The 144,179-nt window shown below is 45.8% G+C and overlaps 1 protein-coding gene across 1 annotated transcript; it reads right to left on the bottom strand.

Annotated features, from left to right (window-relative positions):
- Positions 1 to 23,880: 23,880 nt before the first annotated feature.
- On the bottom strand, positions 23,881 to 122,521 carry LOC138287867 (podocan-like). Its single transcript, XM_069228796.1, has 4 exons — positions 122,415 to 122,521; positions 122,260 to 122,333; positions 94,585 to 95,314; positions 23,881 to 26,930 (listed from the first exon to the last, which is right to left on the bottom strand). The coding sequence occupies exons 1-4, from the start codon at positions 122,447 to 122,449 to the stop codon at positions 25,844 to 25,846; spliced, it is 1,926 nt and encodes a 641-aa protein (XP_069084897.1). The 5' UTR covers positions 122,450 to 122,521; the 3' UTR covers positions 23,881 to 25,843.
- Positions 122,522 to 144,179: the final 21,658 nt, after the last annotated feature.

Here is a 144,179-nt window from a genome sequence, read left to right as displayed (position 1 = left end):
CCAATTGGCTCATGAGGGTCATTTGGGGCAGAGTCGAACTACCAGCCGGGTGAAGGAAAGTTTTTGGTGGCCGTTGATGAACAATCAAATCAAAGAGTGGGTACAGAGTTGTGCATTGTGTAAAGTGAGTGAGAAGAGATTAGTTCTTGAAAAGAGTGCAGGTGGACATTTGGATGATCAGGGTAAGGCTTGGCACACGGTTTGTCTCGATTTTGTTGGACCTTTGAATGAACTTCCATCTCATATGAGATTTGCTATGGTGGTTGTGGATGTGCACTCCAAGTGGTTGATTGTGGAGTTTTTGAGAGACATCACTACTAGAAGCACAATTGCAACCTTGGAAAACATTTTAAAAAAAGAAGGGGCACCGGTGGTACTTATCACAGATAATGGCACACAGCTTACATCACATGAAATGGTGAAATTTCTCCAGGCATGGGGAGTTAATCATTCTTGCACTTCATTATATAACCCAAGGGGGAATAGTATGGCTGAGAGAGCAGTTAGGCTACTTAAAGGAACCATTCAACTTGCTATCATCAACTGTTGTGATGTCAAGGAAGTCATCTCTGATATGGTGTGGGCGTATTGTACCACAACACATAGCGTCACAAATAAAATCCCGTTTGTCTCTATGCGGGGAAGGCTACCGGGTACCAAATTAGTTCCAGCTTTGTTAAAGGGTGCATTGGTTATCCCTGAGAAAGTTCTCAGACACAGCAATACTCAGACTTCTCATAGAAAAGCTTTCAAGAAGAGAGTGGGAATTGGAGATTGGGTTAAGGTGAAATCTGGAAGAGTTCAAGGAGGTTTAACCAAGTTAAAGGGGCCTTTTAAAGTTCGACGGGTCGGTACCTTTTTTGTGGTTTTGGAGAATAGAGAGAGATGGAATCTCCAGAATGTGGCCTTGTATAAAAAGGGGGGCAAGTCAGATGATACTAATGAGGATGACTGTTCAGGCTTGATGTTTATGAATGATGATGAGGTGGTTGATGGGACCAGTAGCTGGGTTTCACGTGGAGGAGAGGGTGTCCGGAGTGGTACGTGTGGGAATGGTTATACTGGTTCTGCTTCAGAGGACATTAACAATGTTGATTAAAGAGATCTTCCTGCTTCAGTAAAAAGACTTAGGAAGCCACCCTCTTACTTGAATGATTATGTTAGATAATGCTTTTATAATTAGTAGTCAATATTTTGTTGTATTATCTTTTTGTTAGTTAAGATTTTATCTATTATTGATGTTATTAGTTTTAACCTTGTTTTTAGTTTTTCTCATTTTATTAATATTTTGTTGATGAACGGGAGAGGATGTGTTATGATGTAAGTTGGTTCTGGAAGCTGGCAATCGATGGTTCCAGTGGCGACAGTTGGAGTAGCCTCTGGGACGATCGGACGCCAGGTTGTGTTATCGAAAATAAACTATAAGAAACCCGAGCGTTTGCTGTTTATGAGTACCTCATTTCTTCACTACAATTTGCGATTCTGAAATTGCGAGTCCAAGAGGTATCAAAATATGGCACAGATTGCTGTATACTTAGTCCCCACCAGTACGAGCTGTGAAGTAAATAGCTCCAAGCCGAATGGTTCATCATTTGCATGTGGCGGCCACAAAACATTTCTGCACTGCACTGTGTGCAGACAGTCATGGGTGATTGAGGAGAGTAAAGGCACGCAGTATCAGAACTGGAATAAGAAATAACAGCATTGTGGCAGAAGAGGAGTTTGCTTCTGCTGAAATTGGGCGTGGTGTTCAGGAAAAGGGGACTCATTCCTTTCTTTTGTATTCACCTTCCCCTCTGGGAAGAGGTGCTGTGTCTTCGTCACACCTCACTTCACCTTCACATGATGATGGCAGTGACCAGGACTGAAGCACTAAAGCACTAAAGGTGACATGCGAGAAGGACCTTTTGAGAAAGAATAGTAACAACTAGGGATGATCATCACTTATGCTTTCAAAGACTGAAATCTCCAGGTGAAAGTAAAGGGATATGCAGAGTTTCCCTGCATATCATAATTATAATGGGGTAGGTAGCTGATGGCCTTTCCAAATTCACTACAATGCACTTACCACTTTTATATATTTTATAATTTTTTAGGATTATTTATTTTGTAAATCAGCACACTAAAACCAGAAAAAATATACTTAAAAGCCACACTCTTCCTTCCTCGCCATGTACAGAAACTCCACTGAATTTACTGTTTCACTGTATTGGGTAATGTACAGACACGTTTTTTTAAATCAAAGAATTTTGTCTGGATTGAATGAAAACCTAATACACAAAAGGGCTCAAATTCTGCTGACAATATTTTGGATGACAGCATGGACAAGTAATTTGGTAAATATGCATCAACGTCCCAGATAATAAAATAGGGGAGGTATATATTGTATTAAATGGTTGTAAACGTGTTGCAAGTTCAGTTTGCTATTTTTCTGTGGGAACAATGTAGTTCGGTACGTTTTCTAACGTGATAAATTCTTAAACATTTAGGGCATATTTATACTCCGTTTGCGCCGGAATTGCGTCGGTTTTTTAACGCAATTTCGACGCAAAACTAACTCCATATTTATACTTTGGCGTTAGACGCGTCTAGAGCCAAAGTCCATGGAGTTAGCGTCATTTTTTAGCGTGGACACCTACTTTGCGTTAATTATATGCAAGGTAGGCATTCCCGTCTAAAAAATCGACTCCGAGGCATGTGCGTCGGATTTATACTCCCGGGCAAAAATCACGCCCGGGAGAGGGCGGGTCAAAAAAAATGACGTACGGCCGCTTTTGCGCCGTTTTTTAGCGCCTGCAAAAGGCAGGCGTTAAGGGACCTGTGGGCTCTGAAGGAACCCAGAGGTGCCCTCCCATGCCCCCAGGGACACCCCCTGTCACCCTTGGCCACCCCAGGAGGACACCCAAGGCTGGAGGGACCCATCCCAGGGACATTAAGGTAAGTTCAGGTAAGTGTTTTTTTTTATTTTTTATTGTGGCATAGGAGGGCCTGATTTGTGCCCCCCTACATGCCACTATGCCCAATGACCATGCCCAGGGGACATGAGTCCCCTGGGCATGGCCATTGGGCAAGGGGGCATGACTCCTGTCTTTGCTAAGACAGGAGTCATTTCTATGGGGGTTGGGAGTGAAAAAAAAATGGCGCAAATCGGGTTGAGGCGAAAAAATTGCCTCAACTTTGACTTGCCCCATTTCTTCACGCCCAAGCTCCATTTTCCCCTACGCCGGCGCTGCCTGGTGTACGTAGTTTTTTTTAACGCACACCAGACGGCGCCGCCGGCTAACGCCGGCTAACGTCATTCAATAAATACGCCGCCCGCATGGCGCTTCAGAATGGCGTTAGCCGGCGCTAATTTTTTTGACGCAAAACTGCGTTAGCGCAGTTTTGCGTCAAAAAGTATAAATATGGGCCTTAGATTACATGTCATTTTCAACTTATTTTTTAAAATGTTCAGTGATTCATAAAATGAAGCACAAACCATTTTAAAAGAAAGATCTTTCGCAGTGAAACCAGCAAAGGTCTTATAATAACTAATTAGTCACAGAAATGGTGCCTTGCATCAGACCATAATTTGCGTTTATGTTACAGAGAAGCTGCCTGCTTGACTTATATCTGAAAGCCAAGAAGAGTCTTTATATTTTTTTCTGCAAGAATTCAATCATTATGTCCCACGTCTACAAAACCGTTAAAACATCTGTACTGAGACTAATAAATGGCATGAACCCCTCCCCTTCCACAGCAGAAATTGTACCTTCCATCAAAACATATTTTGCTGGAAAACCGTCTGGGATTTATTTAAAAGCTGTTGACAGGCTTTACTTTTTTAGTTTTAATAATTGAATTATGATAGCCTACGTCATCAACTCTGTTAAAACATCTGCAAGTTTTCATTTAAGCTTACACAACTAACTCATTACTACCATCTGCTGTTAGGAAGCTGTGCATTTGTTTCTATCCATACGATTGTCATTAAATGTTGAGAATGACATTTTAAAATATTGAAATCGAGTGATTAAAATGGAGCGAATGTTGCCTTATCCTTACAAAAACATAGGCACAGAAAGCGAAATCTGTGCTTTCCCAAAGATACAGAGTTCGGAAAATGCTGTTTTTTGTTAGATTTTTTTTTCTTTTTTTCTTGAAAACTGCGGCATCAGTTTCATTATGAATTACTCCATGTGGTACTAAGCCAATCTATATCAGGTTAACTACATAACAAGGCCCGGATGTAGTATTTCAAAAAGTATTAGCTATGACGATTTTAAAAGCAGTGAAAATTTCAAAATTAATTCGCTGATTTTGAAGAAAAATCCCATACCAATTAAAAAAAATAGAGTACATTTTAATTAAAATGACACCAAAAGAACAAAAATACAATATGTAGGATGAGAGTCATGAAATTTTATTGTTTAGGATTCAAAAAGCGTTAAGTGCCAACTGCAGTCATCTGGTTGCACTTGACAGAGACAAGGATAAGGTTTAAGGCTGATTGTGGTGGAGCATAGGTCAGATTCATCCCGCTGAAAAGTTTTCTCTTCGAACTTAAGACTCGTTGGATAGCCGCTGGACGAGGTCTCAGTGAGGCAGTTGACTTTGGTAGGAAATCTCTGAGCAGGAGAAATTAGAATTTTGCACACAAAGGAGGTCCCTCCACGACCAGATACTTTTCACGCCTTTGCTCAGTAAAGATTTCAATCTTCGAACTTAATAACTTTTTTGGAGCTCACTTTCTTCCAGCAGGGCAAGGCTGAAGGCTCCACAAGGCCGGACACATTCTCTACATAGTCCCACTGAATTGAAATTGCTGCTGCGGAGAAGAACATAGCAAAATCAACCTTAATCCTTGGACCATGGTGATGCACCTTGTCCAATCAGCTTGGCAAGGTTATACCGGTCCCCTAACGGTTCTGAGAGCAAAAAGTTGGCAAAAGGTTTCTAACTCCTTGGTTTCATGAAACTTCATGAATAAACTTTGACAACAGCCAAGTGTCCATGACCTTGGGGGCCAAGACTAACTCAATCAAAGGCCAGCTGCATGGTTTTGGGCAGATCCAGTTAGAACTGGTCAGCTGGGAATACAGGAAAAGGTCCCTTGGAGCCTGTTGGGTCCCTGTAGCACCAAACATGAGCTCAGTTTTATGACCCTTGGAGTCCACTTCTTTGTCTTTTGATACAAGAGGGATGCAGGTCACACTTAGCATTGGTTGAGGGACCCGGACGGTCACTGTTGATGCAAAGTGCAGGTCTTGGGTTGCCAGTCTTTGTGGATGGTCGCTATCGGCAGGAAGAGCAGGTCACTGGAGCTTCACTTTGGTAGTTGTTGTTCGCAGCACTTCGCGGCCACTTTGTGGTCATGAGGAGCCCAACTTCAGAATTCTACACATTTTCTTCAGGAGGAGCTCTTACTAATGCCAGCCAACGGTCCAGGATGAGGGGAGCTCCTCCTGGGGGTCAGGATGCACTTCAGCAAAGGCCAGCACCAGGGCTCAGGCAGACCCAGAAAGATTTAAATTATTTATATAATTGCTTCTCTATTTATAATAATTGACTACATTTGGGTTGATGAACAGCCAATCCATTAGAGGTGGTCAGGTGTTTGAACATTGTGGAGGAGATTTATCAGTAGTGCAGTACTCTTGTCCTTAGCTATTCTGTAGGGCATTAAATGTAAGGCGTTACCAGCACACCTTTTCCCTCATTTAAGGGATATAATAATTTAGACAAATTTGATGATAATAGGGAAAAATTGGGCAAGAACCTGTTTGGTTCTGAACCATGTCTACATAGTAGTTCAGGACAAGGATCCTAGTGAAGAAGATTTTATGTGCCAAATATTCGAGACTTACATTTAAAAAAAAAAAAAAAAACTTATCTAAGTGGTGGGGAGGAGCTACAATAAAGAAGAGGTACTTAGAGAATAAAATTGTACTATGTGCCTTACGAATCTTAAACTTCCCTAATTTTGATGATTTAGACCCAGGCTTATTGCAAGAATGGGAAGACAATCTGCACAATTACTCCTTCACAATGATGAAGATTTTGATTCAACATGCGGACAGAAAGTCTACCTCATTAAAAGAAGAAACAAAAGTGTTAGAAGAGGAAATAAAAGGAATGGATTTGAAGAAGGCAATTGAAAAGAATTATGTAATTCTTAAGGAAGAGGGACAAAAGCATCAGAGTATAGTGAAGGGATTGAAAATAGTAAAACTTAATAGAGTTTTAGGGTACATAATAGGCAGCAAACAGCAGCAGCTAAAACGTCTTCCAAGGCCAGGAGAGGGGGAGCAGAAGAAAGAGGAGTGCAGACAAGAAAGAAGCAAAAAAAAGTAGTGTTAGGACTAGATTTCTCTCTGACATACACATAGATTTGTTCAAGTTTGTTAGAAATGTCAAACTGAAATGTCATTTCTCATTATACAGTTTGCAAAAGTGATGGGTGTAATGGATGATGTATACAGCATGATTTGACCACTGGTGACTGACACATAAGGAGTGTTTTGGATAATAAGGCCTTTGGTCAGGAAAAGCTTTTCAAGCAGAATATTGGATATGTTATGAGTATGCAAACTGATTCATTTGAGAGCCCTGATGAAGCTTCTCTGAAAACAAAATGCATTGGCTGGTTTTATTGATATGAATGGAATAAATAATAACACATTTCATACATTACAAAGTTTGGAGACTTTCGTCAATGGACTCCTTATCTCAAAAGGACTGTTGTGTGATTTAAACCATTTAAATTTTTGCATCTCTATTTTTGCTGAGTCTCAAGAAAGAGTTGTGAGATTCAAATTATTTATATCAGTGCCTCCCTATTTATGATAACAGACCCAGAAAGGTCTAGTTGGTGCTGGTCAGCTGGGCAGCTGCAGGGAGGCCTCTGTAAGCTTGTTGTGTTCCTATAACTCACACAGAAAATTAGGCAACTGACCCTTGGAGTCACTCTGGGTAATCTGGGACCAAGACAAGCAGGCCCAAACTTCCTTCCTCAGACCATAAGGAAGTCATTCCATCAGCAGGACAGACTTTCTGGCAATACTTCTGTCAGTCTTCCACAGGTCCAGGAGTGTTCTGATGAGATGTTCTGATGGTCCCACATTTATACCTGGTGACAGCCTTTGTGTGAGAATATCCCCTCACCTACCTTCAAAGCTTGTTCTGGTGAGTTTTTCCCCTGGGTTGGCCTCCAATCTGTCTAGGGTGACAAAAGGTGGGGGAAGGCCTGGTGTCAGGTTCCCTTCTATGGGCTGCAGGGAAGGCCCTTTGGAATATAATCAGAGCAGGGGACAGCTCCGGCCCAACCATCCTATAAGGAAGACCATTTCTCCTTACACATAGGTTTCCTTTGTCTCACTGTGTGGAAGCAATGCACAACCCACAACAGTGGAGTGTTCACAGTCATGTGACCCAGGACACTGGCAGAAAGGCAAATTAGTTTTGCAACAGAAAAATGCCAACTTTCTAAAAGTCTCTATCACACAAAAAAGGGGGAGCCCATGTATCTCTATGTGAACCTGGGCAACAAATGTGGTTTCAACAGTAGTTATTTATAAAGATTGATCTGCACCCACAGTTACAACTCAACAATAGAGATTAGTGAGATTGGTTCACTGTTGGAGAACACACATTTTTGTATAAATCATGCAGATTGATTTTTTGTTAACTATCTGTGGGATTGTCCTACCATTAACAAATTTAATCAACATTGAACAAAACGAAAATCAAAACATAACAAGAAGTACTCAAGCCCTTGTCAAAATATATTGACTTCTTGCATTCTTTGTGTAATGATTTAATGAGGGTATCTCTCTGAAGAATTTCCAAGGTGAGTTGGCCCAAATGGTCATCTCCCAAGTGCATCCAGGTTGGTGCTTATAAACAGTCAATGGGCTTCTATCTTTCATTTAGGTGCTTGGTCAATGTCCACATTCATCACATAATTTGCACATTGGGCAACTCTTCATGTTTCAGAAAATTTGTTGTGTTTCACCCCTCCTATTTCAGGCTTCCTCAGTGTAGGAAAGTACTATCTTGCCTGGCATGTTACCCCCATTTTTACTTGTATGTAAGATTATTTTTGCCTGTCTCACTGGGATCCTGCTAGCCAGGACTCCAATGCTCATAGTTTGTGGCCTGAATGTGTGTACCTGTGTAATGACTAACTGTGTCACTGAGGCTCTGCTAACCAGAACCTCAGTGCCTATGCTCTCTCTGCCTTTAAAATTGTCACTATAGGCTAGTGACCATTTTCACCAATTCTAATTGGCACACTGGAACACCCTCATAATTCTCTAGTACATGGTACCTAGGTACCCAGGGTATTGGGGTTCCAGGAGATCCCTTTGGGCTGCAGCATTTCTTTTGCCACCCATAGGGAGCTCAGACAAATCTTACACAGGACAGCCACTGCAGCCTGAGTGAAATAACGCACACATTATTTCACAGTCATTTTACACTGCACTTAAGTAACTTATAAGTCACCTATATGTCTAACCCCCAATTAGTGAAGGTTAGGTGCAAAGTTACTAAGTGTGAGGGCATCCTTGCACTAGCAAAGGCACCCCCACATAGTTCAGGGCAATTTCCCCGGACTTTGTGAGTGCGGGGACACCATTACTTGCGTGCACTACATATAGGTTAATACCTATATGTAGCTCCACAATGGTAACTCCAAATATGGCCATGTAGCATGTCTAAGATCATGGAATTGTCCCACATGCCAAATCTGGTATTAGGGTGCCAATCCCATGCATCCCTGGGGTTCCACTATGGACCCCAGGTACTGCCAAACCAGCTCTCTGGGTTTTTCTCTGCAGCTACCGCTGCTGCCACCCCACAGACAGGGTTCTGCCCTCCTGGGGTCTGGGCAGCCCAGTCCCACGAAGGCAGAACAAAGGATTTCCTCAGAGAGAGGGTGTTACACCCTTTCCCTTTGGAAATAGGTGTTAAAGGCTGGGGAGGGGTAGCCTCGCCCAGCCTCTGGAAATGCTTTGAAGGGCACAGATGGTGCCCTCCTTGCATAAGCCAGTCTACACCGGTTTAGGTAACCCCCCAGTCCCTGCTCTGGCATGAAACTGGACAAAGGAAAGGGGAGTGACTACTCCCCTGTCCATCACCACCCCAGGGGTGGTGCCCAGAGCTCCTCCAGTGTGTCCCAGACCTCTGCCATCTTGAATCCAGAGGTGTGAGGGCACTCTGGAGGCCTCTGAGTGGCCAGTGCCAGCAAGTGATGTCAGAGACCCCTCCTGATAGGTGCTTACCTCACTAAGTGGCCAATCCTCCTCTGCAGGCTATTTAGGGTCTCTCCTGTGGGCTTTTCCTCAGATAACGACTTGCAAGAATTCACCAGAGTTCCTCTGCACCTCTCTCTTCAACTTCTGCCAAAGATCGACCGCTGACTGCTCCAGGACGCCTGCAAAACTGCAACAAAGTAGCAAGAAGACTACCAGCGACATTGTAGCGCCTAATCCTGCCTGTTTTCTTGACTGTTTCCTGGTGGTGCATGCTTTGGGAGCTGCCTGCCTTCAACCTGCACTGAAAGCCATGAATAAATCTCCTGTGGGTTGACGGAATCTTCCCCCTGCTCCAGCAGGCACCAAACTTCGGCGTCACCAGTACTCTGGGACCCCTCTCATCCTGAGGAGCCTGGCCCCTGGAACACTGGTGGTGGACCCAAGTGACCCAGACTGTTCAGTCGTCCAACTGTCTAAATTTGGAGGATGTAAGTCCTTGCCTCCCCTCTCCAGACAGTAATCCTGTGCACTGCATGAACTGCAGCTGCTAGGGCTTCTGTGCACATTTCCAAGGAATCCTTTGTGCATAGCCAATTCCAGGTCCCCAGCACTCCGTCCTGCATTGCCCAACTCCCCGAGTTGACCTCCTGCTTTGTGGGACCCTCTTTTGTAGTGCTGAGAAGATCACCGTGCTCAGTCTTCTTAAACCTGTATTCAAGGACTTCTGCGGGTGCTGCCTTCTTGTGCCTGGGCTCTCTACATTGCTGAGGGCCCCTCTGTCTCCTCTCCCAAGTGGCGACATCCTGGTCCTTCCTGGGCCCAGGCAGCACCCTTTTTATTCAACCGCAACCTTTGCAGCTAGCAAGACTTGTTTGCAGTCTTTGGCCAAAGAAACAACTCTGCCTCCTCCAGCACTCGGTGGGACATCTTCCGCACAAAGGAGAAGTTCATAGCATCTTTCGTTGTTGCAGAATCTGCAGCTTCTTCCATCTGGAGGCAGCCATTTTGCACCTTCATCTGGCGTTTAGTGGGCTCCTGCCCCCCCTGGACACTTTCACGACTCTTGGACTCGGTCCACTTCCTTTGCAGGTCCTCAGGTCCAGGAATCTGTCTTCAGTACTTTGCAGTCTGTTGTGGTCTTTGCCGAATCCACTATCACGAGTTGTGTGTTTCTGGGGAAATAGTAGTACTTTACTCCTACTTTCCAGGGTCTTAGGGTGGGGTATCTTGGATACCCTTAGTGTTTTCTTACACTCCCAGTGACCCTCTACACACTACACTAGCCTAGGGGTCCATTCGTGGTTCGCATTCCACTTTCTTTTTATATGGTTTGTGTTGCCCCAGGCCTATTACATCCTATTGTATTCTACAATGTTTGCACTACTTTCTGACTGTTTTACTTACCTGATCTTGGTTTGTGTGTATATTTTACTTACCTCCTAAGGGAGTATATCCTCTGAGATGTTTTGGCACATTGTCACTAAAATAAAGTACCTTTATTTTTTGTAACTCTGAGTATTGTGTTTCTTATGATATAGTACCTATATGATATAAGTGGTATAGTAGGAGCTTTGCATGTCTCCTAGTTCAGCCTAAGCTGCTCTGCTATAGCTACCTCTATCAGCCTAAGCTGCTAGAACACTACTAATCTACTAATAAGGGATAACTGGACCTGGCACAAGGTGTAAGTACCCTCAGGTACCCACTATAAGCCAGGCCAGCCTCCTACATTGGTGGTGCAGCGGTGGGATAAGTACTTGTAACTGCTTTACCACTTTGTCATTGGTGCTTTTTATAGGAAAAACATATTCCAAATACTTAAATATATACGCAGTTAACCTAAACAGTCTAACTCTCTTTCTAAAAACTTTCTCTTAAAAGTTTCTAAACTTTTTTCTCTCTATCCTAAACTCTTTCTTGCAACCTTGTCTGTAGTAGAGGCCACTCCCAAAGTTGTCCAGACAACTTATGGCAATTTAAACTTTAAAAGTTTGAAGGCTCTCTGCATAGAAAGACGTTTAAGTATTGGTAAGAACCCTAACAAAGATCTTCTCCTTAGCCTTCTCCTAGAAAGTGACCAAAACCAGTCTGGCCCATCCCAGGATCAGGAGGTAGAGGAGGATGATACCCAGGTAGGATCAGGGGAGGGCCCTGAGGACTCTGGGGAGGGTTCCTCCAAAGACCTGTCAGCTAACAGGCCATCTAGTGAAGCTGGTAGTGGGAGGGGGTCAAACATCAGTAGGGCATCTTTCACTCTAAAAGGCCAGGTAACTAGAGTTCAGACAGTTAGAGACAGGACCACGTCTGCCAATTCCCATATTACCTCTGTGTCAGAGAATTCCCAAACCTCCCACCCTGAGGATAACACCTTAGACAGGGAACTCAGAAAGCTGAGGTTGGAAGAGGCCAGACTGAAGCTAAGACAGCAGCAGTTGGCCTCAGACAGGGAGTCTCTAGATGTAGAGAAGAAGAGACAGAAGTTGGGGTTAGTTCCCCATGGTGGCAGCAGCAGTGTTCTTGATAGTCATCCTGTAAGAGAAACAGATTCAAGAAACCTGCACAAAATTCTCCCCCCTTACAAGGAGGGGATGACATAAACAAGTGGTTTGCTGCACTTGAGAGGGCATGTATGGTACAGTTGGTCCCTCAAAGGCAGTGGGCTGCTATCCTGTGGCTATCTTTCACTGGCAAGGGTAGGGATAGGCTCCTTACTGTCAGAGAGAGTGATGCCAACAACTACAAAGTTTTGAAAGATGCACTCTTAGATGGAGTTGGCGTAACCACTGAACAATACAGGATTAAGTTCAGAGATGCCAGAAAAGAGTCCTCTCAAGACTGGACAGACTTTGTAGACTCTTCAGTGAAGGCCTTGGAGGGATGGTTACATGGCAGTAAGGTGACTGACTATGGAAGCCTATATAATCTTATTTTGAGAGAGCATATTTTGAATAATTGTGTGTCTGACTTGTTACTGCAGTACTTGGTAGGCTCAGATCTGACCTCTCCCCAAGAACTGGGAAAGAAGGCAGACAAATGGGTCAGAACAAGAGTGAGCAAAAAAGCTCATACCGGTGGTGACAAGGATGGCAAGAAGAAGAATGGTAAGTCTTCTGACAAAGGTGGGGACAAAGATAAAAAACATTCTGAGTCTTCATCAGGCCCACAGACATCCTCTAGGGGAGGTGGGTCCAAATCCTCTTCTAATAAACAAAAGAAGCCATGGTGTTATTTATGTAAAAGTAAAGGCCATTGGGCAAGTGATTCCACTTGTCCAAAGAAAAACACCAGGGCTCCCACTACCACAACCCCAACTGTGTCCTCTAGTGCCACTAGTAATAGCAGTGGTGGTGGGAAGAATACTACAAATAGCCAATCAAAGGGTGTAGCTGGGCTCACCATTGGTAATGTAGTTGGGGTTGGTCTTGTTAGGGAGACCACAGAGGCTGTTTTAGTCTTTGATGGTGGTATTGACTTTGCCACCTTGGTTGCTTGTCCCCTTAATATGGGTAAGTACAAGCAAAATGGTGTTGAGGTTGAGGCCTACAGGGATACAGGAGCCAGTGTCACTATGGTAATTGAGAAACTGGTTCACCCTGATCAACACCTACTTGGTCAGCAGTACCAAGAGACTGATGCTCATAACAGCACTCTTAGCCACCTCATGGCTGTTGTGAATCTCAACTGGGGGGGTGGCTACTGGTCCAAAGAAAGTTGTGGTAGCCACTGATTTACCTGTAGACTGCTTACTAGGCAATGATTTGGAGACATCAGCTTAGGTTGAAGTGGGATTGGAGGCTCATACAGCAATGCTGGGCATTCCAGAGCATATCTTTGCTCTCACAAGGGCTCAGGCCCAGAAGCAAAGAGGACAGGGAAACTTGGATCCTGGAAAAATGGACCAAGTGCTCCCAAAAGCTAGGGGTAGAAAGGGTAAATCCTTGCCCACTATCCTTTCCTCTCCAGAAGATTCCCCTTTCGAGGAAGGGGAATCCTCTCCCTGTGCAGAACCTACACCAGATGAGCTGGCAGCAGACACTGCTGAGCTTTTGGGTGCAGGGGGGCCTGCTAGGGAAGAGTTGAGTGTGGCACAGCAGACCTGTCCCATACTAGAAGGTTGAAGACAGTAAGCTGTCATACAGCAGAATGGGGATGTCACTGATAGCCATAAAGTCTATTGGGAGGATAACCTCCTCTACACTGAGTCAAGGGACCCTAAACCTGGAGCTGCCAGGAGATTGGTCATCCCTTTGCAGTATAGGGAGTTTCTTCTAACTTTGGTACATGCTATTCCTTTGGCTGGTCATTTGGGCTACAGTAAAACTTGGGACAGACTTGTTCCATTGTTTCTCTGGCCTCACATGTCAGAGGACACTAAGGAGTTTTGTCGCTCCTATGTGACCTACCAAGCCAGTGGCAAGACTGGTGGCACACCCAAGGCCCCCTTAATTCCACTCCCAGTGGTTGGGGTGCCCTTTGAAAGGGTAGAGGTTGACATAGTTGGCCCCCTTGACCCTCCAACAGCTTCAGGCAATAGGTTTATCCTTGTGGTAGTGGACCATGCCACCAGGTATCTTGAAGCTATACCCTTAAGGACCACTACAGCTCCTGCAGTGGCAAAAGCCCTCCTGGGAATCTTTTCCAGAGTGGGTTTCCCTGAGGAAGTGGTGTCAGACGGAAAGGTAGTAACTTCATGTCTGCATACCTCAAAGCTATGTGGAAGGAGTGTGGTATAACTTACAAGTTCACTACTCCTTATCATCCACAGACAAATGGTCTGGTTGAGAGGTTTAATAAAATTCTCAAAGGTATGATCATGGGACTCCCTGAAAAACTGAGGAGGAGATGGGATGTACTGTTTCCATGCCTTCCTTTTGCTTATAGGGAGGTACCCCAGAAAGGAGTGGGCTTCAGCCCCTTTGAACTCCTCTTTGGGCACCCTGTAAGAGGTTCCCTTGCTCTTGTGAAGGAGGGCTGGGAACAACCTTTAAAAGCTCCCAAGCAAGACATTGTGGACTATGTACTTGGCCTAAGATCCAGAATGGCTGAGTACATGAAAAAGGGCAGTAAAAACCTTCAGGTCAGCCAAGAGCTCCAAAAGCAATGGCATGACCAGAAGGCTGTCTTGACTCAGTACCACCCAGGACAGAAGGTGTAGGTATTGGAGCTTGTGGCCCCAAGAGCACTCCAGGACAAATGGAGTGGACCCCATCTCATAGTAGAAAAGAAAGGTGAGGTCACCTATTTGGTAGACCTGGGCACTGCCAGGAGTCCCCTTGGGGTGCTCCATGTCAATCAACTAAAACCTTACTATGACAGGACTGACTTAATCCTGCTCATGGCAACTGATATGGGACAGGAAGAAGAGAGTGACCCTCTCCCTGACCTCTTCTCCACCACTGAAGCTGATGGCTTAGTGGAGGGAGTTGTGCTTGCAGATTGCCTTACTGCTGAGCAGAAGGACAACTGCATACATCTCCTAGACCAGTTCTCTGACCTCTTCTCACTAATCCCAGGTACAACTACCTGATGTGAGCTCACAATCGACACTGGATACAGTTTACCTGTCAAAAGTAAGATTTATAGGCAGCTTGACCATGTCAGAGTTTGCATAAAACAAGAGGTACAGAAAATGTTAGATCTGGAAGTGATTGAACCTTCTGAAAGCCCATGGGCTAGCCCAGTGGTGCTTGTCCCCAAACCTCATAGTAAAGATGGTAAAAAGGAAATTAGGTTTTGTGTTGACTATAGAGGTCTCAATCAAGTAACCAAAACTGATACTCACCCTATAACCAGGGCAGATGAGCTCATAGATACACTGGCTTCTGCCAAGTATCTAAGCACTTTTGACTTAACTGCAGGGTATTGGCAGATTAAGAAGATGCTAAACCTAAAACAGCATTTTCAACCATTGGAGGGCACTATCAGTTCACTGTTATGCCCTTTGGATTGAAACATGCACCTGCCACTTTTCAGAGGTTGGTGAATACAGTCCTGCAGGAATTGGAAGCCTTTAGTGCAGCATATCTAGATGATATTCCTGTATTTAGCTCCACCTGGGATGATCACCTGGTCTTCCTATGGAAAGTTTTGGAGGCCCTGCAAAAGGCAGGCCTCACTATCAAGGTTCCAAAGTACCAGATAGGGCAGGGGAAAGTGGTTTATCTGGGCCACCTAGTAGGTGGGGAACAGATTGCACTACTGCAGGGGAAGATCCAAACCATTATGGAACAGGCTCCCCCTACAACTCAAACCCAGGTGAGAGCCTTCCTAGGCCTCACAGGGTAGTATAGGAGGCTCATTCAGAACGATGGCTCCATCGCAGCCCCTCTTAATGACCTCACCAGCAAAAAGATGCCTAAAATGTTATTGTGGACAGCTAGCTGTGAAAAGGCTTTTGATGAGCTCAAACAGGCCATGTGCTCTGCACCTGTCCTAAAAAGCCCTTGTTACTCCAAGAAATTCATAGTCCAGACTGATGCTTCTGAATTAGGGGTATGGGCAGTTCTATCACAGCTTAACACTGAGGGCCAGGATCAACCTGTTGCTTTTATCAGCAGGAGATTCACCCCTAGAGAAAAGCGTTGGTCTGCCATAGAGATGGAGGCCTTTGCTGTGGTCTGGGCACTAAAAAAGTTGAGACCATACCTGTTTGGTACTCACTTTATTGTTCAGAGAGACCACAAACCACTATTATGGCTTAAACAAATGAAAGGTGAAAACCCTAAAATGTTGAGGTGGTCCATCTCCCTACAGGGAATGGACTATACAGTGTAACATAGACCTGGGATTACCCACTCCAATGCAGATGGACTCTCCAGATATTTCCACTTAGACAATGAAGTCTTATCTGGGCAAGGTTAGCCTTATTGTCCCTCGTTTGTGTGGGGGCGTGGGGGTTGTGTAGGAAAGTACCATCTTGCCTGGCATGTTACCCCCATTTTTACTTGTATGTAAGATTATTTTTGCCTGTCTCACTGGGATCCTGTTAGCCAGGACTCCAATGCTCATAGTTTGTGGCCTGATTGTGTGTACCTATGTAATGACTAACTGTGTCACTGAGGCTCTGCTAACCAGAACCTCAGTGCCTATGCTCTCTCTGCCTTTAAAATTGTCACTATAGGCTAGTGACCATTTTCACCAATTCTAATTGGCACACTGGAACACCCTTATAATTCCCTAGTATATGGTACCTAGGTACCCAGGGTATTGGGGTTCTAGGAGATCCCTATGGGCTGCAGCATTTCTGTTGCCACCCATAGGGAGCTCAGGCAAATCTTGCACAGGACCGCCACTGCAGTGAAATAACGCACACATTATTTCACAGTCATTTTACACTGCACTTAAGTAACTTATAAGTCACCTATATGTCTAACCCTCAATTAGTGAAGGTTAGGTGCAAAGTTACTAAGTGTGAGGGCACTCTTGCACTAGCAAAGGTGCCCCCACATAGTTCAGGGCAATTTCCCCGGAGTTTGTGAGTGCGGGGACACCATTACATGCGTGCACTACATATAGGTCAATACCTATATGGTAGCTTCACAATAGTAACTCCAAATATGGCCATGTAGCATGTCTAAGATCATGGAATTGTCCCCCCATGCCAAATCTGGTATTGGGGTGCCAATCCCATGCATCCCCAGGGCTCCACTATGGACCCTGGGTACTGCAAAACCACCGCTCTCTGTTTTTCTCTGCAGCTACCGCTTCTGCCACACCACAGATAGGGTTCTGCCCTCCTGGGGTCTGGGCAGCCCAGTCCCAGGAAGGCAGAACAAAGGATTTCCTCTGAGGGAGGGTGTTACACCTCTCCCTTTGGAAATAGGTGTTAAAGGCTGGGGAGTGGTAGCCTTGCCCAGCCTCTGGAAATGCTTTGAAGGGCACAGATGGTGCCCTCCTTGCATAAGCCAGTTTACGCCGGTTTAGGGAACCCCCAGTCCCTGCTCTGGCGCGGACCTGGACAAAGGAAAGGGGAGTGACCACTCCCCTGTCCATCACCACCCATGGGTGGTGCCCAGAGCTCCTCCAGTGTGTCCCAGACCTCTGCCATCTTAAATCTAGAGGTGTGAGGGCACTCTGGAGGCCTCTGACGGTCCAGTGCCAGCAGGTGACATCAGAGACCCCTGCTGATAGGTGCTTACCTCACTAGGTGGCCAATCCTCCTCCGAGGGCTATTTAGGGTCTCTCCTGTGGGCTTTTCCTCAGATAACGACTTGCAAGAATTCACCAGAGTTCCTCTGCACTTCTCTCTTCGACTTCTGCCAAGGATCGACCGCTGACTGCTCCAGGACACCTGCAAAACTGCAACAAGTAGCAAGAAGACTACCAGCGACATTCTAGCACCTAATCTTGCTGGCTTTTGCGACTGTTTCCTGGTGGTGCATGCTTTGGGGGCTGTCTGCCTTCATCCTGCACTGAAAGCCACAAAGAAATCTCCTGTTGGTTGACGGAATCTTCCCCCTGCTCCAGCAGGCACCAAACCTCAGCGCCAGCGGTACTCTGGGACCACTCTCATCCTGACGAGCCTGGCCCCTGGAACACAGGTGGTGGACCAAAGTGACCCAGACTGTCAGGGGTCCAACTTTCCAAATTTGGAGGAGGTAAGTCCTTGCCTTCCTTCTCCAGACAGTAATCCTGTGCACTGCGTGAACAGCAGCTGCTAGGGCTTCTGTGCACATTTTCAAGGAATCCTTTGTGCACAGCCAAGTCCAGGTCCCCAGCACTCAGTCCTGCTTTGCTCGACTCCCTGAGTTGACCTCTGGCTTCTTGGGACCCTCTTTTGTAGTGTTGAGACAACTGCCGTGCTCAGTCTTCTTGAACTCGTGTTCAAGGACTTCTGCGGGAGCTGCCTTCTTGTGCATGGGCTCTCTACATTGCTGAGGGCCCCCTCTGTCTTTCCCCAAGTGGCAACATCCTGGTCGTTCCTGGGCCCAGGCAGCACCCTTTTTCTTCAACCGCGTCCTTTGCAGCTAGCAAGGCTTGTTTGCAGTCTTTTCCCAATAAAATAACTCTGCCTCCTCCAGCACTCCATGGGACATCTTCTGCACGAAGAAGTTCCTAGCATCTTCCGTTGTTGCAGAATCTTCAGCTTCTTCAATCCAGAGGCAGCCATTTTGCAACTTCAGCTGGCGTTTAGTGGGCTCCTGCCCCCTGGACACTTTGACGACTCTTGGACTCAGTCCACTTCCTTTGCAGGTCCTCAGGTCCGGGAATCCGTCTTCAGTGCTTTGCAGTCTGTTGTGGTCTTTGCAAAATCCACTATCACAAGTTTAGTGTGTTTCTGGGGAAATAGTAGTACTTTACTCCTACTTTCCAGGCTCTTGGGGTGTGGTATCTTGGACACCCTTAGTGTTTTCTTACACTCCCAGCGACCCTCTACACACTACACTAGCCTAGGGGTCCATTCGTGGTTCGCATTCCACTTTCTTAGTATATGGTTTGTGTTGCCCCTAGGCCTAGTGCATCCTATTGTATTCTACAGTGTTTGCACTACTTTCTGACTGTTTTACTTACTTGATTTTGGTTTGTGTGTATATTTTGTGTATTTTGCTTACCTCCTAAGGGAGTACATCCTCTGAGATATTTTTGGCACATTGTCACTAAAATAAAGTACCTTTATTTTTAGTAACTCTGAGTATTGTGTTTCTTATGATATAGTACCTATATGATATAAGTTGCATAGTAGGAGCTTTGCATGTCTCCTAGTTCAGCCTAATCTACTGTGCTATAGCTACCTCTATCAGCCTAAGCTGCTAGAGCACTACTAATCTACTAATAAGGGATAACTGGACCTAGCACAAGGTGTAAGTACCCTCAGGTATCCACTATAAGCCAGGCAAGCCTCCTACACTCAGGACAATACACACGTTTTTATGAAATTCAACTTAGGACAAGTGAATCAACATGTATACAAATTGAGAAAACGTATGTGCACATTAAAAATCCTCAAGGTAGCATCCAATAGGAGTGCAAGGCATAATTATGGAGGTGATGTAGATTAGAATGCAAGTAACACTGTAATGCCCTTTGAATGAAATTGAAGTGTATTAATTTGAAAGGAGTGTTCCTGGAAACCCCAGTGGTGACATGTAATATTCTGCCCCAGTCACCATCTTCCAGTGCCATAAGGCAAAATGATGAGGACCCCTTGCATAATGTGATGAGGGACTACAGGCTCCAGTTTCTCCCAGATTGCACAGATTTTCATTGGTCTTGAGCTCAATTGGAGCCTCCTGAATGGTTGACCCCCCTGCTCTGGAATGCAGAGTGACTTTCCCAAGCATTTAACTATTTCTTATTGTATGATTTGTAAGGCATGCAATGGCATGGCTTAGAGGGTGAAGAGGCCTCATCCAAAACAAGAAAACGTGCCCCTCCATGCCCAGCACCACAGGGCGCAGGGGCCTCCGTTACACCCCTGCAATCCTCAATGTGCTTACTGATATCAATTGCCCATTGCTGTTTACTAGTTTCAACAAGCATTTTGATGGGTCAAGGGGTCCTCATTATAATACTGACACAGCTATTGCTTCCTTCCCCAGCGTGCATATCAGCTGTTCCTCTTGCATGAGAGATTCTCTATCATCTGCCCCCACTCCCCAAGTGCCACTCGTAGTCTCTACTAGCGATCCATGTAGGAGCAGCTGTCTGCCAGAGCATTCATAGTCCTGCAAGCATTCTCAAAAGCTTCTAATAGGCCCACTGTCATTTAGGTACCCCAATAAGACTATGCCTCTATCCTACCACATCTATGGGTGTCTTACCCCCCCCTTTGGTGTGAGGACCTGGTATCCTCAGTAGTGGGATTCCAGATGCATATGGTGTAAACATGCATGTGCATCTAAAGCACATGCATGCAGTACCTCGGGACCCCTAGCTGTCACTAGATTGTGTCCTTCCCACCCCTGTGTCTGAGAAGGATTTGCACCTCACCCTTCACTATGTGGTGTAGGATGTTCACGCTCTTGGCGGGCATCTCTTTCCCCTGCAGTCAATTGGCTGTTCATTGCAGAAGACCAGGCAAATAGTACAGCTGATACTATGGCACACACAGACCTCACTCTGTGGACAGCAGTTGGAGTTTATTCAGTACCACCCTACATCTTCCTAAGTCCCATATTGGGTCCAGTAGCACAGTATCCGGCGCTTGAAAAGACTACCTTGGCCACAAAATAGTACAGCATTCTTGGGAGAGTTACCATATTTTTCAAGGTCAAATTAACTTGCAGGAAAGATCAAAACAGGCTAATACAGCTTTGGTTAGTCTTAGCGGACGTTGTGGTGTGGAATACAAACTTGAAGAAGGGTTATGTGGTATTTCCCTGGACTTCTAGTAGTTGCTGACAATGGTCAATTTTTTTCTATGCAGTCATTGTACCACTCTGTGCTTCTTGAGAGGTAAATAAGAGTGCCATTTAAACTAAGGTTCAGAAACAGTATATGAAACATTGTTGGAAAATCTCTTAATAACTTCTGGGCAGGAACAACAGGCAGTTCAAAAAGGTCCAAGATTCTCCCTAATGAACCTGTTGGAACACAGTTTTTTGTTTTAGATGCTGTGTCAACCTTATGGAAGCTCTTTCTCCAGGACAACACACTGTTTCCAGGTGGGCACACATACAGCCAGACACTTTGACTCCTAATGACGGGAAAGGAACTCTAATAAATCATGGAAGTAAGTGGGTAATTTGTTTAGTCCAGAACTGCTAAGACATGAGAAAGAAAGCAGGGGCTTGCATTTAGAGAGACTAGTTTTTGTAATTTTTGTAGAAGGATTAGTGGACCCAGTTTACAAATAGATAGAAATATTCTAATTCCACATCCCTACATGTACCAGTCATCTCCTTTGCCAAAGATGGTCTGCCCACACATTCCTACCATTTGCTGTAACAAAATTCAGAACTGTTTTTTTTCTTCAGAAAATTGCAGTCTACATGCTTTAATTTCCTCAGTAGCAGAGGTCTTTGCTTGCGAGGAGGAGTTATGCTTGTTTATGTTCTCAACTTCTCTCTCTTTCTTAGGAGCAGTGGCTTTTCAATCAGAACGTAGAAAAGTAGTACATTGTGGGCTTTAAGCCAGCTGAAGTGCCCTGTTTACTTTGAGGACAGATGATTCACCTCTTGGCTTCTTAACAAAATAATAGCTCTTCCCGTGCAAAGTCAGAGAATGTCTAATAAGGCCTTCCCAGACAGGTCTATTAATATGTGGCTACCATTATTTAAGTCATAGCCAGTCAAGGACTTGATTTTTGCCTCAGAGTTAATTAAACTAAATCTAGAGGTCTCTGGTTTAGTAATTCAAAGCTTCAACTTGTCTACATAGTTTGATAGTTTGTAATTGCTCCCCCAGAAAAAGTAATCAAGTCTTTTTATTACGCTCTCATACGGCACCAGGTCATTTGTAAAGAAGAAATGGAAACACAGTGAATTGTTGTTTGTCTGTTTCTGTGGGGGGCAGGGGTAGCAGGAGTTGGGGGAATCATATAAAATGTCGCTTGTGTACAAGGAAGTACTACAGCTTTCATGAAGAGCCTACATTGCTACATAGCTGAATGGCGATCCTTTCTTCATTACCCAACTCAGTGCTTTAAGACGTAATATTGAATGGTTTGATCAGAGTACAAGTTATGCTTTGTTGAAGGACAATATGGGCCAGAATGGAGATACATCTGGCACTATGATAGTCATGCAGTATCTGTGGTTTATCACTTGTATTTGATGATTTTTATGAGGTTAGATGTAAATAAACTAATCGTCATACTTGTACTTTTGTGACTATTTAAGTATATATATTTTGTCAATGAGATCAGAGTGTAATTTTTTTAAATCTTTTCCTGGTATGTAAATGACCATGATAGCTGACAGTTCAATTCAAGTGAAAGTACGCCTTAGCCAATATGCTGTGAATTTTCATATTGATACATTTTGGAAAATACACTGAATAATTCTATAGTGTTGTTTTTTGAAGGTTGATGGATCTGTCCAAGTCTTCATTCTTAGATTCAGTAACTTTTTTGAGTGACTAAACATTGAAATTATACAATAGCGAATTAACATATGAGGCCACAGTGACACCTTCTTCAGCTAGAATAGATTTTAAGTGAAGAGAAAGGTATGATCCAAACCAACCCTGGGCTCATGTGACCAAAGAAGGTGACACCCTAGAGTCAGGGGTCATTTTTGCAAGTTGCTCTTTTGATTTTGATATACAAAATATTTTGTTTTTCATAGAATGATAGCAAAGCAACAAATATTTCTGCTGCCATGCATACTCTTTTAGATACGATTCCTTCAAAACTGTTCATAGGGAATCATCCAGATCTTAATCATTTTCAGGTATTTGGATCTTTATTTGAAACTGTGGTATTAATGAGCAGAAGCTGGGTGATCAAAAAAGCTTTTTTATTTGGTCACCATATTTGTTCTCATAAAACAAGGACAAGGGATCTTGTTGGGAAAATACATGAATGTCTAAGAGCTGAAAAGGCGTTAGTGTGGTTGAACTTTCTATAGTATCTTGACACCACTGAAGAGTGTTCTGCAGCACCTTTTGAAACTAAAATATTTCTTTGAATATAGGATGTAGTGTATAAAATAATAACAAAATAATAAAAAAAAATGTTAACAGTATGAAGAAGGTGATAACGCGGGCATTACATTATTCAGTGTACATTTACAAGAAAGGAAGATTCGCCTCTTCAGAGAGATCTTTCAGGGATAATTGATGTGTTACAGAAAGAGACATTTGGTACCTTACCTACTTTGTTTTCTGTGGCAAAATCAATGTATATCTTGTTTCTCAGTTCTGCATACCAGACATTTGGGGTGTGCTGAATTAGAAGCATTTTCTAGATGGACAATTTAGGTATCTTTGAGTCACATGCACAAAACCATTTTGAGGTCATAAACTTTTTAAGTCACATAACCATAGGTTTTCCAGCTGCAAAATGGTTCTTTACAATGTACTATTGCCTGTTGAACAGATCCATATTGAGAATGCTGTTGGGAGACCTCGGGAGAGAGCAGACAGTGGTCCCTTTTTACCATAGTCTACTCCTCCCAATATCTTCCCAAACAGGAAATCACCTCCTTTAAAGCAGCACCAACTTCTTAGTTAACCATAGGCCGCTATACAAAAAATGTTTCCCCTTTGGGAAAGGAAACACAAGACTGGTGGTCTGCTTTCCCTTGCAGGCAACTAACTGTCTCTGTATTTGTAGCTAATTACAGGGGGTGCAAATAGTGGCCTACCTAAGTCATATTCATTAGGAAGGTCATTCAATTCTGTGATTATTTGTGAATGATCAATTTGCACATTGACCTATTAAAGCATAGGTCATATCACAAAAATTACAGGAAGGTGGAAGGAAGTTAGCACACCTTTTTTACCTACTGTTTACTGCATGCCTGTTAGTACAAGTGGACCATAATATGTAATTTAAAGAAGGTTCTTCATTGTGGGTTGAATGAAACTCTTTCAGAGGTATGAAATATTCATAGTCCCCCCTCGCACATGTATGAGTGATATCATGTTTTGTGATTATGTTGACGGGGAGGAATATCTTTCAGTGTATGTGCTTTTAAGTTTACAGAATTTCCGACCCAATGACTCACTCTTTTAGAAAAAATTACTGAGACAGATATTAAAAAACAGTAAAACCGTTTATTAAGTAACTAATTATTCCTGGTGAAATATGATAGGTTGTTTCTCAGGCATAGTGGCAATAGTTCAAAATAATTAATATACAGTAAACCCAATGTTTCTTTATAAATCCTTACGTGTAATCCTGTTTTTTAGAAATGATCCCTGTGAGTCAGCTCCTTCAATCATTGATGGTATGGAAATGGGGCAAATGAAACACAGCAATGGTAAACTGAAGAGTTGCTTTATATTATCTGATTGAAGAGGCAGATGGGGGAAAAGGGTAACAGATGTAAAGCAGAATTAGATATTGGTCCCTTGCTACCAAATAGCTCCCAGACATTTACTCTTGAAATCCTGGACACAATTGTCTGTTGAAGATAATATTAGTAACCCATCTAGTTCTCGAACTCCTGCTTCAACGTGGATTTCACTTACAGGGAACATACTCTCCCACTTCCTAATATGATTTGGTGTATCTACACATCCTGGGCAATGAAAAGAATCCATTATCACTCCCTGATAAAATAAATCCCATATTTCAAATAGGGAAAGAAAGAGAATTTAGCTCTCATATAGCATCTATATGCAGGGACATGTAAAGAAGCTGGTATGATCTGTCTTGAGAATATTAGGCTTCTGCTCCATGGACAGCTGCATACCATATTCCTCCAAAGCAATCTCCACAGGTAATGTACCTCTCAATCACTGTTATTATATATATATATATATATATATATATATATATATATATATATAGTCTGACCCTATGGAAGCTTTCTTGAAAAAATCAAAGGGTTCTAATCTCTACAAAGGCATTGCCCTGTTAATCATACATCAAGCATCACATTCTTGGAAAAACAAGATTTTGAGATATGTGGAAAGCAATTGGTTCCAATGTTGAGGCATAGCTTTGAAAGCTCTTTTTGTCGCTCTCCATTAGCTCTGACCACAGACAAAAAAACAAAAAGCCATTTTAATCACTTTACCTTTGAACACTTTCACAGTACAAAGCTGGAGTTTGTTTCAAGCCTAGGTTACTCTGCTCTGGAGAACACTAAAATATGGACCAGCTCCTAATAAGCAGGACCTAAATTATGGCCGACTCACCAGATGCAGGCTTGCCTGTCTCTTTAATGTCACCGGTCTGCACAGTGTTGTAGCCTACCTGTCAGTTTTGCAGAGTCAACAATACACAATGCATGGGCCTTGTGCCTTGGAGGTATGTGACTTCATTTTGCCTATTTGAAGTCATTTATTACGACCATTAGGAGTCCTAGCTACATGATCATACCCTTCTCTATATAATTGCTTGTGAAACAACAGAGGGTCTTACACTGTAATGTTTCTCATTGTTTTTTTTTCTACCCTACTTAAAGCTCAGCCAAACAGTGACACATAAAATAGCCTGTGAGCTCAGCTAATGTTGGCTCTTTGTGTAAAACAATGCCCTCATGTGATTATCTCTGTCGTTTTTCATAGCTTTCTTGCATGCTGAACATGCTCTAGAGAATGTGGAACGTCATACACAAGAGAAGACTCTGTAAACATATGCTTCAGGGCTAAAAGATGCAGCTCAGGAAGGATCATTTTGTTAAGCCCAGGTTTGAAAGAAATGTTACGAACTACTGTTGAAAATCGTTTATACCACCTAACAAAGCAATATATAGAACATCCGGTTGAGGGCTAGGTTAAGGGAATTGTGCAGAAAATAATTACTTTTTACCTTTAAGTTTTGGGGAACCTATGGGAAAGCAGAGAACCTGGAAAAATGTTCTCCTTAAATCTAGAGCTAGAAAATAGCATTTAGCCTGCTTTAAATGTAATGGTCTTTAGGACGAGTGGCACTACCCTTATAATTGTATGATCTTTGGCTGAAACTCAAAAGATTAGCCAGATTGTAAGGTGAAACGAGACAGTGTCATGTATTACCACCTTTCAGTGAGAACTCAAGTAGATAAATAACATGTTCAGTAAAAGTGAACAACCTGAAAACCTCGCAGGCATCTGAGTGCATATGAATCAATATTTGTATGGCTTATCTTGTTGTTCTGTAAACGCACAAGAATGAGACGACTTTCTAAATTCTGTCTGCCACAGAATGAATCTTCTGGGATAACTTGAATTTGATTATTGAACAAAAAAAGAGTCTGTAGAGTAATTGGCAGTCTTCGAGGAACCTCTAATAGTTGATTGTTGCTAACATCCAGATGCTCAAGGCTTGACAGACCTTTAAAGGCACCAGCTTCAATTCTTAATATTTTGTTGCTTGAAAGAATAATATGAGTTAAATTTTGTAATTTCAAGAAATCATCTTTCTTCACAGATGTAATGCTATTTCCACTGAGTATCAATTTTCTCAATGATTTCGGTAAATGTTTGGGGACAGCCTTAAGTAAATTGCCCGCCATGTCAAGTGTTTCCAATTTGGTCATATTTCGAAAAGCCTTCTTCTTAATCCTCTTGTTTGTGATTTGATTGTTGTTCAGATGAATGCTTGCAAGCTCAGATGGTTCACTGAAGACATCATTTGGAATTGATGTTATTTTATTGTCTTCTAAATGTAGTTGTTTTAGACTAATAGTAAGATTAGAAGGAACCACCTCCAGCTGATTGAAACTCAGTCGCATAATTTGCAAATTCTTTAAGGAATTAAATGTTCCACTTGGGATGGATTGATCCGTTATTCCATTTCTTTCTAGGCTGAGGATCTTAAGATTCGTGCACCTGCTTATAGCACGGTCTGAAATGTGGCTAATATTATTGTCATTTAAACGAAGTTCCAGAAGAGATGGGGGAAGGTCTGCAGGGAAGCTGGAAAGATTATTTTCTTCCATAAAGAGACGTGTGAGCTTTGGTATACCTTCAAAGGCTCCTTCTAGGGATCCATCCGTCAGTCTGTTGTTGCTTAATACTAAGAACTCTAATGACAAATACTCACTTAGCAAGTCCAACTGGATGAAATCTATCTTATTATTCATAAGTAACAAATATCTTGTATTAAATGGTGTTCCATATGGTATTTTAGATAATCCTTTGTCTGAACACTGTACTACTCTGAAAAAGAAACAGAACATATAAGATTTCAACATTTAGTCATGCGTATGTAATGTTGTATCATTAAAAAAAAATAAAAAAAAATTGCATTCTAGGAGAAAGGCACTTTTTCAAACTAAGATGAAATCTTTGCGAACAAAAGTTTTATTTTATATTCATGCCTTCAATGAAAAATGCATACATTAAAACCGTATATATTTGCATAGTTTGTAGTCTCTTGATGATATAATTAAGCATCACATAGCTCATAAACCTGTTAAACACTTCATTTTTGAAGCAAACTGAAAATATAAACATTTTGCTCTATTAAGAGACAACTGTAAATCGATCACAGTTCTGCTCAGACAGTGGCTGATATGAGACAATCAAGTGAATGTTGCTGACCTGCGAATAGTCAGTGTGGAGTGTGGTAGCAGCATTCTTTTTTCTCTTCTAGACCAATGGTGAGTGTACTTACCTATTGCGCTGAAAGTGTCTAATTTGAATTTTTTTCTGACATTCTTTCTGCTCTTCAGGTAAGGATCGGAGTTTCCACATCTACTTGCTGCTCGTGAACATGCTGTCATTCAAGCATCATGGCTGATAACCATCGTTTCTTACCATGTTAAGTGGATCAATCTACAGTACTGAGTACTTTAAAACTGGTCACATGTGCTACCATTTACTGTACATCTGGTGGGATATGTAGTTAGATATTGTTTGCATGAAATGTAGGCATTCAGTATCAACTTTCTACCATTATAATATACTTTTGTATTTTACCTGATAGCAAGATTGCCTTAGTAATTGATTTGTAATTACTTAAATCCATCATATATTAGTCTCATCATATCGTTCACAAGACCTACACTGACAGATCCATCACCTTATTCCGCACCATGGTCCTTATAACCTAAAATACCCCCAGAGGCTCAACTGGCAAGAGCCCTGTGTTTTTTGTGCCGCAAGCACTTCTGTATTACAGAAGAGACCACAGACACGTTTGTGGCCTCTTCTGTAATACAGATAATGCTGGCATACATACAGTGCCAGTACAATCTTGGAGGTGCGTTTCCTCATGTGCATTGTTCTGGCCCCATGCAAAGGTGGGAATCACTGTTCCCAGAAGAGTAATGAAACTTGAGGGCCCCCCATTGCAAACTACATGGAGGAGCCCCCCTACGGACTCAATCAAGAGCAACCAGGACAAGATACTGTGCTGAGGGCTCCCCTGGAGTTAGGGGCCCCTTGTATCACACAGGGGCTGCGGGTGGATATGTTACACCACTGACTTTACCTCTACTCCTATGCCTTATTATGTGCATGGGCTCAGCAGCATAGAGTCCATCACAGGGCAAACTGACTGTGTGCCACAAAGAAGACCCGCTCTCAAAGAGGGAATGTGGCCCCCATGAATCCCCCTAGACATTGTCCTGCAGATGGGTGCAGCCACTCACAGCACCCACGTGCAGGGTGATTCTGTCTCCCCCTTAAAGAGCACATCAGGTGCCACCTGCATTGTGAAAGGCAGCACATTATCTGTAATATGGTGTACTGTCCCTATTAATGATAGGTTGACCTAGTTAAAGGTGCAGCATGGCAGAAACAGGGACAGTGCACCATCTACAAAATGCGACCCCAGTTCATATCGTACACGTGACATATTCATATTTGCTACTTTTATCCACAGTCTACCATATTTGACAGTTGTGTTATTATTTCTTCATTAGATGCATTTATAGATCTTATGCCATGCATAAAAAATTGGGTTATTAATCAAGAGGAGTGATTACCCACCTTGAGCATCAATTTGTGAGAAAGGTATCCCTTTAGCATGCTCACCCCAATGCTTTCTGACTGATACTGGTGGTAACTGCCCCTGCCTATGCCCTTGGCTTTGCTAAACAGTCCCAGGGCCAGTGCTCTGATTAAAAGGTATATGGCAAATTGTCACAATTACAATTGGCAATGACAGACCATGTAGGTCCCTTGTAGATAATAGGGCAAGGGGGATTCAAACTACTTATAAGTCCATAATATATAATAGGGCAGGGAAGTTTAGAGTCCCAGTAGATTTCCTCCACTGCTGTGTGTCTTCTGTCATTTTTAAAGCCAGCCCTGCCTTGCAGACTGTATTTAAAAAATAAAATATATGCAAATTTGACTTCGGAAATAAAGGTACTTCCAAAGTGATAGTCTACCTTATTTTTACATATGCCCCAGGGGTGAAATCAATGTAACTGTAAGCAGGAACATAAGAAAAGATGTTGTATTTGCCCTCGGAGGGAAAATGCACCTTTCATTTGCCCCTATTGAAGAAAGTTAGCTCCATAGGCTAAAATGGATTTCTTTTCATAAGCATAAGTATTGCTAGGAAGGAGCTCAAAATTACACAAAATGACTCACATTTATGATAATGATAACCCCAACAACTTTCATTTGTTGAATGTATCATAACTAATACAGAAAAAAAGTTATAAGACTTTCTTTTCTGTGAGTCAAATTACAGCCTGTTAGTGGTCTCTCCTGATTGGTCAGCCATAACAGGATCAGCCAGGCTGCTTTTATGAGGTGATAAGTGGCCTGCACTGAGCAGAGGTTATCTGATGGGTGAGGGTGGCAGATGCTGAGTCCAGACCAGGAAGGGGGCTGGGTAAATCAAGCTGAGACTTCAAATGGAAGAAAGGAATGCAGCCAGGCCTCCCCTCTCACACTGCATCTTACAGTTAGATAGTGGGCTTAGGAAAGGCATTTGCAGATGTCCAGAGGGGGGAGTTAATGGAAATGAGCTACACCAGTGGGTTGGTTCAGTCAGGTCTTGCTCCCCTGGAGGAAAATCATCCATCTTGGCATGTTAAAGTGCAGTGCATTATGGGACAAGAACATGCCACACTTTGGAGGAAGTTGTCGTTCTTCTGGGTGGCATCCTGCAACTCATTGGAGAAGGATGCCCGCTGACTGTCCCCCAATATGATTAAATACAAGTGGCTGATCTGCATTGCAACTCAGATCTGCTGCCTGAAACCACAACAAGAGATGGATTGCCCTGCTGAAACCCTGGTCTGCAACCCAGAGGACTGCATATTGAAGTATTGCTCCTGTTACACACTGGATCAACAGCCTAAAGGGAATTGCCTTGCTTTTCAAAGGACTCAGGAGTGCACTCCCTGAAAGCAACAGGTTAAAAGAGCTGCCAGGCACTAGCTTCCAAAAAGGTCCCCACTCTGGGGAGAATCTAGTGGACTTGCAAGGATTTGGTCAGGTACATTGTGGGAATTGAAACCCCAAATTTCCAAAGACCATCTCAGGGCTCCTAGAGTATTGGATTTGTGTTTTGGACACTTTGAGACGCAAATGAGAACTTCTAGAAGGACCTCCAGATGTTTGGAGAAGTTTGGAGCAACTTTTGGAAAAAAAACACGAGTGGACCAACTCACCATAGTGAGTCAAGCTGACTACGTTAAACTGAGACCCAGACAGGATTTCAGGTTTGTCCTGGTGAAAGCTCTGGAGCTCCAGAATTTCACAATTTGACTGGGGTCCTGCGGAACGGCAGTCCGATGATGTTGCATCAAAATTAGCTTTTTGGGAAGGACCACACAATATCAAGAGGGAAAAGTTCCAGAATAGTTTTTAAGTGCAACAGTAAAATTTTGACTGAAGCCTCCCACGCAGTGCATCTGAGCAAGGCTCCATTGCAGTCAGCCACAAACTTTGACTTGGCCCTGGTCAAGTGCAACCAGATGTCCCTGGTTGGCGGTATTGATTTCTAAGTAATAAAAAGCTAATTTTTTAATCTAATCTTTAAAAATTCATAACTCTGTTTCCCTATATTGGATTTTTGTCATTTTGGTGTCATTTTAAAGATAAAAATGTTTACTATTTCTATAAATTGGTGTAGGATTTTGTATTGTGTGCTTGTGTGTTGTGTCTTACTTATTTACTGTATTGGTGTATTTTAATACTTTCCATACCTTTCTCCTAAAATAAGCCCCCTTGCTCGTTGCCAAGCTATTAAGGTTTGAGGCAGGGGCTAATGTTTTGAGAACTTGACTGGACCTAACACTGTCTGGGGGCATTTTTGCTAGTGGTAGGTGAGTACTTACCTCTACTGATATGCAGCTTCCAACAGAATAACAATCCTTGTTAGGGTGAAGCCTCAAAGTCACTAAATTAAGCTGAGCTCAACCCCCTTGCATAGGGCAGACATACTCAAATTCGGGCAATGGGTAAAGAATCTATGCAGTACCAAAGCAGTTTAAAAAAAAACTCAACACAATAAAAAATCCCAAACCAAATTAGGAAAATAGAGTACATTTTAATAAATAAAATGACACCAAAATGACAAAATATCCCATGAATGGGAACAGAGCTATTCATTTTTGAAGTATTATATATAGTCCACTGGTTGCGGTAGAAAAGGACCTAAGTCTAATTTGAGGCCAACAGGGACCGACCGCGGGTCAGTTACAGAAGCCAGGTTTGATCGAGTCTAAATGTTTACCTTGGGACTTAGTCTCATAAATGGAAGTCCCAAATCGTGAGTGGGGCAAGGGTGCAGGTGGTAGCCAAGGGAGCCTGTACAAGGTTGGATAGCCATTGGATGCTTTCCCAGTGTCCCAGGGAATGCTCAGAGTGGGAGTGCTAGAATCTGGGATTACTGGTTGAGGGGTGCAAAACCCTACTCAAGCAGGAACCACAATCCATGTCAGGGTGAAGTCACAAACAAACCCTAAAGTGCTCAACCCTCAGGTAGGTAGGCACAGAGAAATCAGGCTTAACTCAGAGGCAATGTGTAAAGTATTTGTGCAACACAGTAACACAGTGAAAATAGACCACAAAAGGATACCACACCAGATTTGAAAAAAATGAATATTTTGTAATAAATGAAACAAGTCCAAAATGACAAATATGCAATCTGTAGAATAGGAGATAAGAAGGTTTGAAACTGTGTATATTAGATCTCATTGGACTAGGACAAAGTCACAAGTTCAGGCCGACCACAATGGAGTGTAGTCTGGCTACAGCGACCCTGTTAGGCCCACTGGACAGAGTACCACAATTGGGCTGACAGAGCAACTTCAGGCCCACTTCCAAGGGTCGAGGCCTGTGATGTAGTATTCAGCAAGATAGAATTCACAGTCACAAAGTCCAGCTGCTAGTTACCTGAGACTAGCCCTTGAAGTCACTCTGGCGGTCATGGGAACTGGTTGCAGTCCAGTGCTTCTCACCCAGGTAAGAGGGGAGCAGGCAGCAGGTCTGCACAGGAGGCAGCAGTTCTTCAGGGAGGAGGTTCAGCAGAGCAGCAGTCCTTTCAGCAACACAGCAGTCCTTCTTCCTGGCAGAGTCTTAGTCAGGTCCAAAAGTGTACTGAAGAGTTAATGTGTGAGGTTCAATATTTATACCTTGGTCTGTTCCTCTGGAAGGTGGGAGAAGCATCTAGAGATTGCCATTTGAAGTCCCCATACATCCTGCCTATCCTGGCTTCAGATGAACTACAAGGGTTTATGCAGCCATTTGCGTAGAGGCAGGTCACAGCTCATTCAAGTGTAAGTAGGGTGGTGCCTCACTCCTCCCTCCCATCCTGCCAGTTATGGTCCATCCAGGCACACCTAAGCTCTCTATTGTCTGTGGCTATCTGGGACAAATACACAAAGCCCAACTGTCAGCTAAACCCAGACATGTGACCTAGGGACAGGCTAGAGGCACTAAATGGATGTCGGGAAAATGCCAATGTTCTAAAAGTAGAATTTTAAAAATTGTAGTCTAAAATCAGACTTTACTATGGGAGGATTTTGCATTACAATTCTAAAGACACCAAACATGAACTGGTTACCTGTTCCCATTTTGTATTTACAGCTTATTATTTGTAATAAGGTAACTCCAGTGTTATCTCATAGGAGAGGTAGTTCTTGCAAATTTGAAAAACACATGTAAGAGTTTTTCACTACCAGGACATGTAAAACTTAATATTACATGTCTACTTTTTAAATACTCTGCAACCTGCCCTAAGGGTGACCTATCTACATTACAAAGGGAGGTTTGAATCTGGAGGAAGGTAAAAGGTTTATTTTGCCAGGTGGAAATAGCAGTTTAAAACTGCACACCCAGGCTGCAATGGCAGGCTTGAGCCATCTTTAAAGAGCTACTTAAGTGGGTGACACAGCAAATGCTGCAGACCCACTAGTAGCATTTAATTCACAGGCCCGAGGTACACGTACTACCACTATACTCAGGACTTCCGAGTAAATTAAGTATGCCATTTGGGGATATTCCAATGTTACCATGTTTTAAGAAGTGAGCACATGCATTTTAGCACTGGTTAGCAGTGGTAAAGTGCACAGAGTCCTCAGGCCAGCTAAAACAAGATCATAAAAAAAAAATGGAGGAAGAAGGCAAAAAGTTTGGGGGAAGACCACCCTAAGACTGAACGATCTAACAGAGAGATATCGAAATTCGTGCCCAGGGAAGGTCCTTTCACCAGCTAAATTCTTTTGGCACCTTTGCCTAGTCAAGATTTCTACGTTTGCACTTAGTCACTTTTTCAGAGCTCAGAAACCTTCAGTGGGACAATGTTGGAAGATGTAGTCAAAGAGGGCTCTAGGAGGTTGGATATCTTCTCTGCAAGGTCCTGCTGAACTAGATTTGCTGAGGAGAACCTCTGAGTGGGAGGAACCTGAATTATCCGCTCTGCTGCAATGCATCTCAGGTGGATTGGTTTAACAGGTTTGTCTGAGTCCTCCAATGGTCTTGAAGTTCAAAAAGTTTTTAGGTCGCAGGTTTTGAAGGGTGGTAAAGTCCAAACAGGCACATCCAAGGGTTTCAGGATCTCAGGAACATCATTTGGGAGTGAAGGCTCACTTTTGCAGAGGCCAGCAGCAGGGCCCCAGGATGATTCAGTTGGAACTGGTCAGCCGGTCGGTTCCAAGAAAATGCCTCTTCTAGCTTGTTGTGTCCTTGTAGCTTGTTTGCCCCTGTAGCTTGAACAGAAAGTCAGTCCTGTTACCACTTCTTTGTCCTGGGTACAAGAGGGAGCAGGTTCAATCTTTCAGGGATCCTCTCTGGTCACAGACATGCAGGTTCAGTCTTCTTCTGTTCATCCACAACCTATGCCTGGCACTAACATATGGGAGGGATTGACTCCTTGCCCCTCCCTAACCAATACGGTAAAAGTTCCCAAGGGTAACCCTACACACGTTTGCAGCAATTCTTGAGTGCCCTACTACAAACTCACAGGGCCCATCTCTACCTAAATCCAAAATGCTAAAACCATTCTTACCTTGCACAGAGCCTGTGTGCCCATCCACAGGTGTGCCAGGGTAATAAGCAGCCCTCCTCTGTGAGCAATCCAAACCTGTTCTGGGGGCAGCTCTTCCACACAGGTTTAAATACATGCCTGACTGTGAGGACAAAATAAGGGGGCCTGTCCAGGTGTCATCTTACATTTGCTTGTGACCGGACACTCCTTTGAAATAAATTAAGCTCCTGGGAACAGGCCAAGTTGTCATCCTGCCAGAGAAACAAAAACACCGCCCCACAATCAGGCCTTTATCTATGCTGTAGGGCAGATTTCACCTCTTGTTCAGGGCCATTCATCGGCTGGGTTCAAATTGAAAGGCTCATGTAAATTAGTCTTCAGGATTTCAGGAAGGGAAAAGGTAACTTTCTAAGAGCTGCTTTTCCTTAATATTCATTAAAAATCCACCTTTACGATTGAGTTCAGATTCTACTACATATTTAAAAGAGTTTTTGAATTGTATCGTTAGCTGTTCTTTAATTAGAGACAGCAAAATCAGTATTTGAAATTGCGTCCCAGTGTTGTTCTATGAGCCAGCCAGTCATCCCACAGCAGATATAGCTTTTGGGTGCTTGTCATGGTAAGGACATGTTTACATTAAATGTATACATGTCCTATTTTTAAATAATATGCACCCTGCATTAGGATTGACTTACTAATATGTACAAGGAATGTACAAGGAAGGTTTAGACTTGTCCAAAGGTTTTATTTGCAGTTTTCACACTGCTCCGTTCAGGTTACAATGATAGGGCTGAATCCATGTTTGCACTGCCATTGTAGTGGGTGGTGCTATAGGTGCTGAATTCCACTAGTGGCATTTAACGTACCAGCCTTTGGTACACTTTGTTTCATATGCTGCATACTTATAAGCAAGTTATATTTACCTATTAGGACTATACCAATTCAACCACATTAAAAGGAGGTGCACAGGCACTTCACTACTGCTTAGCAAGGGTATAATACACAGAGGTCTACAGCCAGCAAACACAGAACAATTTGGGGGTACAACACACTAAAGATGATCATTTCCTGTGAAACAAAGCTTCACTTGGCATGTTCTCTCCCTTTGTGTCTTCTCTGCTTCAATTTGGTGACAGTCACTGAACCTGTTGACATACAGCTGCTCCACAAGGAAAGCACACTACCTATCACAAGGATTAGGAAACTGGAATGTTTTCATAACTTTCCTGAAAGATGAGTGACTGGGTAAAATATGGTGGCAATAGGAATGCTGTCAAATATGACTGGTCCACAATGTATTCAGGTGAAAGATGGAAAGTTTTAAGAGTGTGACTGAGCAAAGTGTCTTGTTCATTCAGTTTGAGGGGATATGTTTTTAGTTTGATTTCTCTTAAACACAATTGACATAATAATTTTTTCTAGGGGCAGCCATAACCCTGATACATTCTTTATATTCCCAAGATCTCCTTATCATGCCTCCTTTTCATCAAACTAGAATTGTATGGCAAGATTCTTCTGGAACAAGCCACTTTTTCTTCAGCAACTAGAGGAAAATGCCAGAAAATTTGCAAGGCTGTAAAAAGCCGGCTCTTTTTTAAGCATTGATTCTGACCATGAAAAAACATCTTTTTTTTTCTTTTCATCTCGCTATTGTACCAGGAGACCCCACTGACAATAATATAGATTCTCAAGGCAAAAGGCATTTTGACACAATATAACTTAACAGTGGTGCTCCAACAAGGTTAACTCCTTTGGTGCCTTGTATGTAATGATTAAGTCCAGTGGCACAGCGCTGCTGTGCCACGGATTTGACCATTATGTTCTGCACCAGGCCCACGAGGGGAGCACTAGCGCTTCCCCTGTGGGCCCCCTACCTCACTTCCCAGTGCATGGATGCTTCCCCTGACACCCGCCCCCCCAGTGACATTTGATGACATCAGCGCGTGATCACGCGCTGACCTCATCAAAGGTCACCCCCATCGCACTGGAAACGTGCCTTCTAGTTCAACCTGATTTGTTTCTCCTCGGATGGGGGAAGGTGGCAGGTCAGAGAGGCATTAAAGGAAAGAAAAGGCTTTTCCTTTCCTTTCATGTCTCTCTGAGCATTCCAGCAGCACAATCGTAAATCGATTGTGCTGCAGGAATGCCCACTAGATCCTTATTTATTGATAAGGGGAGCGGTCCGTGGGCAAGGGTCACTCCCCAAAGAGGGCATTTTTTTATTAGGCCATTTCTGCACTTTGGGGGCAGATCGGTCTATTTTAACTAGGTTGATCTTCCCCCAAGGGTGGTAGAAAACCCTAGACACCAGTTTCTTTTTGTTTTTTTACTGGAGGGGAGTGGCCCCTTAGGCAAGAGTCATTCCCCTTGGGGCCAAATGTAATTTAGGCCATTTCTTCCCCCTTGGGGCAGATTGGCCTATTCTTATTAGGCCAATCCTCCTCCAAGGGGGGCAGAAACCACTAGACAGCAGGGATTTATTTTTTTAATATAGTTTCATAAGGGGAGCAACCCCTTAGAGAAGGGTTGCTCCCCTGAGGCATATTATTCTAGGCAGTTTCTAATAGGCACATCTGCCCCCAAGGGGGGCATAAACCACTTAGGCACCAGGGATTGTTTTGTGTGTGTGTTTTGTTTTGGGGGGCGGCCCCTTGAGCAAGGGTACCTCCCCATGGGGGCACATTACTGTTGGTCATTTCTGCCCCCAATGGGGGCAGATCGGCCTATTTTTATTAGACCCTTCTGCCCCCAAAGGCGTCAAAAAGCCCACTAGAAGCCAGAGAAGAATTGTTTTTAAAAGAGGGTGGGTGTATGGCCATACCCCCACCCCAAATAAATGGGGACAAAGTTGTTCTGCTCAATGGTGGGCAGATGGGGCAATTACCCCTGTTCCACTCCCCTGGGGGCAGAAAGCCTACAAGATGCCAGGGAATCAAAAAGAAATAGAGGGGTGGGAGCTGACAACCAGTATGGGCATGGTAATGACCCCCACCCTTACTGAAGGGGGTAACAGTCGTTCAGCCTACATGGCAAACTAAAGGATCTTATGCCAACGCCAAGCAAGAGGACATTTGAGTTTTTTGGGTTTTGATGTTATATTTTGGCCAAGAGAGCATGGCTAATTCTCAATATTATCACACTTGGAATAGTGAGCAGCTGTACTTTTAGGACTTTGGTACACCCCCACCTAGAAAAATCTACCAGACCTTCACACATCTGAAAACAAAACATCTTGGTGAGTCCAGGGTGGTGTGCTTCACATGCACCCCACACCTTTTTCTTACCCACAATGCCCGGCAAACTGCCAACTTTGCTTGAAATCACGCATTTTCCCTACATTTTTGTGATTGAGCCTTCCCGAATCCGCAGGAATCCTCAAAATTGTCTTTAGAAACGTTTTTGTCATAAGGCGGTTTGTTCCCACTGTCTGTTACCTCCTTATGAGATCTGTAGAATTGTTTCTCTGGTTTGCTGTGTAGTCCTTCACTAATTGATTAATGAAGGACTACATGGTCCAGATGGCGGGAACAAACCTCCTTATGACAAAAAAAATTCTAAAGACATGACCAGGGAACGGTCTTTGAATTTTTAAACCAAAATGAATCCTCAAATTAAAAGAAGAAAATAAAGGATTGACAACCTTGGAGAAGTAAATAAACATAGAAAATGGATGGCAGTAAATGAATTGGAAATCATGTGCCATGTAAACACAATAAATATGATTTGTTGTACATAAAGCTTTCTTTCTCCTGAAGAAGGTGAGGTGAATTATTGGAAAAACCACAGAAACGCCACATTGACACTTTTTGACACTTTTTTTTGTAAATACTTGTATATGAGCAACCTCTATCTGCATAGATTGTTTGATATGTTTTTTTAACAACAGTTTTTATGCGAAAAATCAAATAAGGATATTTTTATGTAACAAATATTGTATGAGTGTTTGTAGCTTTGTTTGTGAAATTTTTATATTTTTAACATGAATATTGTGCAATAGGTTCTAAAATAAAAGTTTTATGTCTACAACCAATAAAGTAGGAACTAAGAGGACCTAGTGACTGTTTTGAATAAATTTGAAAAAATGTTTTTATAAGAATATAACAAACGAAAATATTATTGATATAAACAAAAAAAGGTTTGAAATAGGAGTGTGTTTTTATCTAAAGGATAGGTTCTAACACGGATAGAACATAACCAGCAATACGTCTCTGAGCTTGATGCTTTAAGGGAATTTTGTGTTTGTGTTTTGGACCCTACCCTGTCTCGGGCAGTAGGCCTACCCACACAAGTGAGGTACCATTTTTATCAGTAGACTTGGGGAAATGCTGGGTGGAAGGACATTTGTATATTCTCTCAGATTCAGGAACTTTCCATCACCGAAATGTGAGGAAAAAGTGTTTTGTTTGCCGAATTGTTAGGTTTGCAAAGGATTCTGGGTCACAGAACCTGGTGAGAGCACCACAAGTTATCCCATCATGGGTTCCCCTTGGTGTCTAGTTTTCAAAAATTCACAGGTTTACTAGGTTTTAATAGGTGCCAGCTGAGCTAGGGGCCAAAATTCACATCTAGGCACTTTGCAAAAAACACGTCAGTTTTCAATGTAACCATTTGATGTGTCCATGTTGCGCTTTGGGGCATTTCCTGTCACTGGTACTAGGCCTACCAACACAAGTGAGGTACCATTTTTATTGGGAGACTTAGGGAAATGCTGGGTGGAAGGAAGTTTGTGGCTCCTCTCAGATTCCAGAAGTTTACAGCACCGAAATGTGAGGAGAAAGGGTTTCTTTTGCCAAATTTTTAGGTTTGCAAAGGATTCTAGGTAACAGAACCTGATAGGAGCCCCACACGTGACCCCATCCTGGATTTCCCTAGGTACCTAGTCTTAAAAAATGAACAGGTTTGCTAGGTTTCCCTGGTGCCGGCTGAGTTAGAGGCCAAAATTTACAGCTAGGCACTTTCCAAAACACACATCAGATTTTAATGTGAAAATGTGATGTGTCCATGTTGCCTTTCCTATCACGGGCACTAGGCTTACCCACAAAGTGGGTACCATTTTTATTGGGAGGCTTGGGGGAACACAGAATAGAAGAACAAGTGTTATTGCCCTTTGTCTTTCTCTACATTTTTTCCTTCTAAATGTAAGACAGAGTGTAAAAAAAAAAAGAAATGCCCCCTAATTCACATGCTTGTATGGGGACCTGGGAATTCAGAGATGTGCGAATAACCACTGCTTCTCATCACCTTATCGTGTGGCCATTTTGGAAATACAAAGGTTTCCTTGTTATCTATTTTTCACTCTTCATACTTCACCAAATGAATTGCTGTATATCTGGTATACAATGAAAACCCATTGCAAGGTGCTGCTCATTTATTGGCTCTGTGTACCTAGCATTCTTGATGAACCTAAAAGTCCTATATATCTCCACTCAGAAGAGTCCAACAGATGTAACAGTATATTGTTTTCAAAACTCTGCCATAGCTGGAAAAAGTTACAGAAGAAAACGTGGACAGAAATGTCTGCTTTTTTCAACTCAATTTCAATGCTGTTGCTTTCTGTAGGAAAAACTTGAAGATATCTACACAAATGACCCCTTGTTGAATTCAGAATTGTGTCTACTTTTCAGAAATGTTTAGCTGTCCAGGATCTACCATTGGTTTCACACCCATTGCTGTCACTAACTGGATGGAGGCTGAAAGCACAGAAAATAACAAAAATGGGGTATGTCCCAGTAAAATGCCAAAATTGTGTTTAAAAATGTGTTTTTCTGATTCAGGTCTGCCTGTTCCTGAAAGCTGGGAAGATGATGATTTTAGCACCACAAACCATTTGTTGATGCCATTTTCAGGGACAAAACTACATGCTTTCTTCTGTAGCCATTTTTGTTCCCATTTTTCCCCCAAAAATGTAATTTTAGCTGAATTCTGGCTAATTTCTTGATCTCCTCCAGGGGAACCCACAAACTCTGAGTACCTTTGGAATCCCTAGGATGTCAGAAAAAAGGACGCAAATTTGCATGGATAGCTTATGTGGACAACAGTTATGAGGGCCTAAGTGCAAACTACCCCAAACAACCAAAAAACACTTGGCAAAGGAAGGGGGAAAAGGCCTGGCATCGAAGGGGTTAAGTTGGTGTGAGTAAACCCATTTTTACCTTTCTGAAATAATGTCACACAAACACAACTTTTCCTTCACAATTCACTAGTTAACTGCAACGCTTTGTAGTTTCCTCTGTTTATAACATAAAAATGTGAAACCTGGTAACATTTATTGCAATCCAGGCTTGAATTTAGAAACAGGGCACATATTGAAGGATTTTGTGGCTCACTAAAAAAAAGTTAAGGCAAATGTATCTTCCTAATCTCTCATGCCATTGCCATTGTACACCAAGTTTACAGGAAAGCTTCTCGCTGTGAGTAATCTGGCTTTGCACAGGCTTCACAAGTGGCATTATGTTATAGTTTCTGCTGGGCTAATGAACAGTCACCAAGATTTCAGACCTGTAAAACTATCTTTTAAAGAACTGCCTTCTCTAACGTGAGGACACATTTGACTAGAATTAAATGTGGCTGGCTTACTTCTACACTAGGATTTGCTTGTAGCTTCTAGAGTAAACAACTGAAATGTTAGAACACAATTACCCTTTTGGTTGCATATACCAAAATATTTACTCCCAAGCAGCATGAGATCAGCTGATGAGCACCTCAATAAATACCCTATATATCGTGGCACCCACTCACTGCATACAGACAACAACCACACTCCACAGTCTTTCTATGGCACAGTGCCCATTCCACCTCTAAAAGTAAGCCAGTTAGCCTAACATTCTTTAGGCAGTCTGCCTTTTTGATATCATCTCACTGGATTTTGTTTTAGTTGTTGGACCTAAATTACTACAATGATCAACCTCTGTACACTGATATAAAGCTAAAGATTTAGGCCCACATTTAAGAAGGGCCTAGCGCCTACTATCGCCACATTAACGTCATTTTTTAACGCTAATGTGGCGATAGTGTGGCAAAAAAGCAACACCATAAATACAATGTGGTGCAATGCTTGCATTGCTCCACTTTGTAAACCTTTGTGCCACATTATGCCTGTGCTGAGATAATTTATGCAAGAGGGACATTCCGCCAATAGGGCGGGGCTTTCAAAAATGGCACAGTGGAATCTATGATATTTCACTGCACCATTTTTTGTGGCACTTTTAACGACTGCACAGAGCAGGCGTTAAAAGGAGGCACACCATTATTTATAATGGGCCTCAATGTACTTTGCAGGATTAGCGCCAAAGCTTTTGGCACTCATCCTGCAAAGTACAACAATAGCATAAAAAGTGATGACGCTATTGTCCCTAACCTACACCATGGTGCACCATAAGTTAAATACAGCGCACACATGGTGGCATTAGGGGGAGCAGTGGGCCACAAGAAAAGTGGCGCATCATGGCATGAAGCACCACTTTTCTTAAATCTGGGCCTTAAGGTGAGCATAATTAACGTAATTTGCTTTCATATAATTACGAACCTTTTGGAAAATTAAATGAGATTATGAGTAGTAAAATGAAAAAACATAGGGGGTCATTCTGACCCTGGCGGTCTACGACCGCCAGGGCCACGAATGACGGAAGCACCGCCAACAGGCTGGCATGGGCAGTGCAGGGGCCCCCTAACAGGGCCCCAGCCAGCTTTTCACTGTCTGCCTAGCAGACAGTGAAAAGCACGACGGGTGCAACTGCACCCGTTGTACGGCCGCAACACCGCCGGCTCCATTCGGAGCCGGCTCCTGTGTTGCAGCCCTCATTCCCGCTGGCCCAGCGGGAATGTTAGAATGGGGGCAGCGGTATTTTGGCCGCGTGGCGGCCAAATGCCGCCGCCCGCCAGAGTAGGAATGACCCCCATAATCTACTCTCTTTTAGCATGACGTGCGTCCATTTATCAATTTTGATGTGAGGACTTACTTCACACTAAAAGAAAATCACGGAAAACAGAACTGTGAACAAATGCCACTCGCATTCTGGTTGTTCTTGTGGTCTCATGCCTCAATTTTGCTTTGGTGGCATAATTGAATAAGGCCAGAATTTCATGTAACAAGCATAACCCGAAATTCATGAAATCGCATGAATTAAGCTTGCTTAATTTAAATTTGCTTAGGCCTACGAAACATCTGTCATTGCATGTATTCATTCACTTAAATATGGTAAACATTTAAAAAACATTATTCAAATTTATGTTTGTCCGCCATAAAGTACCCAAGACTGTGAAAGTGGCAAAAATGTCAAATTTACTATGTAGGCCACTGCAAGACCTTTGGAACCCAAACGTGGGACTAAAACATAGGAAATGGACTGAAAACTTGACACATTCTGTTCTGGGCATTTGTGTTTTACAAGTCAAACTAAAGTGCAGGGAATCAAAAGGTGTGCTTGGAGGATTAACACATTTAGGCAGTGGCATCTTTGGAGACCTGGTAAATGTTGACCTAGGATTTGTCACACTGTAGCAGTGGCGTCTCGCACATGAGTCAGTCACCCAGGTTATAGTAATAAAAGAGGGCATGTAGGGACAATCTCGTAGGAGGCAATCCTATTTTGGGAAGTGTAGTGTAGGAAGCTGGCTCTGTATATAGTAGACCAAAAAGAAGCACATTGAGCAAAGATTCCAGGCAAACCCCAAATGTATCACAGAGGTACAAATGACGTCCCAAATGCTCTCTTTTGTGGTGGTGGAGGTGAGCAGTTAGTCATATCAGAGGGTAGTGTTGTTGGAAGGTGGCTCATTAGTTGTGAGGTCTGAACAAGAAATGGGTCTGCACTCGCCCACCACTGGGAGCCAAACACCCCTTTGTAACGCTTGACTCTCGTAGGGTAGTGTTGCAGAGCAGTCCAAGGCTTACTCAAAGGAGGTGGTGTGGGCTAGTAATCACTGTTAATGAGCACACAAGAATAACACTAAATAATGATTGTCCAGTCAGTGCTTTCTCTTTTGATAAAGTAAACATACATTTATTACACACACACTACTCAATAATATGCAACAATTTACAAATATACACAAGTAGATGGAATTAATTTTGGGTGAGATTGTAATAGAGGGGGGTGGAGGCTCGTCTCAAGCAATACCCACAATCCCTGTTAAGGTGAACCACAAAAGCCAGCACATTAACCTGTGCTTAACCCTATAATAGCTTGGCACAAAAGCAGTCAGGTTGAACTTAGAGGCAATGTATTAAGCATTCATGAAGCACTGAAACAGTAATGAGGTAAAAACACAGCACAAGAAAAATCACACACCAATTTAAAAAAATAGAGAACATTTGAATAAACAAATTAAATCCAATCTGTAGTACCAAAGTTATGAATTTTTTAAAGTTTTCATTGAAAAATAGAACTAAAATGCGCCAACCACAAACTTCTAGTCATGCAAGACTGGGACAAAGCTGAAAGTTATGGTGGACCACAATGGAGAGAAGGGGAAAGGCCCAGGTCTCGGTTTATCTTTGGACTTAGAATAAATTTGAAGCAAATGTCTGGGAAGCTAAAGGTCAGCAGGGAAGGCAGTCAAGGGTGTCCAAGGAAGAGACCTCACCGTCAGGGAGCCACTGGACAAAGTTGCTGTGAAGATTTCTATGTTCGGCCTTATTTGCTTTTTGGAAGTTGAAAATCTCCAGTGGGGTGAAGCTGCAGACTGTAATTGACAAGGGCTCCTTAAGCCCTGATACCCTTCCGAAGAGGAGCCACTGAAGAGAACGTGCTGCTGTTTAGAGGAACATATAGCTGGAGGTACTGAAAAGTTAGGCCAACCAGCGATGAACCTTGGGCGGACCAGTGAGCGGGTAGGTCCTGGTCTCCTGTCAGTTCTCAGGCCACTTTCTGGAGGAATCTTTTCAAAGTCCAAAGTTTCAATTTTTGGCTCTTTGGGCACCTTTATCACCATTTCTAATTGTCCGGGACTGGATGGGAACCACTTGGAGGATAGGACTCACTTCAGGCAAGGTCCATGTGCAGGGTTCAAGTTATTGGAGCTTTTTATGTCTCTGTAGCTTAGAATGGGAGGCAAGCCAACTAGTTCTTGGAGTCACTCAGGTAGTCCTGGGATCAAGCAGCAAGGAGTGCCTCAAGCAGAAGGCAGTACTCAGAGGTGCATAGCAGGCCTCAAGCAGCAGGGCAGTTCTTTGTTACCTTTATTTATGTATTTATTGAGAAAAGAGCACGATAATAAAAAAAAGACCACTGCCAATGAGCTATATGAACAGAACATCCACATCTGGAAAGGTAACCATGTAAATTCTCTTATAGCAAATGGGCAGAAAGAAGTAGATCACGGCTGTGACCGGTCAATGGAGACATGATCCAGTATAAGTTGGGGCTGTTCTAATACAAGTCCATAATAAAGAACAGTCGCTGTAGTCATCAACATAAACATACTAATGCGGTGGTGGGCAGAGGGAAACAGGCAAGGGTATGGGGTCATAGGACAAGTAGGCATGCTCAATAGGATATAGGTGGGAAAGCATATAGGTCAAGGCACAAAGGTGTGTTTGCATATTTAATCAATGATGCTATGTATCAATATTAAGTGCAACTGTGAAAACAGAATAATACTACAGGAAGTATGTATGGTCAAGAACAACAAACATAAAACCAGAAGCAAGGATTCTATGCCTTGGGTCCATGACATACTCTTGTAACTAGCCCCCCTTTCAAAGGGGAGGGAGCAGTCTTCTGAAGTGCAAGGCAGACCTTCTGGGGGTCCTCCACAAGTCCAGGAGTGGACTGAAGAGTTGGTCTTAGGGTCCAATATTTGTACCTGGTGCCAGCCTTTGTAGTGGGAGAAACATCTAGATTTTCCCCAACATCTGGTTCTGGGATCTCCTTCCTCCCCTGCCCAGGCTCCAAGTGGTCTAGGATGACAATAGGTTTGTGTCAAGTTCTTTGGGAGTGATCAGCGGTCACCCCTTCCAAATGTAAGTTGGGCAAGGAACAGCTTTTTCCCTGCAATTCTGGCAGGATGGCCCATTCTGCCAACACCCAGTCCCCACTTTGTCTCACTGTCTGGGAGCAATACACAAAGGCAAACTGCCACTCTATTCACAGTGATGTGACCCAGGATAAAGGCTGCAGGCTCCCAATGGTTAGGACAAGAAAATGGCAACTTTCAAAAAGTGAAATTTTAAAAATTCTGATATAAAATCCGACTAGGATCCGACAATCCGCCACATCTCCTCTCATACCACTCATGTACATCTCCGACCCAGCGGTCCACAGAAGACCAGCGGCGGCATTATGAGCCAGTCTACTACTATGGTTTCCGTGGTGGTAGCACCGCCACGAAAACCATGACGGTAGGGCTACCGGTGACAGGGAATTCTTTCCCTGTCACCGGTAGACGGCTTCCCCACCCCCCAAGCAAGCACCTGACCCTCCTCTATAGTCACAGCGCACCCTACTGACATTTTGAAAATCAACTCTTAATCTGGCTTATCAAAGTTCAACACCGCCAGCTGCATAATGCTTACATATAAAATGAAAGCTGGGTACAAACTTTATTTTGAATATGTTTATTTTTATTTGCACAAACAACATAAAAGGATGCAAACACACACCCGTAGCAATAATAACTATCGGAGGGAGATTAATATTGCAGCAGCAAAGTGCACACCAACACACTAAAGCCTCCAGCAATACATTGTATAGACTAAGAGACTTGTGATTAGCACATTGACATAATTATATCCACATACAGTTCACCACAATCAAGACCCAATCTCACCACCTAGGTCTAGATCATAATATTTTACCCAGTGACTCCAGACTTTGTAAAATTTGTGGGGACACCCTGTGCTCTTGTAGGTAATTTTCTCTGCGGCCATGTACATGTCTATCTCCTTTCTCCAGTCTCATAAGGTGGAGAACTCCGGCACCTCCCAGTGTTTGACAATGCACCTCAATGACACCACCAATCCTAAGCTACTAAAGGGGAGTTTGGCCCTTGAGATATCCACAGTATTCAGAACACCAAGAAGGATATATTTTGACTCAAGTGGGATATCAACCCCCAGGATGCTGCATAATGCTTGCATTGTCTTGTTCCAATAGGCTTGAATGGCTGGGCTACCCCTCAACGTGTATGCGAAAGTCCCACTTTCCCCATTACATCTCACACAGGCAAGGGATATCGCTCTCTGCATTTTAAATAATTATTACCAGTTGTAGTAAACTTTGTATAATATTTTCAGCTGTATTAGCCTTACCGTGGATTTTATGGCTACCTCCCATTGGTGCATCAGGGCCGTCTCCCATTCTATATATTCCATCTCTCCTGTGTCTCGTATCCACCTTTCTCTTAGCTTAATTAAGGTGTCTGGCATGTTATTATTAATTTTATAAATAGGTGAGGGAAACCGCCCCTTTCCTGAGCTTCTCCATGAGCAGCCTCCCCTCCAAAGTAGCATAGTCAGGTATTTCAGCCTCTCCAAACTCCTTGGCCCACCACGCAGGTCAAAGCTGTGGTTATTTTAAGAACTAGTTCAGGTGTAATTGATAATCCCTCTGGACCGAGAGGAAAGGCATGAGGTCTGCATTCTTGATTAGATTGCTGGGGATCCCAATTGTCTTCCAGGCCTCAAATCCAATCAACTTCCGCAGTTCCTGCAGTATTTACGACTCCCACAAGTGCATTTTTCTGGTCACCTTCTGTGCCCACCTTATAGGCTTGGTGGGTTTTGTCCACAATTTCAGTGCTACTTGTGTAGCCGGCAGTCATTGTCGGGCCCCTCTCCCTCCAGACAGAGAGTGAAGATGTGATAGTGCCTGCAATCGAGCCCTCTCCAGCCTGCATGTGGGGTGTAAATGTCTAGTCATTAATGTTACCAAATGTGTAGCCCAGTAGTAGGCCCTAACATGTGGAAGGGTGATCCCACCATAGCAAGGGTTGCTCTGCATCATTTGGAGTGCCATTCTAGGGTAACCCTTGTTCTACAGTAGGGTCCTCAGCTCTCCCTCTATTTTGTCTATTTAGGTGAAGATTTCTTCGGGAATTTTGGGATACGTGTTTTGAAGGGCATAAAGGAGTTTTGAGAGTGTAATCAACTTAAAAGTAGAGGCTCACCCAGGAATCATCAGGGGCTATCCCTGCCATCTCTCTGCATCTCCCAGAAATTGCTAGACCACCCCCCAGGTTCCAGGCTAAGCAAAGGTCTCTAGGAGGAGGTCACATAGAGGCCAAGGTATTGAAAGCTCTCTCCATCTATCATCAACCTCTGTGGGAGGACAGCCGTATGGCTGACAAATGATCAACTTTCCCCAATTTAATCTAAACCTGGAATAGCCACTGTATGTTTCAAAGGTCCAAAGAACTATCAGATCCTTGTTGTGGGTTCAGTGATCTAAAGGAGAATATCATCTGCTTATAGGGAGACCTTGTCCTCCTCAGTGTCAGAGGGCTCTATCTTGAAGCCTATATCTCTGGATGTGCTCGTATCATACACGCCAAGGACTCAATGGTGAGAGAAAAGAGAAGTGGGGACAGGGTCATACCTGCTGGGTCCATCTCTCCATCAGGTAGACTGATGACACAATTCCATTCATCTTTACCGTCAGTCGAGGAATTGTAAAGCAGCACTATCCATTTCTAGTATTTAGGGCCAAAACCTAATTTCCTAAGTGTCTGTTGTAGGAAGGACCAATGTAAAGCATCAAATGCTTTTTCAGCATCTAACAAGAGGAATACATGAGGCTTCTGCCTAATCCGTCTCAAGTTGAATCTGGCTGCCCTTCCTGGCTTAATGCCCAGCTGATCGCCATGTATTAATGAGACCACAATCTTCAGGAGCCAGGTGGCTAGTATTGTGGCCAGTATTCGGGCTTCAGTGTGCAACAATAAAATCAGACAATATGAATCACAACTGTCCTTGGGCTTCCCATCTTTGTGAATCACAGTAATAAAAGCATGTTGGAGATTTAGCAGAAGCAACCCTTTGTCCTGAGCCTCCCAAAACAAATTTAACAAATGAGGCCATGGCTTCAGTTTCGCAATGGTTGTCTGGATTTGAGGCAGCATTATTCCTTCCTCCAATGCCACCCGTTCCTCAACTGATACCACCAGAGTATCCACTATATTTAGATAGTCTCTAATGTGTTTAGCATATGCCAATGGGTATACTGACCGAAGGTACAGGGCAATCTCCTCTGCTGTATGCTGGCCTGTAGTGTGGGATGCCCTCAATTGATCAGTGATGTGCCTCAGCCATCGGGCCTCCACTTCTCTTCTGTTTAACCTTGCCAACATCTTGCTTGCTTTATCATTCATGTCATAGAGACAGTGGTACGTGGCTAACGTGTTTAATTGCCTCGCCCTATGCCAGGTCACTGTATTCAATACTTTAATATTTTGAAGAAATTGGGGGTCATCTAGAGATCTCCCCAGGCTCAGTATTTGACCCTCTAGTGCCTCCATCTTGCTACCTCAAGTCTGTGTTTACACACTTATATGTTCTGCACTATAGCCCTCAGGACTGCTTTGTAGGTCTCCCACATATTGATCGCAGAGCCCTTTGACTTCTCATTCTCAGAAAAGTAGAGCTCTGTGCCAATCTGGAGCTCTTGGGCCACCTCTGCATCTTGCAGTCCCCAGGGATTCTGTTTCCAGACAGTTCCCAGCCTTCTCTCCCATGCCCACCGAGATACAGAGGGTAGAGTGGTCAGACAGACCCTGTGCCAAATATTCAGCCCTATCTATACAGTCTATCTCCCTGACCGGTCCAGGTCAGGGGCCAAAACTTCACTGAAATCGCCCTCTACAATATGCACAATACGTCTCTAGGAGTGTGGCCAACACTTTTTCCAATGTGGGTGTTTGCAACTGAGGGGGGTACATAAACGCTCAACAAAGTTACATTGGTCCATACCCAGAAGCCCTGGAACCCCACATAGGCACCTTGTGGGTCAATCCATGTGTGCATGACCCAGAAAGAGGGTTCTTTTTATCAAAATGGCTGGTCCCCAGGAATCCGAGGTAAGACCTGCATGTGTCAATGTTGTGTATGCTCCCCTACCTTGTAAGCAACAGTGGGTCCCCAGAAGGATGTGTTTCTTGAAGTAGAACTATGTCTGGGCTTAGTCACTGTGTATATTGCAATACTAATCCCCGCTTGACCTTATTCCTTAGCCCACTGATGTTCCATGTTAATACTGAGTATTGCACATCCTCTAAGGGCCCTAGTCTGTATCATCTGTGTGGAGTGTAGTAGCACTAAAGTTAAGTGTCTGCCTGTCGTATATCCCAGTGTTCTGCACCCGGTTCATAATTTCACCTCCATAAACAGGGTAAAACATTGAAAAGATAGAAAATAACAACTAATTCCCCCTCCCCCAACCCCGCCTCTCACCATCCCAGCAAGTGTACAGCCTTACTATTGAACAACAACTACTCACAAGCAAGCTCATAGAGGTCTGTTTCCCACCCCACCCACCCAACAATAAGAACAACTACTTCAAATTCTATAAATGAAGAAGAGAACTTGGATCGCATAGGTGAACTCACACCACCTCACCAACTGGAGGACCCAGCTACCTCAGCTGAGCACAGATGTCATGGTGTTGGGGAGGAAAATGTCCCAGCCTAGAGAAAAACACCCCAAACGTCCACTGAATAGAACCACCTTGGGCCCATCCAGTGCACATCAATGTTAGAGTTCAACATGTTCATCCGAGGAACCGTCTTCCGCATCAGGAGTCACTGCAGCTACGTCTGAGTTTTGACCATGTCGGCATCTGTCTCACCCTGAGTCCCGAACCTCCTCAAACCCTTCCAAGAGAGTCAAAGGCACCCTCAGCAGTGAGCCCCCTTCTCAGTCAGTTGTCCCTTCACCCTGCTGCTGGGCACTGTTCAGCAAGCTTCTCACTATGTCCATTCTGCTCTGCATTTTCCTCTTCACTGTGTGCCAAAGTTCAGATCAGGCTGCCAATTCCTTCTGCCCCATTTATGCCAAACAACATTCTTGCGCTGCCTTGAGCTCGGGCCATTCCTCCAGCCACTGCTATCTCTCCACAGTAGATTGCAAAATATAAGCCTTCTCCTGAAAGATCACCTTCAAGTTTGACATGAATACCAGCATGTAGTGCAATTGTAGAGTATGAAGCTTGACCTTGATAACATTGTATGTCCTCCTTTGTTTCTGCACCTCTGTAGAATAGTCCAGGAATATCATGATTGTGGAAAAGTCATACTTGATGACCTCCATGAGCCTGGCTTCGCTGAGAATCATGTCTGGGTCTTTAAAAATTAGGAAGCGAGTAATGACCAGCCTCATCTATTACTGAGCTGGTTGGAACCATCTCAGGAAGGGTTCCAGTTTCTCTTGGCCCGGAAATTGCTGACTATGCAGTTATCATGTAGTGTCTGATTGGAGATGGCAGGTAATATTTGAATGCTAGAGGGCTGATTGGTCAGTCTTGGATTAAAATATGGGCCTGTTTCAACAATATGAATTGCCATAAACCCTCACTGACCAAGGAAGGAGCTGTGTTCCAGTAAAGTTGAAGAATTGCTAATATCAATGGACTGAATCTACTGATTCCTTCCCTTCTAATCGAGTAGTAAATGACAAGGTCATATAGACCCTGGGTGTTAGACCTGACAGCCTTAGGGTGGTCATCCCCACCATTTTTGCCTGCCTCCCTCCACTTTTGAGATACTGTTTTTGCTGGTTTTTAGACTCTGCGCACTTTACGACTGCTAACCAGTGCTAAAGTGCAAATGCCCTCTCCCTTTAAACATGGTAACATTGGATCATACCCAATTGGGCTATTTAATTTACTTATAAGTCCCTAGTAGAGTGCACTATATGTGCCCAGGGCCTGTAGATTAAAAGCTACTAGTGGGTCTGCAGCACTGATTGTGCCACCCACTTAAGTTGCCACTTACCCTTGTCTCAGGCCTGCCATTGCAGGGCCTGTGAGTGCAGTTTCACTGTCAATTCGACTTGGCATTTAAAAGTACTTGCCAAGCCTAAAACTCTCTTGTTTCTACATATAAGTCACCACTAAGGTGTGCCCTAGGTAAACCCTAGGGCAGGGTGCTGTGTAGGCCAAAGGCAGGACATGCACCTATGTAGTTTACATGTCCTGATAGTGTAAAACTCCTAAATTCATTTTTACACTGCTGTGAGGCCTGCTCCCTTCAAAGGCTAACATTGGGGCTGCCCTCATACATTGTTTGAGTGGTAGCTGCTGATCTGAAAGGTGCAAGAAGGTCTTGTTTAGTATGTCCAGAATGGTGATACAAAATCCTGCTGACTGGTGAAGTTGGATTTAATATTACTATTTTAGAAATGCCACTTTTGGAAAGTGAGCATTTCTCTGCACTTAAATCTTTCTGTGCCTTACAATCCACGTCTGGCTGGGTTTAGTTGACAGCTCCTTGTGCATTCAACCAGACACCCCAAACACTGGATACTCAGCCTCACTTGCATACATCTGCATTTTGAATGGGTCTTCCTGGGCTGGGAGGGTGGAGGGCCTGCTCTCACACAAAGGACTGCCACATCCCCTACTGGGACCCTCGCAGACAGGATTGAACTGAAAGGGGACCTTGTGCACTTCTAAGCCACTCTTTGAAGTCTCCCCCACTTCAAAGGCACATTTGGGTATTTAAACAGGGCCTTTGCCCCTCCCAACTCAGACACTTCCTGGAGAAGAGAACCTGAACCGGAACCTGCATCCTGCCAAGAAGACCTGCCTGGCTGCTCAAAGGACTCACCTGTCTGCTTTCAGTGAAGGACTGCTGCCTTGCTGTTGCCCTGCTGCCATGCTGCTTTCTGGCTGTGGTGAAGAAGTGCTCTCCAAGGGCTTGGATAGAGCTTGCCTCCTGTCCCCTGAAGTCTCAGGACCAAAAGGAATTCATCTCTGCAAGAAGGACTCCTTGTGCTGTGAAAATTGACGCACAGCCTGCCAGAAACGACACACAGCATGCACCACGGTGAAAATTTCACTGCACGCCGAACCGGAACAACGCAGCCCGACTTTGCAATGAGAAGATCAACACAGCGATGGCGTAGCGACCGCAAATTTGACGCACGGCCTCACCGGATCGATTCCAAAGAGGAATCGATGCAGTGCTTGCCGTGCGGTAGAAAATTTAACGCAACGCCTACCAGATCGACGCAGCTCCTGTGACTTCATCCTAGCAGCACTGGAAATCCGCACATCCGCAAATCTGCACATCGTCCCCGGGGCAACCCGAAAAGGATCCACAAATGAGCGCCGGATATCGATGCACAGCCTTCCCTGCGTGAAGACTAAACGACGCATCGCCGTGTGCGGCCCAAGAAATCGACTCACATCCTTTTGTTTCCAAGCATCTCCTCCTCTGCGGCCCTTTTCACGCGAACCAGGTACTTTGTGCTTGAAAGAGACTTTGTTTGCTTTTAAAAGACTTAAGACACTTAGGCCCTCATTACAACCCTGGTGGTAAATACCACCTACTGCTGTGCTGACGGCTGCCAACATACCGTGACCACGGCGGTATTCCGCTACGGGTATTATGACCCAGACTGAGAAATCCGCCACTATACAGACACCCACACAAGTCCTCCAGACCAAAGGTCAGAGATAAACTGGCGATAGCAAAACCCACACCGTTACGCCAACAGGAATACGCCCACAGTATCACGACGCACGAATCACCGTAGCGGCCTTTCAACCGGGGTAAACCATTGGCGGTACACACCGCTGCGCTCAAAATACACATGCACTTACACTACATTGGACAATTCAAACTACAAACACCTGACAAACATACACACACCACACCCACACACCCAATGCAATATAAAACACACACCCACATTACCCACAATGCCTTACAGCAAAAAAAAAGATAGCAAACAGAGAGAGACAAGCCAGGAGCACCAACTCAATCAGAGCCACAAAACACCATCACCCATACACCATCCACGCACCATACACCACACACCCCAACACAGCACCATACACATCCTCACACATATCACTCACACCACATCCATGGCACCCCAAAGACACCCCAGTTTTTCAGAGGAGGAGCTAAGGGTCATGGTGGAGGAAATCATCCGGGTAGAGCCACAGCTATTCGGATCACAGGTGCAGCAGACGTCCATTGCTAGGAAGATGGAGCTATGGCGGAGAATCATGGACAGGGTCAACGCCTTGGGACAGCACCCCAGAACAAGGGATGACATCAGGAAGAGGTGGAACGACCTATGGAGGAAGGTGCGTTCCGTGGTTGCAAGACACCAGGTAGCAGTACAGAGGACTGGCGGTGGACCCTCACCTCCTCCCCCACAACTAACAACATGGAAGGAGCAGGTCCTGGCGATCATGCATCCTGAGGGCCTCGCAGGAGTAGCAGGAGGACTGGACTCTGGTAAGTCAAATCTTTACTATTATATCCCCCCAACCTGCATGCCATCACATACCCCCACCCTCACCCTCACTCCCATCACTCCACCACCTCACACATACCCCACTATCACAACCCACCCATCCCAATACCAAGCCCTGCATGCCACAACAATCCATGGACCCCCATCACAGACCTGCATGGACATCCATCTCCACAGCATGCCCAGTAGAGAGAATCACCTAGCCCACAAAATCACCACGCACACAAGGCAAAGCGGCAGGGAAATCACAACCATACAGGGCAACACACCCATGCACAAGATGGCACACACAGATACAATAACACTCCATTTGAATCCCCACAGGACCCGTAATCAATGTCACCGGAGAGGACTTGCCAGCAACATACAGTCCCCCCCCAGAAGAGGCCCACAGTGACGACAGCAGCTCTGCATGTTTGGATCACGATGACCAACCTTTCCCATCAGGGACCTCTGGACAGTCGGGTACCCTGCCACAGTGCCAACCCACCACAGAGCCTCCCCTCTCAGGAAAACAGCACCACCGCACCCACCCAGCGGGCCCAGCCACTTCCCCAGGACACGTCAATCAGCAGTGTGTCCACCACTACAGGGATGCCAGGCAACCCCACAACCCCAGGATGATCTGGGACCTGGGGTCAGTGGCAGTGGGCACACGGTTCAGGGGACAGAGGCACAGGACAACAGGGAAGCTGGGAGGACTGCTGTGTGACAGGGGGAGGACAGGCCCAGGGAACCCACTCTCCAGGAGGCACTCACCAACATCTTGGGAGCATACCACCATTCCCAAGAGACGATCGGCCAGATACTGGCCAAGCTGCAGAAGACCCAGTGGCTGCAGGAGGGACAGTACCTGGGGATCAGGGAGGACCTCAAACACATCTACACCATCCTGGTCACCATTACAGGGGTGCTGGCTGACATGGCCAACACTATGAGGGAGGCAGTGGCATACCAATGGGCCCCTGACACTAGCCACACCGAAGAACAGCCCTCCACCTCTGCCGACGCTAATGGACAGGAGGCCCCACCACTGGAATAACAGGCCACCAGCACCCCACCACCTGCAGAAGGAGAACCACCACGCAAACAGTCCTTGCGATCCAGGCAGAAGTCATAGAACATTGCCAAGACCCCTGACAGGAAATAAGACTCTCCTGATTGTCACCCTTCTGTCCCACTCTGTCACCCTGTCATCCTGTGCCCCCTTTTACAATGCACCTGTGTTACCAAAAGACTGGACTCTAACTGGACATTCCTCCACCATCACCCCAGCTCATTGCACATCCCCCTCTACTTATGAGCACTTAAGTAAACACCCTTGGAACAAATATAAATCTGGAGTCTGTCAAATGATTCAAATATGTATTAGTACCACATTATCAAAGCATTGCAAGTCATATGTACAGTTACATTAACATTGGAATGACCTTTAGTGAGCAGCAGTAAACATACCAGGAGCTAGAGTGGGCCACAGAGATCTGAAAACAGAGATGCCAAAGGGTACAGTAAGCAGCCATAGACATAGGGAAATCAGGCTGCCATGTACAATGTCCAATAGAAAACTGAAATGTCAAGTGAAGTTACAGTGTCTTACCTGTGTGTCACTGGAAGTACTGATGTATCATATTACTTCTGTTGTCCACATCTTCTTCCTCTGCCTCCTCTTTCTCACTGTCCACAGGCTTCACGGCTGCCACAAGACCATCTCCAGGATCATCCTCCTGCAGAAAAGGCACCTGGCGTCTCAAGGCCAGGTTGTGCAACATGCAACATGCAACATGCAACGATGATCTGGCACAACTTCTTGGGTGAGTAGTACAGGGATCCACCTGTCAGATGGAGTTACTGGAACCTGGCCTTCAGGAGGCCAAAGGTTCTTTCAATTATCCTCCTTGTTTTCCCATGTGCCTCATTGTAACGTTCCTCTGCCCTTCTCCTGGCAATCCTCACTGGGGTCAGTAGCCATGAGAGGTTGGGGTAACCAGAGTCACCTGCAAAAATCGAGGGATACCTGTTAGACACACACTAACCTTTAGGGACCACCCCATGCCCAGATACCAACTCATACTGGGTGGGGACCTTGGGCTAACCTATTAGCCACACCCGGTGCCTCTGGAGTTGGCCCATCACATATGGGATGCTGCTATTCCTTAAGATAAATGCGTCATGCACAGAGCCAGGATACTTGGCATTCACATAGGAGATGTACAGGTCCGCCAAACACACCATCTCCACATTCATAGAGTGATAACTTTTTCTATTCCTGAACATTTGTTCATTTCTCCAGGGGGGGGGGGGACAATTGTCCCATGTTAACCATCAATGGCACCAATGTTGTTGGGGATATGTCCCTGGGCATAAAAGTCAGCTTTCAATGTGGCCAAATCCTCCACCTGGGGGAATACGATGTAACCGTGCATGTGTTTCAGCAGGCCTGACAACACTCTGTTCAACACGTTGGAGAATATTGGCTGAGACATCCCTGATGCCATGGCCACTGTTGTTTGGAAGGAACCACTTGCCAGAAAATGAAGCACAGACAGGACCCGCACTAAAGGGGGGATACCTGTGGGCTGGCGGATAGCTGACATCAGGTCTGGCTCCAATTGGGCACACAGTTCTTGGATTGTGTCCCGATCAAGTCTGTATATTATGATAATGTGTCTCTCCTCCATTGTCGCAAGGTCCACCAGGGGTCTGTACACTGTGGGGATGTCGCCATCTCATATTCACCTTTAGCGGTTGAAGCCTATAGAGGAAAACAGTGAGCAGAGGGTCATATTCACACATATATTGCACTAATGATGCATCCTTTCCTTTACAGAACCAGTATGTGAATCCGAGAGTCAATTGCTGTGCCAATGTCTGCTGTGACGCAGTTAGGTGCCATGCCCTGTGCCCCCCTGAAATGGCGGCTGCCTGACCTGTGAGAAGGGACAAGTGGAAATGAGGTGACTCCAATGGCGTTGTACGCCGTTGCGGTAGGCAGTCGACGACCGCAGTGCAACTTCGCATTGGTTATCATTGGGCCCTATGGGTTCCAGGAGCCAATGGCAATGTACGCCGGCGGTGACGGTATGCACCACCGCAGACATGACCGCCATTTTCTATCTATTCACTCACTTGCTACCTGACCTTCAACAACAGAGTACCTACACTGCAAGTGCTGCTGTGACCTGTGACTGGAACTGACCATGGCTCATGTGTCTGGGGAAAGGGCCCCTGCCTTCACTGCAGAAGAGTTGGAGAAACTGATGGATGGGTTCCTACCCCAGTACACGTTACTCTACGGTCCTCCAGACAAACAGGTGAGTACACTGTGAGCATGATGCGTAGGCCATGAATGTATGGATTGCTGTGTGTGTAAGGCACATGTAGGGGGGGGCTGAGGAGTCCTGGCGAGAGTGCTGCATGTACGGTGGTCAATGTATGTGCGTCAGGGGATGAGAGGGATCTGGTGGGCCATGAGTGTGATGGTCCGGATGGTTAACAAATTCCCTTTTCTGCTGTCTTTTCCCTGCAGGTCAGCGCCCATCAGAAAAAGGGTATTTGGCATGCCATCACCAAGGAGGTGCGGACCCTGGGGGTCTTTGACAGGCAGAGCACTCACTGCTGCAAACGGTGGGAGGACCTGCGCTGCTGGGCAAGGAAGACGGTGGAGGCGCAGCAGGGCTGGCCTCCCAACGAGGAAGGGGTGCCCGTCATAACCTGACCCCCCCCGATGTTCTGCATCCTGGCGGTGTCCTATCCGGAGTTGGATGGGCACTTGAAGGCATCACAGCAGCCACAAGGGGGTGAGAACAGATTTAGAATCATGACTGTGGGCACGTTAAGGTTTACCTGGGTGGGGGATGTGGGCTGTGGGTGGCCCTAGGCCAGTGCGAACATGGGAGGGTAGGTACCTTGTTGGGCAGGCTCTGAAGCACTCCTACCCCAATAGTGTTAGTGGGCATCTACTACTGGGCAGGGTCCTGTGGGTTTCAGGTGTGCAGCTAATGGTGTTAGGCATTGTACCCCATGGGCTGGTAATCTTAGTAACATGTAGTGCGTGGCCTAGTGCATAGGGCTTCTCCCTGTGTGTTGTGTACGCCAACGTTAGTGGTGTTGCTCGCATTGACTAAGTGTATCCTCTGTCTCTACCGACCCTTTTTGTTTTGTCACCCTGTCCTTGTGTGCATTAGCATCATCTGTTGGAGGAGCAAAGGCACCATCGATGGAGGGAGCTGCATCACACATGGGCCTGGAGGCCGAATCCACTGACGGTGAGGGCACCAGTGGGACAGAGGGTGAGGGGAGCACCACGACGGGGACAGGAGGGGAGACCACAGACAGCGACTCCTCCTCCGATGGAAGCTCCCTGGTGGTGGTGGACACTTCTGTGCCCACCCCAACAACAGGTACAGCCGCCACCCCCCCTACCAGCACCGCCCTCCCAGCAGCCCCTCATTGTGTTTCCCACGCCCGCTCACCCAGGAGGGTGGGCATCTCCTTCGCCCCAGGCACCTCAGGGTCTGCCTAAGTCAGCCCTGCTGCCCTCAGTGAGGAGGCTATTGACCTGCTGAGATCTCTCACTGTTGGGCAGTCAACCATTCTGAATGGCACCCAGGGTGTCGAGAGACATATGCAACAAACAAATGCATACCTGGAGGGCATTCACTCTGGCGTGGCGGCCCAACAGAGAGCATTTCAGGCTCTGGCCTCAGCACTGACGGCAGTCATTGTCCCTGTCTCCAGTCGCCCCCCTCCAACTTCCAGGCCCAATCCCCTCAACCCAGCCTATCCCAAGCACACCTTCAGACCAGCATTCACCCAAATCAATACACAAAAGTGGCTCAGGCAAACACAAGCACCACACTTCATCTCACAGGCACTCACACAAGCACCATCCCCATGCAGACACACCATCATCCACTGCCTCCACTGTGTCCCCCTCCTCCACGTCTTCCACCTCCCTCCCAGTAGCATTTCCACTCACACCTGCATGCACTACATCCTCATCCACTACCTCCATCACCAGCACGCCCATCACAACACACCCCTCACTGGCAGTCACCACCCCCACATGCATACACACGTCCCCTGTGTCCTTTCCCGTTGTGTCTGTGACCCCTCCTCCCAAAGTACATAAACGCAAGCACCCACCCACCCAACAGCCATCCACCTCACAACAGCATCCAGCCCATGCACCTGCACCCAAACTCAGCAGACAGACACCTCCTACAACCACTCCCTCTTCCTCCACTCCCAAACCCCTACCCTCTTCCCACTCCAGTGTCCCAAAGAAGCTTTTCCTGGCAAACCTTGACCTCTTCCCTACCCCTCCCCGCCGTCCTTCCCCTCGGGCCAAGGGGGCCAGAACCCAGCCCAGCACCTCAGCCACCAATTCGACGTCCGCTGTGGTTCCTGTAGCTATCAGAGGCTCAAAGGGGGGCACCTGTCAGTCCAGCCAGTGTGCCACCAACCCCTGCCAAGGCCAAAAGCATTCCGCCACCTGGCAAGGTGAACAGGGAGAGAGCATCCAGCAAGGGGAAGGAGCCACAACCACCCAGCAAGCCCACCTCAAAGACTCCAGCTGCCAGACCCAAGGTCACACCACTATCTGCCAAAGTGAGGAAGGGGCACAAAACACCAGGCAAGGCACTTCAGCCGTTTGAGGCTGCAGGTGAAGGCCTGGTGGCTACAACCGCCAGCACCGCCACCTGCACCGCGGCCAGCACTGCCAGCAGCCCCGCCGCAAGCACCTCCACCTGCACTGCCGCAAGCACCACTACTGTCAGCAGCAGCCGCTCCAGTGGGTAGCCGTCTGAGGCTGCAGGACACGGGCTGGAGCCTCCCTCCACCACTGGCAGCACCGGCACCTGCACCACAGCCAGCACCTGCACCGCCGCTTGCACCGCTGCAGGCATCATCGCAAGCACCGCCACCTGCACCGCTGACAGTAGCACCACTACTGTCAGCAGTAGCTGCCCCAGTGGGCAGCCGTCCGAGGCTGCAGGAGAAGGGCTGGAGCCTCCCTCCACCCCCACCAGCACAGGCACTACCACCAGTTAGCAGCCGTAGCCTCTGCCGGAGGGAGCCTAGCCCTGCCTCCATGGACTATCATGCAACCTGGTCCCTGCAAATCTCGTGCCTCAGACACCCAGGTCAGGGACTGTGAACTGTCATGCTCCAAGTGTTGCATCACTGGGCACAAAGCCCGCTCCAGAACCAGTGGAGATATGCATCCACTGGCAGGATGATGCACACTGGGCACAAAGTCCCCTCCAGAACCAGTGGAGATATGCGTCCCCTCACCCTATCATTGGCAAGATGAAGCACACTGGGCACAAAGCCCCCTTGAGAACCAGTGGAGACATGCATCCACTCACCCCACCCTTGGCAAGATGAAGCACACTGGACACAAAGCCCCCTCCAGAACCAGTGGAGATATGCGTCCACTCACCCTATCCTTGGCAAGATGAAGCACACTGGGCACAAAGCCCCCTTCAGAACCAGTGGAGATATGCATCCACTAGAGAGACTGTGGCCTTTCACTCCCCAGGAGCAAGCAGTGGGCAAAAAAAAAACACTAAAGACACTGTGGCCTTGCACTCCCCAGGACCAAGCAGTGGGCAAACCACCCACTAGAGAGACTGTGGCTTTGCACTCCCCCAACCAAGCAGTGGGCAAACCACCCACTAGAGATACTGTGACCTTGCACCCCCCAGGGCATCGCTGTGGGCATGGAGCCCCCTCCAGGAGCAGTGGCGTTATTCCATCTCCCGGCTGACGTGCCCCCCCTTCCCCATCCCCCTGAGGTGCCTGTGTGTTTTTGACCTGATGCCCCTGCAGTGTTCTTTCTGTATTGAGCCAGGAGTCAAGTGTGGGCTTGGCCTATGAGTTTTGGCCCAGTGGCCCACAGACATTTTGAGTCGACAATGTACCTCCTTATGTACATATTGTATATTTATGTAAATACTGTTTTTCAAATTATTACGTATATCTGACTATTTCTAAAATATCACTGATTTGACTCTATTCCTTTTGTCCTTTTGGTGGGCACAGGGTAATGTGGATTGTGTGTGCCTTACCCTAACTAGAGTGAGGGTCCTTGCTTTAACAGGGGGTAACCTGACTGCCAACCAAAGATCCCATTCTAACACTGGGCAAATGATCCGCCAACCTTCCAAGTCAGAAAAGACCTTTGTTTCTGCTCTGGCAGAGGGCTGCCTAAATATTGAGGGATTCCATACTGCCTGTAGGGACATTCTTGCAGGACGTGATGCTGGGCCAGATGGAGAGGATGTGTCCTGCCTACTGAGAGGAGATGAGTTCCTGGGTCTGACAACAGTGAGTTAATCAGCCCAGCTGCCAGAGGACCTTTAGAAGCTGTTGTGAGGTGTGCATCACCCATAGGCAAGAGTTTGCCCAACTGCAGTGTAGGAGGAAAATCATTATTGACTGTTTGCATTCTCCAAGGCCCACAAGAAGGACCATTACCTTTAATGTGTTTAGTAAGCTCTTCTTTGCACCCCACCACACCTGACACTGAAAAGTTCCTGTGCATCCCTCACTAGCTCCACAAATTCTTGAGAAATGCCTTGTTCTCAACTCCTGTCCTGGATAAGTGAGATAGATAGCTAGGTTAGCCTTCACTGAGTCCAGTGCTGCTGATACTAATTACCGTTCCTGAGATACCAGCACCGGAAACTCCGACCTGTGAACCCTGTAACTGTCCTCCTATCATCTGGTCCCTGTCCTTGGAACTGTTGGCACCCTGAGACTTGGGGAATATCGAGCTAATTATGTTTGGAATAGTGTAGCCAGGTCTCTTCAGCACTGCCATAGGTTTCACATTATAGGTAAAAAACAATAACTAGCAACTGGGTACTATATCTATGTGTGAGTTCTGGCTAGCAAGAGACTAGTGCACTCTACCTTTCTTTGTAGAAAAAGAGTAATACACAATGACTAGGAATGTGTCCACAAACCATGACTACTCTCCCTCATCCCAGTATTGTACTGAGAAAAAATGATCACTCCCAATATCAGAATGCTTGGGAAGGAAGTTAACAGACTGCACTAAAAAGGCATATGTCAATGTGTGCCCCCTAGATTTACTAAAATATAAAAAATAAGTGATGAATTGAATGCTTACATTAATCTCTGGCATTTGTGGTTACTCAGGGTCGCATTCCACTTCAACATTATTTTGCACAAAATGTCACCTCAGTTTAGATCCACACATATGCAAATCAATCTTGACCCTCCTCCATTGGGAACAGTCAGGCTGAACTGCCAGGCCAGTTCCTCCCTGAACCAGAACATAAGCAACCTAGGACTGGTTTTGCCGTAGTTAGGGCTCCTCTGCCAGGTATAGCTCGGTTGGAGTGACACAGTGTGCATGGGACCCACATCTACGCATACCCCTCCCACTTTAGGCAACACACTAAAGTATACAAAAAGTGATTAATGCAATGCTTGAATTGATCTCAGCCACTAGTTATTACTCAAGCTATATCCCAGTCCAGCCTTATTTTGCACTCTATGTGTTGCACTTGGTTCTGCCCCAGCAGTACGCCTGGATTTTTTCTTTTCTGATCACCTGTTTTTTTTTTACATTTTACTGTGGGTGAGCCTCACTACTGGTGTCTCACTAAAGGTAACAACATGGTAAATGGACTGCGTGTGTTTATCGCCAGTGTCTACTTTTCACGACAAGGCTGCTGCAACGCAGTAAGAGTAAGGGGCACTTGCCTGGTTACACATGAACATGCGTCCATACAAGTGTGCACATGTGTGCGGGCTGCACGTGGGAGACTATTGTCATGCACAGACAGGTAACAGAAAACAAGTAGCATGGCACAATGAGGACTCTGTAGGATTAGGTATTCACCTGGGATAGGGTTCATGAGGGTAGTGTACACTATTAGGGAAAGTCAGTGTGCTTTACTGTTTTAACTATAGAGACACTCCATTATACACATAGGGAGGACACTGCCTTAGAATGTAGATTCCCTTTCCTTATGGCTACAGGAACCATTGACATCTTGAATTTGAGTGTACCCTGTGGCAGAAAATCAATTTTGTAACTCCCAAAATGGTAACTGTTCATTTTGCGGGTCATTCAGAATTTAACTGTTCTCCTGGCTCAGGATCAAAGCCCAGGTCTTTTGTCACTCTGCTGTGTCCAGTAATTACATTTTCTCCAGTAGCAGGAACAAAGTCCACCCCACACAAAAGGAGCAATTAGCATTACTTCTCCTAGCTCCTCAGGGGGAAAGGGGTGACGTGGGATGAACTGTATCAATCACACAGATGTCCCACTGCACTAGGGATGAGCCTGTCCAAGACCACTGAATAAAAAAGACTGCCTAAACAACTGAAGCCAATCCACCAGGACTCTCTTTGAAATTCTAGTGTGCAAGTCACTGGCAGTGATGTCAGCAAGGTGTGGAGCTGAGGCCCCAGGAGCTGATATGACCAGTGACTCCTGGATGATGCACTTTTGGATTGTTCCAGCATGCTATTCAGGAGGGTTGGGACAGGGATGGAGAGGTGATGTGGCACCCCAGGATTGGTTAAGGGTGTCTGTCTTCTGAAACCTTCCTCTTCCCTTTATAAACTCTTGTACAAGGGGAAGACTCTCTCTTGCTTGCGAACTTTGTACCTCCTTCGCTGCTGGATCCTAGGACTGCCATGAAAAACTGTAAGCTGTTGACCCCAGGACCAGTGTGTCCCCTAGGGCCAGTGAGGCTGGCCCCCTTGGGGGAAGCCTTGGAATTTCCTGTGTCTACTAACAAAGCCACATAGGAGGAATGGTGCATGGAACCAGGAGGACCAGCTTTTGGTTGGAGGATCACACAAGGTTGTTGGAGCTCACCACCATGAATAAAATGAGCCCAGGATCATCCAAATCAGCCCAACTGGGCCCAAGTTATGGCTTTTTAAAGTTTGGCAACCTTTGATATAATTTTCCTCCCTCAGAGCGTGTGGGGCTCTGTTGACATTTGAACAGGGAGGCCTGGGAAGGGTGCAAAAACCTGCATCCATGCCGTTGGGGGAGGGGACGGGCGTAGGGCCCCCTCCACGTGTTCCCATCTCACCTGGGGACCCCATCCCTCGGTAGGATTTATGATCAAGGGGGCCGGGACCCCATCCCCGGACCACCAGTACTACACAGTGCATTGAAGTGCAGTCACGCCTCCCTGTCAGGAGACATAAGGGGCTCAGGAACCCATCCCTGGACCGTGGGATATGGAGAGGCAGCCAACAATGCACATGTCTGCCAGCAGCGTAATGGAACTTGAGGGGGTCTCTCCCCGCACAGTACATGGAGGGCCCCCTTCCAGACTCATTAAGGAAGCCCCCTGGAGCTTGGGCCCCCTTCACCACAGGGGCTGCAGGGGCCTTTGTTACACCACTGACATCTGCCTGCTAGAGCAGGCAGATGAAAAAGAAAGATTGCCGGCTCCCTTGGCCACACACTGGAGTGCAGGCCATGCAGGGAGCCCACAAGGGCAGCCAAGAATGGGCTCCCTGTGCTGCCCTCCAATGTCATCCAGCTCTGGTGTGCCCGGGTGGGACCAGGTACCTCTCTCAGCAAAAACAAATGGTAAAACATGGTGGGAGGCCGCATTTAAAGGAAATACAAGGATCAAAACTTCATTGCTGCTGATATAATATTCGCTGTATTCCTGAAACTCACCTCATAATGCTTTGCGAGCATTCATTTAAAAAAGCATTTTCACCCATAACTCCGCCTGTGGTGGTACTAGGATGATGGGACCACCGCTGAAACACTCAGTGTGACATGCTATTTCTCCTCTTGTCATATTCTGGGTCCCCATCCTAAGTTGGGGGGACCCCAAAATTATCACCTTCCCTTTTTTCCTGCAAGCTCGCCTGTGGCTGGAGCTTTTGCTCTACACCCATGAGTGGGTCATCCTCTAGGGGCCTGATGTATTGTAACAATTTGAAAGACCTGGAAGGTCTAAAATTGTATAATGCAGTACGTCCTCTAGAGGTCGATTCTATTGTTACACTGTAATACATTTTCATGTGATATGCCCTCTAGGGGCTGATTGTATAGTTACACTGCATTGTTGTTTCACCATGCTGTTTAACTGTTATGTCCCCTAGGGATTGTTCTGATCAATACTGCTAAGTATTTGAAAAGATGCACAAACCCAAAATTACTTCCTGGTAGATGTTTTATTGGTTTGTTGATTCATGTTTTATTGGGTTTTCATGATAATTGCACATGTTTTATTGATACATCATTGTTGCAGTTATGCCAATGATTCATGCCAATGTTTTATAGTTATTACACAATGACTGTTGAAACTCACTTGATATGTTTGGATGACCCCTCTAGTCACCAGTGATTACACAATGTCATCTATGGTATGTTCCATCTGCCAATGTATAGTTGTAAATTACTGCATGGTATTTAGTAGTGTGCATGTAACAAATGTATTTCCCCTTTCTTTAAAGGAAGAGTACTGACCAAACAATCATTTATTGAGTGTTATTATTGCATGCCAGTGATTGGTGATTACTAGACTATACCACCTCCCTTGAGTAGGCTTTAGACTGCTCTAGACTGCTCTGCCTCGATACCCTGTGAGAGTCAAGCACTAGAATGGGGAGTTTGGATCCCACTGAGGACAATTGAGGAACTTTTACTTGTACTGTCCACACAACTAATAGCCCAATTTCCAACACTATGCCACCTCAATTTGGACCCAGCCATATGCAAAACATTATTGACTGTGCTCCAACAGGAACAGTCCAGCCTGAACTGCCAGGCTAGGTCCTCCCTGAACTGGAACGCAAGCAACCTAGGGACAGTTTCACCCTAGTTAGGGATCATCAACCAGGTATAGACTGGTTCTAGAGACACAAGTTGCATGGGACCCACGTTTGGGCATACTCATCCCACTTAAAGCGATACAATAAAGTATGCAAAAATGCGATGGATGGATTATTTTAATTAATCCAAGCCACCGATAATTACTCGGGCCGCATCCCAATCTAATGTTATTTTGCACACCATGCCATATGCAAATCAGTCCTGATCCTGCTCCAATGGTAACAGTCCAGCCCACGCTGCCAGGCTAGGTTTCCCTGAAATGGAACTCAATGAACCTAGGATCAGTTTTGCCTGGGGTGGAATGATGTGCAAAATAATAATAGACTGAGATGCGGTCCAAGTAATTACCAGTAGCTGATAGTATTTCAAGAATTCCATCCATCACATTTGTGTATGCTTCAGTGTGACACCCTTGATCTACAGCACATGTTGCTAAGACCTGATTAGGATGGCTGACTGACTCAGGACATTTATACCACAGACACCACCTTCATTATTCTCCTGGCATCTTGTTAACATGTACTAGTTAGACTACTGATTTCACGAAGATGAGTATTTATTTCCTGGAAGGTATCAAGGAACTGCATTACCATGAAGGGGGGCTCAAATAAAAAGGGTCTGCCTCCATCTAGATTTTGTGGTGTGCACAAAATGCTGATGCGAACTTCCTTAGGATCCTTGGCATGTTTATATGTATAAATTCAAGTCAGATCAGAGGAGCCCTTACTATTAATGAACTAGAAAAAGGGACAGTCTAGCCTAAACAAGATGCTTGCTTTCACAGGAGCCAGTGCAGGACTTTCCAGGCTATATTGATGTAACACCTTTTCTAAAACAGGTAACCAGACAGATTGCTGCATTCTGTGCTCTCTGCAAATACTATATCTAAGAGGCATGCTGAATAAAATGCATTGCAGTAGTTTAGATGAACAGACACATCTAGGGCCAGATGTGGTAAGCGTTTTGCATGGCGCAAACTGCGAAAATCGCAGTTCGCGCCATGCAAAACGCGCATCGCGATACACATTCCAATTTTGCGAGTCGCTACCGGCTCGCAAAATGGGAATGCGACTCGCAAATAGGAAGGAGTGTTCCCTTCCTATTTGCGACTCGCACCGCAATGCAGAATTGCTTTGTGACCGGAACACGGTTGCAAAGCAATTCGCAGTTACCAGGAGTAACCCATTCGCAAAAGGGAAGGGGTCCTCAGGGGACCCCTTCCTGTTTGTGAATGTTGCCATAAATGTTTTTTCAGAGCAGGCAGTGGTCCAATGGACCACTGCCTACTCTGAAAAACCGAAACCAAATGGTTTTGTAATTTTATTGTATTACAACTCGTTTTCCTTTAAGGAAAACGGGCTGCAATATAAAAACAAAAAACTGCTTTATTTAAAAAGCAGTCACAGACATGGAGGTCTGCTGTCTCCTGCAGGCCACCATCCCTGTGAGTGCAGGGAATCTAAATGGGGTCGCAAAATTCGACCCACCTCATTAATATTAATGAGGTGGGTCTTTGCGACCCCATTGAGATTCGCAAACGGTGTCTGAGACACCGTTCTGCATCCGATTTTGCGATTCGGAAATTGCGAGTCGCACCGGCTCGCAATTTCCGAATTGCAAAATCGGAATTTGCTACATCTGGCCCCTACTCTTACTGCCTGTGCCCCATTCCGAACACGTATGAAATGTAGAATATGTTTTCTCGTGTTTATTGGTAGTTAGTAGCTGTTCACCACCTTGCTATTTTCTCTGGAATGGTGTGCTGGTCAAAACGGTCTGGGAGTTGACGGTTTCTCAGGCCTCATCATCATTCTTACTCAAAATTAATAAACCCTGTCAACAGCTGACTTCCTACAGATTTTGGACAGTAATGTTAGATTGCGGGTATGAAAATTAATTATTAGTTTGGGGGTGCAACTAATTTACTAACCACAATCTGAGGAGGTCACAACACAGTTCAATGTGAATCTCTTCTCACCTCCTGATACTCCTGGCACAAGAAGCAGGCAGTTCCCAAAACAACATTGAAGTTAAGAACAAAACTCAATAAAATGTTCAAACCAATGTAGAAACATCAATAAAAAGTTATTACACAAAACGTTTTAAAGCACGAAATAAAAAGACATGGCAAAGCACCATTTTCTTGGTAGACACAAATCTAGGCATGGCTTACGGCTGGTTGTGATGAAACAGAAGCTGAGAATGCCCAGCAGATCAGACCTGTCAAAGTTTTTACCTTGATGTTTTGTTAATTTTCTGGTTCTCATACGTCTTCAGCAGGTCAAGGCTGGATACTTAAGCAACAAATGGTTTTTGAAGTTGGACTCTCATCCCTGTTGAAGCCTATAGTTTTGTTGTAAAAAAGTCAGTGAGGGAGAAAGGGGCACACTTGGAGGACTCCGTAGCTCCCAAGATTTCTGCTTTGTTGAAGTGACTTAGAGACAGTTTCTCTAGGTATAAGTAAGTATGATAGGCCTACTTTTTATTTTCTAAAGTTGTCTGAAATGTGTTAGTGATATTTAACTGCAAATCTCATATTAAGTAAGAGGTCTTTTGGTGACACATAATAAGTGGTAGCCTCAGTATTTACATGCAGATGATCGTAGAGTTTAATGAGAGAAATAACTTTTAAATTTTTCAGAAGTTGTAAGGCCCAATTCATGAAAAAAGTAGTAAATCTGCTCCCAGAGAACTACTTCTTAGATGCAGATAACATTACTTTTTTAGAAATCACCAATTCCTATTGGAAGTAGCATTGAAAGCAGCTGCGGGGCAAGAATTAAATGCAGATTCATTTGGGAATCATGTGATTAAACTTGTGTTTCAATTTCTTCTATTTTGAGTTCTCTCTGGTGGAGACCTGCGTACAGGGGAACTGGATTGCCTTGAGCAAATACATAACCCGTTTTTTCTCCACAGGCGTAATACTTAACCTATTGACAAAGCCCTTCGTCTATACCCCCACCCCCACACTAAGGGGGTCATTCCAACCTTGGCGGTAAAATCAGCTTACCGCTGTCAGAAGACCCCCAACATACCGCCGCGGCCGCGGTAAACCGCCACAGTCATTCTGACCCACAACAGGCAAACCGCCAAAATACAGACATCCACAAAAGTCCGCCACACTAAAGGACAGCGAGAAACTGGTGATGACCAAACCTCCACAGTCACGCCAACGGAAATACGCCCACACTATCACGACACACGAATCCACGCAGCGGTCTTTCAACCGCGGTATACTATTGGATGTACACACCGCTGCGCTCAAAATACACACACACTTACAAAATACAACCACATTGGACAAATCAAAATACACACACCTGATACACATACAAACACCACTCCAACACACCCAAGACAATATAAAACACCCACCCACATCACCCTCAAACCCCCACTCCTCCAGAATTGGGACCACGCACAGAGAAATAGAGATCCGAGCACCCAGACGCTCATTTTACTCTCACCCAGCAATATTACCACGCAGTTCACACAACACACCAATACACATCACCACACTTAGCACCACACAATCCACCCCACACATCACCCACACACCCCATGGCACCGCAAAGACACCCCAGGTTTTCTGAGGATGAACTGAGGGTCATGGTGGAGGAAATTGTACGGGTAGAGCCACAGCTCTTCGGGACACAGGTGCAGCACACCACCATTGCCAGGAAGATGGAGCTATGGAGCAGAATAGTTGACAGGGTAAATGCAGTGGGACAGCATCCAAGAAATAGGGACGACATCAGGAAGCGGTGGAACGACCTACGGGGGAAGGTGCGTTCAATGGTATCCAGGCACAACATCGCGGTGCAGCGGACTGACGGCGGACCCCCACCTCCTCCCCCAGAATTTACAACATGGGAGGAGCAGGTCTTGGCGATCCTGCATCCTGAGGGCCTCGCAGGAGTATCTGGAGGAATGAACTCTGGTAAGTCTCATCTTCACAACTTCATCCCCCCCACCCCACCAGCATGCCAACTCATACCCATACCCTCACCCTCACCCCCATCACACCTACTCCTTGCAAATGTCTCACCATCACAACTCACCCATCCCAACACCAAGCCCTGCATGCGACCACAAAGCATGGACACCCATCACCAAAGCATGCCCACTGCACATCCCCATGCCCCCCAAAACCACCGTCACAAAAGCCCCCACACAGGAAAGCCAGCACTGGGGTACACGGGCACCCACCCATTCGACGCTATGGCACACACAGATGCAATAACCATCCATTTATACCCCTGCAGGACCCGAACGCCACGTCACCGCGCAGGAGGGTCCACAAATGTCCACTCCACCCCCAGAAGAGGCCCACAGTGATGACAGCACCTCTGTCGACCTGGATCTAGATGACCAGCCCGGCCCATCGGGGACCTCGGGACAGTCGGTTCCCCTCAGACAGCCACAGGCCACAGCAGACCTTCCCCCCTCTGGGAACACCAGCACAGCACCCACCCAGCGGGCCCATCCCTCTGTCCCCAGGACACGTCAAGCAGTTGTGTTTCCACCACTACAGGGCACCCAGGTTAACCCACCACCCCAACAACAACAGGGACCTGAGGGCAGTGGTAGTGGGCACACGGTCCAGGGGACAGAGGCCCAGGGAAACAGGGGAACTGGGAGGGCTGCAGTGCGACAGGGGGGGGACAGGCCCAGGGAACCCACTCTCCACAAGGCCCTCTCCTCCATCATGGGAGCCTACCATCATTCCCAGGATACGATGGCGACGGTCCTGGCCAGGTTTCAGGAGATCCAGCTCCTGCAGGAGGAACAGTATTTGGGGTTCAGGGAGGAACTACGAACCATCAGTACCGCCCTGGGCACCATTGTAGGGGCTCTGAATCAGGTAGTCACCACATTGCGGGACACTGTGGCACCACAAAGGGCCCCTGACACTAGCATGGACCAAGAACTGCCTACCACCTCTGCCGGCGCTAGTGGACAGGAGGCCCCGCCACAGGACCAACAGGCCACCAGCACCCCACCCCCTGCAGAAGGAGAACCACCCCGCAAGCGGGCCCTGAGATCCAGGAAGAAGACACAGTAAGATGCCAAGACCCCCGCCAGCAAAGGATACCTCCCTGATTGTCATCCCACTGACCCACATTGTCAACCTGTCCATCCTTAAACTGCCCCTGCTCCACTTCCCACAGCCATTTGGACAATGCACCTGTGATAATACTAGTCTGGACTCTGCCATGGACAATCCTCCACCATCACCCCTCACCGATTTGCAACCACCCACCAATATAGAGCACAGAAATAAACACAGTTATTGCACAAAACATTCTGGAGTCTGGCTGTGATTTAGTACAAATGTATTAGAGATTACTGTGCCAAAATGCATATTTACATTGTAATGCCAACATACCACTGTCACACAGCTGTAGTCCATGGAGAAACAAAGCAGATGTCACGCAGTGGGCCCACATCTCTGAAATCGGAAGGGAAAGTCACAACTCAGTTACCATACACTGGGGGAAAAGGACAGACAGTAGAGACATAGTAGTGGTTAAGTATATGTAATATGCCGGTGTGGATTCTTACCTGTGTGTCACTGAAAATACTGCTGTATTACTGTGTTCCTGCTGTCTATGTCGTCCTCTTCGGCTTCCTCGTCTTCACTCTCCACAGGCTCCACAGCTGCTACAAAACCACCATCTGGACCATCCTCCTGCAGAAAAGGCACCTGGCATCGCAAAGCCAGGTTGTGAAGCAGACAGCAGACCACGATGATCTGGCACACCTTCTTTGGTGAGTAGTAGAGAGAACCACCTGTCATATGGAGGCACCGGAACCTGGCCTTCAGGAGGCCGAAGGTCCGCTCGATCACCCTCCTAGTTCGCCCATGGGCCTCATTGTACCGTTCCTCTGCCCTTGTCCTGGGATTCCTCACTGGGGTCAGTAGCCATGACAGGTTGGGGTAACCAGAGTCACCAATTAGCCACACACGGTGCCTCTGGAGTTGACCCATCACGTAAGGGATGCTGCTATTCCGCATGATGTACGCGTCATGCACTGAGCCAGGGAACTTGGCACTCACATGAGAGATGTACTGGTCTGCCAAACACACCATCTGTACATTCATCGAATGATAACTCTTCCTGTTTCTGTACACCTGTTCACTCCTGCTGGGGGGTACCAAAGCCACATGTGTCCCATCAATGGCACCTATGATGTTGGGGATATGTCCAAGGGCATAGAAGTCATCTTTCAATGTAGGCAAATCCCCCACCTCAGGGAAAACGATGTAGCTGCACATGTGTTTCAGCAGGGCAGACAACACTCTGGACAACACCTTGGAAAACATAGGTTGAGACATCCCTGATGATATGGCCACTGTTGTTTGAAATGACCCACTTGCTAAGAAATCGAGCACTGACAGCACCTGCACTAGAGGGGGGATCCCTGTGGGTTGGCGGATTGGTGACATCAGGTCTGGCTCCAGCTGGGCACACAGTTCATGGATAGTGGCTCGGTCAAGCCTGTATGTCAGTATGACATGTCTTTCCTCCATTGTCGACAGGTCCACCAGCGGTCTGTACACGGGAAGATTCCTCCATCTCCTCGCATGTCCCAGCGGACGGTGCCTATGAAGGACAACAGCGAGCACATAGTCAATCAACCCACAGGTACGTAACCACAGCTTGCACATAACACTATTCCCCATGCATTGAATGGCTTGTATGAGTGTTGATGCAAGGCCTAGGTATGTGTGACGCAGTAGAAAGAAAGCCATGTGGGCCCCTGAAATGGCTGCTGCCGACCTGTGAAGTGCGACAATGGGATGTGAGGTAAATGCGCTGGCGTGGCACACCGTGGCGGTAGGCGGTCGAAGACCGCGGCGCTAAGCACCATTGGTTAACATTGAACCCTATGGGTCTCAGGAGCCAATGAAGATGTGCGCTGGCGGTCGCAGTACGCACCGCCATGGTACGCACCGCCGCGGGCGTGACCGCCATTTTCTATCAGCTTAATCACTCGATACCTGATCTTCGACAGGAGAGGACCTACACTGCAAGTGCTGCTGTGACCGCGGTCTGGAAGAGACAATGGCTCATGCGACTGGGGAAAGGGCCCCTGCCTTCACTGCTCAGGAATTGGAGAAACTTGTGGATGGGGTCTTCCCCCAGTATGCGCTACTCTACGGTCCTCCAGACCAACAGGTACGTACACTGGGACCATGCTTTGTGGGCAATGGCTGTGTTGAGTGGGGTGGATGAATGATGGTGGGGAGGGGAGCGATTGAGGCATGCATCAAACGACGGTGAGAGCATGTGCCACATGGCAAGGGTAGGGATGGGGGGCCACTCACATTGAGCATGCAGATGGTGATGACTATTTTCCCCCCCTGTACATTTCACATAGGTCAGCGCCCACCAGAAGATCGATATTTGGCATGCCATCGCCAAGGACGTCCGGACCCTGGGGGTCCACCAGAGACAGAGCACCAACTGCCGGAAGAGATGGGAGGACATCCGACGCTGGAGCAGGAAGACGGCGGAGGCTCAGCTGGGGATGGCCTCCCAACGTGGGAGGGGTGCCAGTCGGACTTTGACCCCCCTGATGTCCCGGATCCTGGCGGTGGCCTACCCCGATTTGGATGGGCGCATGAGGACATCACAGCAGACACAAGGGGGTGAGTACACTCTCATTCTGTTGACTTTGCGCGCAGTGGAGGTGTCTGGGTGGGGGAGGAGGGCTGTGGGTATCCCTAGGCCAGGGCGATTTCTGTAGGCTAGGCCCCTCCGTAAGGCATGGCCCTGTGCCCCCACCCCCCACCTCTGTAGGGTGCCAAGTACAGCTAATCAAGGCCCTGTGTCATCTATGTGTGCAGATGTCGTCCATAGGCTTGCAGGCCATGTTCCACGGATTGAGTAGTCGACCCCAAGTGCGCGGCGTAGTGCAGGGGGCTTCTGTGTCTGTCCTGTCCGCCAACGGTGTCGCCAATGCATGCACTCAACATGTCTTTATTTTCTCCCACCCCCCCTTTTTTGTGGTCTTCCTGTTCATGTGTGCATTAGTATCATCAGGCGGAGGAGAAGTGGCATCAGAGCACGAGGGAGCTGCATCCCACATGGCCATGGGGGGCCATGCAATGGACTCCGAATTCACCAGTGGGACGGAGGGCGAGGGGAGCTCCACAGCGGGGACTCGGGCAGACATCAGCGACACGGACTTGTCCTCTGAAGGGAGCTCCCTTGTGGTGGCGGCAACATCTGTGCCCCCCGCAACAACAGGTACAGCCGCCACCCACCGCACCAGCACCGCCCTCCCAGCAGCCCCTCAGCGTTTGCCCCGTGCCCGCTCACCCAGGAAGGTGGGCATCTCCTTCGCCCTAGGCACCTCAGGCCCTGCCCCAGTCACCCCTGCTGCCGTCAGTGAGGAGGTCATTGACTTCCTGAGGACGCTCACTGTTGGGCAGTCTACCATTTTGAATGCCATCCAGGATGTAGAAAGAGAGGTGCACCAGAGTAATGCATACCTGGAGGGCATTCATTCTGGTAAGGCTGCCCTACAGCGATCGTTCAACACTCTGGCCTCAGCACTGATGGCAGCCATTGTCCCTGTCTCTAGCCTCCCCCCTCCAACTTCCTCCACCCAGACCCTATCACCTGTACCTCTGCCTATCCCTGACACAACATCAGACCAGCCTGCACACACCTCAACACCCAAGGGAAGCTCAGGCAGACATAAGCACCACACATCACACAGGCATTCACACAAGCAACATCCACATACAGACATACCAACACCCACTGCCTCCACTGTGTCCCCCTCCTCCTCATCTCCCTCCTCCCTCCCTGTCACATCTCCACTCACACCTGCATGCACAACATCTTCAGCCACTACGTCCATCACCAGCACACACAACAGAACCCCCCGCACACGTGCAGTCACCACCCCCACTACCATTTACACGTCCCCTGTGTCCTCTCCCAGTGTGTCTGTGACCCCCTCTTCCAAGATATACAAACGCAGGCAGCCACCCGCCCAACAGCCATCCACCTCACGACAGCCTCCAGCCCAAGCACCTGCACCCAAAGACACCAGACTTCATACTCCTACAACCACAACCTCTTCCTCCACTCCCGTACCCACTACACCTACCCGTCCCACTGCTCCTAAGAAGCTTTTCCTGTCCAAACTCAACCTCTTTCCACCAACTCCCCCACCCCGTCCATGTCATAGGAATATAGTCAGCACCTCAGCCACGACAAAACCGGGCCCTGTCATGACAGTCTGCCATGGACTGTGGAGTCCCCCACCCTCCAGGGCAGCAAGTTCAGTATGGAGCCAAGGCACGGGCAGCCCACCCCCGGAGAAACATCCAAAGATAGGCAGTGGCCTGTATGTCAGTATGACATGTCTTTCCTCCATTGTCGACAGGTCCACCAGCGGTCTGTACACGGGAAGATTCCTCCATCTCCTCGCATGTCCCAGCGGACGGTGCCTATGAAGGACAACAGCGAGCACATAGTCAATCAACCCACAGGTACGTAACCACAGCTTGCACATAACACTATTCCCCATGCATTGAATGGCTTGTATGAGTGTTGATGCAAGGCCTAGGTATGTGTGACGCAGTAGAAAGAAAGCCATGTGGGCCCCTGAAATGGCTGCTGCCGACCTGTGAAGTGCGACAATGGGATGTGAGGTAAATGCGCTGGCGTGGCACACCGTGGCGGTAGGCGGTCGAAGACCGCGGCGCTAAGCACCATTGGTTAACATTGAACCCTATGGGTCTCAGGAGCCAATGAAGATGTGCGCTGGCGGTCGCAGTACGCACCGCCATGGTACGCACCGCCGCGGGCGTGACCGCCATTTTCTATCAGCTTAATCACTCGATACCTGATCTTCGACAGGAGAGGACCTACACTGCAAGTGCTGCTGTGACCGCGGTCTGGAAGAGACAATGGCTCATGCGACTGGGGAAAGGGCCCCTGCCTTCACTGCTCAGGAATTGGAGAAACTTGTGGATGGGGTCTTCCCCCAGTATGCGCTACTCTACGGTCCTCCAGACCAACAGGTACGTACACTGGGACCATGCTTTGTGGGCAATGGCTGTGTTGAGTGGGGTGGATGAATGATGGTGGGGAGGGGAGCGATTGAGGCATGCATCAAACGACGGTGAGAGCATGTGCCACATGGCAAGGGTAGGGATGGGGGGCCACTCACATTGAGCATGCAGATGGTGATGACTATTTTCCCCCCCTGTACATTTCACATAGGTCAGCGCCCACCAGAAGATCGATATTTGGCATGCCATCGCCAAGGACGTCCGGACCCTGGGGGTCCACCAGAGACAGAGCACCAACTGCCGGAAGAGATGGGAGGACATCCGACGCTGGAGCAGGAAGACGGCGGAGGCTCAGCTGGGGATGGCCTCCCAACGTGGGAGGGGTGCCAGTCGGACTTTGACCCCCCTGATGTCCCGGATCCTGGCGGTGGCCTACCCCGATTTGGATGGGCGCATGAGGACATCACAGCAGACACAAGGGGGTGAGTACACTCTCATTCTGTTGACTTTGCGCGCAGTGGAGGTGTCTGGGTGGGGGAGGAGGGCTGTGGGTATCCCTAGGCCAGGGCGATTTCTGTAGGCTAGGCCCCTCCGTAAGGCATGGCCCTGTGCCCCCACCCCCCACCTCTGTAGGGTGCCAAGTACAGCTAATCAAGGCCCTGTGTCATCTATGTGTGCAGATGTCGTCCATAGGCTTGCAGGCCATGTTCCACGGATTGAGTAGTCGACCCCAAGTGCGCGGCGTAGTGCAGGGGGCTTCTGTGTCTGTCCTGTCCGCCAACGGTGTCGCCAATGCATGCACTCAACATGTCTTTATTTTCTCCCACCCCCCCTTTTTTGTGGTCTTCCTGTTCATGTGTGCATTAGTATCATCAGGCGGAGGAGAAGTGGCATCAGAGCACGAGGGAGCTGCATCCCACATGGCCATGGGGGGCCATGCAATGGACTCCGAATTCACCAGTGGGACGGAGGGCGAGGGGAGCTCCACAGCGGGGACTCGGGCAGACATCAGCGACACGGACTTGTCCTCTGAAGGGAGCTCCCTTGTGGTGGCGGCAACATCTGTGCCCCCCGCAACAACAGGTACAGCCGCCACCCACCGCACCAGCACCGCCCTCCCAGCAGCCCCTCAGCGTTTGCCCCGTGCCCGCTCACCCAGGAAGGTGGGCATCTCCTTCGCCCTAGGCACCTCAGGCCCTGCCCCAGTCACCCCTGCTGCCGTCAGTGAGGAGGTCATTGACTTCCTGAGGACGCTCACTGTTGGGCAGTCTACCATTTTGAATGCCATCCAGGATGTAGAAAGAGAGGTGCACCAGAGTAATGCATACCTGGAGGGCATTCATTCTGGTAAGGCTGCCCTACAGCGATCGTTCAACACTCTGGCCTCAGCACTGATGGCAGCCATTGTCCCTGTCTCTAGCCTCCCCCCTCCAACTTCCTCCACCCAGACCCTATCACCTGTACCTCTGCCTATCCCTGACACAACATCAGACCAGCCTGCACACACCTCAACACCCAAGGGAAGCTCAGGCAGACATAAGCACCACACATCACACAGGCATTCACACAAGCAACATCCACATACAGACATACCAACACCCACTGCCTCCACTGTGTCCCCCTCCTCCTCATCTCCCTCCTCCCTCCCTGTCACATCTCCACTCACACCTGCATGCACAACATCTTCAGCCACTACGTCCATCACCAGCACACACAACAGAACCCCCCGCACACGTGCAGTCACCACCCCCACTACCATTTACACGTCCCCTGTGTCCTCTCCCAGTGTGTCTGTGACCCCCTCTTCCAAGATATACAAACGCAGGCAGCCACCCGCCCAACAGCCATCCACCTCACGACAGCCTCCAGCCCAAGCACCTGCACCCAAAGACACCAGACTTCATACTCCTACAACCACAACCTCTTCCTCCACTCCCGTACCCACTACACCTACCCGTCCCACTGCTCCTAAGAAGCTTTTCCTGTCCAAACTCAACCTCTTTCCACCAACTCCCCCACCCCGTCCATGTCATAGGAATATAGTCAGCACCTCAGCCACGACAAAACCGGGCCCTGTCATGACAGTCTGCCATGGACTGTGGAGTCCCCCACCCTCCAGGGCAGCAAGTTCAGTATGGAGCCAAGGCACGGGCAGCCCACCCCCGGAGAAACATCCAAAGATAGGCAGTGGCCGGCGCAAGAGGGTGAAAACAGCAGGGACAAAAACCCCTACCATTGCTCCGGCAGCAAGTGTGGAGACAGCTGGCACACCGCCCAAGGTGGGGAAGGGACACAGGCGAGCAGGGAAGGCTGGGAAGGGCAGCACGCCCGACAACACCGCAATCAGCCCAGCTGGCCAGGAGGGCACCGCCAGCCCCATCCCAGGTGGGCAGGAGGGCCCCGCCAGCCCCATCCCAGGTGGGCAGGAGGCCACCAACAGGCCAGGCACTGCAGCCCAGGAGGGCCCCGCCAGCCACAGGACAGATGGGCAGGAAGGCTCCGCCAGCCACAGGACAGGTGGCAAATGACCTCCACGCCATGGCCAGATCCGCTGCACTGGGCACCGCCGTCTCATGCACCGCTGAACTGGGCACCGCCGTCTCAAGCACCGCTGAACTGGGCCCTTCATCTCAAGCACCGCTGAACTGGGCCCTTCATCTCAAGCACCGCTGAACTGGGCCCTTCATCTCAAGCACCGCTGAACTGGGCCCTTCATCTCAAGCACCGCTGAACTGGGCACCGCCGTCTCAAGCACCGCTGAACTGGGCCCTTCATCTCAAGCACCGCTGAACAGGGCACCACCGTCTCAAGCACCGCTGAACTGGGCCCTTCATCTCAAGCACCGCTGAACTGGGCCCTTCATCTCAAGCACCGCTGCCCCATGAGTGGCAGGGGCTGGCCCGCATCTGTGTTGGGCAGGGCTGCACGAAGCACTCTGGGCACAAAGCCCCCTCCAGAACCAGTGGAGACTGTTATCCACTTGTGAGACTGTGGCTTTGCACTCCCCAGGATGGTCCAGTGGGCAAACCACCCACTGCAGAGACTTGTGAGACTGTGGCTTTGCACTCCCCAGGATTGAACAGTGGCCATGGAGGCCCCTCGTGGATCTGGCGTCGTTCACTCATCTGGCTGAGGTGCCCCCCTTTATCTTCCCCCTGAGGTGCCTGTAGTTTTGCTATCTGATCCTCCTGCAGTGTTCTCTCCGTTGGAGTCAGGTATCTTGTGTGGGCTTTGCCCATTTGATTTGGGCCCAGTGGTCCACGGACAATGCATGCTACAATGCTCGGACTTGTACATTTATGTATATAAGATTTTTTGATGTGTAGGTATATTTTGAAACCAGTTATACAATATATTCCAATGTTTAGAATCATTTCCTTTTGTATTTGCATTCTTCCAGCGGGTTTGGGGGGTGTCACTCTGATGTGTTGCTATGCATTGATGTGTGTGTTGTAGTGGGTGAGGGTGAGGGTGGGTGTGTCGCGTATGTGTGTACCCGTAATATGTTCTTCTCCCCCCTCCCCTGTGTCGTAGGTGCTGTACTCACCGTTGTCTTCTGCGCCGACGTTCGTGCTCCTGGTAGGGGAGTACGAACACTATCGCTGGGAGTATGTGGAGTTCGGGTTCCATGCTGTGCTGATTCCTCGTGGGGTATATGGAGGTGGGCGTTTTCCCTTCTAAATGGCTGTTTCCGCCGTGTTTTTATCGGCGGGGCTACCGCCCCGGAAAAGGTGGCGGATTGGTAGCTTGTGATACAGTGGGCGGTACATTGTCTCCCGCCTGTCTGTTGGCGGTGACCGCCGCGCTGTTTATTTGTGCCGCTGTGGCGGGCGGTGTGGTAATGTGGCAGTCTCTGTTGGCGGTTTCCGCCAGGGTCGGAATTCCATTTTTTACCCCGCCAGCCTGTTGGCGGTTTGGCCGCAGGTTTAACACCGACCGCCAGGGTTGGAATGACCCCCTAAATGTGGAGGTGATCGGTTCTCCTTCGTACCCTGGAAGAAGAGTTATGCCAGTCTTTTCCTGGACTAAGGGGGTCATTCCAACTTCGGCGGGCGGCCTCCGCCGCCCGCCAAAGTTCCCCCGCCAGAAGACCGCACCGCGGTCATTCTGACTTTCCCGCTGGGCGGGCGGGCGACCGCCAAAAGACCGCCCGCCCGCCCAGCGGGAAAGAACCAGCAACGATGAAGCCCGCTCCGAATGGAGCCGGCGGAGTTGCTGGGGTGCGACGGGTGCAGTGGCACCCGTCGCGATTTTCAGTGTCTGCTAAGCAGGGACCCCACGACACCCGTTCCCGCCATCCTGTTCCTGGCGGTAAGAACCGCCAGGGACAGGATGGCGGGAAGGGGGTCGGAATCCCCATGGCGGCGCTGCTTGCAGCGCCGCCATGGAGGATTCCTATGGCCAGGGGAAAACCGGCGGGAAACCGCTGGTTTCCCTTTTCTGACCGCGGCTTTACCGCCGCGGTCAGAATTGGCCAGGAAGCACCGCCACGGACCGCCAGGGTCAGAATGACCCCCTAAATCTCTTATTATTTCTAGGTTGGGAATGCCATAAATCTACATTGTAGTGAAGAACATTTTAATTGGGCAAAAACTAAAACAATTACGCTTTCTGGTTAAAACATCAGGGGCTGTATCACAGAAAATGCCCTGGGGGTGCAACAGGCATGTGCGTCTGCTTTGTGTGCCCCCAGCGCACTTTTTTATTACAGAAGGGGGGCACAGAGGCTTTTGTAATAGATAGCACTGGCGCATATGTAGCGCCAGTGCTATCTCAAGAGGCGGTCCCTCATTAGCATGGGGGCGCAGTTTGAGGTTGCTGCCAAACTTCCATGTTCATGTGTGTTCCCAAACTTCCAAAGCATGCTGCTGCTTAAGACATCTGTTTTCCTTCCCATTTACTGGATTCTTTGCTGTTCATTCCTGGCAGATGTAGAAATATAAATGTGGTGATTTTCAGTTTAGAAATAAATGTACTTTCGTGACCCATAATATTGTGCATACTGTCTACCATTCCAGGGACAGTGCGTAGAAATATATCAGTTTTGCAGCTGATTCAGGGGCTGATTCCTAGTTTGTCGGGCGGCGACAAGCGGGAACTGCCAGAAGACCGTACCGCGGTCAAAAGACCGCGGCGGTCATTCTGGCTTTCCCGCTGGGCGGGCGGGCGACCGCCAAAAGGCCGCCCGCCCGCCCAGCGGGAAAGCCACAGCAACGATGAAGCCGGCTCCGAATGGAGCCGGCGGAGTTGCTTTTGTGCGACGGGTGCAGTTGCACCCGTCGCGATTTCCAGTGTCTGCTATGCAGACACTGGACATCAATGTGGGGCCCTGTTAGGGGGCCCCTGCAGTGCCCATGCCATTGGCCATTGGCATGGGCACTGCAGGGGCCCCCAGGGGCCCCACGACACCCGTTCCCGCCAGCCTGGTTCTGGCGGTCAAAACCGCCAGAACCAGGCTGGCGGGAAGGGGGTCAGAATCCCATGACGGCGCTGCCTGCAGCGCCGCCATGGAGGATTCTGCAGCCCAGGGGAAAACCGGCGGGAAACCGCCGGTTTCCCTTTTCTGACCGCAGCTTTACCGCCGCGGTCAGAATGGGCCTGGATGCACCGCCAGCCTGTTGGCGGTGCATCCGCGGTCCCCTACCCTGGCGGTCTCGGACCGCCAGGGTAGGAATGACCCCCTCAGTGTCTATGGCACCCAGGGTTGACAATGGTCCACTACCCCACCTGCTGAACTGTGTGCACAGTCTAAGTAGCTGTCAGGTGCATCTCCCGCCCGGAACTCTCATGCCTCTCAGTGCAGCAGGCACTGTAGTCAGTACTGCTCCCCCCGTGAGCATCTTTCTATTGCACTTGTCAGTCTGCTGGATACAGCACCATAGCTTCAAGGGTTTCACATATAACAACTGCCTGTGCAACTGTGTCAGGCCAGCAGCCTGCACGTTACAGGTCATGTGCACAATGTGCACACAAGAGCTGCAATGGCAGGGCCAGTACTGAGTGGCTATAAAGTGCCTTTGAAAAAAGCTGCTTACACTCTCGACCAGGAAACCATGGACAACTAGGGGTAGAGCAGTCTAGTCTGTGTAAACCATCCCATCAGAGACTGATATCTGTCAGCCTCGACATGAGGTACCTGTTGTGGGCGCTTTTCCGTAGTATCTCAAGCAGAGGAGAGCCTTTTCCATCCTCTACTGAGCGGGGCATTAATGAGTCGAAAGAGCCACTGTGTTTCACGGCAGAAGGTACTGTTGGTCAATGTGAGGTAGATTCAGGTTCTGGACAACCTAATCTCTAACGGTAATTGTAAAGGGACCTTTAAAATCACTTTTATGAGCGCAGACGACATACAGGCGCATTCTACCTGTGCCTATTTACTGCCTGTCTTGCTTAAGTACATCTTATGTGCGAACAGAAAAAGTGAAAGATAGAAAAAAATGGGAAATTAGATTTTGCCATTAACCTAGATTGCAGTGAAGGACGTTTTGATCGGGCGAAAATAAAATAATGACACTTATTGCTTAAAACATCAGGGGCTTTAATACAGAATGTGCCCCGGTGGTTCAATGGGCATGTGAACCTGCTTTGTGCGCCCCCAGGGCACTTTGGTATTACAGAAGGGGCCACAGATGCTTTCTGTAATAGAAATAAGATGGGGTATCTTCTCCCACACAAATAAATATTGTGTTGACAGATTATCATTGATCTATTCCTAATTTTGTATCTGGATTCACACTACTTACCATGTTGTTTACACTCCACCGTTTTTTTGCAGTGTAACACGTGTTTATCTTACCAACTTTATTGCCCTGTCACTTATATGACTCTACAGGCGTACTTTCATCAATAGTTGTTTCTTTGTTGTTCTTGTTTTTTTAATTCGTTTTTTAACTGTTGTGGGTCATTATGAAACTCCCTTAATCTTCATGGTCCTGAGGATGGTCTCTCATACATGTAACACAAGAGACTGAAACGTCGATGTCTGCTCCATGTCTCACACAGTAATCATTGGTTCTCCCCATCAAATGATGTATATAAATGACTGAGTCTGTTTATTAAGAGTGGACTTTACATACATTAATCTATGATGTTTAAAGGAGGACTTTCGTTTTATTGTAAGTGATTAATGTATGTTAGGTATGCTTAAAGAACCTAACAACTGTGACTTTTATTCAAGTTATAAACAATATGAGTATTTTCTCTTGAAATCTAGTTTGTGTACGCCTGTTTGTACTTTTTTCGATTGAGATATACGAGCAATTACTTGACTTGGTATGTCTTCAGATTAACTCTTTTGACACCAATTTATTTTTGCCTAAATAACTTCATTAAATAATCCCCTTGTTAGCAGTTGACCTTATATGTTATTGGAACTCTAGCTCCAGAGGGATTTTAGGGTTGCCCATCCTTGTAACTGTGGCACATGTAGTGCCAGCACTATTTGAAGAAGGTGTTCCCTCATTTGCATGGGGGTATGGCCCAATGCAAATGAGGGAATCTCTTTATCTCTTTATCTCTTTGCCTGCGCCTTATTATGGACGCAGGTACAAAAGCAAAGAAGATGTCAGAAGGCGCACTGCAAGTGCACCCTAAAAGTTGCCGCGTTGTCAGTGCACCACCTGATGGCAACTCTCTAGAAGAGACAGGGGGTCCTATGGAGCCCCCCCCGACATGCACTTGCAAGCAGGTGCAGTCAAACTCTGCACCTGCCTGCAAAGGGATCTATAATCACTCTTGAATGTACAGGTGGGTTGCCACCTGCACAGTGAAACACGAAGCTGCTTAAGACATCTGTTTTCCTTCCCATTTACTGGATTCTTTGCTGTTCATTCCTGGCAGATGTAGAAATATAAATGTGGTGATTTTCAGTTTAGAAATAAATGTACTTTCGTGACCCATAATATTATGCATACTGTCTACCATTCCAGGGACAGTGCGTAGAAATATATCAGTTTTGCAGCTGATTCAGTGGCTGATTCCTAGTTTGGCGGGCGGCGGTCGCCGCCCGCCAAGCGGGAACCGCCAGAAGACCGTACCGCGGTCAAAAGACCGCGGTGGTCATTCTGGCTTTCCCGCTGGGCGGGCGGGCGACCGCCAAAAGGCCGCCCGCCCGCCCAGCGGGAAAGCCACAGCAACGATGAGGCCGGCTCCGAATGGAGCCGGCGGAGTTGCTTTTGTGCGACAGGTGCAGTTGCACCCGTCGCGATTTCCAGTGTCTGCTATGCAGACACTGGAAATCAATGTGGGGCCCTGTTAGGGGGCCCCTGCAGTGCCCATGCCATTGGCATGGGCACTGCAGGGGCCCCCAGGGGCCCCACGACACCCGTTCCCGCCAGCCTGGTTCTGGCGGTCAAAACCGCTAGAACCAGGCTGGCGGGAAGGGGGTCAGAATCCCCATGACGGCGCTGCCTGCAGCGCCGCCATGGAGGATTCTGCAGCCCAGGGGAAAACCGGCGGGAAACCGCCGGTTTCCCTTTTCTGACCGCAGCTTTACCGCCGCGGTCAGAATGGGCCTGGATGCACCGCCAGCCTGTTGGCGGTGCATCCGCGGTCCCCTACCCTGGCGGTGTCGGACCGCCAGGGTAGGAATGACCCCCTCAGTGTCTATGGCACCCAGGGTTGACAATGGTCCACTACCCCACCTGCTGAACTGTGTGCACAGTCTAAGTAGCTGTCAGGTGCATCTCCCGCCCGGAACTCTCATGCCTCTCAGTGCAGCAGGCACTGTAGTCAGTACTGCTCCCCGTGAGATTCTTTCTATTGCACTTGTCAGTCTGCTGGATACAGCACCATAGCTTCAAGGGTTTCACATATAACAACTGCCTGTGCAACTGTGTCAGGCCAGCAGCCTGCACGTTACAGGTCATGTGCACAATGTGCACACAAGAGCTGCAATGGCAGGGCCAGTACTGAGTGGCTATAAAGTGCCTTTGAAAAAAGCTGTTTACACTCTCGACCAGGAAACCATGGACAACTAGGGGTAGAGCAGTCTAGTCTGTGTAAACCATCCCATCAGAGACTGATATCTGTCAGCCTCGACATGAGGTACCTGTTGTGGGCGCTTTTCCGTAGTATCTCAAGCAGAGGAGAGCCTTTTCCATCCTCTACTGAGCGGGGCATTAATGAGTCGAAAGAGCCACTGTGTTTCACGGCAGAAGGTACTGTCGGTCAATGTGAGGTAGATTCAGGTTCTGGACAACCTAATCTCTAACGGTAATTGTAAAGGGACCTTTAAAATCACTTTTATGAGCGCAGACGACATACAGGCGCATTCTACCTGTGCCTATTTACTGCCTGTCTTGCTTAAGTACATCTTATGTCCGAACAGAAAAAGTGAAAGATAGAAAAAAATGGGAAATTAGATTTTGCCATTAACCTAGATTGCAGTGAAGGACGTTTTGATCGGGCGAAAATAAAATAATGACACTTATTGCTTAAAACATCAGCGGCTTTAATACAGAATGTGCCCCGGTGGTTCAATGGGCATGTGAACCTGCTTTGTGCGCCCCCAGGGCACTTTGGTATTACAGAAGGGGCCACAGATGCTTTCTGTAATAGAAATAAGATGGGGTATCTTCTCTCACACAAATAAATATTGTGTTGACAGATTATCATTGATCTATTCCTAATTTTGTATCTGGATTCACACTACTTACCATGTTGTTTACACTCCACCGTTTTTTTGCAGTGTAACACGTGTTTATCTTACCAACTTTATTGCCCTGTCACTTATATGACTCTACAGGCGTACTTTCATCAATAGTTGTTTCTTTGTTGTTCTTGTTTTTTTAATTCGTTTTTTAACTGTTGTGGGTCATTATGAAACTCCCTTAATCTTCATGGTCCTGAGGATGGTCTCTCATACATGTAACACAAGAGACTGAAACGTCGATGTCTGCTCCATGTCTCACACAGTAATCATTGGTTCTCCCCATCAAATGATGTATACAAATGACTGAGTCTGTTTATTAAGAGTGGACTTTACATACATTAATCTATGATGTTTAAAGGAGGACTTTCGTTTTATTGTAAGTGATTAATGTATGTTGGGTATGCTTAAAGAACCTAACAACTGTGACTTTTATTCAAGTTATAAACAATATGAGTATTTTCTCTTGAAATCTAGTTTGTGTACGCCTGTTTGTACTTTTTTCGATTGAGATATACGAGCAATTACTTGACTTGGTATGTCTTCAGATTAACTCTTTTGACACCAATTTATTTTTGCCTAAATAACTTCATTAAATAATCCCCTTGTTAGCAGTTGACCTTATATGTTATTGGAACTCTAGCTCCAGAGGGATTTTAGGGTTGCCCATCCTTGTAACTGTGGCACATGTAGTGCCAGCACTATTTGAAGAAGGTGTTCCCTCATTTGCATGGGAGTATGGCCCAATGCAAATGAGGGAATCTCTTTATCTCTTTATCTCTTTGCCTGCGCCTTATTATGGACGCAGGTACAAAGGCAAAGAAGATGTCAGAAGGCGCACTGCAAGTGCACCCTAAAAGTTGCCGCGTTGTCAGTGCACCACCTGATGGCAACTCTCTAGAAGAGACAGGGGGTCCTATGGAGCACCCCCCAGACATGCACTTGCAAGCAGGTGCAGTCAAACTCTGCATCTGCCTGCAAAGGGATCTATAATCACTCTTGAATGTACGGGTGGGTTGCCACCTGCACAGTGAAACACGAAGCGGCTTTGAAGCACCCACATCATATTTCACTTGAATGTGCTGCTCCCAGGGCAGCATGATTTTGAGGCTGCCCAGGGGGCAGCACATTCACTGTAAAAGGTTGCACATTCTGTGATTGTGCATTTGCACCTATTTAAAGGTGCGCCATGGCACAAACAGGAAAAGCGCACCCTATGTGTAAAAGATCCCAAGTACTGTCACCCCTAAATTGAGAGAGTTTGTGTGCATGGTATATGATGCTGTTGTTCTTGAAGCCACAAACAGAAAGTGTTGCTACACATTATCCATGCTTGTACCTCAAATGATAAAAATTGAACTCTACCCTCACTGACATGTTGTCCAATTGGTCTAAAATTGTAATTAATTCTACATCGGGGTAGAGTTATTATTCAAGCAGCAGATGTTGTGGACCCAGCATCCATAGCAGTCTGGGTCCCACTGTGATCCTAATATAGCTGTCTTTCACCAAACAAATGAAGGTAAAGGAGGCCTATTTTCCATCAGTTCAAAAAATACAAAAATACCAGATTAAAAAAATAGTTGAAGGGGGCATAGAAATTAATTTTCTAACCATTAGCAGGCACTTGAATCAATCCAAACTTACCAAAATCTGTGAAGTTCCTCTCCCAACTCACACCTCCTGATCCTACAGAAGAATGACCCAGGGGCAACCCTTGTGTCCACTGAAAGTAGGCTCTGGGGAAACAACAGGAAGCTGCACTATCAGAGGGAAAATTACCTGATCCTCCAGGCTACTGCTGACACTTAGCCCTCGAAAGCAAACTGGACACAGTTGCAATCAGATTCGGGCCACCACATGAGGACCAGGACCTCTGATCTTGTCAAAATCAACAAAGCAACCTTAAAGGACCTACAGCTACAAACTGCTGACCTTGCTAGTGAAGTGAAAAACCTCACTCATTGATAGAATCTGCTTCTTAGAGAACAGGGTGGAAGAGGTGAAGGGGTGGTCCCACCACAGCATCATCTGTATCATTGGCCTGCCGGCAGATTCAGGGGGAAAATCCCACTTGTACTGGATAAAAAACAGGTGATAAAAGAGGGCCTTTCCCCCTTCTTTGCTGTTAAGCATCCCTACCATGTGCCTTTCAGTTGTCCCCCACATGGAGCACTCCTTGGACCCATAGTAGCTAGAATACTCCACTCCACTTCAGAGACAGAGATGCAAAACTATGATCTATTCGACAGGCTGGACTTCTGGCTTTTGAAAATGCATGTATTATGATTTTTCCAGAGTAACAATTGCAGTACATTGTCACTTGGCTTCATTTCTAGGAGTCAAACGAAGAACTAGAGACCTTTGCACCAAGTATTATCTGTTATTTTCTGGAAAACTGAAAGCCATGGTAAAACAGTGCTCACACTTCTATCTGGAACCGGCAGAGGTCTGAAGCTGGTTAGAAAATCATTATAATGCTTCTGTACTGGACTAGGACATTTATTCTGTCAGTGGATAGCCACTTAGCTACAGGCATGCTGTAGGCCCGGGCTCCTTTGTGCAAATCCTTTGCCAGCGCTCCTTCACCAAGACAATCCTAAAAAAATGAATCTCTGTTGTGCCCACCGTGTCACAGCTACGAAAGCCAAAGTGGTCTAATGCAGCTATGTAGTCAGATACTGCTTCGTCGGATGGAGAGTCAATAGGCTCTAAACTGAGCTCCATGTTGTTGATTCCTCAGTTGATCACTTCACAGATAGCAGATTATTATAATTGGATGCCATTGCTACTTCTGTTCTACACTTGATATGACTGGCACTTTATTTATACTCTTCAGTAGAGCTGACTGACCAAAATGCATAGAATAATGAGTTGGACTTTAGAGTATTCACAAAGTCTTGCCTTGTGCTTGGTGCCCACATGCCTTTTATTCCCGGATTAACTTAATCACACAATGAAAAGTGCTCCTAGATGTGCAGACACCTGGTGAAATCCTGTCCCTATGTTTATCATGTGCCTAACGAACAAGTAACCTGGGATGGGACTTCTTTCTGGGGAGAGGTGACTGAGCACATAGGTTGGGATCATTGATGCCAGAAGCTCCTCTCACCTGTCTCTGCGAGTGGGGACTGATACACATCCGCTCACATATAATATTGTTCCCTGGTAGGCTCTGCTGGTCCACCAGGTAATCCCAATTGTCTGTCAATGGCAATCCCACACATGGATCCTTCATGGTCCCAAGAAACTGCCAATTTGGGGAAGTTATTACAAAATCATTATTGGGGCAGCCAGATGTTACTCTGTGGTCCTGGGGAGGGGAGTTAGGATGTTTGCACAGTCAAGTCTAAAATACTTTTCTTAGCCCCATTTCTAGATGGGTCACAAAGACGACAAGCTTGGTGCTTAAACTTTCTTGGCGCCCTATCTCAACACCTGTTGAACATATTGCCTCCTTCCACCACAGAACATCAACAAAATAACACTGAATACATGGAACATCTGTGCTATGAATATTGCCAAGAAATTTTATGACATCAATGCATTCCTCAAATGTAGGGGGCATTGGAGAGGTCAGTGTTACTGCCAGGGACACTCTGGTTATGCCAGGGAGTGCTTATATCGGTTAAGTCAATTGTTCCCTTCAAATGCATTATAATAGTGATCGAGACTGAGTGTAGACACTTCTTTGTAAATGGCATTCTTATTGGAAGTGCAGTCTTACTAGACAATAGCATTTCCCAAACACTGGGCAGACACAGTTTTTACCAGGGGACTTGTCTGTGTAGCTTTTTTATTGATCCCATCTTGCTAGGATCATAAGAGGTCACTTTAACTGTGTCCTAGATATCCTCATTGACAGGTCACAACCTCCTCTGCCCCTCACCTCCACTGTGCGTAATGCTTTTGACACCTGGAGTGCCATCCACCCACATGTAACGGAAATCTCACATTACTCCTCACTGCATTATCTCCATGTTCATTTAGACTAATTTGTTTGTAAACCACCCAAACCACTTCTAGTGTATCATGCAGAATACACTGGTAATAGTATTTCAAACCATAATCCCCCACTGTTACATCTTAACTGGGGTGGATATATCTCACTGGTCTCGACTCAGAGACTCCAGCTTTCCACTCAGGAAGATCAGGCCTTCTGTTAGATCATCAGCAAAACTTTAACTTATTAATTTACCAAAAACAAAGGCACTGCATCATCCTGCCTTGAGTGGGATGTTTTCAAGACCTTGATTAGAGGGCATTGTATATGTTTTATGGTGGTGGCTCATAACTTAGTAGAACCAGAATTGAAGCAGCTGGAGTGCTCTCTTAGGGACTTAGAATAGGCCACAGTGGTGGCTGCTGGGGAAGGTCAAACACAACTATTAGAACCTTTGCATTGCATAAATTATAAAGTGCAGCTGGCTGAAACATATGCGGAAGGGTAAATGCCAGGAAGGTTACTGGTATAGCTGATAAGACAAGATACAACTAATACCCTTGAAACTGCTGTCCGCTTATCCACAGGCAAAATACCACAGACCCAGGAAGGTATTCATGTGGCTTTCTGCACCCATTATCATTTTCTGTATTGTCCCGAAAGTAACTCTCTGCATACCTATATCACTTGAATTTCTGCATGGTCTAGCCCCTCCCGTTAGTATTTATTGAGCATATTGAAGCCTTAGTAAGTGAGATCACAGAACAAGAGTTACATTGTGCCATACACAAATCTGCAACATGTAAAACCCTTGGCCTAGACAGCCTGTCAAATGAATTTTATGAGACCTATATGCATGTACAGTCTCCAATGTTGGAGTATCGATATAACTATGCAATATCTGAGGGGCAGTTGAATCCCTCCATCCATGAGGCCGTTTTGTTCTTCTGTCCTGAGCCAGGTCATGCTTCCCTGGATGTTATAGCTCACCGGCCATTGGACATGCTTGGCAGTGGCTATAAAGTCCTCAGTACGATCATAGCAACACAATTAATGGCTTTCCTGCTCACTTGTAACATCATGCCTTCACTGGTTCACACAGACCACAATTACTTTTACCCAGAAGACATACATCCCTCAGTCTATGCAGGTTACATAGATTTCTAGAAGAAGCACCATTGCAGTGGCCTCTAGGAAACTGGACGTCCTTGCAGATGTCCACCTACTTTTTGCCCCCTTTAGAACACCTAGATGCTGGTTTTCGACTATGACAGTGCACTGAAGCCTGCTAATCAGACCCCAGTGACAGTGCTCTTTCCCCTGAAACAAGTAAAGTTTAATTCTAATCTAACTGGCATGGACTTTAGTACCTCTGTAAGTCCCTGGTACCTAGGTCATGGGTACTAAAAAGGCTCCCTAAGAGCTGAAGCCATCCTAAGGGACTCACATACAGACTGCCAATGCAAGCTGCTTGACATGGTGCAAACCATGTTTGAAAACATGACATGACACACTCCAGTGTGCCATGCGAAAGATATTGTATGGGGTTTCTATAATTCACCCCTATAGCTGGCCTTACGGCCCTAAGGCAGAGTGCATTGTAGCACATGTGAGGACATATCTGCATGAGCATATATGCCCCTGTAATGTCTTGTGCCATTGCTAGATGTTACAAGTGAGCAGGAAAGCCATCTTAAGGAATTTGCTGGGCACTGGTCAAAACAAGCTACCCAGCTATATAATGGCTTCACTGAAACCTTACCACAGTTTAATAAACCCATACTGATGCCACTATTGCATTTATTATGACATGCACCCTTAGAGCTGACCCCTGAAACCTTACTAGTGTTCTAGTGTGCTGAATGACCGGTACAGTCCATCCTGCCACCACAGATAGGTTTCCGACTCCCTGCAGGTGACAGTCCATGCTCTCAGAGCCAGAAACAATGCCTGGTCCAGAGGAAGGTGGATGGCTAGTGATTTAGTATGCCAAGGCCGGGGACTTCAAAGTCCCTGCCACCTTTGATATGCAACCACAGCTTCCTTCGGTCCTGAAAGATGCCACCCCCTTCCCTGTTGCCCATTTGGCACAAGAACAGGTGGGAAATTAGATAGTCAGGAGGTGTGTTACACTCCCAGGCTAGTACCGCCCCAAGTGAACATGAAAATGGGTATGATACCATCTGGGGTGTGCTGAAACTAGGCACTCTGGGACAGGGTTATGCCAACTTCCCACAGGCAGTGGTCATATAGGGGGGTAGTGACCCCAAAGGGTAAGTAGCTCATTGGCTACTACCCTTCACTCCCCTTAACACCCTTAAATTCAGTATTTAGGTGCCCCCAGACACCAGGAACTCAGATTCTACCAGCCTAAGAAGAAAAATGACACCAAAGAGCCCTACAAAGCATAAATTGAGCAGCAGCAATTGACTTTGCCTCAACGCTGCCAGCCAGCTTGCTGACCTCAACAACTGCATCCAAGCTGACTCATCCTGCAGTTGATCTGCCTCCAAAAGCCTGGGAAGACTGACAGCACTTCAAGGAACCATCAGCATCTCCTGTGAAGTAGCAGAGATACTCGCTTGCACTCTGCAGGCACCTAAGAAGAACCATGAGAGCCCCTGACTGTGAAAAACCCAACACCAAAAAGCACAGCTGCATCCGAGCTCCCCAGCCCAAGTTTAAGTGGGCCAATTATGCCATCAAAGTCCTGAGACCTTCAGAGCTCAACCCCAACTCGGTTTGCCAGATTGGTTGCCGCCTGCAGCCTCTTTTGTGTAAGAACCAAGAACCGTGACAAGCCTTCACAACATCACCCCGCCAGACAAACCACCACTGCACACTGGTGCCTCAGCCCACTTTGCAGTGGACAGACAGTAGCCCTGTTTGCCCAAGACTCATGAGACCTGGGCCCCACTTTAGGTTCAGCAAGATTGGTCACTCAGTCCCCACTTGCTTCCTGTTTTCCCTAGGTCTGTTTCCCTTTAAGGTGAATGAAACACCTGATGCTCTAAAGCACGTCTGCCCCCAGACACCCCAGTGCCTCCTGTTGGTGCTGCCTTGAACCGTGCCCCATACTTACCTTAACTCCAGAAGTGCAGTCCTGTAACTCAACGCCAAATACCCGTATACAGTGTATGTTTCTTTCCTATAGGATAACATTAGGATACCCGACGCTGTAAAGCACCTCTGCTCCCAGATGCCCTAGAGCCAACCGTGGTGACCTGTTGATGCTGCCTTGGACCTTGCCACATACTTACCTTAACTCCAGAAGAACAATCCTGTAAGTCATTGCCAAGTATTGGTATGCAGTATATGCCTATTTTCCCATAGGATGGCATTACCACATTAAAGTCAACGCAAATACACTTGCGTTGACTTTAACTTCAAACTGTATACTTCAAAACTGCTAACTTAAAAAGTACTTAACCAATAATGAAGTTTGTGGTGATAAAAAATATATACAAGTATGTGTTATTTTTCTAAATTGGTGTAGATCTTCTTATTGAGCGCATGTGTACGTGTCATTTATTGACTTTGAGTATGCATGTGAGTAACAGTCCCCTTTGATTAGCCTAAGCTGCTAGACCACCATACCACAAATAGAACACTTTTTAAAGAAAACCCTATCTACTTCTAAGGGGATACGTGGACTCTATACAGAGCATACCTCTTTTTGGTATACTTTATAAAGAGCCTGTTTCTTACATGCACATATTCTGTATCTTTACTATTAGTCTGAGAAAAGACCTTCAAAATGCTTGATTGGGACTGCATGTTGACAGTGCTGGACATCAGATTTTGAGCACTATTCTATTCTAATGGGATTGCCAAATTGCCAGTCATTCTGGAATGAGGTGTGCACTCTCTTTTCAGCAGCAACCGGCCACAGAGAATTAAACACATTAGAGAGCTGTATTTTGGGGCTGTACAAGCATCCTAAATCTGGCAGAGCTGTAAACAAGTTTTTGGATTTCTTCATAGCAAGACAGTCAGTCACCATGAAGTGGAAGGCCTCAACGTAGAGGCTCAATCTCTATGGCGAGAAGAGGCAAGGAGATTCCGCAAATATCCCTTCACTATCATGTGGAAAGAGTTGATTTTCTCCATCAAGGATTGTCAAAAGGTTGCCTTTAGACCTCCTTAAATGAAAATGATTGTGCAAATGTTCATGAGCATTGCAATCAATACTACACAGAGTCAACCCATGCTCATGATTGAATGGCTTTCTTGTAAATCTCTGTTCCCTGTTTTTTATCGGTGGCTTTCTTCCATATTCCGTGTTCCCCTTCCCCTGGAGCATAGCTCTTTTACCCTTGGATTTGATTTGTTATTGTTTAGCCTTCCACTGCTGACACGATAGAACTACTGTTTTTGCTTTTTTAAAATATCATTACTTGTTTAGCACTCCATTGCGTACGTGTATTTTCAGAGCATGTTTGCACTCTACTATCATCCCTCTGACACTACCATCTCTCCTTTCCTACTCCCCCCCCCCCCAGCCCCCAAAGTTTGTCCTACTTGGTCTGAAGTATTTCAGGCAGCAGGGCTTCTTGTTATCACAGCACCTCAAAGTTAGTGGGGACCCTTGGAATGCTAAAATCCATGGGATTTTGGATGACATGCATTGGACTAGGGCAGTGCTTACATGTAGCTAAGCCTACTATACCTTGCTTACATGTAGCTAAGCCTGCTATATCTATAGCAATCCAGGTGGGTTATTCTATAATGTGTCTTGACCACTAGAACAGACAGGAGGCGGTATTGTAGTTATTTATAGATCTTTACTTGTGTAATCAAGAGTTCAGAGCTATCTCAAAATATGGAATGGGTGATATTTAGCCTTCAAGTCGATTCTGTCACTGCTTTTTTCTGGTCCTTAAATATATTGCCCACCAGGACAACAAGCTCAGGAGGCCTGTCTTAATCTTGCAGACTTTATTGCTCCCTTCATACAGGCCTCCACCATTATAGTAATCAGATTTTTAAGTTTCATGTGGATAACTTAAATCGCTCTCTCTGCTATTGATCTCACTCAGGTTGTTTTTTCACCTACTGATGGAATGGACTTTACCTGTTTTGTTTTTGAAATGAACAAAAATCCGTTTACTCGCTGTACAGGCAACAGAAAGAATGATACAGAGCACATATTGAAACCATTAAGTGTGACATTTTTTGCTGATGAAATCTTCTTAATGGATTTATATAGCATCTTAAGCCATGCAAAATGCGTGTCCATTGTTGTATTTAAATGTAGTAATATTTCTGTTGTTAGAGAGAATAAAAAGTATCACAGGGATCATTTCTAAACAGTTATCCCCACAAGAATCCCACTGCACACGCTAAGCATGTTTATATATTTATCTTACTTATTTTACTTTATTAGTTGTTATAATTTTTGCAAATTTAATGAAATAGGAGTAGCAATGTATTTTAGTATTTTGTTTTTTTCATGTACAGATTTTTCACCGTTTAAAAATGCATTTCTGCATGTCAGATTTCTTACCTTCCATAGCAGGCACATTCTGCTGGACAATAATTATCTTCAAAGTATGGCACATTTTCTTTGGAGTTGGGTCCTTTTTTATGTTTGCCGTGTTTACCTTTCTTGCCTTCTTTCCTAGGATTGTTTATTGTTTTATTACCTTTTTTGTAATTTTCCGGCATATTTCCTCTCAACAATTTGGCTGTCGTTTTGTTTTTCTTTATCAACATTTTCTTTTTGCTTTGTAGATCTTTGTTTTTAGTTATTACAATTGAAGGCAATACTTTTTTCTTCTTGTTCTCGGATTCGTATTTAGACCCAGAATTCCTGAAATGTACTTTTTTGAGATGTGAATTAGTCATTGCCTCAAGTATATCGCCAGGAGCTGTCTGCTGTTTTTCCATGCCAGGAAAGCTACCTATAGAATAATTGAGGAGTTGTTCCCTTTTTTCCATGTTCACATTAATGTTGTTCATGCTAAGATCCACTTGGGGTATTGTTGCTTGTGTGACTGGCAGAAGGCTATCACTCAATAGAATTTCCATGGAGGTGTTGTCTTCTTTAGAAATTGGTTCTGGTGTCATGTATGAAATAAATTCTGTCTCTTGGCTAGAATGTGCTGTGCTCAGGACTTCAGTAGCTTCAAACATAATATGTGATGTAGGAATATGCTTTATGTCCCATGCCTGTAGAGCTGGAAAGGTGTCATTCACATTTTCCCTCAAATTTTCTATTTCAGCAACGGGTATGCCTGTATAAAACAAACAGTATCAACATGTCATAGGAGACACAATAATAATTTTACTGAAAACACCTCTTATCATATTTATTTTCAGTACATTTAATGTTTTATATGTACAGTATATTTTCGCCAGTTTGGGTCAGTTCTGCACATGTTTACATGTATGCAATACGTCAATGTCTCTATGCACAATATAATTATTTTATTCGCTCATTTTAATTTGCAAGGAGTTTTTGTATAACACACAATTTCACCACTTTCTTGGGAGCAGCTACTATGAAGCAGCAATAAGGAAAAAATTAAGAGCATTGTGTAAATGCATAGCCTGATTCAAAATATATTTTGTTTTCTCGGTTGTTTAGGCGTTAGACAGGTGTACCCATCTTTGGTCTACAGAGGGTCTTCAAGCGCTCAGTTCATGCCAGAGTTTCCAGTTAATAAACGATTTAGACTTTAGATCCAGATCCTGATAGGGCATCACTGCTGTAAGAGAACAAATGTCTCATGATTTCTGCATTTGACTCTAACTCGGTTGTACCTCTCTGGTTTTCTGCAAGCACCAACAGTAAGTACTGTCCTCGACCACACTTTACATTTAACACACTTTTTACTGCCATAAGGCGGACATAGAAAGCGTTTTATGTGATCAAATATAATACAGGTAACTCTTTTAAAGAATGCTAATGCCCACTTTCCGGGCATCCTTTATTTGTGTTCAAAAAGGGTTATTGATCAGGTATACTGGCCCCACAATTTAATTTCAGATCTAAATACCACTATTTCAGACCAAGGTCTTTGGTTTTGCCACACTTAAAGATTCTGTTATTTCTGATGCCATAATGTAACACAGGAAAGTATATAAGTAGAGGTACATATCTACCTATCTATCATATCTGTAGATGTTCAGTTTAATATGCTATTCAGTACACTGTGTAGTGTTGAGAGGGCCATTACCCATGAGAGGCAAAATCTTCAGGGAGCCAGTATGACCCTTTGATCGCTCAACAATGATATAAAAAGCATATTAAATTCTTTACATCTGTATGGATGGTTTACGCCATGGCATTGTTTAATGTGTATTTGTTTTAATACGTGTATTTAACTAAAACCAGGATGCAAGCAGTTACATGCGTGCAGCAAGGTAAAATCACACCATCAGTGACTATTAGGAGTGCTGTTTCTCTGAGTAAAGTAAATGTAATTGATGAAGTAATGTATGGCAATAAGAACATAGCTCAATTAAAAAATCCTAGAAATTCACTGAAAAAACAAAGACAAAAGTGATATTTAAGTGCAGAAATAAGATAAAAACTAACATTCAAAAACAAAAAGAACACTCAAATTCCCCATTTACAGGGTACTTAGCTGCTTATGACCTCAGATATTGCATCACTCATGACGTGTTAAATGACATCATTGATGACATCACTGATTACATCTCAATCAACATCACTGATGACATCATGATACCACCATAGTCATTAACTGTATAGAGTTACTCAGTATACACCATAACATGGAAATAGTGTAAGCCCTTGAGGCAAGAGTGATTGGGCATGTTGAAAGTTATATGGTCCATCTTTAACAAACAACTAAAGTTTGGGGTGACAGTATTACTCCATGTTAAACAAAGTAAAGGCTGAGTATGCTTAATGTGGGTTGTAAAGGTATGTTTTAAAGTACGTCGAGGTTTAAAGCCAAAGCCTGTTTAAAAAATCTGGTAGAAAGGCCAAAGCTTCTCTTGTAAATAGTTTATACACCAGTGGATATCTGGGCATATGCCCATGTGAAATCAGAGAAATACAGAGATAAAGACAAATTCTATGTATTGATGAGATCTTTAAAATGTGGTTGTCTATTTCCTGGCCTTTGCAGTAAGATTTTGAGGCATGACAGATTGATGAGTACTGTAGAATGCAGGGGTGTGTCATTTAGTGGAGGTTTAACTCACAAAGATTTTCTAAGCATGGTTCTAAGGTTGAATGTTATTATGTCCATCCCAAGAATTTGTGTAGTGTATTTTACCAAACTATGGAGGGTTGTGCATAGGGCCCTGAAGAAGTTGTCTTTTCAATAGCAAATTAATGCCTGTCAACCTCTTGACTTAAAACGTTAAGCCTTCGCCATTCACTGCCACTTACCCCAGATATTACAGCACTCATGGCGACTTTTGTAATGTCAATAAAAATATTAATGAAACATTAGAAGTCAAATTATTGAAGAAAAAATTGTGCATAGTGAGGGCGCAAGGCATAATTACCTTAGTCCTTAGTGCTGTAATTTGTGGAATAATTAACAGTGCATGGCGAGGGCGCGATTTATGGTTACCATAGGGCACAAGTTATAGTTACTTGAGATAACTCTAACATGTCAATTTCTATGGTTTCGTATATTTAAAATGTGAGTCTAACTATAACTTCCCTGTAACCTTTGTTTTTTCTGTGAATTTCTATGTTTTTTTAAACATAAAGTAATTTTTATTATTATACGTTAATCCAACTACCGCTACACATGGTCTTTGGCCATCAATGGCGGGGGTTTGGCCACAGGGCCTGGCCTGCAGCCAGACCCTGCAGCCATTCGCACTAAGCACCCCACCCTTTTTGGCCGTGCGTGGCAGGTATTGGCTGCGGCCTGTCTCTCTGGGTGTGAGAATAGGTGTGAGAGGGTGTATCTGGGTGTGAGAGTGGCTGTGAAAGTGTCTGTCTGGGTGTGAGAGTGGGTGTGCTAGTGTCTTAGTGGGTCTTTGAGTGGGTGTGTCAGTCTCTGAATTGGTCTGTGAGTTGGTGCATGAGTGTCTCAGAGCGTATATGAGTGGGAGCATGAGGGTCTGAGTGGGTCTGTGAGTGTCTAAGTGGGTCTGAATGGGTACGTAAGGGTCTGGGTGGGTGAGTGAGTGGGAGAAAGAGATTTAAAGAGAAATTGAGAGAGAGAGAGAGAGAGAGAAAGAGAGTGAGAGGGAGAGAGTTAGAGAGTTGTTTAGGCTTAGATGAATGATTAACTTAGTTTGAGACATTTCCCGACAAATTGAAAAGAAAAATGTATTTATCAATTAAAAAGAGTGAGTTCACCTTTCAGTATGAACCTTAAACTTTTGAAGTTTAAAAGAAATTAAAGGAAGAAAAAGACCACAGATACACCTGAAGTAGAACCCTCAACTTTCAGTATGAGGGTCTGTGACCTTAACCCTAGTCCATAACTGACTCCTTACTGTGATGCTTTCAGACATGCCTATGACAGTCAACCCAGCACATGATTGGAAAGAAACATGAATGTTCAATCACTAGGAAGGTTTAACAGTCAAAAAACTAGTGAATAAATAAACACACTGCCAAGCAACACTAGGATTTGAACCTTCAGCCTACTGAATGACAGCACAAGACCTTGACCATTAGGCCTGAAGTGACTCTGTTTCGCTCTGCATCCAAACTTAACTATAACATTCGTACCAAAAATCTTTCTAGTCTGACTCTTTGAAATCATAGTATGGAGAGGCCATTCCAAAGACAATCTCTCACTCTCTTCCATCCCTTTATAGGATGGAAGAGAAAGAGAGAGTTACAGGACTGTGGAGGGGTGGGTGGCGACTACAGGCCTTCAAGGACCTAGCTGGCTCCTCATATCCAGCGGGAGCCGGCATTGTTCCCACAAGCAGGGAGCTGCTTTACATAGTGATTCCCTGCTTGTGGGAGCAATGTTTTCATCAGTTTCCCTGCACACACAGTTGTGTGCAGGAAAACATAAAAACTCTGTCCTTCTACCAACAGCAGCTGTTTGACAGCTCCCACTGTCAGAAAGTGGACTTTGTTTGCTTTTGCTTGGTGGAAACTGTCAGCCATCCCCCCGGGGCCCCGCCATGTGACTTGGGTGCCCCCAGGACACTGAGTCACAACTTTGGGGACTGCATGGGGAGCCTGAAAGCTCCTGCGGTCCCGGCTGGCTCCCCACCATCTGTGGGGGCCAGCAATGCTGTCACAGAGAGGGAGCTGCTAAAGCTGCTCCCTCTGTGTGAGAGCAGTTTCCTCTGTTTGCCTGTCTGCATCTTGCAGACAGGGAAACAGAGGAAATCTCCACTTGACTGAAGTGAGAGGTGTTTGACAGCTCTCACTTCATCTGAGCTGCATGTTTGCGCTGACTCGGTGGGCGCTACCAAAGCTCCTGCCAAGTCAGAGCAAATTTCTTTGTCCTAGGACTGGGAACCCCCCAGACATAACAGGAGCCGATCCTGAGGGGTGGCGGTCCCTGGAGCCATCAGTGGCCTGCCTTACATTTAATGTTATTTTGTGCCCCAGGGAGGTGCTGGTCCCCAGGGCTGTGGGGGGCTAGGTGGCTTCCCCGCATTATTTTAAATAAGTGCCTCAGGGAGATGGCGGTACCTGGAAGGGTACGGGGGCAGGCAGCCCCCGCATTATAAAAAATATGAGTGGCTCCAGGTCCTGGCTCACCCGGGGGCTCCTGTGAAACAAGCATGGGAGCCGCCGCTTGTTTTCTTTAAAAAAAATGTTTTAATAGATCTGCTGTGGCTTCTGCCGAAAAATGTTTACAAAGTGCTTTTTTGCTCAGGGTGGGTCACTCTGGGATCCCACCATCAGAACTAAAGGGGTCAGGATGTCCCTATCTTGGCCCCTTTTGTGTCTTTTCTGGGATTCGGCTGAAGCTGAGTCTCAAACATGGCTGCCAACACTTTCTTGTTGAAGTGTTAGCAGCCAATCAGATCTCAGCACAGGATCAGGAGGGTTCATGAGCCTTTGTGTCCTATATATACAAATTTGGTTTTTCTTAAACATTTCAAAAACTACTGGACAGATATGCAAAAAATCACAGCACAAAAGAGTGCTTTTTGGACCAAGAGCTACCTTTCTTCCAAATTTGGTCTAATTCCATCCAATTTGGGCTGTAGACCTGTTCAAAAGCCCTACGGGAATTAACATTGGAAACGTGCCTTTTTCGACCACCCCTTATTCTTTACCCCACTTGATGGATCACCCCAAAACTTTCCAGACAGCAGCTGAAGTGAATGACAAACTAATTTTGTGAAATGCCTTTCCTATGGAAACTAGGTCCTAACTATAACTACCTACTAGCGACCGCAGGATTTTTTTGTTGGGGAGAGGGCATGTACCCCCTATCCATGAACCTTTGAGTGGCCTGAGCAACTCACCCACTGGATCCAATGCTTATATAATGGAGATGGGGTTTGCGGTCCTTTTCCCTGAATCTGGTAGATGCCTTGTAGACCCTATCCCGCAGGGCACAGTTATGTAATAGGGAGGGTGACCAGCATGCAGATCCGTGGACCCATCCCCTGGGACAGGTATTTCTACAATGGGGAGGGAGCATGTGGACACCATCCCAAGTCTCAGAGAGGCCCCGGGGACCCCATTCCAGGGGGCATGTGTATTTGTTTGGGGGAGGAGGTATGTTGCTCCCCCTGAGATCACAAATGAAAAGGGAGTTGTGGGTGGCCCAGGGCACCCACTTCACAAAAAATTGTCAGGTCCCCTGACATCTCCCCCAACACTCACCCAACATCAAAAACACTTAAAAAAAAAAAAAATATTAAATTAGAAGAAATATAAATGTGCAGCAGGAGCCACACATTTATTATTCACTGTTCCTGCAAGGAGCACCACATAATGCCCTAGGGCATTTATAAATTATATATTTTCCTGCTGGTTTTGCCCCTAGAAGGGCAGGGGCACCACCAAACATTTTCGTAACGTTGTGAATGTTGTGGAGTGCTGCAGGGAATGCAGAAGACTCCTGATAACATTTAAAAATAATACAGTAAGGCTTTATTACTTTACACTAAAACACCTTAGAAATTCAATGAAAAAACAAAGGTCAAAGGAATGTCGTAGTTAGATGAAAATGCCAGTTAAAACATACTGTGTTAAATTAACAAAAGCACTGAAATTTACCATTCACCATTGGTTTTATGCTTTACAATTAACAATGAAAATATTGAAGGCTGGCTGTATAAGCTCTAAGGTTCATACATGTCTGGGTGGGTCTATGCTCAGTCAGTGTCAGGATACCTTTTTTAGGTGACAGTTCTGCGGTTTGCAAAACACATTGATAAAAAGATGTAGTTATCTCAAGTAACTATAACTTATGCCCTAAAAGTAACTATAACTAGCACCCTCACCATGCACTGAAAGATATCTTAGATACTACATCACTTAGAACATGTTCTATGGCATCATTGATAACATCACAGCAACATCTGAATTTATGTCATTGATGACAACACAGTATATGGTGGAGGTGCAAGTTATAGATAACTTAGGGAAACTTGACCCTCTGTCCCTTGTGGGGGGGCAACACACCCCGGAGTCAAATTAAAAATAGTTTTTTGCTGCACCATGGTACTACTGCAGGGCTCAGTGCAGTCCCTGTGCACTTTTACTGTAGTACCACAGTAACACTGTGGACAAAATGTACTGGGCCTCAGGGCCCTACATGACCATAGGGTTGTCCAGCAACAGGGCCTTGACCACCTGTGGGGGCGAAAGGTCATGCAGCAAAGGACACTGACAAAACCCTGGAGACCCTTGAAATTCACTGAAAAAACAAAGGTTAAAGTATTGTTATAGCTACGTGAAAATATCAGTTAAAATGTTACATTTACTCGGAAAACCACAGAAAATCACCAGTTATTGTGAACTGTAGTACCTATGACTTGGGCTGTTGCCATGTACTGCTTAGTTCTTCACATATTGCATCACTCATGACACGTTCCATGATATCATTGATAACCTCAATGTGACATCTGAAATGACTTCCTGTGCATGGTGGGGATGCAAATTATAGTTACTTCATTTAACTGTAACTGCCGAATTTCAGTGTTTTTTTCAGTTTAAAATGTAACCTTTTAACTGATATTTTCACCTAATTATAATGTCACTTTAAATTTTATCAGTGAATGTATATATATTCCATTTCCCATGCAAATAGATCAGTTGCTCATGAGATCTAGTGTAGTCAGCCTCGTGTATCCGCACAATTGAGAAATACAGTTTCCTGTAACTGTGTGCTTGAGACCAGTCCTGAAACTCCCCCCAAAAAAACAATACGTAGGACACTTCTAAGCTTGCTGCTGGGATTGAAAGTAGACAGCCTATTTTTGTTCCTCATATCCAGTATTGTGGGCCACAGTTACTCTTGAAAGTGCATTATCTCATATTGCAGCTTATTTGCTACCAAAAGAAACAATAGGTTGTTGACCATACTGGTAGCATATTCATTAACAATGTTAAATGCTTCTTCCATCTTGTGCAATGGGGTCTGCAGCCAATACGGCAAATACAACAATGGGGTGTTTTGGCTTATGGTGTAATCACGCTTGCTGACTTCCCATATCAAATCTTTAAAGTTGAGCAAGTCAAAGATCACACATCAGGTCTCACATGCAGTATCCAATATTATTTTCGTTAATTGCATCAATTTCCTCTAGCCAGTAGGTGCTTCATCATGCTCCTTTTTCCACAACTTCATCAGGGTGAGAAAATACATAAGCAAGTAAAATATAGTAAGCATCAAACTAAATAGCGACCTGTATTTTCTATAACACTTATGTGACTGTATGCTCTCCTACAAATCCCACGTGTACATAACCAGAGTTCAGGACCCTCTTTAAACTTGCTAAAATGAAATGAAATAATGAAAGGACTACCCACGATACACTCAATATGTGTATAATTGCGTTCTGAGTAAGTACCATCATAGAGTAGAGTGTGTAACTAAAAAAGATTAAACTTTAGTGTTCCCTTTAGAGACTTAAAGTATATCAAACAGGTCCCATAAGTGACAAAACGACATAATTTTTTTTAACCAATATTCAGATCCAGTGATGTAATATGAAACCACAAATATCAATTATTTTAAATGCAGTATTATGATGGCATGCTAAATGAGCGCCATCTTTCAGTGGAATGAACAAATAAAGTTTATTAACACTACCATTCCCAACTAAAACAGAAGGAGGCATTTCTAAATAGTACCATCTTAAATCACTCTATGAGAGCTAAAAAAGGGGGGGAGGCTAACCACCAAACATAAAATTAGAGTGATATTAGAATGACAGAATTCTTGCACTGGCTTGACTAAATGAGAAAAAATCATTCTTCAAAATTCCGAGGGCGTAGTTATAGACATATGACTCAAACAGTCATTGAAGCATATATAAGCAAGAGTTTCAGAGAGACAGAAAGTTAGAACATTATGGGGGTTATTACAACTTTGGAGGATATAATTGACTCGTAATACGGCTGGTGGTATATCCGTCACTTTACCGTCATTTTTGGGACAGATTAACACCTCCTCCAAAGTTGTAATAACCCCCTATATGTGAGCGAAATTATGGGAAGCTCATTAGCTTGCTGAATGACCTCAAGCTCTTCTCTGCTTTAAAGGAATAGCAAAAATATATGTTTTGCAAACTCTGTCACAAGTGACCTGCATATTAGACACTATGGGGGTCATACCAACCCTGGCGGTCGGTGTTAAACCTGCGGCCCAACCGCAAACAGGCTGGCGGGGTAAAAAATGGAATTCCGACCCTGGCGGAAACCGCCAACAGAGACCGACACATTACCACACCACCCGCCACGGCGGCACAAACAAACAGCGCGGCGGTCACCGCCAACAGACAGGCGGGAGACAATGTACCGCCCACTGTATCACAAGCTACCAATCCGCCACCTTTTCCGGGGCGGTAACCCCGCCGATAAAAACACGGCGGAAACAGCCATTTCGAAGGGAAAACGCCCACCTCCATATACCCCACGAGGAATCAGGACAGCATGGAACCCGAACTCCACATACTCCCAGCGATAGTGTTCCTACTCCTCTACCAGGAGCACGAATATCGGCGCAGAAGACAACGGTGAGTACCACGCCTACGACACAGGGGAGGGGGGAGAAGAACATATTACGGGTACACACATAAGCGACACACCCACCCTCACCCTCACCCACTACAACACACACATCAATGCATAGCAACACATCAGAGTGACACCCCCCAAACACCCCGGAAGAATGCAAATACAAAAGGAAATGATTCTAAACATTGGAATATATTGTATAACTGGCTTAAAAATATATCTACACATCAAAAAATCTTATATACATAAATGTACAAGTCCGAGCATTGTAGCATGCATTGTCCGTGGACCACTGGGCCCAAATCACATGGGCAAAGCCCACACAAGATACCTGACTCCAACGGAGAGAACACTGCAGGGGCATCAGATAGCAAAACTACAGGCACCTCAGGTGGAAGGGAAGGGGGGGCACCTCAGCCAGATAAGTGAACGACGCCAGATCCATGAGGGGCCTCCATGGCCACTGTTCAATCCTCGGGAGTGCAAAGCCACAGTCTCACAAGTCTCTGCAGTGGGTGGTTTGCCCACTGGACCATCCTGGGGAGTGCAAAGCCACAGTCTCACAAGTCTCTGCAGTGGGTGGTTTTCCCACTGGACCATCCTGGGGAGTGCAAAGCCACAGTCTCACAAGTCTCTGCAGTGGGTAGGTTGCCCACTGGACCATCCTGGGGAGTGCTAAGCCACAGTCTCACAAGTGGATAACAGTCTCCACTGGTTCTGGAGGTGGCTTTGTGCTCAGAGTGCTTCGTGCAGCCCTGCCCAACACAGATGCGGGCCAGCCCCTGCCGCTCATGGGGCAGCGGTGCTAGAGATGAAGGGCCCAGTTCAGCGGTGCTTGAGATGAAGGGCCCAGTTCAGCGGTGCTTGAGACGGCGGTGCCCTGTTCAGCGGTGCTTGAGATGAAGGGCCCAGTGCAGCGGTGCTTGAGATGAAGGGCCCAGTGCAGCGGTGCTTGAGATGAAGGGCCCTGTTCAGCGGTCCTTGAGACGTCGGTGCCCTGTTCAGCGGTGCTTGAGATGAAGGGCCCAGTTCAGCGGTTCTTGGGATGAAGGGCCCAGTTCAGCGGTGCTTGAGACGGCGGTGCCCTGTTCAGAGGTGTTTGAGATGAAGGGCCCAGTTCAGCGGTGCTTGAGACGGCGGTGCCCTGTTCAGCGGTGCTTGAGACGGCGGTGCCCTGTTCAGCGGTGCTTGAGATGAAGGGCCCAGTTCAGCGGTGCTTGAGATGAAGGGCCCAGTTCAGCGGTGTTTGAGACGGCGGTGCCCTGTTCAGCGGTGCTTGAGACGGCGGTGCCCTGTTCAGCGGTGCTTGAGATGAAGGGCCCAGTTCAGCGGTGCTTGAGATGAAGGGCCCAGTTCAGCAGTGCTTGAGACGGCGGTGCCCTGTTCAGCGGTGCTTGAGATGAAGGGCCCAGTTCAGCGGTGCTTGAGACGGCGGTGCCCTGTTAAGCGGTGCTTGAGATGAAGGGCCCAGTTCAGCGGTGCTTGAGATGAAGGGCCCAGTTCAGTGGTGCTTGAGACGGCGGTGCCCTGTTCAGCGGTGCTTGAGACGGCGGTGCCCTGTTCAGCGGTGCTTGAGATGAAGGGCCCAGTTCAGCGGTGCTTGAGATGAAGGGACCTGTTCAGCGGTGCTTGAGACGGCGGTGCCCTGTTAAGCGGTGCTTGAGATGAAGGGCCCAGTTCAGCGGTGCTTGAGATGAAGGGCCCAGTTCAGCGGTGCTTGAGACGGCGGTGCCCTGTTCAGCGGTGCTTGAGACGGCGGTGCCCTGTTCAGCGGTGCTTGAGATGAAGGGCCCAGTTCAGCGGTGCTTGAGATGAAGGGCCCTGTTCAGCGGTGCTTGAGACGGCGGTGCCCTGTTCAGCGGTGCTTGAGATGAAAGGCCCAGTTCAGCGGTGCTTGAGATGAAGGGCCCAGTTCAGCGGTGCTTGAGACGGCGGTGCCCTGTTCAGCGGTGCTTGAGACGGCGGTGCCCTGTTCAGCGGTGCTTGAGATGAAGGGCCCAGTTCAGCGGTGCTTGAGATGAAGGGCCCTGTTCAGCGGTGCTTGAGATGAAGGGCCCAGTTCAGCGGTGCTTGAGACGGCGGTGCCCAGTTCAGCGGTGCTTGAGACGGCGGTGCCCTGTTCAGCGGTGCTTGAGATGAAGGGCCCAGTGCAGCGGTGCTTGAGATGAAGGGCCCAGTTCCTCGGGGCTTGATACGGCAGTGCCCTGTTCAGCGGTGCTTGAGACGGCGGTGCCCTGTTCAGCGGTGCTTGAGATGAAGGGCCCAGTTCAGCGGTGCTTGAGATGAAGGGCCCTGTTCAGCGGTGCTTGAAATGAAGAGCCCAGTTCAGCTGTGCTTGAGACGGCGGTGCCCTGTTCAGTGGTGCTTGAGATGAAGGGCCCAGTGCAGCGGTGCTTGAGATGAAGGGCCCAGTGCAGCAGTGCTTGAGATGAAGAGCCCAGTTCAGCGGTGCTTGATACGGCGGTGACAGTGCAGCGGATCTGGCCATGACGTGGAGGTCATTTGCCACCTGTCCTGTGGCTGGCGGAGCCTTCCTGCCCATCTGTCCTGTGGCTGGCGGGGCCCTCCTGGGCTGCAGTGCCGGGCCTGTTGGTGGCCTCCTGCCCACCTGGGATGGGGCTGGCGGGGCCCTCCTGCCCACCTGGGATGGGGCTGGCGGGGCCCTCCTGGCCAGCTGGGCTGATGGCGGTGTTGTCGGGCGTGCTGCCCTTTCCAGCCTTCCCTGATCGCCTGTGTCCCTTCCCCTCCTTGGGCGGTGTGCCAGCTGTCTCCACACTTCCTGCCGGAGCCATGGTAGGGGTTTTAGTCCCTGCTGTTTTCACCCTCTCGCGCCGGCCACTGCCTATCTTTGGATGTTTCTCCGGGGGTGGGCTGCCCGTGCCTTGGCTCCGTACTGAACTTGCTGCCCTGGAGGGTGGGGGACTCCACAGTCCATGGCAGACTGTCATGACAGGGCCCGGTTTTGTCGTGGCTGAGGTGCTGACTATAGTCCTATGACATGGACGGGGTGGGGGAGTTGGTGGAAAGAGGTTGAGTTTGGACAGGAAAAGCTTCTTAGGAGCAGTGGGACCGGTAGGTGTAGTGGGTATGGGAGTGGAGGAAGAGGTTGTGGTTGTAGGAGTATGAAGTCTGGTGTCTTTGGGTGCAGGTGCTTGGGCTGGAGGCTGTCGTGAGGTGGATGGCTGTTGGGCGGGTGGCTGCCTGCGTTTGTGTATCTTGGAAGAGGGGGTCACAGACACACTGGGAGAGGACACAGGGGACGTGTAAATGGTAGCGGGGGTGGTGACTGCACGTGTGCGGGGGGTTCTGGTGTGTGTGCTGGTGATGGACGTAGTGGCTGAAGATGTTGTGCATCCAGGTGTGAGTGGAGACGTGACAGGGAGGGAGGAGGGAGACGAGGAGGAGGGGGACACAGTGGAGGCAGTGGGTGTTGGTATGTCTGTATGTGGATGTTGCTTGTGTGACTGCCTGTGTGATGTGTGGTGCTTATGTCTGCCTGAGCTTCCCTTGGGTGTTGAGGTGTGTGCAGGCTGGTCTGATGGTGTGTCAGGGATAGGCAGAGGTACACGTGATAGGGTCTGGGTGGAGGAAGTTGGAGGGGGGAGGCTAGAGACGGGGACAATGGCTGCCATCAGTGCTGAGGCCAGAGTGTTGAACGATCGCTGTAGGGCAGCCTGACCAGAATGAATGCCCTCCAGGTATGCATTACTCTGGTGCACCTCTCTTTCTATACCCTGGATGGCATTCAAAATGGCAGACTGCCCAACAGTGAGCCTCCTCAGGAGGTCAATGACCTCCTCACTGAGGGCAGCAGGGGTGACTGGGGCAGAGCCTGAGGTGCCTGGGGCGAAGGAGATGCCCAACTTCCTGGGTGAGCGGGCACGGTGCAAACGCTGAGGGGCTGCTGGGAGGGCGGTGCTGGTGCGGTGGGTGGCGGCTGTACCTGTTGTTGCGGGGGGCACAGATGTTGCCGCCACCACAAGGGAGCTCCCTTCAGAGGACGAGTCCGTGTCGCTGATGTCTGCCCGAGTCCCCGCTGTGGAGCTCCCCTCGCCCTCCGTCCCACTGGTGAATTCGGAGTCCGTTGCATGGCCCTCCATGGCCATGTGGGATGCAGCTCCCTCGTGCTCCGATGCCACTTCTCCTCCGCCTGATGATGCTAATGCACACATGAACAGGAAGACCACAAAAAAGGGGGGGAGAAAATAAAGACATGTTGAGTGCATGCATTGGCGACACCGTTGGCGGACAGGACAGACACAGAAGCCCCCTGCACTACGCCGCGCACTTGGGGTCCACTACTCAATCCGTGGGACATGGCCTGCAAGACTATGGACGACATCTGCACACATAGATGACACAGGGCCTTCATTTACTGTACTTGGCACCCTACAGAGGTGGGGGGTGGGGGCACAGGGCCATGCCTAACGGAGGGGCCTAGCCTACAGAAATCGCCCTGGCCTAGGGATACCCACAGCCCTCCTCCCCCACCCAGACACCTCCACTGCGCGCAAAGTCAACAGAATGAGAGTGTACTCACCCCCTTGTGTCTGCTGTGATGTCCTCACGCGCCCATCCAAATCGGGGTAGGCCACCGCCAGGATCCGGGACATCAGGGGGGTCAAAGTCCGACTGGCACCCCTCCCACGTTGGGAGGCCATCCCCAGCTGAGCCTCCGCCGTCTTCCTGCTCCAGCGTCGGATGTCCTCCCATCTCTTCCGGCCGTGGGTGCCCCGTCTGTGGCGACCCCCAGGGTCCGGACGTCCTTGGCGATGGCACGCCAAATATCGATCTTCTGGTGGGCGCTGACCTATGTGAAATGTACAGGGGGGGAAAAATAGTCATCACCATCTGCATGCTCAATGTGAGTGGCCCACCATCCCTACCCTTGCCATGTGGCACATGCTCTCATTCGTCGTTTGATGCATGCCTCAATCGCTCCCCTCCCCACCATCATTCATCCACCCCACTCAACACAGGCATTGCCCACAAAGCATGGTCCCAGTGTACTTACCTGTTGGTCTGGAGGACCGTAGAGTAGCGCATACTGGCGGAGGACCCCATCCACAAGTTTCTCCAATTCCTGAGCAGTGAAGGCCCTTTCCCAAGTCGCATGAGCCATTGTCTCTTCCAGACCGAGGTCACAGCAGCACTTGCAGTGTCGGTCCTCTCCTGTCGAAGATCAGGTATCGAGTGATTAAGCTGATAGAAAATGGCGGTCATGCCCGCTGCGGTACGTCCCGCGGCGGTGCGTACCGCGACCGCCGGCGCACATCTTCATTGGCTCCTGAGACCCATAGGGTTCAATGTTAACCAATGGTGCTTAGCGCCGCGGTCTTTGACCGCCTACCGCCACGGTGTGCCACGCCAGCGCATTTACCTCACATCCCATTGTCGCACTTCACAGGTCAGGCAGCCGCCATTTCAGGGGCCCACATGGCTTTCTTTCTACTGCGTCACACATACCTAGGCCTTGCATCAACACTCATACAAGCCATTCAATGCATTGGGAATCGTGTTATGTGCAAGCTGTGGTTACGTACCTGTGGGTTGATTGACTCTGTGCTCGCTGTTGTCCTTCATAGGCACCGTCCGCTGGGACATGCGAGGAGATGGAGGAATCTTCCCATGTACAGACCGCTGGTGGACCTGTCGACAATGGAGGAAAGACATGTCATACTGACATACATGCTTGACCGAGCCACTATCCATGAACTGTGTGCCCAGCTGGAGCCAGACCTGATGTCACCAATCCGCCAACCCACAGGGATCCCCCCTCTAGTGCAGGTGCTGTCAGTGCTCCATTTCTTTGCAAGTGGGTCATTTCAAACAACAGTGGCCATATCATCAGGGATGTCTCAGCCTATGTTTTCCAAGGTGTTGTCCAGAGTGTTGTCTGCCCTGCAGAAACACATGCGCAGCTACATCGTTTTCCCTGAGGTGGGGGATTTGCCTACAGTGAAAGGTGACTTCTATGCCCTTGGACATATCCCCAACATCATAGGTGCCATTGATGGGACACATGTGGCTTTGGTGCCCCCCAGCAGGAGTGAACAGGTGTACAGAAACAGGAAGAGTTACCATTCAATGAATGTACAGATGGTGTGTTTGGCAGACCAGTACATCTCCCATGTGAATGCCAAGTTCCCTGGCTCAGTGCATGACGCGTACATCATGAGGAATAGCAGCATCCCTTACGTGATGGGTCAACTCCAGAGGCACCGTGTGTGGCTAATTGGTGACTCTGGTTACCCCAACCTGTCATGGCTACTGACCCCAGTGAGGAATCCCAGGACAAGGGCAGAGGAACGCTACAATGAGGCCCATGGGCGAACTAGGAGGGTGATCGAGCGCACCTTTGGCCTCCTTAAGGCCAGGTTCTGGTGCCTCCATATGACAGGTGGTTCTCTCTACTACCCACCAAAGAAGGTGTGCCAGATCATTGTGGCCTGCTGTATGCTTCACAACCTGGCTTTGCGACGCCAGGTGCCTTTTCTGCAGGAGGATGGTCCAGATGGTGGTATTGTAGCAGCTGTGGAGCCTGTGGAGAGTGAAGACGAGGAAGCCGAAGAGGACGACATAGACAACAGGAACACAGTAATACAGCAGTATTTTCAGTGACACACAGGTAAGAATCCACACCGGCATATTGCATATACTAAACCAGTACTACGTCTCTACTGTCTGTCCTTTTCCCCCAGTGTATGGTAACTGAGTTGTGATTTTCCCTTCCGATTTCAGAGATGTGGGCCCCACTGCGTGACATCTGCTTTTTTTCCCCAAGGACTACAGCTGTGTGACAGTGGTATGTTGGCATCACAATGTAAATATGCATTTTGGCACAGTAATCTCTAATACATTTGTACTAAATCACAGCCAGACTCCAGAATGTTTTGTGCAATAACTGCGTTTATTTCTGTGCTCTATATTGGTGGGTGGTTGCAAATCGGTGAGGGGTGATGGTGGAGGATTGTCCATGGCAGAGTCCAGACTAGTATTATCACAGGTGCATTGTCCAAATGGCTGTGGGAAGTGGAGCAGGGGCAGTTTAAGGATGGACAGGGTGACAATGTGGGTCAGTGGGATGACAATCAGGGAGATATCCTTTGCTGGCGGGGGTCTTGGCATCTTACTCTGTATTCTTCCTGGATCTCAGGGCCCGCTTGCAGGGTGGTTCTCCTTCTGCAGGGGGTGGGGTGCTGGGGGCCTGTTGGTCCTGTGGCGGGCCTCCTGTCCACTAGCGCCGGCAGAGGTGGTAGGCAGTTCTTGGTCCATGCTAGTGTCAGGGGCCCTTTGTGGTGCCACAGTGTCCCGCAATGTGGTGACTACCTGATTCAGAGCCCCTACAATGGTGCCCAGGGCGGAACTGATGGTTCGTAGTTCCTCCCTGAACCCCAAATACTGTTCCTCCTGCAGGAACTGGATCTCCTGAAACCTGGCCAGGACCGTCGCCATCGTCTCCTGGGAATGATGGTAGACTCCCATGATGCCGGAGAAGGCCTTGTGGAGAGTGGGTTCCCTGGGCCTGTCCCCCCCCTGTCGCACTGCAGCCCTCCCAGTTCCCCTGTTTCCCTGGGCCTCTGTCCCCTGGACCGTGTTCCCACTACCACTGCCCCCAGGTCCCTGTTGTTGTTGGGGTGGTGGGTTAACCTGGGTGCCCTGTAGTCTTGGACACACCGCTGATTGACGTGTCCTGGGGACATAGGGATGGGCCCGCTGGGTGGGTGCTGTGCTGGTGTTCCCAGAGGGGGGAAGGTCTGCTGTGGCCTGTGGCTGTCTGAGGGGAACCGACTGTCCCGAGGTCCCCGATGGGCCGGGCTGGTCATCTAGATCCAGGTTGACAGAGGTGCTGTCATCACTGTGGGCCTCTTCTGGGGGTGGAGTGGACATTTGTGGACCCTCCTGCGCGGTGACGTGGCGTTCGGGTCCTGCAGGGGTATAGATGGATGGTTATTGCATCTGTGTGTGCCATAGCGTGCAATGGGTGGGTGCCCGTGTACCCCAGTGCTGGCATTCCTGTGTGGGGGCTTTTGTGACAGTGGTTTGGGGGGGGATGGGGATGTGCAGTGGGCATGCTTTGGTGATGGGTGTCCATGCTTTGTGGTCGCATGCAGGGCTTGGGGTTAGGATGGGTGGGTTGTGATGGTGAGACATTTGCAAAGAGTAGGTGTGATGGGGGTGAGGGTGGGGGTATGAGTTGGCATGCTGGTGGGGTGGGGGGGATGAAGTTGTGTAGATGAGACTTACCAGAGTCCATTCCTCCAGATACTCCTGCGAGGCCCTCAGGATGCAGGATCGCCAAGACCTGCTCCTCCCATGTTGTAAATTCTGGGGGAGGAGGTGGGGGTCCGTCGCCAGTCCGCTGCACCGCGATGTTGTGCCTGGATACCATTGAACGCACCTTCCCCCGTAGGTCGTTCCACCGCTTCCTGATGTCGTCCCTATTTCTTGGGTGCTGTCCCACTGCATTTACCCTGTCGACTATTCTGCTCCATAGCTCCATCTTCCTGGCAATGGTGGTGTGCTGCACCTGTGTCCCAAAGAGCTGTGGCTCTGCCCGTACAATTTCCTCCACCATGACCCTGAGTTCATCCTCAGAGAACCTGGGGTGTCTTTGCGGTGCCATGGGGTGGTGTGGGTGATGTGTGGGGTGGATTGTGTGGTGCTAAGTGAGGTGATGTGTATTGGTGTGTTGTGTGAAGTGCGTGGTAATATTGCTGGGTGAAAGTAAAATGCGCGTCTGGGTGCTCGGATCTCTATTTCTCTGTGCGTGGTCCCGATTCTGGAGGAGTGGGGGTTTGAGGGTGATGTGGGTGTGTGTTTTATATTTAATTGGGTGTGTGGGAGTGGTGTTTGTATGTGTATCAGGTGTGTGTATTTTGATTTGTCGAATGTGGTTGTATTTTGTAAGTGTGTGTGTATTTTGAGCGCGGCGGTGTGTACCGCCAATAGAATACCGCGGTTGAAAGACCGCCGCGTGGATTCGTGTGTCGTGATAGTGTGGGCGTATTTCTGTTGGCGTGACGGTGGAGGTTTGGTCATCACCAGTTTCTCGCTGGCCTTTGGTGTGGCGTACTTTTGTGGATGTCTGTATTTTGGCGGTTTGCCTGTTGTGGGTCAGAATGACCATGGCGGTTTACCGCGGCCGCGGCAGTATGTTGGCGGTCTTCTGACAGCGGTAAGCTGATTTTACCGCCAAGGTTGGAATGACCACCTATGTTTTCCTATTTAAAAAAGAGGTCCTGTATAATCAGGATGATGCAATGGTCTAAATAGAGCATTGAGAAGCATCTGCTATCTGCCTTTTTCTTTGGAAATTTCACAACCTTTGCCATTGAAAGCATTTCAAATCCTTAAACCCAGAATATTAGACATTTATAGACTTTGGCATTAAGTTGTCCCAGGTTGTTGGCAGCTGTGTGTGTTATTTCTCCGTGGAGAACTCTGAAATCAATGCATGCTGACAATCTTATTGAAAAGCAGTAGTACTGATGACACAAACAAATAAGATTTTTTTAACCCCCTTGAAGGTGACCCAGGGAACAGTGAAACATACATAGGGCCTAATTCACAAAGAAAAGTTTACATGTGTATCTGTTACTACCTCTAAGTGTAAATCATACTTTTTCCAAATCACCCATTTATGAGTAGAAACTTACACCTAGATGTAGACTTAAGAGTCTCCATCTATGCCAGTGAGGGAGTGGAGATGTCTAAGACTGAATTTACAAGTGGAAAGATACTACTAGTAAATTTTAATCCAGACGGCATTTTAATATATTAAAAATATATATAATAATTTAATGTAAAACAAAAAGGTTTCAGCAGTTATAGTTAGCGTTCTTTCAAGTGACTATAACTCGCACCCTAAGGCAACTACTGTATAACTTGCGCCCTTGGCATGCATAGTTTTCTTATCAATAATGTTATTGCAAACGTTGCAGTGATATCAAAGATGCCATACAAGATCTCATCAATGACATAATATGTGGAATAATTAGCTGTGCATGGCAAAGGACTGAGTTATAGTTATCTTAGGGCACGGTTTAATAGTTACTTGAAAGAATTCTAACTATAACTGCTGAATTTCTGTGGTTTTGTACGAGTAAATTCAGAACCTAACTATAACATCCCTGTAACCTTAGTTTTTTCAGTGAATTTCTATGGTATTTTTAACGTAAAGTAATTTTAATTACTGTAGGCTATTCCGTGGCGGGGGTTGGTCGCAAGGCCCTTCTAACCATCCAACCCCGCTCCATGCATGGCCTTTGGCCGTGAGCAGCGCAGGTTGGCCACAGGGCCTGTCTCTGTGAGTAGATGTGTGAGTGGGTGCATGAAGGTCTGAGTCTGTCTGAAAGTGGGTGTGTGAGTTTATGAGTGGGTCTGAGTGCGTGCATGAATGTATGAGCGGGTGTGTGAGCATGAGCCTCTGAGTGCCTGTATGAGTGAATGAACTAGTGTATGAATGAGTCTGTGTTTTTTTCTTTCAAATGTTTCTATAATCGCGAATATTTTGCATATAAATCACTGAAATTAATGAATTTTCATACACATCATGCGCTTTGACGCAAAACTATATTATACCTATAATTTGCCCCTAAAACACACCTATATCACACCCCTGGGATCAGGGTACCTTCACCCTGACCCTTTATGCCACTTTTAATTTCAATTTTCACCCATGGGGAATGTATCATGAAATAAAAAAGCGGTTGCAACTTTTTAGTCAGGTTGCGGTCAACCAATTGCAACGCTTCTTTTTGCATGCATATTCATGAAACTTCACGAACTTCGCGATTAATCGCAGCCAGAGATATGCAAATGTATCTGCCCTTAAATATAAATGGATATACACTAAATAACAAAAAGCACAACGTGCTTACCAGCAGCTAGCTTTCTGCCAAATTTGTTGTAATTCTGTCCAGTGGTTTGGGCTGTAGAAGTGTTGACAGGTCTTATGGGAATTAACATGGGAAACTCAATGTTTCTTGAGCCCCCTTTTTTGTTGGCTCCAGCTTGACGGATCATCACAAAACTTCCCGTGCGCAATCAGAATCACCGGGCCACCTTTTTTGGTAAGTCAAAAAATGCTTTTTCTATGGAAACATGGTCCTAACTATAACTACCTACTGGCGACTGATATATATTTAAAGTGATGTTATAGTCAGGTAAAAATGTCAGTTACAATTTTACATACTAAACTAAAAAAACTACTGAAATTCACCAGCTATAGTTAACTCAAGTAATCATAACTTGTGCCCCTGCCATGCACAGTGTTGTCATCAATTATGTAGTTTCAAAGGTTATCAGGGATGTTATCAATAATGTCACAGAACATCTCTCGAGTGTTGAAGTATTTGTGATCAGATGCAGTGCATGGTGAGGGTGCAGGTTGGATTCTTTTCAATGATACATTTTTTTCAATGTAAGCTAAGACCTCAGCACATAGCTATAATGTCACTTTAACTTTAGTTTTTTTCACTTGGGGAATGGGGTCACTGGGACCGAGGGAGGATCAGGGAGGGGTGGCTGCACAACCCCCTCTCCTTTTTAATTGTGTTTGGTACTGGAGGATGCAGTTCCTGGGGCCTTTTAAAGCTTGGAGAGGGGGCCATGTGGCCCATCCCATCTTAATTGTAATTTGGCACCAAGGGATGAGGTCTACAAGGCCAATTAAGATTTGAGGAGAGGGTCTTGTGCCCCTCACCTCTTAATAGTGTAATTTGGCCCCAAGGATGGGGTCTTGGGGCCTAATAAGGCTCTCAAACTGAGGACCCATGGTTCCTTTCCTCTATAAAATAACACACAGTGCCAGGGAATGAGGTCCCCAGGGCCTATGAAGGCTCCGGGGTAGCTATGTGGCCTCTACCCTTTTTATTGGCTTTGGCCTCAGGGATGGGGTCCCCAGGGCATATTAAAGCTTTGGGCGGGGGCTGCATGCCTATCCTCTGTTTATTTGGTTTTGGCCCTGGGGGATGCAGTCCCCTGGGTTTAAAGAGGCTCGGAAGAAGGTGCCACATGGCTCCCCTCCCCTTTAAATAACACATGGCCCAAGGGAATGGGGTCCCCAGGGGCCTATTTAGACACAGGAAAGGAGGTTGCAGACCCCCTTTCCTGTTTAAGTGTATTTGGCCCCAGGAAGGGCCTTTTAAGGCTCAGGGAGGGGCTCATGCAGCCTCCCCCTTTTTATTGGAATTTGGCCCTGGGCGGGTGGGGTTCTATGGACCAATTAAGGCCCAGGAAGGGGTGCTGTATGCCCTTCCACTAGATATATATTTTTGGGCCCTGGGGATGGGGTCCCTGCGGCCCAACTGCCAACTCTGTGCCATGTTTACCAAAGGCTGTGCATGGCATGTGGTAGACAGCCTGATGGGGGTTGGTCACAGGGCCCGGTCACAGGCCAAGCCCTGTGACCAACCCCCCCATTGTGTATAGTCTAAGGTTTTTTCTTATGTAGCTGCTGGCACCTGCAGCAATTCCTGTCGGCTGCTGGTCTGTACCCTCCAGCTCCTGATTAGTATTCCCTGTTCTTGACTGATCCCTAGCTGGTGACCTTTTACCTCTGGGAGGGACATACTTGGGTTGAGGGGATGACATTATTCCTCTATCCATTATTCCTCTATCCATTGCTGGCCTTCTACCAGACACATCAGCAGGTGCACCCGTAGGACCTGCCTAATTGCGTTTTTCAGCTACGCATATTGCAACAAGCAAGGCCGTCCTGGCATTAGCGTAAATAGTTCTGCATCTTGTGAGTCCTGTATAAATCTCCATGGGCAGGAAAAAGGTTGTAACTAGTCTGTGTCTGTTGTGAAGTTCTCGGATGCCCTTGAGCAAATGTTGCGCTATGTAAAGCTGCTAACAATAAAATGCAGATATGCTTGTCACCCACCCTGTAATCTCATCATAAATGAATTAGGAATAACACATTAAATTTTGCTGTTGGAAAGAAACACCCTCTAGGGGCTGAACTGCACAGCGACCAAATTGTGCGATCCTAGATAAATTCTGAGCCTCCTTTTTGTTCATTGTCATGTAAGACACCACCTTCAATTCAAATATGTAAGCCTCGGGTGTGCCCCATATAACAACCACGCTTGTGTTTGATGTAAAAGGCTACAATGGTGCTCCAGCCGTCTATTATAACAACCTAAGCCACATATGAAATACACATGACAACGGACTTTCCTCTTTACTAATAGCATTGATCTCAGGGTGTGGCTGGAATGTTTCTCAGTACATGTTAAAAAACGTACTTTTTAATAAGTACTTATGGAACTATATAATCTGATGCACTAAAGTGAAACACTTATGTGTGTTAGAAAAATACACTTTTAGGGATTGTGATGAGACTGTATCATATTCTAACATAATTTCTGTTGCAAAATTTACCTGCCAAATATTTTCAAGGCTCAACTTAAACAGGACTTCTTAGAGCCATAGCTGGCCATTAGCCCGGCTCGCCCTGGTAATTTGTAGGCCCACCCACCTCTAATGAATTAATATGAGTAAAGCTAGTGAACAACTCCCCACTTACCCTTGGTCACTGGGGTTGGGATGTGCTTTACCATCCAAGCAGTAATGGTTGACCAACCAGCCTTTGCCCTGTCGATGGATCTGAGGCTCGGTAATACACAGAGGGCAGTGCCTGACTGCCTACCAGCAGGAAAACGCCTCCAGCAGCTAACAGCCATGCAGAGATGGCCTTACAGTGAAGCAGTCTTGTGAGACAGCACTGCGGCCAGACCAGATGTTGGCTTCTTGCTCGTCAAGCACTAGGCTCAGCCTGCCTGCAGTCAGACAGCAGGGTGCATCATAGCCTGCAGCCCAGTAAGTGGTTAATAGTGAGAAAACGGAAGAGGAAAATGGTGTGAATGAGAGAACAGAGTGTCGGAGAAACTCCAAATACCACTGCTGCTGCGACTGGCCAAGGGTTGTTGAAATCAGTCTAATACTTTCAGAATTGAAACGTGCAATTTTAATTATTAACAAAATCATCGTTTTTACTCACTGATCTGATTCTGCTAATACGTACTGGGGACACTAATAGGTTTAGCTTGTTTTAGGTGGATGTTCATTTCTGTGTGAAATCTGGATACAGGGAGTGACAACTCACAGAGAGATAATTAAATACTGGTTATTTGTATTTGCTTGCGAGATAGTGTCACTCAAAGTGTCACATTCGACAGTAGAATGTCACTCATAGACTGAAACCTAAAAAATGCCAAAAATAAGCTATCTGAAAACTTGGCAGTTATGTGTTTGCTCCTTTTACTTCTCTGTTATAATAAAATATTTTAGAGGTAATGCTTTTTTGTTCATACTTCAAGAAGTGTGTACCAATAGGCTTTCTTAAAGATGCATCAAAATCACTGGCACCTTGTCAAAAGTGTTTACTATGCAATCATGTACTGCATACGCCTTTAGACTCCTTTCAAACAGCTGTTCATAACATTGTTCTTTCAGGGTACAATTTATCTCTGCTAATGTAATGTGCTCAGCAAAGAGTGACCCTAATCATAGGTTCTATATTGCTGTAGCCCAAGCTGTTGGTTCATTACGAGTTTGTGTTTTGGGGACAACTAGGGGCAACAGATGCACTACAAACATCTATACCTACTGATTTGTTAGTCCTTGTGTGCATAGGTGCTGACTCTACAGTCTTTCAAAATAATATTGGTCTTTGTATAAATAGGACACCCAAAAACATAAGTATTATGAATGCCAGCAGTAAACCTCAGCAGGGCAGACTCAGCCTCTCATCTTTCTGAAGTCCGTCAATTGAGTACCATTTATTTGAGTTATAATAACCACTTTAATATGCAATGTAAAGCAGGCAGAGAGCTAATAAATGTTCTTGAATTTGCCAATGCCTTTTTGCTTTCCATTAGTGCAATGGCAAGTTAGCATGCACATGCATTAGTGACCATCATGAAATGCGTTTTCTTTAATTTAATGGCAAAAACGATTTCAGGATTGCTGTTGAAGTGCCTGGACACATAGGCATGGATTGGTGGCCATCTTAGAAAGATTTCTTTCATTACAAAATGGCAGAGGCCTTGTGAACCCATATGTGGGCGTACCAGCTGACGCACCATAGCCACCTTGTCATCTTTTTTTGCGGTTCATTTTAATTCACCAGTCCAAGATAGCTGACACAGGATTTTGGTCCGAAATGAAAAATAAAGCATGCATAAAATGCCATGCACATTAGGGGAGGCGAGCTTCCCAACACCAATTTGTGAACTGCAACACCCTATCAAAAGCATTTAAAAAATGGGAAATGTTATAAAAGAGCCAACAGAGGGAAATTCAGGTGGGGCAGGAGCTAATGGGATGAGTTGTAGTGTCTCTGGGGTTCTGTGGTGAAGTGTTGGGCATGCGTCGGCAAGTAGGGAAGGGAGGTGAGAGCCATGAAAGGGATGCCCACTCATAGGGTTTTAGCAGATAAGAAATGTTCTCTCATGTCAGCACTGAAAGCTGTGGAAGGATAAAGGTTATCCAGTGAGAAACATTGCAAAAGAAATACTCCTGAGCCTGGACAAACTCAAGAGTAGAGAGGCATGCCACCGAGCAGGGAGCAGGGAACTGAAACTGAAATAGACATGAAAGTTATTCAGTCATGAGCTAGTGCTAGCCCAAAGCTTACTCTGTATATGTTTAAGTATAATGTTATTTAAAACCGATAGCTGTCTGTAAAAAGACCACAAAAATAAGTTGTAAGCAAACAGATTCTGACCAGTGAGAAGTTTATAGCATTATTATTAGTATCAAATTACATTAGGTATAGATCAAATAAAAAAGGCCTGAAAGGCTTTAAGTCTCTAATTCAATGTGTCACTAGGGACGACTCAGCGAACCACTGCACGTTATTTTAAACTGGCCCCTTCACCACCGAGCTGCTCCTACTTTCTACAGGGACTCCTGCTCCAGGTCTGCTGGGGACCTGAAAACTGGAGCCATGGATTACTTTTTTATCTAGATCCTGTTGTGTTCCACACAAAACAGGCTTTTTCACACCTTTTCTCATCTTCTCGAAGTCGATTTCATATTTGTGTTTATTTACGTATAGTTTTGTTTAGACTGCACTTGGCTGTTTCAGATATGTTGATACAATCCCTCACATAGCCAAAGCTTACATAATAGAAAGCACAATCAATTTTCAGCTAACCACTAAAGCACTGGGTGGACTATTTCCCAGTAATATTGTGCTGTTCTCAATTTATTGAACTTCAAAGTATGCAAGACTAGGTTGAACCACTGAGATTGTAGCCTATGACTAGTAGGTTGCACAAGAATCTATACGGCCAATGATTGACCCAATTGACCTATCTTAGGCCCACTTCAAGTCTTTCACCATCTAACTGATTGGTTGCTCTGAGGTTTGATGAAGGGAATTGTACAGTCTAACAGCTAACCCGAGGGGTTCTGTGGCATTAAAAGCTGAACATCTGTTGTAGACATTTAGGGCCAGATGTATGTAGGTTTCGGTTTGCAATTTCCTAATAGTGAATCTTAGCAATTTGCTATTAGGAAATCGCAAACCGGGATGTATAACAGTGTGTTTAACACTGTTTGTGATTCCCAATGGGGTCGTAAATTACCTACCTCATCAATATTCATGAGGTAGGTCCACGATTTGCGACCCCATTGGGAATGGTCCCACTCACAGGGATGCATTTCAAACAAAAAAGTGAAAAGTTTTCTTTTCTTTTTCCAGCGTAGGCAGTGGTCCTTGGGACCACTACCTGCCCTTTAAAAGTATTTTCGCTTCCATTCACAAAAGGGAAGGGGTCTCATGGGGACCAATTCCTGTTTGCGAATGGATTACCACCAACTTGACATTGGTGGTGACTGCATTCACAGATGCAAAACAATCTTACATCCCCCTGCGACTCGCTCTGAGGAAGTGACGCCCTTGGCACGCCCCTTCCTAATGGCAACTCCCAAACCTATTTTGCAAGTCGGTAACAAGTTACAGACTTGCAGAATAGGAGTGTTACATGAGGAAAAGCCTTTTCCCGGTCGCAAATGGCCCGATGTTGCGGTTTGCAACCAGGAAAAGGCTTCCATACATCTGGCCCTTAGTGAGATGCGTGTTTAAAAAGAAGATACGTTTTTTAAAGTTTTCCTGAACAGTATTAGACCAGACCGGCTCCTGAAATGGGCAAGGTACGCAAGCCAAATAGTTAAAAGCTCGCCTGCCTACTCTCAGTTCATTAATGGCTCATACAAGCCATATTCTAGAGAAGAGTGCGAGGTATGCAATTGGGAACATACCACTGAAATTGAATTGACTATGGATTTGGATTAGTCAGCTAGATTTGCAGCACCAGCAGTTCCCACCCTACACCTGCACAGAGCGTAGATGGTTGCAGACAAGGCTTGCCTTGGGCACGCCTTTGGCTGAGATCCATGGAGTAGTCAAACAGTTTACAATTTGTAACCTAAACAGCAAAACAAAAATCGCATAAAATAAGTTCTGGCTCATGTAACAGCTAAAATGCAGACATAATGTTTCTGAACCGCTGAACTCAAGCATTCTTGTCTCTGCCACTAAAGTGCTTGTTTAGTGATTAAGTAGCCTTCTATGGTCAGGAATAAGTGTGCATTTGGCTTTTCACGACAGAGAGCCACATGTAATTTTAAACCCAATCACATGTTCTTTCATTGTAAATTATTACATTTATGTTGTCTTTAAAAGTAGAAACGACTTCATAAATATGCAATATTCAAAACTAAAATAAATTGGCATACTTTTTAACACTCGCCGCCCCACATACGTAAATAATTACATTTGAAGATTAAAAGAACATTTCTTCTCGAAACGCAAAATGAATACAATTAGCAAATGCTATTTTCTGTACAAGAACCATGTACTACTCATGTTTTGTAGAAATGCAAATCTCGCACCTGATTCCGTTGATGTGAATGTTTTATAGAAGTTTGGCTTGTTTTTAATTTTGGCATGCAGATATTTTAGGGTAAAAAGTAAAACAACATAATTGCATGTATTTGGTACGGTTGTTTCATTTCTAAAATACAGGGGATAATCGGAGAACTTACTGGTCTGCTGTGCACATGATAATCCTGCAAAAAACGAGGCCCAGATTAGAAATGCTCTTGCGCAGGTCTTCATGCTGGAAAACAGAAAGCACCCTGTGAGAACATTGCGGGAACCCACCTGCTATCTTCTCACAACTATCCTTTCGCTATCCTACCTGAATGAGGGTCTTCCTAACTTTGTGGTAGCCATAGCTATTCAGGGGGCCCTCTAAAATACACCGATGTTCATCTGTGCGCTGCTGTTTGCTTCTTCAACCTTCTCCTCCTGTTCATTTCTGTCCTTTAGAAGGACAGGGTTGTCCCTTAAGTGCGTTTGCTGTTGTCACTTTTTCCTGCACTGGGTTGAATGTTGACCTGAGATTTTCACACACAAATACCGAGCAAGGAAAAATGTTAATAGTTTCAGACAGAGAGTGGAGGCCAGTGAATAGCAAGAAAGGACCGCCTCTGCTGACAGTAACGAGCACACTGTTATATGGGAATTCCTACGGATGTAGTCCTCAACTGATGCATTGATGACTAGTAACTTTTTACAGACATGTGTACACTTCTTGGATTAACTTATTTTACGAGGTTTTAATTCAAATTGTGTTATTGTTCATCTTGTATTAACTTCACAGTGCGTCTCTGCATCATTTTCCTTTTTTTTAAGAGCAGGCAGTGGTCTGCGGGACCACAGACCACTGCCTTCACTGGAAAGCATTTTTTGCTACCATTCACCAAGGGTAATGGATCCAGTGAGGACCCATTTGCAAATGGGTTAACACCAATTTGAAATTGGCGTTAACTGCTCTTGTTTTGCGACCTCATTCATTGTCACAAAACAATCATATATACCACTGAGACTCGCCATTAGGGAGGGACGCCCTTGGGATGCGCCTTTCCATTTTCGCATCACAGTCCCTATTTTGTGAGTCCGAAATGGAGAACCGGCTCGCAAAATAGGGCTAGTACATCGCACCTGTGATTTTCTCCTTTTGCAACCAAAAAAAGGAGTTGTACAATGAGCCTTAAAGGGCACATAAAGTGGGGCACAGATCAACCCAGACATGCATTAGGTAGGCTGACTGACTCAAGACAAATGAAGAGAATTATGTGGAGGACCAAACAAGCAAAGCCTTTTGTGGAAGGTGACAGTTGTCTAAGCCTTTTCCAGGATCTTTCGAGAACCATATTACAAAGATGAAAGAAGCTCGATCCAGTGATCCAGGTACTGCTTGTGAAGTGAATAAAAGATAGATGCCTGTACCCGAAAGTGCTGTAGTTAAAATTGAATGGCTGGGAGAGAACACTGTTTACCTTGCTAGGAGGTGAAAAGCTTCTGCCCCTGTCTCCTGCACCTGTAAAAGGACTTTGTACATTTAGGGCCTCATTACAAGTTTGGTAGTCTTTTGGCAAGACCGCCGCGGTGACGGCCATCAAAAGACCACTGCATTGAGAGTTACACAGCTAACTCCACCAAAATACAGCCAAATTTCCGAAACCACAGGACACTGGATGATGGAAAAGAGGTGGTACCACCACCAGCATCGCTAGCTTCTCAAAAAACCTCTGATCAAATTATGACCCTCAAATCACGAGATGGCGTAAAAGCATTGGCGGTGTGAACCGCGGTGCTCTGAAATCACATCAGTCAAACACCACATTGGATAGTTTGAATACCTAACACCGGACACAGATCCACACACCTGACAGCACTATATAACACTCCTTAACATCCTACAATCCTTTGCAACCAGAACGCGACTCACAACCACACATGTAAAAATCAAAATTAGACCAAAGCACACAATAGGCACCCCTACACATTTCACACAGCACTCATCCCACACCTGCACAACACACACAACACACAATTTAGTTCCCCACACTATACACACCTGTCACCCACTCAGATCACAGCACCCACACCTCATTACCCAATTTTCCCCATTTTGTCACTACCTCATCGTCTCGTCCACCACTACCATGTCACCACAAAAAGATCCACATTTCACTAATGATGAGTTGACGGTCATGGTGGACAAAATTATCAGAGTAGAGCCATACCTTTTTGGAGCACAGGCCCAGCAAAAATCAACAGCCAGGAAAAGGGAGTTGTGGCAAAGGATAGTCTACAGGTTGAATTCTGTAGGCATTTACCCACGCACCAGGGAGGACATCAGGAAGAGGTGGAATGACCTCAGGGGGAAGGCACATTCCATGGCCACCAGGCACCAGCTGGAGGTCCTAAAGACTGATGGTGGACCCCCACCTCCTCCCCTTACTTTCACATATTGGGAGGAGAAGGTATTGGACTCCCTGCATCCAGAAGGCATGACAGGAATACCTGGGGAAGTGGAGTCTGGTAAGTCACGACAGCATTTGTGTCACCAAAATGTTTTGTCTTGCATGCTCACTATTCACCTTTCCCCACCTCAGTGACAAACCACCCACCACCCCTGTGTTCAAATGTCTAAATCCCCCTCTCTGTGATGCCAGATGTGAAACCAAACTCTCTTGCGGCCAGAGTGTTTGTGTATGGCATGTGAAGTACAGGGACTAACAGCACTACAACTCTCAGCAGGCACTATTCCACTTGTAACAAAACCAGGACAGTGTACTACAAGTGAAATTGCCTTGCATGTTAAACTATCAGTGTATGCCATCCTGAATGTTCCACTATTGAACAGTCTATGACAATAACAGCAATGCTGTGGCCCACTACCAGTACTATCACAAGCAAAACACAAAAACACAAGTACATCTGTGTTCCCTACTAAACTGGCCTTTGAGATAACCTTCCAAACAATTTCATTTACTTCCCTGGTGGGGAGGAACCATATAGGAAACGGGATGTACTTGCAGTACACCCATACAGAGGCCCAGGTCAAATGGTAACTCCCAAACTGTTGGCCAGCTCTGTCATCTTTGTGCATTGTCCAGCTGTTAGTTGAATCAATAATGCCATACACCTTACTAGGAGATAAATGTACATTGCCATGTCTTTAACCAGACAAGATATGAGGGAATCAACAGTCATGTAACCACCAACATACTCCAAGAGCTTGGAGCATGATGTATGCAATTACAAATCTCTGTGTCCCACATTGCTCTAACCCAGATTTGGAAGCAGCTGTCACTGTCATATCAGTGGATCATGTAAAGGCAATATGTACATGTCTCATAGCATGTGTGGTGGTCAAGGTTAAATATCACATGTTGCCTCACAGCATCTGTGTGTTCCACTTCTCCTGCAGGTGACCTTGCCATTGTCACCATGGAGAGGAGACCAGACACTTACACTGCCCCTATCGATGAAGGCCCCAGTGAGGAAAACACCCCTGGACGTTTGGACACTGAGGACGAAGCTGGCAGATCAGTGACACCTGGTCAGTCAAAAACTGTGAAGCTCACCCTGCACACATCAACTCCTCCCAGCCCTGTTGCACCCACACCACAGGCAACCATTTGCCACCAAACCTGTGCCCCAAGGACATTGTCTTCCATTGTGTGCCCCCCAGTGCAGGTACCTGTCTGGAGTGGGCACACTGTGCCACAGGCACGTTGGGGGTAGGGTGCATGGGAGGGATGGTGTGGGCCAGAGGATGAGGGCTCCAAGGGACACAACAGGCCAGGACAGTATCTCCCAAGTATTGGGAGCCTACCAACATTCTCAAGGCATAATGGGCCAGGTACTTACCATGATCGGGGAGATCCAACAGCTGCAGAGGGACAAACACCAGGACGTTATGCAGCAGAAGCATGCCCAAAATGCCAACCTCGCTTCCATTGCTGGGGTGCTGAGAGACATTAATACCACCCTGAGTAGGTGTTGTACTCAACATCAGACCTCTTCCGCTAGTAATAAAACATCAGGCCCTTCTACATCTGTTGCAGCTAGAGGAATGGAGGCCCTGCCAGGGGAAGGGAATGCCTCAGACACCCAACCCGCTGTAGCTGAAGAACCCTCCTGCAAACGTGGACGTCTACCCAGACATCCAGGAGGAGCAGGTGCCAAGACTAAAAACCAATGCCAGGAAGTGAGACTCTGCTGATTGCTTCCCCTTGTGTGGAACAGATAGACCCTGTTGATTGCTTTAAAACCTTTCTCCATTTTCTTATGGTAGAAGGACACTGGACTTGTGTTTACAAACGGTATAACAGCTACCCTGATGATTTCATACACCACGACTGAACCCTTCACTGTGTTCTATGTGTTATTTTTGTTTCTAATCACTCATTTTGCTGTGCACTCCCCAATATATAACATTGAACCACAGATCATGTGTTAGTGTCATTTATCAACCATATACAATTGTCATGTATAACAACTCTGGTACTAAAATGTTTCTCTCTAATGTAAAACCTTTGGCATGGTCATTACACATGTACTGTCTAAATTGGCTAGATATTGCATTGACAAAGTATAATATACATAATGCAAGCCACTTTTATTGTCCTTTCCCACTTATATATTTGGAGAATGATAATGACCTCATAATGAAGCACTGCTGCTAACTTCTGAGTTTCAGCATAAGTGCCATACACTACAAACCCCCACACTTCTTAAGTTAGGGACATGTCAGTGTTTCACAATGCTAGGAGACAAACATATTGGTTCAATGCATCATCAGCTAAAGCCTTATCACATATTCAAATGGGTCTTACAGGGCAATGGGTCTTACAGGGCATGGTGTAACATAGGTAATAATGGTGAATGAAGAGATTCAATGGTTGTAAATTGATTATTTAAAATTCTATGGGCCGCCGGTAATATAGAAAATATGCTAAGTTGTAGCGAGGCGAGAAGTAAAATACAGAGCACTTTATATTGAAAAAGCACTTTATGAAATTGTAAGGACCTTATTAGAATCATATGTGGGTCAATGTGATAGGTATGTTGTACCCTGAAGGTTTAGTGGGCAAATGAAATGTATTTAAGGTGGAACAACTTAATGAATTATGTAAATAGAGTTGGTTGATAAGGAGTAGAATGTATTTGGAACCGTGTATATGACTGCATAATGCAATAAGTGACTTTTAATGAATTTTGTATAACCTGTTGTTTTTATACTTTTAAGGTTGATGCCAAATAAAGAATGTATGACTGACTGACAAATCCATACCATAGTTCCCAAAACAACAAACCCTATGTAACAGACAGAGGTCAGTACTAATGTCTCCAGTCATGGAACCTTCCACTTACCATAGTCAGGTATCTGTGGCCTTGCCTGTCTTCAGACACATGCACATTGGTTTGCAAAGTAGAAACACACTGACAGCTATACACAAGTTAGTTCTCATCTAACCCAAACCATTATGATGTTTCAGGGTCTGGGCACCACATAATGACATGTGTCAGAGACAAATGAAGACACACATGGTACCATTGGCCCTACCTCCAATACCAAACAGGTCTTTGGTGTGGTAAAGGACACTTCCATTCCAGTGTCCTGACAGTCTGGGTATTGAAATCACACACAACAGTAATATCATGCCAGACAGTAACTGGTTTAATCCATGTTCACTTCACATGTCAGTCTGCAAATCCCATCTACCTGTGACACTGTCTGATATTGCCATATGGGGATGAGCCAAACAGTCAATCTGCAATCTGTAATTGAGAAACATAAGGTATAGGCCACATTGATACATGTACATTACACAGCCAATTCATATGTACAAATGTGACTTTGTGCATTGTGATAACATCAGAGAATGTTAATAAAATGCCTGTGCACAACTCCATGAACTAATCTGCATGGATATCAGAGTAATGGGCTTTGGAGCCAATTATGAGCTATCTGATGGTCAAAATTAGAACCTTATCTGGCATCGCTAACCTCACCAACACCCCACTGAATCTCTTTCATTACTTCACATCACATACCTTACCACATACCTTAAGTCAGGTGAAGTACTGATTGATGATATCAGCCCTGATGTCTCCAGCTTTACCCTCAGCATCCTCGTTCTCACTTGGCAAATCTGCATTGACACTCACAGGGTCGGTTGGCTCCCCCTCATCTGGTATGAATTGTACCTGACGTCTCAGGGCGAGGTTGTGGAGCATGCAGCAGCCAACAAGATTTTGACAAACTTTGTTGGGTGGGTAGAGGAGGGCTCCTCCAGATTTATCAATGCTGCAAAATGTTGCCTTCAGGAGCCCAAACGTCTGCTCCACAAAATGCCTTGACCTTCCGTGGCCCTCATTGAAGTGGACTTCCGCTGGCGTGGTTGGGCACCTCACTGGTGTCAACAGTCAAGGATGGTTTAGGTAGCCAGAGTTCCCTGTAAGGAATAGTTACAACAAGCCAAACTTTAATCTTGCACATCCACATATCTGGTAGCAGATAAAAGGTACAGACACACATGATATATATGACTTACCAACCAACCAGGCCCACTCTGTGTATTTTTGTGTCATTAGCAGTGGGATATTGTTGTTCTGCATGATGAAGGAATCATGGACTGACCCAGGATATTTCACCCAAACTTGTGATATGTAGAGGTAAGGCAAACAGACCACTTGGACATTGATGGAGTGGAAGTTTTTCCTGTTCCTCTACAACTGTTTATTGGCATGTGGGGGAACTACGGCAACATGGGTGCCATCTATGGCTCCAACCACATCTGGAATGTGTCCCAAATCATACAAATCAGCCTTTACGTGTGCCAAATCTTCACATTGTGGAAATCGGATGTAGCTGTCCAGGTGTTTCAACAATGCACCCAGTACAGCCTTCAAGACCAGGCTGAACGTAGGCTGAGACATCCCTGCAGGTAAGGCCACTGTATTTTGAAAGGACTCAGTGGCCAGGAAGTATAGCACTGACATGACTTGTACAATGGGAGGTATGCTATCGTGATTACGAGTGGCAGGCATCAGATCTGGCTCCAACTGACAACAGAGATCCGTGATTGTATGCCTATCCAGGCGTATACTTGTATCACATGTCACTCTTCCATGGTCTGCAGGTCTGCTAGTGGTCTGTACACTGGAGATTGTCTTGCTCTTCTCATGCCATGGTATTTATGTGGAAAAACACCACAATGTATGTGTGTGACTCAGTCCATACATCATAAGTATGATCACAGCAACATCACAGATAAAGCTACTGTTTTGTCACATGAAACAGTGAAAATGTTGCATTCAGCACATACCTAGGCAACATTTGGCTAATAACTGCATTCAGATCCCCTAAAATCCAGCATGTTCTCTAAATAGAGACACGTCACTGACAGTAAAAGTCAACTTACTTAACATGTTTAACATGTATGGTACATCTATACTATTTTTAGTTTGTCATTACTTTTCTGATAATACTATTTCATGTACATAACTCAGGATACATCAATTTAACATCCTCTACATATTAAATGCACATTACTACATGTTTGCATAGCCAGCAGTTAATACAATGTCCTAAATATGTTTCATAGTCAGTGACGCACCTTTCATAACCTTAACATACATAGATGATTTTCAAAATGGCAGCTGCCTGACCTACTGTACTGAAAATCAGGAACTGACCTAACTCCACTGGCGGATGTCGTTATGGCGATACCTGGACACACCCACATTAGACATTGCCATTGGTACACATTGCTGCTTTTGGCAGACCTGGGACAATGACGACGCCTGCCAGTGGTGATGGTCTCTTACATGGTGGACGTGACTGCCATCTCATACTTCATCCCTCACTTGACTCCTGACACTGCTGCCAGCAAGACATCCATGACCTGAGCTGCTCTGGGAGAACTCATGCCACGTCCTATAGGGCCCCTGCCTTCTCAGTTGACAATCTGGACAAGGTTGTGGAGGAGGTCCTACCCATAAATGAACAGCTCTATGGTGTACCAGAGGAGAAGCTAAGTGCAATGCAATACAAATGTTTGAAATGTTGATTGTATGATGATGTTCAGGAAATGTGTTTGAATGATGGATTGGGATCATATATATGGTTAGATGGACATGTGCGCATGTCCTTAGATGGATTTTGAGCCCTGATACATAGTAGGGAGGGTGTGATGTACGTAGCAAGACCCACCTACAAACTAGATGACTTGAAAATTGAAGGTGTGTAAAAAATACTTCAACACACATAACATGCTTGTAGTCTCGTAATATGTTTCTAGCCAACACCTAGTGCTGGTTAAGCATTTTCTATGCCTGACTCAGACCTCACAAATGCCCTGACTGTAGATTGCCATTCCACATAGATGATGATCTTGGAGGAAGTGTGTGCAAACGGCTACTTGCACTAACTTTTGTTTCATCCTTCTTGTTTTGGTTTGGTCATGTGTACATAACTTTCTCCTCTTGTCTGTGTCATCCATGCAGGTCAACGCCCATCAGAAGAAGGGAATTTGGCGTGCCCTCACCAAGAAAGTACAGACCCTTGGGGTCAACAGCTGGTGGAGCACCCACTGTAGGAAGCTGTGGGAGGACCTGAGATGCTGGATCCGGAAGACTGCAGAGGCCCAGCTGGGGATGTCCTCCCAATGAGGTAGGGGTGCCTATGGGACCGTGATCCCCTTAATGGCCCACATATTGGTGGTGTCCTACCCTGAGTTGGATGGACATTTGAGGGTAACACAGCAGCCACAAGGGGGTAAGTACTGATTTAACATATTTCTATCCCTCGGCCAGGTCAGTGTATGAAGTGATAGAATCTAAGCTGTGGCAATGTGTTAAATGCAAAGGGTCAAAGGTCTCCAAGGAACACATAGATGTACAGTCCTCAATATTGTTACACAGGTGTGCATATTCCATTGTGTATAGGGGCATATTACTCTTCTATGGTATCCCCCTGTACAAAAGAATATGATGATGCACATGTGACTGTTATATGTGTACGACTATACAGCTTTTCATACCCTGCTGGTTGTTCCTTCCCACCTACAGATTCATACTCCCAATATTATGATGGTAAGTTGTCCAGGTATTTGCCATCTGTCCATTCCAATGTCCTTTGATCCATGTCTATGTCCAACATAGATTCTGACAATTTAAAGTCATTTATATTTTTCAAAAGGTTTCTGATGAGTGGCAGCTTTTTGCCATTATGCACATGACAGGTGTCCATTATATTTAAAGATTAGTTATGCTACCTCTGGTTGTCTGCAAGTAAATGCTCGGGGCAAAATAGGCCTAAGTGTGCAAGGCTTTGTTTACAGGTGGACAATGGCTTTGTTTATGGTCCACACAGTATGTATCATCCTTTCCTACATCACTCTTGGTACATGTGTTGGTGACATGTGTTTAGACTCTATCATACTCCAGATGTGGATATGCCAAATTCAGTAGTTGTTTGCAGATTTCAGTTGTGAAGGTTGTGAACTCTTTGACATGAAATGGTTTTGGCTTGTATGCAACATGCTGTCTTGTGTTTAGCAAATGATAAGGTTCCTTTCCGGGTACATGACATCAGGTCAAATTGTAAGTCTATGTAAATTTTGTGTATGTGATACATGGATATCATTGTTACCACTATTCCCCATAGCTTGGTTGCTGGTTGAAAATGTTGCTGTGGATAGGGACCCAGAATCATGTTGCCAAGTCAGCTTGACTTGGAGTGGTTAGTGTCATTGCTCTACTGATATAATGGTATTGTAGATGAGAGATAGGTGGCTTAGCTGGTGTTTGACACTATTGTTATATAAGGGTGTAGATTGTATCTTGTTGTGACATGACCTTGGCACTAACATGGTTCTACCTGGGGGTGTAGTACCATTAGATATAATGTTAAAAATGTGTACAGTGTGATGTTAGTGTATTAAAATAATGTGATGACCCTACCTCTCTTTCTGTTTTACAGCATCAGCAGGCGAAGGAGATGGGGCACAGTCGAGTGAGGAAGCTACTGGCCACGGGACTTCAAGTCATCCTACCACCAACACCAACGAACCCAGAGGCCAGGAGGGCGAAGGACATCCCACAGGGAGGACAGGATCCACCTCATCATCCTCGAAATCCTCCTCCAGTGGACATTCCCTGGCAGTGGTGGACCCATTTGAGACCACCTGAGCACCATCTCTGTCTGCCACCCCCTTTCTATCATTGCACTCCCTGAAGCTTCCCACCCGGTTGGCCGTGCCCACTCACCCAAGAGGGTGGGTGTCACCTTTGCCCAGGCACTAATGCCCCAGCCCCGGTTAGCCCTGCTGCCCTCAGTGAGGAGGCTATTGACCTCCTGAGGTCTGTCCCGGCGTGTGGGTCAGTTGAACGTCATGAATGCAGCACTCACAGTGATGAGACACCAAGTTAAGCTGTTTGTCACTACCAGGACAGGCCACGTAACCTGGCACATGACCTGCCATCTACATACATGGCATACTGCACATAGGGCTAGCTAGGACCTACCTTAGGGGTGACATGCATGTAGTAAAAGGGGAGTTCGGGCCTGGCAAGTAAATTTAGATGCCAGGTCCCTGTGGCAGAAAACTGAGCACACAGACCTTGCACTAGCAGGCCTGAGACAGGTTTGAAAGGCTACTTCAGTGGGGGGGCGCAAGCAGCGCTGCAGGCCCACTAGTACCATTTAATTTACAGGCCCTGGGTATAGAGATACCAGTGTACAAGTGACGTATAGGTAAATGAAATATGCTAATTAGGTATAAGCAAATCATACCAACTTTTGATGGGAGAGCACCTGCACTTTAGCACTGATCAACAGTGATAAAGTGCCAGAGTCCCAGAGCCAACAGCGAGAGGTCAGAAAAAATAGGAGGAAGGAGGAAAAAATTCAGGGGATGACCCTACCACAAGGACCGATTCCAACAGTTGTCATGCGTCTGGACGTTGGTGTTTGGCCAGAATGGTGTTTTTGAATGGTATTCTCTGTTATTTAACTATCTGACAGTTGTAGTTTTGATACTCTTCCAAATGCCAATAAAAAGTCTTCTGTAAAAATTGTGAGTAGGCTTTCATTCAGGTTGGACATGTAGCCTGGAGCTATTCACCTTGACTTAAATATTTGCACCACAGTATCTCTGTGAATATCTTCTGAAGTGAATAGGAACAATCTGGCTTGTCTGGCTTGCTGCAAAAGAGGCATGCCTAACAGCAGAAAGGCATTTACAGGAACAGGCTTCAAAGAACTAATGACTGGCAAAATGGCAGTCTAAGCTATGTTTCCAGAATCCATGATGGAACATCTGTATGGTTGTAGTGTCCTCATTGCGGAATCCATGAGAGAGACACTAGTGATGCTTGTCTCTTGTGGTGGTTGTCAGAAAGCAAGCAACAACTTGTGACCCGTGAGAAGGGGCATTAAAGAGCTACATTAAAAAACATAACAGGTGCGATTCTAGTGCCAATTCTTTAACTAATTGTTGAAGTGCAAGCCAAAGCAGGTTGTTCATACTTTTCCTTATCGCATTACCTATGGTGCTGGGATATCTTCTTCTCTGCACATTCACTGAATATTTCTGAACTGCCACCTACATAACTGAACTTTCAGCCATTAAGCTGATTTGTGTGAAAATGGCTGTATATGTGTGCTCAAAGGTACCCAGAGGTTGACCATAAAAGTGAGAGGTGCACAATACAGAGATGGTAGAAATGAAACCATACACAGTGAGACGCAGTGAGACTACTGTTTGTCGTGGTGTTGAGAAAGAAGCCAATACTTATGCAGTAAAGAGGTAAATTTAATTGTTGACAGGCAGTGTATTGGGTAGCTGCGCTGCTTCCAACCCTCATTCATCAATTGACTTTCAAATATCAACCAACATCCTAATACACAGCAAATGCAAAAGAACTCTCCAGATTTCTACATTCTGAGAGTGGGATTAAACTACAAGGACACAACATTACGTCCTTTTTTAACCAAAATTTAACGGCCACCGGTGATCCAATTTAACAACCAAACTCATTTGAAGCAAAGGTAGACTAATCCTTCTCTGAATAAAAATAAACTGTTGGAAATTGGGTCTCTGTCTGGCATAGGTATGCACTCTGTCCAAGTAGGGACCACAATCATAGTCAGGGTAAGTCACAAACACACCCTTAACTAACCTGTGCTCATCCTCTGGTAGCTTGGCACTGAGCAGTCAGGCTTAACTTAAGAGGCAATATGTAAAGTATTTGTGCAAAACACACACAATGAGAACACCACAAAAAGACTCCACACAGGTTTAGAAAAGTAGAAGTTATTTATCTGAATAAAATGAGGCCAAAACGGTAAAATATCCAAGTTATGCATTTCAGGTTACGGCAGTAAAATTGCAATGCTGTGAATGCATCCGCTTATCTTAGGTTCTTTATGGTAATATAGAAAGGAAGGTAAATGCACTGTGTCAACGTAAGAGCAAACACATAGAGCTCCATCAGTTCCTCAAAGAGGAAGTCTCTAATTGGTCCCTTTAGACAAGAATGCTTAGTCAACCTTTCTTCAGCCACCCACGATGTTGCAGAGACCTCAGCGGTCTAGGGAACCATAGCACCTTCCTCAGGGAAACCGGCTAATTTCAGCGAATTATGCTGTGGCTCTTCACAGAAGAAGGTGGGGCATGATATTGCACAGCAATGCCTGTGTCAGGAATACAGCAAGGTAGGTGAGTCTTGAGTCATCAAAGCAACGCCTGCTGACCAGCTCCAAGCCGTGTTGGTGTGCTGGTCCAAAATGCTGTGGCATCCATTGTAAAGGCAGGCACTCACACTTGCATTGAGCAAGATGATCAATCTCAGTCACATGTACAGGCAAGGCAGTGTGGGAAGGCTTTCTTTGGCACTGCAGCGTCTCTGTCAGAAGCAGGGCACTCACTCTTGGTACACAGCAGGCTGATGATCAAACATGCACTGATTGTTGTCACAAGCACAGTGGCCTGGCTCACAGGTGCCAGGGTCCCACGGCAGAAGTACTAAGTTGAAATCTTTGATGCCCCTGAGACTTTGTTAAAGGGGGACAAGCCAGCAAGCCCTTGGAGATCACTTTGGAGGGAAGGCAGAGTTCAGCTGTCCTTCCACTGAGTCAGAGAGCAGCAGGCAGCAGGGCAACAAGCAGAAAAACAGTCCCTCTAAAAAAACAGTCCTATGGTGTCCTTTAAGCCGCCCAGTAGTTTTTCTGACAGGGGTCCAGTTCAATATCCAAAAGTGTCTGACTAGATGGGGTCGGGTCCCAGTACTTATACCCCAAAGTACCTTTGATGTGGGAGTGACTTCAAAGATGGGTCTTTGAAGTACACAGAGATCCTTTCTTCCTAGCCCTGGCCCCACACAGTCAGTAATGGGTAATCAGCCCTTTGTATTGTTACAGGGACTTCTCTATTGAAGTGTGTCAGCTCCCCTCTACCCTTCCTGCCCCGGAAGGCCCATCAGAATGTAGATGAATGCAGAGGAGTCCTTTTTCACACACACCCTTCCTGTGTCTGTGGCAGTCTAAAGGAAATGCACAAAGTGTAGCTGTCATCTAGCCGAGATGTGTATTGGAGACAGGCTGCAAGGCACACAAGGCCGTAAAAGCAGAGAAATGCCCACTTTCTAAAAGTGACATTTCTAAAATAGTAATGTTAAATCCAATTTTACTAGTAAAGTGAATATATCATTGCCATTCTAATGATATGAAACATGACCAAGCTACTCCTTTCTGATCAGAAATAACAGTTTAAAAGTATGTTAAGGAACACAGTAGTGAAAAAGAACTTTAAGAGTTTTTCAGTACCAGGACATGTAAAACTTAAAAGTACATGTCCTGCCTTTTACATATCACCCTGCACTATGAGCTATCTAGGGCCTACCTTAGGGGTGACTTATATGTAATAGAAGGGGAGATAAAGGCTTGGCAAGAAGTTTTAAATGCCAAGTCGGAGTGGCAGTGAAACCTCACACACAGGCTCTGCAATGGCAGGCCTGAACAGGTTTGAATGGCTACTTGTGTGGCTGGCACAGTCAGTGATGAAGGTCCACTAGGTGTATTTAATTTACAGGCATTAGGCATAGTGTATACCACTTTACAAGGGGCTTAGAAGTAACTTGAAAAAGCCACTTGTGGATACACCATTGTTACCATTTTTAGGGGATAAGCACATGCTCTTTAGCACTGGACGGCAATTGTAAAGTTCTCATAGTCCTAAAGTCAACAAAAAGATACTGCAAAGATGTGAGGCAAACAGGCAAAAAGATTGGGGGAAGACCACCCTAAGGCTGTCAGGTCTAACAGAAACAAAAGTAACAGAAAAAGTAAAAAACACAAAAAACAAATGAAAAATAATAAAAAATAAACACCTAAAATAGAATGAGTAAGAGCAACAATAATAAAGCCATATACACATTCTCACTAAATCCCAAGTGTAATCATTTCGCCCAAGATATTCTGCATAAACACATTTCAGTACGTCTTCTATCAGTCATGACAGGCTCACAAAAATGAGTGTTAACTTTCTTTATGTGACCAGGTTCACGGATGTACAGCAACATCTCCCACTGATACAGTTTTTTTTTCTTTTCGCAAATTCATCTTTCGCCTTACTCTGAGCTAAACAGACTCTCTCTGACCAACTCATCTATTACTTCTAAGGATACATAACTGCACAAGAACTAGGACATTCACGAAGCACACACCTTGGATTTCACTTTTCTGCCCCGTAAGAACAAAAAAGGTGATATTTGAGTAACAGAGGTGGGTGTACTGTCGTAGAACCACATCATTGCTCTAAATGCTTCTTCAATTGGGCACTGATTGTTTATAGCCCACCTGATGCATTCCAACAAATCCCTGTAAACGTGTTCAACTAATCCCTTAGTTTGAGGGTGATACAATGAGCTGTGAAAATGTTTAATTTCTAGATTCTGGAGAAAAATCTTAATTTTGTGTCCTACAAATTAAACTTTCCAAAAATAAGGACTTTCTGATACATTTCCCTAGAAAAATCATCCTTGAGGAAGTTTACAACTTTTCTAAAGCTAGGATTGTAACTCAATTAACATAACATAAAAGAAATTCAGTTGCCCATAAGCATGCCAATAGATTCTTTACCAAAACTAAATAGTGTAAATCTGCATTTCTTAATACCCTTGAAGCAAAACTAATGCTAATCTTTTCACCACCCTCGATTTTTGAGTGAGTACGTCTCCCAAGTCATACTTACTGGAGTTGACACTTAACACGAGTCAGTGACATAATATCAATGCATACAATATTGAAACACAAAAATATCAGAAATGAAATATCAATAACACAAATATTGACTTCTTATGCTTAACTAGTAAAACCACAGATATTGTCTTAAAATATATCGATTTTTTCCTATATAAAAAAAAAACGCAAACAAAAATTCCTTTAAATAAACATATATGTCATAAATAGCCCTTCACACAACATCAGCTGCAATATTATCTCCAAAATGATTACATTCTCAAGAATACATGTTTTAAAAAAACACTTTTTACATTTAAAAAATTACTTCAAATATACCCAAAACATTTCATACACATTTTTCAATTAAATAAAAATTTTACTTCAGTAAATATTCACCATAGACCTGAATAAATTAATAAATTAAAGTATTAATACAACTCCAAAATAAATTAGCATTAACTACAAACATTTAAACCCCAACCTAAATATTAATAAATATATGCATAAGTACATTTATATTCAAGACTATCAAGCTATATATCATACATCAAAAATACAACCTTAATTAGGGTTTACCATAGAATAATGAGGAAGCTTCCCTTTTACATGACAACCTGAATAATGAAAAACAAGTCCTAATATTCTCTACAGCAGGTAACTTAGTAAAACTTAGCCAATGTCAAATGTGGTTGGTAGATGGGATCTTCAAAATGTGTCCATTCACCAACCATTCACTCAGATGTACACCATAAATGGTGAATATCAAAATGCATATACCCCTTTTATGTATGCCCTACTACCAAATAAACAACACCGCACTTACTACAACCTCTTTTACCATATAAAAAGTAAAACAAATAACTACTACCCCCAAACAATAACCATAGGCCCTGATTATGAGTTTGACGGATGGGAACACCCGTCACCATACTTCCGACAGGGTGGCTGCCATTGTAGTGTCGACCTCCCTACCGGGCCCCAATATAACTTTCCTGCTAAGTTGACCAGAGGAATTCAAGGTTTCCGCCAGTCAGCCCAGGGGGAAAATGGTGGCAGCATTGTCACCAGCTTGTAATAGAGCTGGCAGCAAAGCTGTCACCCACAGTGGGCACCAGCACCCTCACAACACGCACTATCTGCACAGCAGACAGTGTGTGTTACAAGGGTGCTGGGCACGGGGACCCTTGCACTGCCCATCCTGTGGTCCCCTGCACCTGTTCTCCACCAGCCTTTTCATGGTGGTGAGGCTGGCGGAGGCAGGCAGCAGGATGGCGCTGAGGTCAGCACCACCCTGGCTGATTGCAACCTGCACCCGCTGTCAGCAGGTGCAGGTCTCCAATCCAATCCAATCCTTTAGGTTGGTGGGCTGCCCGCCAACCTTGAAGTGTGGCAGTCCTAGGACCACCACACTTGTAATCAGGCCCATTGACTTTGAGCAAGCCATGATTCAAACCATTCTAAAAATGTACCTCCACACTGTCATACAAGGATGTTACTATCATCTCAATCAAAGTATATGAGGACACCTCCAAATAATTGTGCACTCTCGGCCTGATTAAAAGTTTGGCAGGCGGGATGACCCATCTGCCAAATTTCTGACAGGGAGGTTGCCGCCTTACTGGCTACCTCCCTTCCGGGCCCATTACAACTTTCCCGCTGGGCTGTGCAGACAGTGAACATTTTGAGGGTGGTGGTGCACCCTGCGGGCGACTCTATGTAACTGTCATCAACCAAGAAAGTTAAAAACAAGCTCAATTCATCACATCAAATAATTTCAACATATAAACCAGACAATTTCACATAACATCCACATAATGGTTATAGAAACAATATAATATTACATCTCCCACCCAAAAAAATAAGGAAGGCTTACTGGTTTCTAGCTGCAGATCTTTCTCTATATCCATGTAAAAAATAGAAATCTACCAAAAATGGGGAAAATATTGTGCAAAAACTCCCAAAAAAAACAAAAAAAAACAAGTCCAATAGAAATGCTTTGAAGCAATCCAAAGTTTCTAGGAACCATAACAAAAATGAAAAAGTGTTTGCAAAAAAGAAACACTCCAGGGAAACCAAAAAAAGGGAAATCAAAGTAAAAAGCATTGGTTGATTCAAAACCCTATATGGTTTATTTAAAGAAAACCGTAAACTCTCAATGCCCACAGGACACACTCGTAGACAAAAATTTGTAAAGTAAATGAAAAAACCCACCTTCAAAACACAGTACATTTCTAAAAATATATATACATAACAGTTAATCATCAAAACATAATTAACATTACACAATTTATTATAACATAGCGATACATTACTAAAACAGTATATGAAATGCCAAAACAACAGACTAGTGGATAACAGTAACACTAGTACATCTAAATATACAAAACCCCCTGGAAACAACACTTTCACTAAGCTGAACACCTCCCTACCCACAGGCTCTCACATCCTATAAACCCTTAAAAAAACCTTACAAAATTACTTACCTATTCCGACGAACAGCAGTGGCTTACTGCAACCTGGTTCCAAGAATCTAGACTAAAAATAACACAGATAGGTTACAGAATAGAGATGTATAGGAAATATTGCAAAAATGTTAAATATATGAATTAAACAATAAAAACAATTATTAAACATGAAAAACATGGCAAGAAATGTTGTGATAAAATGTAAAAAATATGAAGTATAAATTAAATATATACAATTATTTAATATATACTGAAAAACTGCATGCTAAAATAATGTTGAAAATATGTATATATAAAAGTTAGGAAATGTGAAAATCTGTTAATGGAATATAAAAATGTTACAAATATACAACCTACAATAGCACTGAAATATAGTTTACATTTTTTGTTAATAAAAAATAAATGAAAAATGTTGCATTTACTGAACTTGATATGACTAATTATTTTGACATGAAATATATATGATTATAAATTTAAACATACACAACAAATACACTTTGGAACACAAATAAAATTAGAACAATTAATCACGTCTTTATATATACCACAATATGTAATTAATAATATTATTGATTACAATCATACAACAAACTATTTCTTTATTATATTTCTAATCACCAACAATACTATTAAAATGACACAAACTAAACTATTTCTACAGCATATAAATAAGAGTGAAATAAAATATTTCAGACTAAATCCAAACTTAAACAGTCACACTCCAACATAAATCAGTTCACAAAATTGTTAGACACTGAAGGGGTAACATTTGCTTTTCCCACTTCAACCTAACTATAACAGGAGAAGGTGTTGGACACTAAAGCGGTGACATTTATTATTACTACTCCAATATAAATTAATTTTGGAAAGGCACTGGGCACTAAAGGGTAATATTTACTACTCCCACTACAATCTAAACCAATTTAAGGAAGGGGTTGATCATTAAAGGGGCAACATTTACTATTCCCACTTCAATATAAAGCAATTTAAGGACGATGTCGGACACTAAAGGGGTGCAATTTACTATTCACACCACAATCAAAAGCAATTTGGGGAAGGTTTTGAACACTAAAGGATTAATTGTCTATTTTCAATCAATTCTAAACCAATTTGGGGACGGTGTTGGACACTAAAGGGGCGACATTTACTTTTCCCACTCCAATCTAAACAATTTTAGAAGTGTTTTGGATACAGAAGGGGTGACATTCACTCTTCCCACTCTAACCAAAACCCATTTCAGGAAGGCGTTGGACACTAAACGGTTGACATTTACTAGTCTCACTCCAATCTAAACCAGTTTGCAGAAGGTGTTGAACATTAAAAAAATGGCATTCACTATTCCTGCTCCAATTTAAACTGATTTGGGAACGGTGTTGGACACTGAAGGGGTTGCATTTACTATTCCCACTATAATCTAAAACAACTTGGGAAAGGTGTTGGACAATAAAGGGGTGACATAACTATTTCCATTCCAGTCTAAACCATACTGAGGGAAGGTGTTGGGCACTAAAGAGTGAAATTGACAGTATCCATTTCAAAATACAACATTTCACACAAAATAATACACATTAAACATTTGAAATACACAATCAATACTCCATATGCAAACACATTGTTTACTATAAAATAAAAAAAAACTTAAAACAGACTAACCGAAACTACAAACCTATACATACATAGTTAAATATTAAAACCCCAAAAAGTTAATTACTTTTAAAAATTCATATATTTTTCTAATACTTACTACTATTCATAATAATGTGTAAACGAATAAAGGACAAATGAAAACATTACACAAAATGAACAATCATAAAGAATAAAATATCTCAATAAATTTATAATTTAAAAAATGGATCCATATTGCTTAAATAAAAGTACACATTTAAAACCCAAAAATGTAAAACAATTCTACAGTTTTAAACATAACCATACTTCTAAATATTTAGCTTCATTAAAGTTTTGCTATCTGTTTTTAAATTTTTTAGACTATTTTCATAACTATTTTATAGCATTTATCTATTTCATAATCAACATGAAAATAAAATGTATTAAACTATTAAAATAAAATACATTTAAAATGCCCAATTATTAATTTGCATATCTTTAAAATATTACCTTAAAATGTATTTTAATATTTAGGGCCTCATTACGATTTTGGAGCTCTCATGGTAAGACCGCCGCGGTGTCAGCTGCCAAATGACCACTGTGTTAGCGGTAATCCGACCGGTGTATTAAAAGTCACACTGTGAAGTCTGCCAAAAAAACTGCCAAAAATCCCAAACCGCCTGGACACTGGAGGACTGTAAAGAGGTGGTCCCACCACTAGCACTGCCAGCCCGACAAAAATCCCATCAGATTACGATCCACAAACCCCAACAGCGGTTCTTCCATGGTAGAAAACCATTAGCGGTGTGAACCGCGGCGGTATGAACTCAGAACACCACCCCACATTGGATAGTTTGAATAACCACACCTGACACACATCCATACACCCAACACACCTACACAATGCACTATATAACACACACTTACAAACCCACAATCCTTTGCAAACAGAACGCCACTCACAGCCACAGAGAAGGAACAACAATCCCAGATCTAGCAAAAAACATTTTTTGGCACCTATACACATTCACCACACATACATCCCACACCTGCACAACATACACAACATACAAGGTACCATCAGCCACACCTCATCACTAACAGAACCCTCCACCTTTTTTTGTTGCACTACCTCACCGTCTTTACCACCACTACCATGTCACCAAATTTCACAGATGATGAGTTGAGGGTGATGGTGGATGAAATTGTCAGGTTAGAGCTACACCTTTTTGGAGCATAGGTCCAGCTAACATCAGTAGCCAGGAAAATGGGGTTGTGGAAAAGAATAGTCGGCAGGGTCAATTCTATAGGCAGCTATCCACGCACAAGTGACAACATCAGGAATAAGTGGCATGACCTCAGGGGGAAGGTTTGTTCCATGGCATCCAGGCACCAGCTGGCGGTACTCAAGATTGGCGGTGGTCCCCAACCCCCTCCCCCACAGTTCACATCACGGGAGGAGAAGGTCTTGGACATCCTTCACCATGAGGGCCTGACAGATATTCCTGGGGGCGTGGAGTCGGGTGAGTTCCCACAACATTCATGTCACCAAAAGGTTTTTTCTTGCATGCTCCCCCACCACCTCTCGACACCTCAATTACCAAACCACCTACCACCCTTACGTGCCAAATGCCACATGTCTACTAAACTCACCTGGCTCCCCAGTCTTTGGAAATGGCATGTGAAGAACAGGGAACTGACAGCATTACAACTCCCAGAATGCACCATTCCACCATAAAGAAAATCAGTACAGTGCACTAATTTTGAGTTGTCTTGCATATGAAACTAACAAGTAATGTAACCAATAATGAATGTTCCACTAGTAAATAGTTAATGGCAATCACAGCAATGCAATGGCCCACTTCCACTTCCATCAGTAGCAAAACTGAGTTAGAGCTGAATGCCCTATCAACCTGCCCATAGAGAAAGTTTCCTTAGATGGACATTGACTCACCTGAGGTGGAGAACTAGATGCCAAACCAGATGCACTAGCAATACATACAGATGGAGGCCAATATCACTGCTAACTCCTATACTGTGTGCCAACTCTGACACAATTGGGCATTGTTCATTTTTCATTAGGATACATGATGACATACACTTTACTAGGCCACAAATGCAATCACTCGTCATAAGAAGGTTTCAGCAGTCATCGAACTACCAACATAGTCAAACAGCTTTTAACATGGTGTATGGAATTTAAAAATCTGAGTCTCTCTTTGTTCTAAGATTTGGTAGCAGCTGTCATTGTCATTTAAGGGGAACATGTAAAGGCAGTGTGTGCATTTCACACAGCATCACTTACACATAACTTGTTGTATCACTTCCAGCAATTGTGTGTTCCACTTCTCCTACAGGTAACCTTGCCATGTCACCATGGAGAGAATACCAGAGACTGCCACAGCCCCTCTGTATGAAGGCCCCAGTGAGGACAACACCCCTGGATGTTTGGATACAGGCGACAAAGCTGGCCTATCAGGGACACCTCGTCAGTCAACAGCTGTCAGCCCCCCTCTATCCACATTGTCTCCTCCCAGCCCTGTTGCAACAGCATCTCAGGCAGCCATTCACCCCCAAACCTGTATCCTAAGCACTGTTACTTCCATTGGGTGCCGCCCCGTATAGGTACCTGAGTCTCCTCTTGTCACCCCTGACAATGATGGACCTGCCACAACTGGTCGTGGGCACACTGCACGGGGCACAGGCACATGGTGGTAGGGTGCGTGGGAGGGATGGTGTGGGCCAGAGGATGGGGACTCAAAGGGACAATATTGATCAGGAAACC

The sequence above is a fragment of the Pleurodeles waltl genome, chromosome 4_1 (genome assembly GCF_031143425.1).
Source record: "Pleurodeles waltl isolate 20211129_DDA chromosome 4_1, aPleWal1.hap1.20221129, whole genome shotgun sequence".
Taxonomy (NCBI): Eukaryota; Metazoa; Chordata; class Amphibia; order Caudata; family Salamandridae; genus Pleurodeles; species Pleurodeles waltl.
The sequence above is the reverse complement of the archived record's forward strand: the minus strand, read 5'-3'. Positions and strand labels throughout refer to the sequence as shown.

Excerpts from the sequence above, each read along its gene's own strand:
- LOC138287867 (XM_069228796.1), bottom strand. The coding sequence starts at position 122,449 with ATGGCTACCACAAAGTTAGGAAGACCCTCATTCAG. Across the intron at positions 122,334-122,414 it reads TTAGGAAGACCCTCATTCAG|CATGAAGACCTGCGCAAGAG; the intron begins GTAGGATAGCGA and ends TCTGTTTTCCAG. Across the intron at positions 26,931-94,584 it reads GAATGTGCCTGCTATGGAAG|AGTAGTACAGTGTTCAGACA; the intron begins GTAAGAAATCTG and ends TTTCTTTTTCAG.